Raw genomic sequence first — 144,179 nt, forward strand, 5'->3', positions numbered from 1 at the left:
AAAAGGGTGCTGGGAAACCTGTGGACCAACATACTAAGTGTGGTTCTTTTGATGGTGGTTATCATGGATTTTTAAAAATCTTCCTGGTTTTCCGTACATTCTGACTTTCCTCTAATGAGTATGAATAAATACGTATTTCTTGAGGAATGTGAAAATAACTTTATCTTCCCAGATTTCTCATAATTGAAAATGTTGGAATAAATGGTCCTGGGACAGATCTTTCCACTGAGAAGGGCAGAAGGGAAACCCTGGGGATTCAGCTGGGTTTCTGTTGCATTTCTAGTAACACACAGTTGTGAAAGGCCAGTGTTGGCCACTCCCCAGGACAGTCTGGGGTAGAGGAGGCCAGGATTTAACTACTTGAGGTACCAGGGAACAGATGTGGCCACAGCCCTTCCCGACTCACTGTTTTCCCTTCCACAGTCCCTGTCTTCTCTTCACTGATGCACATAGATGCTTGACCAGAGGAGAGATTTAGTTTTCATCCGAGGATTATCTGTTATGTTGCAGTTCTGAAATTCCCATAATGTTTAAGCTAGAACACAAGTGATTTCATTATCTCCAATGTGTATGGCTTGATATAAATATATTCCATTATGTAGCACCTTAAATCCAGATAAAACATAAGGAATTTCTATTCCCTGTTTGTATGATCAATGTTAATAATATAAGAAAATCTAAAAAGAAGCTATTTCCTATATTACAGTATGAAATAAATATGCTGAATGATTTGTTTTGGGGGGTGGAAAGGTGTAAGACTGAAGAGGGTGCCTGTGGGGAACAGTGATAGGAGTCCTTTCTTAAGGGTTGGGTTTTACATATGTCTTTTAAAATAGATGATATCACTAATAAATTATCTGTGGGCATCATGAAAAAAGTGTATAATGTACAACTTTATGAGCTTGACAGTTGGTGAAAACTTTTCCGTTTAAAATTTTATTTGGCCCTCCCCAAAAGAAATGTTTATTTATGAGTATTAGGATAGTTCCAGTAGTAATGCCTCAAAAGAACCAGGAGGTATAGTGTTGTCTAAAATGTGGACTCAGGAGCCAGACTGCCTGGCTGTGCAATTAGCCTTGTCATTTCCTAGATATGTGGCAAGTTAATTAACTTCTCAGTGTTCTTAGCTGTAGAATGGGGATAATCATAATATACATCTCAGGGTTATATTAAAAAGTGAAAAAGTTAATTTTGTAAAGCACTTAGAGTGATATCTGGCAAATAAAAGTGTTTATAAAAGTAAACCCTATGAAAGTGTTTACTCATTAAATACAATAATCTGAAACCATTAGTGATTTAAACATTTGTGGCTGACTTGGTAATGTTTATGAAAATAAATACTGTCTTTATAATCTTTGACCTTATTTTACTCCTAGGAATTTATTGTCCAGTAAACATTTTCACAGGCAAAAATATTACTATAAAATCATGTTTATTACATCAATCTGTGCAAAACAAAAAAATACACAATTAAAATGGCCATCAAAAGGAGTATTGATTAAATGAATGATAGTAAATCCATTCATTAGTAATCATATTATCCAAAAAGAATGAGGCATATTTATGTGACACGGGAAGATCCACAACTAATGTTAAATGGTAAAAGATATAAAATGTTATGCCCAATAAAATACTTTCTGTGAGAGTATGTTAATTTATGCAAGTGGCGCCAATGTGGAGGGTTTATGCTAATTTCATTATACCTCACAGACAGACCTGGGCTCTCCCACTCATCATCTATGTGGCCTGGGGTAAGTCATTGAACTGCTGTAAGCCTCAGCTTCTTCATCTGTCAGGCAGTGATACCCTGACTGCTCTGCAGGGTAACTCTGAGATTTAAACGTGATCATCTCAGAATATGCCTGGCAAACAGTAGGAGCTCAGAACTTGATGTTTTTTTCCTACAGCAACTGCTGTAGGGGATAGTAGCTAATGCAAGAGGTTGGTAAATCCTTATATATAGCAAATATTGTAGAAACATAACTACATGCTACTACTTTATCAAAACCTCTCCCCACCCTTTTTTTTTCCCCTGAGACAGAGTCTCACTCTGTTGCCCAGGCTGGAGTGCAGTGACACCATCTCGGCTTCGCTCACTGCAACCTCTGACTCCCGGGTTCAAGTGATTCTTGTGCCTCAGTCTCCCAAGTAGCTGGGATTACAGGCATGTGCCACCATGCCCAGGTAATTTTTTTGGTATTTTTAATAGAGATGGGGTTTCTCCATGTCGGCCAGGCGGGTCTCCAGCTCCTGGCCTCAAGTGATCTGCCTGTCTCGGCCCCCCAAAGTGCTTCCTCAAACCTCTTCTATCCAGTAAAACAGCCTCACTGGGTCAGTGGATATCATGTGGCTGCCTCACATTTTTACTTTATAAAAGGTCATCCTGAGGCCATTCGAAAGTATGAATCAAAACACTTTAGGAACAGGGCCACAGGTTTGCATGAGGCTTGTCATGGACCTCCAGGATGAAGACCAAAGGAATTGTGCAATTTCTAGTGGAATCATTTACACTTAAGATCTTATTTATCAAAAGACTGCTTGCTGTGAGGTAGGAATTCTTAACCCCAATTTGCAGAAACTGAGACTTTGCCTGACACCACAGAGCTAGGAAAAGGTGGGCATAAGATCCTCACCAAGTCTGACTTCCAAAGGAAGATTTGAAAAGAAACCTCCTTGCTACCTGCCAAATCTCTGTAGAGCCAGCAGCCATGTTCCCACATGAAACAGGACAATGACAACAGCACCAGGAATAGCTACTCCTGGTCAGATCCCCTCATGAGCTCAACCCCGCAGGATGGGGACACCGGGCCCTGCTTAGGGGAAAGGAAGGGGGTTTGTAGAGGAAGCCCAGCCAGCCAAGCAACCAGAGATGGGAAAAACCCATTGGGAGGAACTTGCTTGCTCTAGCTGGGCTTTGCAAAGAACAGGAAAAGATGAGTCTGCACAGACAGAAATGGTCTAGAATGGCTGAATGTTTCATGTAGAAATTTTATGATTAATACACTTGTACCATTTCTTAGAATCATTTGCTTGTTTAATTCCAGTCCATCAAGTGATAATTTTATTGATATTTAGAGGCTCCTCAGTTAATTTCTGTGGGATTTTTGGTTATATTTAATAAGGAAAATAATATGAAATGTCTAAGAAAAAAGAAACAAAGCCAATTATTCCTGAGAATGTTTAAATTTATTGAAGCACACTTGTTAATTTTTAGTATAGAACCTACATTTCATAATAGAAAACCTTGGACTTGCCAGTGGTAGCTGCTGGAATGAGGTGTTTGTCCAGTACATCCAGAACATTGCCACAGATTAACTTTAGCTCAGTCTCAACCTGAAAAAATAAAAATAAATTTAAAAAAATCAGATCGTTGAAGTCTAGAAATTCTGTAAATTATTACACATTCTATGTACCTCTGTTTTTGTGGAAGAGAGCTTAGTGTTACAGAGAATTCATTTCCCTCTCCAAACTCCCTTCTTCCCTTTTGACACAAAAGCAGAGAAAAGCTGCCTGTCGGTTATCAAAAGTATCTTTTCCTTTCGGCAGGCAATTAAGTGCTACACACGCACACCATCCCCCACCCCAACACCCCCTCACAGTCCAAGGGAAGAATCAGCAATGACTGAAACTAAACACCGATGCTACTTGGTAAACACTGGTCAATTACATGAATATTTCACAAGGTAGCAACTATTGTGTCCATTTACTTGGGAAAACAGCAGAAGCTAAGACATTTGCTGAAAGGTCATCCCCTTAAAAGAACTTAATAAGCAGAGCTAGGATTTGAAGCCAGGCAGGGTGCAAGGGACAGTAGAAAATTCAAACCCAGGCAGTTTGCCTTCAGTACTTATATTCCTAACAACGTTCAACAGGCAATCCCTTTAGGGGAAGAGATCCAAAACTAGTTAAGATACCAAAAATCTGTGGACCAAAGTAACTATTGCCACTCATTTATATTCACGTATAATGCTGAAAATGTACACCACCTCTAAAGGTACATACCCAGTTTACTTCTTTTTTTTTTTGAGAGGGAGTCTCACTTTGTCGCCCAGGCTGGAGTGCAGTGGCGTAATCTCAGCTCACTGCAACCTCCACCTCCCGGGTTCACGCCATTCTCCTGTCTCAGCCTCCCGAGGAGCTGGGACCACAGGTGCCTGCCACCACGCCCAGCTAGTTTTTTGTATTTTTAGTAGAGACGGGGTTTCACCATGTTAGCCAGGATGGTCTCGATCTCCTGACCTCGTGATCTGCCTGCCTCGGCCTCCCAAAGTGCTGGGATTACAGGCATGAGCCAGCACACCCGGCCTATTTTTTGTTTTTTAGACAGAGTCTTCCCCTGTCACCCAGGCTGGAGTGCAGTGGCCCTATCTCGGCTCACTGCAGCCTCCGCCTTCCAGGTTCAAGCAGTTCTCATGCCTCAGCCCCCTGAGTAGCTGGGATTACAGGGGTGCGCCACTGTATCGGGTTAATTTTTGTATTTGTAGTAGAGATGGGGTTTCACCATGTTGGCCAGGCTGGTCTTGAATTCCTGGCCTCAAGAGATCCACCTACCTCGGACTCCCAAACTGCTGGATTATCGGTGTGGGCCACGTGTGGCCCAACTCTACTATTTCAATGAAGCTCCTGTACCCTAGGTCATCACTGACTTGCCAGTTGCTGAATCCAGTTGTCTTTACTGAGTTGGTCCTTAATTTAACTTTCTTTTGCATTGCAGCTACTGACTGATCACAGCATTTTGAAACTCTGTTCCTCTTATTACTGTGATTCTACTTTCCTTATTTTTCATCTTATCTCTTAAGTCTGTGGCTTCTCAGACTTCCTCACAATTCATTGCTTATTTTAAAAACTCAAAAATTTAAACCTCCTGAGCAGTTCAAAAATAATATACCTTTGAAATTTTTTAAACTTTTCAGAGTTGCAAGAATAGTTCAGTGATCACCAGTTGTTACCATTTTGCCATATTTTGTCTGTGCGTCCCTCCCTACCTGCCCCCACATATATGTATATCTATGAATATTCATGTTTTTTAACTTTAATAAATTTTCTCCCTGTACAATTTGAGAGTTAACTGCAGATTTCATAGCACTTTACCCCTAATTTCTGCTAAGAATATGTCTGCTAAGAATAAGGGCATTTTTTTTGTTTTTTTTGAGAATGAGTCTCACTCTGTCACCCAGGCTGGAGTGCAGTGGCACAATCTTGGCTCACTGCAACCTCCACCTCCTGGGTTCAAGCGATTCTCCTGCCTCAGCCCCCCAAGTAGCTGGGATTACAGGTGCCTGCTACCACGCCTGCCTAACTTTTGTAATTGTAGTAGAGATGGGGTTTTGCCATGTCGGCCAGGCTGATCTCAAACTCCTGACCTAAGGTGATCCACCCTCCTCGGTCTCCCAAAGTGTTGGGATTACAGACGTGAGCCTCCGTTCCCGGCCTCTTTTTCCTTTTGTAATTAACAAGTGATCTATGGAATGATAGAAACAGTGTGAATATTCTGTCCCATAATAATCTTTACTTAATGGTTGCATCTGGATTGCTTCTTGCCCAAATCAAATATTACTATAGTGATTAGAAAATGGAGACTTTTCTATTTTTTCTATATTGTCATTCTTCTGTAAAGATTTTTTTATACTCCTTTTTTTTTTTTTTTGAGACGAAGTCTCACTATGTCACCAGGCTGGAGTGCAGTGGTATGATCTCAGCTCACTGCAACTTCCGCCTTCCAGGTTCAGGCGATCCTCCTGTCTCAGCCTCCAGAGTAGCTGGGACTACAGGGATTCGCCACTGTGTCCAGCTAATTTTTTGTATTATTAGTAGAGATGGGGTCACACCATGTTGGCCAGGATGGTCTTGATCTCTTGACCCCATGATCCAGCCACCTCGGCCTCCCAAAGTGCTGGGATTACCGGTGTGAGCCACCGCGCCTGGCCCTATACTCCCTTTTTACATTTTTTTTTTTTTTTGAGATGGAGGTTCACTCTGTTGCCCAGGCTGGAGTGCAATGATGTGGTCTTGGCTCACTGCAACCTCCACCTCCCAGGTTCAAGCAATTCTCCTGCCTCAACCTCCTGAGTAGCTGGGATTACAGGTACGTGCCACCACACTCGGCTGATTTTTATATTTTTAGTAGAGATGGGGTTTCACTATGTTGGCCAGGCTGGTCTTGAACTCCTGACCTCATGATCTGCCCGCCTCAGCCTCCTAAAATGCTGGGATTACAGGTGTTGAGCCACTGCACCTGGCCCTTTTTTTTTTTTTTGAGACAGGGTCTTCCTATGTTGCCCAGGCTTCAGTGCAGTGGCACGATCATGGCTCACCACAGCCTTGGACTGTTAAAATATACAATTTTAACTTTATATATATTGCCAGTCTGCCCTATAGTAAGACTGTATCAACGTTTTTTTTGAGACAGAGTCTTGCTCTGTCTCCCCGGATAAAGTTGAAGTGGCAAAATCTCAGCTCACTGAAACCTCTGCCTCCCAGATTCAAGTTAATATTCCTAAGCCTCCCAAGTAGCTGGGACTACAAGCATCTGCCACCATGCCCGGCTAATTTTTTGTGTTTTTGGTAGAGATGTGGTTTGACATGTTGGCCAGGCTGGTGTCAAACTCATAACCTCAGGTGATCCACCCGCCTTGGCCTCCCAAAGTGCTGGGATTACAGGCATGAGCCACTGAGCCCGACCCCAACTTACTGTTACATCAAAATATTATTTGAGAGTATATGTGTCCTCACATCCCTAAAACACTAGAAACTGTCAAACTTTTAATCTTTGTTGAACTCTCAAAAGTAGTTATCTCTGCATTTGCATGCCTTTGAGTACTAATAAGGTTGAGTACTGCTTTAAAAGTTTGCTGGCCATCTATATTTGTTTTTTTAAGAACTGCGTGATAGTCCTTGACACATATTTCTTATTAGACTGCGTATCTTTTTCTTGTTTTATAATTCACAATATTATGTATTCATATTAGCATTTTGTGTTACAGATATTTCCCCCATTCCATAATTTGTTTGTAACTTTAGATATTTTGCAGTATAAAAATGACTAATTTTAACCCGACAATTTTTACTTTATGCTTTCTTACTTTTAAATCATCCTTAGAAGGGTCTTCCTCACTGCAATATATTAACATTCACCTATTTTTTTTCCATGCCTATGAATGTTCATTTTTACATGTTTATGAGCCTTCCAGAATGTATTAGGTCTAAGATTATTTCCAGATGACTGGAGAAGAGTTGTCACAATTAATGAACAGTTTCTCTTTCTCACATAGCTATACCACCACCTTTATCATAAACTAAATTTCAAATATACATCAAACTATTTCAGGACTATGCCTGAATGATACGCTTGTCTATTCCTATGCTTATACCATAGAGTTTAAGTTCTCTTAACCTTATGGTATGTACTACTGTATATTGTATATCATACTACAACTGGTACGTAAAAATTCTCAAAATATTTTTCTAAAATTTCTCTTACTATTACTAAATACTTGTCCTTCTAGATTAACTTGGAACTAATTTTAAGGCTTAAAAAAATCCTTATGAGATTTTGCATTGGATGGTACACTGACCTAACATATTTAGAAATAAAAGACATCGTTAGTTTTGAATCTACCTATTTAAGAAATGTATGAATTCCTCTTCATCTCTTAAAAGTTATTTTAAGTATGCTTAATCTAAATTCTGCAGATTTCTTGATAAACGTATGACTAGTCATCCCTTATTACCTGCCATTACAATGAATAGAATTTAAAATAGCCGTTAACATTTATCGAGCACTTACTGTATGCCAGGCACTGTACTAAATATTTTATTATTTCATCTAATCCATCAATTTTATGTCTCATGTTACAGGTGAAGAAACTGAGACATGGATAAGTAACTTGCCAAACGCCACATAGCTAGGAGCAGAGATTTGAATCAGGCAGTCTGGCTCTCGAAGTATGATGCCTTCTGTGTGGCCGGGTGCAGTGGCTCATGCCTGTAATCCCAGCGCTTTGGGAGGCCAAGGTGGGTGGATCACAAGGTAAGGAGTTCCAGACGAGCCTGGCCAACATGGTCAAACCCCGCCTCTACTGAAAATAAAAAAAAATTAGCCAGGCGTGGTGGCACGCACCTGTAATCACAGCTACTCGGAAGGCTGAGACAGGAGAATCGCTTGAACCCGGGAGGTGGAGGTTGCAGTGAGCCGAGACCATGCCACTGCACTCCAGCCTGGGAAACAGAGCAAGACTCCCCCTCACAAAAAAAAAAAAAAAAAAAGAATGATACCCTCCGTTAAATGCTCTGACTAGATCACTTACTTGTGTTTTTTAAAGTACAAAAAACAAAGGACTCTACTTCCAACATGAATTAGCATTTGGGGAAGAAAACATCAATCAAAAACGGGAGTTCATAACTATAACGTGCTCAACTTTCTAAGTAGTCCGTACCTTCCCATCAAGAATAGTCTCCCGTGTTGCTCTTTTCTTGCTTATTGGACATTCTTCCATTTCCTGCATGGCTACTTCATATTCCCCATCTAAAAGCTGTGAGCGCCTGTTAGACAAACACATATACTTTAACGTAACCTGTGTTATTACTATAAGTACACAAATTCTACATCTTTAGATTTATACTAAAACCATTTATTAAATTTATAAACTAGCTTACATACCCAACAAGATTTTAAAAATACACCTACACTCCATTCCTGATGAAAGCAATTTTAATGAGGTACACTAAAAACTGTATTACTAGGAATTCATTACTGTAGCTACTCAGATATAACTCTAAACATGTAAAGTATAATATGCCTGAGGTCTCAAAACCTGGTACGTTGTCAACATTAAATATAAAGCGTAAGTACAGGCTTTATTTATTTATTCATTTGAGACGGAGTCTTGCTCTGTTGCAACCCAGGCTGGAGTGCAGTGGTGCAATCTCCGCTCACCATAATCTCTGCTGCCCAGGTTCAAGCGATTCTCCTGCCTCAGCCTCCCGAGTAGCTGGGATTACAGGCGCGTGCCACCATGCCCGGCTAATTTTTGTATTTTTAGTAGAGACAGGTTTCTGCATCTTGGCCAGGCTGGTCTTAAACTCCTGCCCTCCTGTTCCACCCACCTCGGCCTCCTAAAGTGCTGGGATTACAGGCGTGAACCACCGCGTCCAGCCCAGGCTTTGTATTTTTAAAAATAAGATAACAGTGTTACAATGCTTGTCTTAGAGAAACACTAAGAATTCTGTTACTTTTAACTACAGTAATTGTTTGAACTGGAATCCTTTACTTTTATACTTGACCAGTAAACTGATTATTATAATGACAAATCTGGTAACTATGGAATTCTGGGGGCACCTGGCACATATAGGTGCTCAATAAACACTTCATGGAATACTAATTGAATCAAATAATTCAAATATATTCACACAATATAGTTTTAAGGTATGTGTACGTATGTGTCTATGTATAATTTATTTTTTCCATACTTTAAACACTAGTAACCACTACTAAACACCATTCTTCAACCATGCTCAGTAATTAACTGTATATATCAAGAAACTGGCTTCTGTTCATCACTCTTAGAGAAATTCTATTAGATAAAAACAGCTGACATTTATTGAGTGTTCACTATGTGCCAGGCACTATTATAAAGATTTTACATGGTTCATTTAATCTTCCCAACAATGCTATGAACTATGTACTATTACTCCACTGCCAGAAGAGAAAACTGAGGCAAGAAAAGGTTAAATAACTTGCCTTCAAATCAAACCGTAAATAGCCAGATCTAGCAAATGAATCCAGGTGTCTGTCTCTAAAGTCTCTTAAAACCAAATGATTGACACTTAAGAATTTTTGTCTTTTCTCTATGCTGTACTACTTAAATTTAGTCAACTTCAATAGTACATCAGCAAAGCCATTCAACTCTTTATTTTAAAAACTAATTTCTTTATTCAAATAGGTAATAAATTCATGTATTTCTAAATCACAAAGGAGCTTCCTTATGCTTTTACATAGATACATACTATTCCATTTTGTGGGTGTACATTTGATACCTACAATCCAATGCACCCTATCTGTAATGTATGTGGAGACCTTTCCCCCACAGCCTCATCAAGTGCTTTATCAAGTTTTTTGATCTCTGTCAATCTGATAAGTGAAAAAACTCATCTCAGTGTACTTTTAATTCAGATGTTTTATCGTTTTAATTGTTTAAGAACCATATATATCTATTTTGGTAAACTTTTTATTGTTTCCTTTGCCCATTCTTCTATTGGGCAGTGGTCTTTTAAAATTAGTATGACCTGTTTACATTCAAGAATGAGGTATCTACCTAAAAGACAAGTTGAAAATAATTTCTCCCCATCTTGTCATTTTTGACTTTGGTTATGGTGGCTTTTTTGTTTTCTGAAGAAGTTTTTGATTTTTATTTTGTTCAACTTTGCATTCTTTTCCTATATGGCTTTTGAATATTGGTTATTATTTCAAGGAATTAACTGGATTTCGTTTTTTTTTTTTGACAGTCGCTCTGTCACCCAGGCTGGAGTGCAGTGACACAATCATAGCTCACTACAGCCTCAGACTCCTGGGCTCAAGAGATCCTCCCACCTTGGTCTTCCAAAGTACTAAGATTACAAGTGTGAGCCACTGCACTCAGCCCTCTGTGAGATTTTAAAAACAATTTTTACACATCTAACATGCAGATTTTGGCTTAAAAATACTATTCTTCCATAAGGAATTAGGACTCCTTGAAGAAATCACAACTTCAGAGCAGAGGTAAGAAAAGAAGAAGGTAGGCCGGACGCAGTGGCTCATGCCCGTAATCCCAACACTTTGGGAGGCTGAGGTGGGAGGATCACCTGAGGTCGGAAGTTCAAGACCAGCCTGACCAACAGGGAGAAACCTTGTCTCTACTAGAAATACGAAATTTGCCAGGCATGGTGGCGCATGCCTGTAATCCCAGCTACTCGGGAGGCTGAGGCAGGAGAATCGCTTGAACCCAGGAGGCAGAGGTAGCGGTGAGCTGAGATCGTGCTTTTGCGCTCCAGCCTGGGCAACAGGAGCGAAACTCCGTCTCCAAAAAAAAAAAAAAAAAAAAAAAGAGAAGGTGATTCTGGTAAATGTTACTATTCTAGAAAATCAGGAAAAATAGCAACAAAACAGGACACAGAAGCCTACTTAGAAGGGCTCCTCCTGACCAAATATGAGACAATTTGAGCATTAAAATAACAGTATCAATAGATTAAAACTAATTGAATAAATAGAATTTGTTAATCCATACTGATTTTAAAATATCAAAGCTGAGGAAAGGAATGCTCTTCTTTTTAAATTCACATGTAACTTAAAAAAAATTTTTTTTTTTCTTTTTAGGAACGAGGTCTTGCTATGTTGCCCAAACTGGTCTCAAACTCCTGGGCTCAAATAGTCTTCCTGCCTTGGACTTCCAGAGTGTTAGGGTTACAGGTATCAGCCACCATGCCTGCCTGTTTCTCTCTCTCTCTCTCTCTCTGTCTGTCTATATATATATATACACACACACATAGATATTTCTAGGGTTAGTCAAGTGAAGCAGTGGGAGCAGAGAAGGAATGCTCTTCTTTATAAAAAAAATGCAAATAAATGTGGAAGAAATGTTAGAAAATTACCATTTTCCAACTGCCAAAGGAATAATTTATTCAAGCAAAAATAATCAATCGATGCTAAAACTATTGGGTGAAAGGCTATGGGAAGAAAATGGATATTTACTCAGCTTCATGTATTAGCATAAGAATTATATGCTGATTTATATAAAAGGGAAAAAAAGTACTGTTACAATGGAGAAATATTGTGAACAGCATTTTAACTGAGTGATCAAACCTAATATTACCTTTTGTCTGTGATGTAGTACGTAAACAACACATCCCTCATTAGAATCCCTGCCAAAAATGTTTAACCTGAAGCTAATCAAGAGGAAATCATCACAGACGTCCTAATTGAGATACATTCTGCAAAACTACAGGCCTATACTGGGGGAAAAATGTCACAGAAGGTAGGGAGAAAGGCTAGAGGACTATTCCAAATTGAAGGAGACTGAAGAACTATGACATCTAGCTATGGAATCGGGGTGGGGACAGGACAAATTATAAAGGACATTATTGAGGTCAACTGGGGAGATAGTATTGTATTTGTATTTTAATTTTCCTCATAAGTGTACGGTGGTTATACCAGAAAATGTCTTCATTCTTAGGAGATACATGCAAGAGAGTTTATAAATGAGGAATAAAGCCAACTTTCAAATTGTTCAGCACAGAAATAAAATATATACTCATAAATAAATCAAATGTGGCAAAATGTTAACAAAAGATACAATCTAGATGAAAGGTATGTGGATATTAAATGACTTTAGTATTCTTTCAACTTTCCTATAGTTTGGAATTTTTTTTTTTTTTTTCTTCAGACAGTCTCGCTGTCACCAGGCTGGAGTGCAGTGGCGTGATCTCAACTCACTGCAACCCCTGCCTCCTGGATTCAAGCAATTCTCCTGCCTCAGCCTCCTGAGTAGCTGGGACTACAGGCACACACCACCACGCCCAGCTAATTTTTGTATTTTTAGTAGAGATGGGGTTTCACCAATGTTGGCCAGGACGGTCTCGAACTCTTGACCTCGTGATCCGCCCGCCTCAGCCTCCCAAAGTGCTGGGATTACAGGCGTGAGCCACCACGCCCGGATGAATATTTTCAAAATAAGCTGCTGTGGGGAAATTCTCCCAGTTTCTTCTTGGCACTTTTTCTTTAAAATAAAAGTATTATCTTTTTCTTACAAGAAATGTGTAAACATATGTGTCAGGTACAGGGATTGAAAAAGAAAATAGAACATACCCCATGCTGCCTAAAATAGAACAATTAACAGCATCGATGAAGTCCAATGCGCCTCATTCTAATTGTTTCCCCCCCAGACATGACCACTATTTTCTAGTACATTTATGGTTCTACTGTTTTCCATTTAAATCTTCGATCCACAATAAAATTTCTGACTTTAAGAAGACACTGGCCGGGCACGGTGGCTCACCTGTAATCCTAGCACTTTGGGAGGCTGAGGCAGGTGGATGATCTGAGGTCAGGAGCTACAGACCAGCCTGGCCAACATGGTGAAACCTCATCTCTCTAAAAATACAAAAATTAGCTGGGCATGGTAGCAGGTGCCTGTAATCCCAGCTATTCAGGAGGCTGAGGCAGGTGAATCGCTTGAACCCAGGAGGCAGAGGTTGCAGTGAGCTGAGATCATGCCACTGAACTCCAGCCTGGGTGACACAGCAGGAGTCCGTCTCAAAAATAAACAAATAAATAAATAAAAAATAAACAACAGGAAGAATGGCCTAGTTACTTTCCCTGGTTCTTTGTCCTATACCTGACAATAAACTGTTAACTACCAGCACGCAGCCTGCTACAAGAAATGACGGCATAGGTTTCTTTCTCCAGTCTCAAAAAGAAAAAATGCTGGATTTGCTTCCCAGACATTCTTTCACTGGTGATATTTTCACTAAAATATTTCGTTTCCAAATAGAAATTGCAGAAATTATTATAAGTCTGTGTTTCTTGCCATCCTGTACCAAATGCACAGAGGTACACAATGATTATACATGATTTTTTTTTTTTTTTTTTTTTTTTTTAAGATAGAGTCTTGCTCTGTCACCCAGGAAGGAGTGCAGTGGTATGATCCCCAGGAAGGAGTGCAGTGGCATGATCTCGGCTCACTGCAACCTCTGCCTCCCGGGTTCAAGCGATTCTCCTGCCTCAGCCTCCTGAGTAGCTGGGATTACAGGCACACGCCACCGTGCCCGGCTAATTTTTGTATTTTTACTAGAGACAGGGTTTCACCATCTTGGCCAGGCTGGTCTCAAACTCCTGACCTCGTGATCCACCCGCTTCAGCCTCCCAAAGAGCTGGGATTGCAGGTGTGAGCCACTGCGCCCGGCCTTCTTTCTTTTTTTAAAAAAGATGGGGTCTCACCTAGGCATGGTGGCTCATGCCTGTAATCCCAGCACTTTGGGAGGCCAAGGCAGGCGGATCACAAGGTCAGGAGACCGACACCATTCTGACTAACACGGTGAAACCCCATCTCTACTGAAAATACAAAAAATTAGCTGGGCGTGGTGGCACGCACCTGTAGTCCCAGCTACTCCAGAGGCTGAAGCAGGAGACTTGCTCTAACCCAGGTGGCAGAGGGGTCGCAGTGAGCAGAGATTGCACCACTGCACTCCTGCCTGGGTGACACAGTGAGACACCATCCTAAAAAAAAAAAAAAAAAAGATGGGATCTCACTTTGTCACTCAGGCCAGAGTACAGTGGCATGATCATAGCTCATTGCTGCCTTGAACTCCTGGGCTCAAACAATCCTCCCACCTTAGCCTCCTATGTAGCTGCAACTACAGGTGCATACCCACCATGACCAGCTCCTCTTCCTTAATTTTTAATAAACACATAACCCCAAGATTTACGTAGGGCCCAGTCCATTTAAGTCTCTTCTCAAATATTACCTCCTCCCAGAGGATATCTCTCTAAAACAGTAACCATTTATTCTCTATTTTTCTTCACAACACTCATCACTAAGTGACATTAGTTGATCTTTTGGGTGGTGGTCTGTTTCCTCCACTAAAAGTTAAGCTCCATGGTGAAGGCAGGGATTTTGTTGCCTTCTTAATGTCTAGAACAGTGTCTGGCAAAGAGTAGACACTCAGAAAATATTTGCCAAATAAGTAAGTTTAACTAAGCTATCTATCCAAATAGTTCCTTAATTATTGTTTTCTATGAAACAGACAAAAATTCAGTGTTTGCAAATTTGTTTTTTCATCCGTAAGAATAAAAAGAAACAAAGGCAATGAAATAATCAATATAAATAATTATATTCTGCTTCAGAATGAAAACATTTCCAGAACATTGTGGGAGCCTCACTTGTTCATCAACATTACCTGTTTTTATCAAATACTGTCATTTGTGCAACAAAGGTCTTTTCCCTATCCTCACGATTTCGTTTTCTTCTGGCTGGAAGCTCTTCATTGACATCTAAATTTAACAAACATTTCTCATAAATCAAATATTAGAACAAAAATGTGTTATGATATATGGTCCCTTAACATAAAACATGCTACATTTATCCCAAATGAGGTACGAATTACACTAAAGTTGCAATAATATACAGACCACATGTTTTCCAATTTTGCATTTTTACTGTATGTTCTTTTTAACACTCACAACATTAACCCCACATCTTTGCAAATGCTAATGTTGCTGTTTAGAATTATCTTTGCTAGGCAAACTCCTTCTCACTCATGGTAACTCTCCAAAAACTTCAAACAATACTTCAAAGAGTCAAAGATTATTTCTTCCAACGTGTTTCTCTGCTGAACTTCACATATACCTGTATTATGCCACTCATCATTTTGCTGCAATGATATATTTCATGTATATTTCCCTACACTAGGTTGTGAGACTTTGGAGGATAGGACTGAATGTTTTAATCATCTTGGATTAAATTAAATCATCCCCAGCACCTATGTGTTTGTTGAATGAATACCTCAAAGATGAATTCACAATTGTTGGAAGAAAAGAGGGATGGGTAGGGGGATAAATACGCAACAAGTATAATAAAATGTTCATTGTTGAATCTAAGAGGTAAGTAGATAGGTGTTCACTATAAAATACTCCTCATTGTCCTTTATGTTTGAAAATTTGCACAACAAAATGTTGAGGTGGAGGTGAATTCACTGTTTGCTTTAAGACTCAGCACCATGACTATCATGAAGGAACACTGGTACAATCATTTTCAATGACCATCTTAATCTCCAGTGATAAAATCTAGTAAAAAAAAAAAATTACCAATATTTTCACTGGTTTCTCCATTAATCATTCCATTAAACTCTCTTCTTCCTGGACGAGTCACTCTAAACAGCAACGAGTAAGACTTCACCATATGGCTGTTATTAGGTTCAAATTCATTACCGGAAACTGCAAGGGACGGGAAATTTCCAGGTTTTGTTTGATTGAGGTCAGGATTCAAAGGCACCTGCTTTTTACCTCTAGGAACTTGCCTTATTGGACAACTTACATCCTGCAAAGGTAAGGATTATTAATTTATGTTTATTTGTACATAAGCAATAAGAATTATAATAAAACTTCTAATCACAGCTATAGGAAACACAGGAGATAGGCCATGATTACCAAATGGAATGTTAAAATTCTAACCATAGTTCTGAAAACTGTGAAGCAAAAATAAAAATTCGAAATACCTATATTCCAAATATTAAAGCAATTGAGGTTTTCTCCAACATAATGAAATTATGATACAGTACATCTAATATTTAGCTAACAGTGATCTGAAACAGTTGTATATTACAAATTTAGAACTAAAAGCATGCTAAATCTCTCTGGTAAGGCTTTTTAGCAACAACAAAAAAACCATGCTAAATGTTCAACTCATGTACTTTTATCAAATCTCTTAAATGTTCTATTTTAACATGACAATGACTAATAGGACCATTAGAAATAAAAAAAATGACTAATAATCCCATGGTCAACAACTACATTATGAAACAGTAAATCCATATAGTTAAAATATGTTGTTTAACAGAAAGGATCATCATCCTTAAAAAAACAAAAACAAAACTGGTTTTATCTACCAATGATCATATTCTGAGTGATATTCTGTTATTGTATGATTAGTTACACTGAAAATGCATACTAGAAAAACTGGAAGGATCAGAAGACCTTTATGACAGTATCTTACAGCAGCTACTTCTTTTAAAATAAATAGAATACATACAGTCTAAAAAAATTTCTATTTTATAAGACTATAAAGTGAAAACTATGAATTCTCACCCACCCCCAGGTCTTACGCTCCGGAGATGACTAATACTAGCAGTTGGCTGTGTATATTCTTCCAGGAAAATGATTACCCCTGATACATTTTTTTGAACATAAGAAAGACTATATTCATATCTTATTCTAAGTAATGTATCTTGGATTTTCATATCACTTGTAATGTGTATGGAGGTTAGGAGTAAGAAGTGATAAAGGCTGGAGTGCAGTTGTGCGATCTCGGCTCGCTGCAAGCTCCGCCTCCCGGGTTCGTACCATTCTCCTGCCTCAGCCTCCTAAGTAGCTGGCACTACAGGTGCCCGTCACCACGCCTGGCTAATTTTTTGTATTTTTAGCAGAGACGAGATTTCACTGTGTTAGCCAGTCGATCTCCTGACCTCTTGATCTGCCCACCTTGGCCTCTCAAAGTGCTGGATTACAGGCGTGAGCCACTGCACCTGGCAAGGAGTGATATCTCCTAACTTTACATACATTTTTTTTTTTTCCTTGAGACAGTTTCACTCTGTCGCACAGGCTGGAGCTCAGTGGTGCAATCATGGTTCACTGCAGCCTTGACTTACTGGGCTCAAGCAATCCTCCCGAGTAGCTGGGACTACAGGCACAGGCCGTCATGCCTAGCTCATTTTTGTATTTTTGGTAGAGACAGGGTTTCGCCATGTTGCCCAGGATGCTTAACTCCCGGGTTCAAGCAATCTGCCCACTTCTGTCTCCCAAAGTGCTGGGATTATAGGTGTGAGCTACGGCAACCGGCCTTTACATAAACTTTCAAAAATAAAGTTCCACTGCTGCCTCCGAGGTGCCTTAGTCTACTCCCTCCCAATGATTGAGGCCCGTATGGCCTATGGTCTTGGAAGAATATCAGCACTGGGACCCTGGACCCAGACCAGTTCCTACTCCTCTTGAAACACTCGAGGACTTGAGGCAACTAAAGGCACATATGTTGGCTTTCATCGGTTGACCAGGAAACATCTTAACACTTGTTTCTATGGTGAAATAACTTTACCTTATAAAAATTTGAAGCAATGTACTAATAAGTGAATGGCTAATAACACTGACAACAAAATTTCTTTGCCTGAGGGCAGTGTTACAAAGGATAATCTTGTGGAAAACACTTTCTCTTAGCCCTTATCTAAAATGTCAATGGGTACAAATAGCTAAGAAATACGCTAACAGATTGAAATGGTAAAAAAGCAACTGAATTTATGCCAGATGCTAAAACACAGCTTCTCCATTTCCAGACTCCTATGAGAAAGTTTTGTACAGACACTTATTAAAAGACTAGAAAAACTACACAGATATGCGAGTTGGCAAAAGAGGTTATCAGTTTTATAATTAGGCCATCAACATATTTCTTAAGCTTTCAAAATTTAAAACTCAGCTTTAAAATACAATATATATGCATAAAGATGTCCAATTAAGCAAATTATTCCATTTAATCTACCAATATCATTTTGTTGACATTACCTTTCTTTTTTTGTGGCAAACTTTCACAAGCAGGACTTCCAGGGTAACAGAATTTTGTTCATTTTCTGAGTTTGTGATGGCTTATCTAAATAGAAAATCAGTATTTTAAAATGTATTTTAAAAATATATGAACACGGTATTCATTTTGCTAACAAGTCAGGGAACTTCAAACAGAGATTTCCCATAATAAGACTTCTCAAAAGTTCACTCGTTCTTTTTTCCTCAAATCAGTTCCAAACTTACAGCAAACTCTTTAAAAGCCTTTATATATAGTGTAAATAAACCACTCACAAAACAAATATAATTACCGTCCTATATGCTGTAATTTTTTTTTCCATTAGATATAGGTTTTGCTCTGTTGCCCAAGGTACAGTGCAGTGGCACAATCACAGCTCACTGCAGTCACAAGCTCCTGGGATCAAGTGATCCTCACACATCAGCAAGGCAGCCTCCTGAGTACCTGGGATTACAGGCGTGAGCCACCATGCCCAGGTTTTAAGTATAAAAAATATTCACTGGCCAGGCATAGTGGCTCATGCCTGTAATCCCAACACTTTGGGAGGCCAAGGCAAGAATATCACTTAAGGCCAAGAGTTCAAGACCAGCCTGGGCAACACAGAGACCCCGTCTCTACAAAATGTCAAAAAATTAGCTGGGTGTGGCGGGTGTCATGTGCCTGTAGTCCTAGCTACCCTCAGAGGCTAGGTGGAAGGATCTCTTGAGCCAAGGAGTTCAAGGCTGCAGTGAGCTATGATCCTGTCACTGCCCTCTAGTCTGGGTGAAAGAGTGAGATCCTGTGTCTAAAACACATCTACACGTTTCTATTTCTATATATATTTCCTAACTCCTTTTTTCTTTTTGAGACAGAGACTCGTTCTGTCACCCAGGCTGGAGTGCAATAGGGCGATCTTGGCTCACTGCAACTTCTGCCTCCCGGGTTAAAATGAACCTCCCACCTCAGCTTCCCAAAAGTATCTGGGACTACAGGTGCACACCACGACACCCAGCTAATTTTTTTAATTTTTAGTAGAGATGGGGTTTCACCATGTTGGCTAGGCTGGTCTTGAACTCCTGACCTCAAGTGATCCACCTGCCTTGGCCTCCCAAAATGCTGGGATTACAGGTGTGAGCCACCACACCTGGCCATATTTACTGAATATTTCTAATTTGAAGATTTAATATTTGTGTTTGTTTTTCAGACAAGGGTCTGGCTATGTTGCCCAGGGTGGTCTCAAACTTCTGGGCTCAAGTGATTCTCCCGTTTTAAGCCTCCTAAGTAGCTGAGACTACAGGCACATGCAACTGGGCTGGCTTGAAGATTTAACATTTATGATAATACACTGCTAGTCAAAAGTAATTCTGACAAATACAGTTAAAGCTTCTTGGCAGAAAGCATAAATGAAAATAGTTGCAGGAGGGCCGGGTGTGGTGGCTCACGCCTGTAATCCCAGCACTTAGGGAGGTCGAGGCAGGTGGATCACCTGAGGCCAGGAGTTCGAGACCAGCCTGACCAACACAGAGAAACCCCGTCTCTACTAAAAATACAACATCAGCCAGGCACGGTGGTGCAAGCCTGTAATCTCAGCTACTTGGGAGGCTGAGGCAGAACTGCTTGAACCAGGGGTGGGGGGCAGAGGTTGCAGTGGGCCGAGATCACACCATTGCACTCCAGCCTGGGCAACAAGAGCGAAACTCCATCTCCAAAAAAAAAAAAAAAAAAATTGCAGGAGACAACCACGTTCAAAATAAGCATCTTCAATTTTTTTCTTCTCCTAAAATCTACTGGAAAAATTATTAAGATAACATTTGAATTAAATTAGTTACTATTATACATGTTTCATTATGAATGCATAGAGACAACTAAACTAAAAAGTTCTTGATCTGACCAAGACTTGTGGCCAAAAGGATAACAAATGAATTTCAAAAAACATTAAACATTATAAAACGTAGAGACAGGGCTATTTTTAGAAGCTTTCCCCAGAATTTCTCTACAGTTTAAATGGGATAACAAAAATCAAGATATTATTTACTATCTAGAAGAATATCTTGGCTTACAAAAAATTTAGGAGTGTTAATTTTGAATACCATAGTCTATATTCTCCATGTAAATTAACTAACAAAGGCTTTACAACTTAAGGTTCTAGAGTAGTCCTCCATAACTTGTTTTTAAAGTCCCAAAGGTATTAACAGTTCATAACTGAATATTAAATCACTAATTCATCAAATAGCTTCAATAACATCCAGAACTATTATAATAGATGAATCCATGAACATACAAAAAAATTTTTTTGTTCTAAGGCATTGGGCAACACATTTTTTCTTTCTTTACTTTTTTTTTTTGAGAGATAGAGTCTCGCTCTGTTGCCCAGGCTAGAGTGCAATGGAATGTTCTTGACTCACTGCAACCTCCGCCTCCTGGGTTAAAGCAGTTCTCCCTGCCTCAGCCTCCCGAGTAGCTGGGACTACAGGCACACGCCACCAAGCCCGGGTAATTTTTTTTTTTTTTTTTCTTGAGTCAGTCTGACTTGGTTGCTCAGGCTGGAATGCAGTGGCACGATCTCGGCTCACTGCAGCCTGCACCTCCCAGATTCAAGCACTTCTCATGATTCAATCTCCAGAGTAGCTGGGATTACGGGGATGAAACACCATTCCCAGCTAATTTTGTTATTTTCAGTAGAGACGGGGCTTCACCATGTTGGCCAGGCTGGTCTCAAACTCCCTACCTCAGGTGATCTACCTGCCTCAGCCTCCCAAAGTGCTGGGATGAGCCATTGCACCTGGCCAGCAACACTTTTTTTCTACTTAAAAACATTCTTATTGGGGGTGTGTGTGTAAAACACATTTGATCAGTTTCTTCGGAAGTTGCATCCAGGATAAAAACACCTTAATACAGCAAAAAAATAGTCCAATGTCTAAATGCAGTAACAAAAATATTTGCCGAACAATACTCACCATGAAAATAGTACCCAAATAATCTTTGTGTATTCATTCTAAGAAGCAGTTTCAAGTAGTAATTGCCAAACAAAAGTTTTCATTTAAAAACAAAAGAGGCCGGATGCAGTGGCTCATGCCTGTAATCCTAGCCCTTTGGGAGGCTGAGGTCAGAGGATCGCTTGAACCCGGGAGGCTGCAATGAAGCAAGACTGCTCACTGCACTCCAGCATGGGTGACAGAGCAAGACTCTGTCTAAAAAATAATTAATAGTAAGAAAATAAGAAGAAAAAATCACATTTTAAGAATTAAAAAATTTTTTTGCTTGTTTTGAGAGAGGGTCCCACTATGTTGCCCAGACTCTATTCAAACTCCTAGGCTCAAGCAATCCTCCCAGCTCAGCCTCCTCAGTAGCTGGAAATACAGGCAAGCATCACTGCTCCTGGTACATTTTAGAGAACTTCATGTTGGTTTTCTATCCTGGCTTCTTAAAAATATTATTGAAGACAAAAAAGGTACAAATAAACCTTGGATGGAAAAGAAACACAATATATCTACTTCCAACTTCTACTAGTTTCAAAGTTATAACAGAAATTATTTTCAACATAGGCGTGGTGGCTCACGCCTATAATCCCAGCACTTTGGGAGGCCGAGGTGGGCGAATCACTTGAGGCCAGGAGTTTGAGACCAGACTGGCCAACCTGGTGAAATGAAATCCTGTCTCCATTAAAAATATAAAAATTAGGGGTCGGGCTCGGTGGCTCATGCCTATTGAAATCCCAGCACTTTGGGAGGCCGAGGCGGGCAAATCACCTGAGATCGGGAGTTCAAGAGACCAACCTGACCAACATGGAGAAACCCCATCTCTACTAAAAATACAAAAAATTAGCGGGGCATGGTGGCGCATGCCTGTAATACCAGCTACTCTGGAGGCTGAGGCAAGAGAATTGCTTGAACCCAGGAGGTAGAGGTTGTAGTGAGGCGAGATTGCGCCATTGCACTCCAGCCTGGGCAACAAGAGTGAAACTCCACCTCAGAAAAAGAAAAAAAAATTAGCTAGTGTGGTGGCACCCGCCTGTAATCCCAGATACTTGGGAGGCTGAGGCATGAGAATCACTTGAACCTGGAGGCAGAGGCTGCAGTGATCTGAGATCAAACCACTACACTCCAGCCTGGGTGACAGAGGAATTATTTTCTGGAAACAGAGGTATCAACAGAGTTCACTATCTCTTTTACTTCAATATCAAGAAAAATAAAAACAAAGTAAATCTGAGCGATTGTTGAACTTTATATATTTTGTCATGTAGATAGGAAAAAAGCTTAATATGACTACTTTCCAAAAATTTCAGTGATGGATAAACTATGTGTTCTACACAGGTCCCTGAGAACAAAGGGCTAATGAATGTATAAAATTCAAATTATAAGCTTCTGAGGAATTAAAGTCTAGACACGTCAGAAGTACCACAGAAAACAAAATACGACGACTAGAAATAAGGACTCTAAGCAGACCATTACAAATAATTTAAGGAAAACAAAAACCGTAATGCTACCCAGGTTACTTCTATATAAAAAATAGACCAGATCTAAGGTAAAAACTAGAAGTTACATTAGCTACTAATACAAATACGAGATTTCAAATTTCTTACATAAAAACCCTGACTGGGGCCAGTCTCAGTGGCTCACACCAGTAATCCCAGCACTTTGGGAGAATGAGGTGAGAGGATCACTTGAGACCAGGAGTTTGAGACCAGCCTGGGAAATGTAGTGAGATTCCATCTTAACAAAAAAAAATTTTTTTAATTAGCCAGGCATCGTGGGGACGCCTGTAGTTCCAGCTACTCAGGAGGCTGAGGCAGGAGGATCACTTCAGCCCAGAAGTTGATCATACCACTGCACTCCAGCCTGGGTGACACGAGCAAGACCCCATCTAAACAAACAACCAACCCCCAAAGAGTCATTAAAAAATGGTTATATTAGAGCATTTTGACAATTGGCCAACTGGCAAGGTTGTCTTTTTGTCTTTTTTAGACAGTGTCTCACTCTGTCACTCAGGCTGGAGTACAGTGGTGTGATCTTGGCTCACTGCAGCCTCAACCTCTAAGACGCAAGCAATCCTCCCACCTCAGCCTCCTGAGTAGCTGAGACTACAGAATAGCTGGAACTACAGGCATGTGCCACTGTGCCCAGTTAATCTTTTTTTACTTCTTACAGATAGGTTCTCCCTATGTTGCCCACAGATAGGTTCTCCCTATGTTGCCCAGGCAAGCCTCAACCAATTCTTCCATCTCAGCCTCCCAAGGTGTTGACATTATAGCTGTGAGCCACCATGCCCAGTCTAATAATTTGGGATTTTTTGGAGACAGGGTCTCACTCTGTTGCCCAGCCTGGAGTAGAGTTGTGCAATCATAGCTCACTGTAACCTTGAATTCCTGAGCTTACACCATCCTGCCATCTTGGACTTCCAAGTACCTAGAACTACAGGACATACCACCATATCTGGCTAATTTTTGTAGAGATGGGGTCTGTGTTGCCCAGGCTGGTCTTGAACTCCTGGCTTCAAGTCATCTTCCCACCTCAGCCTCCCAAAATGCTGAGATTACAGACATGAGCCACCAGGCCAGGCCTCATTTTCTTTCTTTTTTTTTTTTTTTTTTTTTTAAAGACAGAGTCTCACTGTCACCAGGTTGGAGTGCAGTGGGATGATCTTGGCTCACTGCAACCTCCAACTCCCGGGTTCAAGCCATTCCCCTGCCTCAGCCTCCCAAGTAGCTGGGACTACAGGTGTGTACCACCACGCCCAGCTAGTTTTTTTTGTATTTTAGTAGAGACGGGGTTTCCCCATGTTAGCCAGGATGGTCTCGATCTCCTGACCTTGTGATCCACCCGCCTTGGCCTCCCAAAGTGCTGGCATTACAGGCGTGAGCCACCATGCCCGGCCCACCAGGACTCATTTTCAATCTTTGTTTCTTAATAAACGATACCAAGACAACCAACCTGGCATGTTTCTAATAATGGTTTTATTCCATCGCATAATAATAAGATATGCCATATACACAGAATTACGATGGATAAGCTGATAAGTAATTTTCCCTTTTTTTTTTTTTTTGAGATGGAGTCTCGCTCTGTCGCCCAGGCTGGAGTGCAGTAACGCAATCTCAGCTCACTGCAACCTCCAACTCTCAGGTTCAAGCGATTCTTCTGCCTAAGTCTCCCAAGTAACTGGGACTACAGGCACCCACCACCATGCCTGGCTAATGTTTATATTTTTAGTAGAGATGGGGTTTCACCATATTGGCCAGGCTGGTCCTTAACTCCTGACCTCACGATACACCCGCCTCAGCCTCCCAAAATGTTGGGATTACAGGCGTGAGCCACTGCGCCCGGCCGTATTTTTCCATTTTTGAAACACCTCTAATTCTTTCCAGCATGCTTTGAGCTTTTACTGGAGTAATATACTCTATAATTTCCTTTGAATAATATCTAAAATATTAATATATGCCATTGGTAATAGTGGTTATTTCAGTTGTTTTACTGTGTTTTTTAAAAACATGACACAGTATATTAATTCAAAATGTTTATGCATAAAAGGTTCTACCGAGGAGATTCTTTATCTATTGAAGTTCTAAGACAATTTGTTAAAATCTTCACCATTAGCCAGGCGTGGTGGCTCACGCCCCCTTGGGAGGCCAAGGCGGGTGGATCATGAGGTCAGGAGTTCAAGACCAGCCTGGCCAGCATGGTGAGACCCTGTCTCTACTAAAAATACAAAAAATTAGCCAGGCATGGGGCGCATGCCTGTAATCCCAGCTATTCAGGAGGCTGAGGCAGGAGAATTGCTTGAACTCGGGAGGCGGAGGCTGCAGTGAGCCAAGATCACAACATTGCACTCCAGCCTGGACGACAGAGCAAGACTCTGCCCCACCGCCCCACCAAAAACAAATTTCATCATTAGCCTTCATACCTTAAAGCTCAAAAACATCAGAATCAACATCTTTTCCATTAAACATAATTTTATAAATTTACACTCAGAAGCCCCACTTTTTTTACATTCATAAAGGTATCTTGCTATTAAAATGCCACTTTATTTACTTTTAAGTACATACCATTTTTGTGGAAGAGACCAGTAAACGTAAGCTGCAAATGAGCTGACAAGCTAAAAAAAAAAAAAAAAAAAAAAGGAAATATTTTATCATTTTAATGCTCAGTAGTAAAATAACCTAGACTTTAAAGTATAACATTGAAATCAAAGTTACTTCAACTAATTTATAAATATTTGTACTCAATTGTTATTCAGGCCCATGACTCTGCTTTCCCTGTTAAATATGACATCCAAAAGTGTGTCTATACACCTAACAAAAAATAAACAACAAAAAACCCCTCACAACTCACAAAAAGTAAGAACAAAACCACAAAAACACCAGAGCAAGGCAGAAAAAATCAGACTACCAAGTTGGAGGCCAGGTAATTTACTGTGTTTTAGTGTTCTACCTGTAAAATGACAGCAAGTATGCCATCCTATCTTTAAAAAGGAATTTTGGAGGGTTTTTGGAATTTTTTGTTTTGTTTTAATGACGCTTTAGTCAATGACTTCATCAAAAGGAAATTTTGAAAAGGGTAGCTACATCCATGCAAAAAAATTTGAATATTTTGAAGCTATGGAAATTCAACCTTCCCAATAAATGATACAGAACCATTACTTTATACTTCAAATAGCAATGAAATACACAATTACAAATCTGGTATAGAGCTATAATTTACGGTTTCAATATATCATTTTCACTGTTAGTTTTAGAAGCTACGGAAAAGCAAAAGAAAGCATGAACTAGAACTAGTGCTCCTTCTATTTTCACAAACATCTATTAACAATAGAAAAAAACTATAAGGATGGGATAAAATAAACAGAAGCATCAATAAGCTTTTGAAGTACCTTTAAACTGCAAAACAGAATACAGTTGTTTATCAGGAGACATTCATAACTTTCCTGAGCATAGTTTCCATAGTGTGACATGCACAGACACCAGATTATGGAGGGCTATACAGAGCAGATGGTGGGCAAAGGAAAGTAGTACTGATCCCTCACATAAGGCATTTACTAATGAAATAGTTGCTGGGCACTAAGGACTAGTAAAGGGCATATATATATATATATATATATATTTTTAAATGATGGTGACAATCTAGGCATTTTTATAGTCAGATGGGAACAGTTACAGAAAGACATTGTGGCAAAAGAGTACTAAGGAGCAAGTAATGACTGGAAATAAGGACATATTATGAAGAGGTCAGCCCTGTAAATTTGACCAGGACTCCTCTTTTTCTTTTTTTTGAGATGAAGTTTCGCTCTTCTCACCCAGGTTGGAGTGCAATGGCGCAATCTTGGCTCACTGCAACCTCCGCCTCCTGAGTTCAAGCGATTCTCCTGCCTCAGCCTCCCAAGTAGCTGGGATTATAGGTGTGAGCCACCGAGCCCGACTGGATTCCTCTTTTTCTAAGATAGAGAAATAAGATGCAGGAAAGAAAGACATTTCCATGGAAGATGGGGGGATATCTCCATCTACTTAGTGAAGTAGGCCATGAAACTGTCTGCTAAAAAAACTACAGTGTGGGCCGGGCGCAGTGGATCACCAGGTCAGGAGTTCGAGACCAGCCTGGCCAATATGGTGAAACCCCGTCTCTACTAAAAATACAAAAATTAGCTGGATATGGTGGCACATGGCTGTAGTCTCAGCTACTCAGGAGGCTGAGGCAGGAGAATCGCTTGAACCTAGGAGACAGAGGTTACAGTGAGCCGAGATTGAGCCATTGCGCTCCAGCCTGGGTGACAGGGGGAGACTCCGTCTCAAAAAAAAAACACCTACAGAGTTGGCATTTTGAAGGGCATTTCTAGAACAGTAGTACAGAAAGTATGCTAGGGGCTGGGTGCAGTGGCTCACAACTGTAATCCCAGCATTTTGGGAGGCCAAGACAGGAGGATCAAGAGATCAGAAGATGGAGACCATCCTGGCTAACACGGTGAAACCCAATCTCTACTAAAAATACAAATATTAGCCAGGCACGGTGGCGTGTGCCTGTAGTCCCAGCTACTCGAGAGGCTGAGGCAGGAGAATCACTTGAGCCCAGGAGGCAGAGGTTGCAGTGAGCCGAGACTGCATCACTGCATTCCAGCCTGGGCAACAGAGCAAGACTCCGCCTCAAAAAAACAAAAAACAAAAAACAAACAACAAAAATGTATGCTATCAGTAGAGGACAAAATTATTACGAAGAGTAGAACTATAAGGGTCCAAGCAGAGTTAGAAAACATAGGGCCGGTGCCTATGGCCATATCACCCTGAACGCACCAAATCTCGAAAGCTAAGCAGGGTCGGTACTTGGATGGGAGAAAGCAAAAATATAAAGTTAAAAACTAAGAATGGCCGGGCGCGGTGGCTCACGCCTGTAATCCCAGCACTTTGGGAGGCCGAGGCGGGTGGATCATGAGATCAGGAGTTCAAGACCAGCCTGGCCAAGATGGTGAAACCCCGTCTCTACTAAAACTACAAAAGAAAAATGCCGGGCGCGGTGGCAGGCACCTGTAATCCCAGCTACTCGGGAGGCTGAGGCAGGAGAATCGCTTGAACTCAAAGGGCGGAGGAATCACTTGAACTCGGAGGGCGGAGGTGGCAGTGACCAAGATCGCGCCACTGCACTCCAGCATGGGCGACAGAGTGAGACTCCGTCTCAAAAAACAAAAAACAAAACACAAAAAGACAAAAAAACCCCTAAGAACCACCACCACAACTTAAGTATCAGCTGGGCATGGTGGCTCATGCCTGTAATCCTAGCACTTTGGGAGATGAGGCGGGACGGGAGATGAGGCGGGACAGGAGATAAGGTGGGATGGGAGATGAAGTGGGTGGATCACGAGGTCAGGAGATCAAGAACCATCCCGGCTAACACCGTGAAACCCAATCTCTACTAAAAATACAAAATTAGCCAGGCGTTGTGGCATGCGCCTGTAGTCCCAGCTACTCAGGAGGCTGAGGCAGGAGAATCACTTGAACCCAGGAGGTGGAGGCTGCAGTGAGCCAAGATTGTGCCACTGCACTCCAGCCTGGGCGACAGAGCGAGACTGTCTCAAACAAACAAACAAACAAAAAATCGTGTACAATAGGAGTCTTAAAAACGTATTCTGTATAAGCAACTCATATATTATAAACATTTTTACATAAATCAGATAATTTCTACATGCTATTTTACTAAAAAGACAGCATTATCCTAGGAAAAGTTCCATAAATACTACCTTACATAGCAGAATTAGCTAAAACCCAAAACATAAGTGAAAGAGGAATATTCTACAATTCTCACATTAGAAGATAATCCACCAGTCACAACAAATCTATCCTACTTTGTTGCTTCAATTAAACCTACATACTAAGTCCAGATTAACTTTCATAAGAATCTTTTTATCTATCGTTCCTTTCTCCACATCTACTGAGACCCCAACTACCAAATCTTTTGTCTAACTGCTGAAATGGTTCTCATTTCTTGTTCTACGAAAGCCTTACATATGAAAATAGAATCGAATTTAGAGAGTCAGAAAATCCAAGTTTGAATTCTGGTGCCACTTATTCGCTGTGGTCTGTTATCTATAAAATGAGGATATTTTGTCTCACAGTGTGAGGCTTAAGATTTTGTTTTTTGCTTTCAGACAGGGTCTCGTTGTGTCACCCAGACTGGTGTACAGTGGCACAATCTAGGCTCACTGCAACCTCCAACTTCCAGGCTCAAACGATCCTCCCACCTCAGCCTCCAAGAGTAGCTGAGACTACAGGCATGCACCATCACGCCTGGCTAATTTTTGCATGTTTGTGGAGTCAGGGTTTTGCCATGTTGCCCAGGCTGGTCTCAAACTCCTGAGATCAAGAGATCCACCTGCCTCAGCCTCCCAAAGTGCTGGGATTACAGGTGTGAGCCATTGCGACTGGCCTGTTTAAGGTTTTAATTCTATTATTTTTTTTTTCTTTTAGAGACAGGGTCTCGCTATGTTGCCCAGGCTGGTAATGAACTCCTGGGCACAAGTGATCATCCCACCTCAGCCTCCCCAAGTGCTGCGATTATAGGCATGAGCCACTGTGCCCAGTCAGGCTTGCAGAAAGTAATAAAGTATCCAGCAAAATTCTCTCTCTTCTACAAAGACCCTAAACCCAATCAATCAAGAGCTAAATGACCACTTTATCCCTTTACAAGCACTCTTATTTACCACTATTTTTCCATATACATCATTTTATTAGTGTCCCTAGCACCTAGCAGTGTCTTACAGAAAGTGACCCAACAAATTTTTTTCATAAGATAATGTCCTCCTAGAGTAATACAAATTTAAAGGTCAGGAATGATGGCCCATTACATTGCAGTACTATTAGTATTATTTACATTATTTTTCTGAGAAGTGTGAGGGTAAGCTCCAACTCTGAAATGCCAGAAAGATCTTACATTTATTTACCCCAGAGAATATTTTAAATCAGTGTTACTTAAAATGTTGTCTACAAACTGAGGTCATTAGGAAAAATCTTACCATTCTATAACAACTCAAGAAATTGAGAATACTACTAACAACACACTGAAAATTAACAAATAAACAAAATGATCTTTCACCACAGGTGATTTGAGACAGTTTAAATGGTACATTATACCTTACATAGGATAGCCTGTATAACCAGCTTTGTTTTGTTTTTTCTTTGAGATGGAGTGTCACTGTAGCCCAGGCTGGAGTGCAGTGGCATGATCTCAGCTCACCGCAACCTCCCACCTGGGTTCAAGTGATTCTCCTGCCTCAGTCTCTGGGTAGCAGGGATTACAGGTGCCCGCCACCATGCCAGGTTAATTTTCCTATTTTTGGTAGAGATGAGGTTTCACCACGTTGACCAGGCTGTTCTAGAACTCCTGACCTCAGGTGATCCACCCGCCTCGGCCTCCCAGTGCTGAGATTACAGGTATGAGTACTGTGCCCAGCCAACCAGCCATTATTATACTAGTGTTTTGTTGTGAGAAAGAATTTTTTTTTTTTTTGAGCTGGAGTCTCGCTCTGTCACCCAGGCTGGAGTTCAATGGCGTGATCTCGGCTCACTGTAACTTCTGCCTCCCAGGGTTCAAGCCATTCTCCTGTCTCCTGTCTCAGCCTCCTGAATAGCTGGGAGTCAGACACATGCTGCCATGCCCAGTTAATTTTTTGTATTTTTTAGTGGAGAGCGGTTTCGTCGTATTGCCCAGGCTGGTCTCAAACTCCTGAGCTCAGGAAATCCACCTGCCTCGGCCTTCCAACGTGCTAGGATTACAGGTGTGAGCCACCATACCCAGACTTTAAGAAAGAATTCTAAATTTCAATTAACCAATTTTAAAAGGAACATTGGGGCCAGGCACGGTGACTTCACACCTATAATCCCAGCACTTTGGGAAGGAGGCAGGGGGAACCACTTGAGGTCAGGAGTTGGAGACCAGCCTGGCCAACATGGTGAAACCTTGTCTCTACTAAAAATACAAAAAATTAGCTGGGCGTGGTGACACCTGCGTGTAATCCCGGTTACTCAGGAGGCTGAAGCAGAAGAATAGCTTGAACCTGGGAGGCGGACATTGCAGTGAGCCAAGATCACACCACTGCACTCCAGCCTAGGTGACAGAGCAAGTCTCAAAAATAAATAAATAAATAATAAATAAAGGTGACATTGGGAATGTGACTTGCTATGCATGATTTCCCCTTCCTCACCTAAAAGTAAACACTCTGGCTGGGCACAGTGGCTCACGCCTGTAATCCCAGCACTTTGGGAGGCCGAAGCGGGCAGATCACAAGGTCAGGAGTTCGAGACCAGCCTGACTAACGTGGTGAAACCTCGTCTCTACTAAAAACACAAAAATTAGCTGGCCGTGGTGGCAGGCATCTGTAATCCCAGCTACTCAGGAGGCTGAGGCAGGAGAATCGCTTAAACCTGGGAGGCGGAGGTTGCAGTGAGCCGAGATTGCGTCACTGCACTCCAACCTGGGCAACAGAGCGAGACGCCGTCTCAAAAAAAAAAAAAGTAAACACTCTGATATGTACCTAGAATAAAGTGTACCAAGGATCCCTCCCATAGGTAGTTTGTTCCAAGGAAAAGGGCAAAGTTTTCTCTCCCTTCCCTCTCCCCTCTCTTGCAGCTACTTTGTCCACATCTTAATTGATTAGGCTGGACCAGATGAACGGGAGGAAAAGAAACATGTAAGGTTGGTCAGGACTATTTGGTTTTAGGCCACAAAAAAATCTAGTTTAGATGACCAGAATAAGATATAAGAAACTTAGTTCATCTATGTGATGTGCTCCCTGTATCTTCTCAGGAAGTAAGACACATGATAACAAGAAATCAGGTAGAGAATTTGAAATTTTGAGATGCAAATTTCAGCATTCCAAGCACAAACATCTGACAGTTCTGATACAGTCTACAGAAAATGATGCTAAGCTAATTCATAAGAGACTAACACTTTGAAATCTAATTCAAGGAAGAGCCTCCCATTTTAAGAACAGCCAGATCCCACAGAGGAAGTAGTTTTTATGACAAGAGGAGACCAAGATTAGTGCCTTTAATTTATATACATGAATCTGCTAGCGGCAGGAATAAGGGTTCATTTTAAGGGCATGGCAGTGTTACCTCAAAATAGGACAAGTCTGATAATCTACTTGGTTTCTATAGTTAGATGTTAGCTATTCAACTTTTGTCATATACATTTTATCCTATGATATGTAAAGCTGAAAAACTCGTGTCTACATCAAGTCCAATATTCTGAAATCCAGGATCTCAAAATATAGGGGTTAGACGCACTTTGTAATGAGAAGATAAAGCTGAATAGTGGATGATGTGTGTGTGTCTATTAATTATAAATGGATCACTCTGCAGAAGTACTGTGAAGAAAACAAAGGAATTACTACAAAACCAAAAATTATACAAGGAATATTTTTACAATTTGTTCTTGAATATTCAAATTTTTAAGAATCAGATACGCTCAAGCGGCAACTGATGAGGCACCTTCAAGAGTAAGTATGCAAAAAGAAATGTATAGCCAGGTTCTGAAAAAAGAACAAAAACTCAAGACTGAAAAGATGACAATTTGAAAACAACTTCAAAGCTTATAGTCAAGGCAAAATGTATTAAAAAAAAAACAAGAAAGGGAAAACATCAGATCTTATTAATGGTGGGAAAAACACACAACCAACCTAAGAGGTAGTCTACAGATTTTATTTATTTATTTATTTTGAGACGGAGTCTCCCTCTGTCACCCAGGCTGGAGTGCAGTGGTGCGATATCTGCTCACTGCAACCTCCGCCTCCTGGGTTCAAGCAATTCTGCTGCCTCAGCCTCCCGAGTAGATGAAATTACAGGTGTACACCGCCATGCCCAGCTAATTTTTTATTTATTTATTTATTTTTGAGACAAGAGTTTCACTCCGTAGCCAGGCTGGAGTGCAGCGGTGTAATCTCGGCTCACTGCAACCTCCGCCTCCCAGGTTTAGGCAATTCTCCTGCCTCAGCCTCCCAAGTAGCTAGAAATACAGGCACGTGCCACCACACCCAGCTAATTTTTGTATTTTTACTAGAGACGGGGTTTCACCATGTTGGCCAGGATACTCTCAATCTCTTGACCTCATGATCCGCCTGCCTTGACCTCCCACAGTGCTGGGATTACAGGCGTGAGCCACTGCACCTGGCCTAATTTTTTGTATTTTTAGTAGAGATGGGGTTTCACCACGGTGGTCAAGCTGCTCTCGAACTCTTCACCTCAAGTGAACCGCCTGCCTTGACCTCCCAAAGTGCTGGGATACAGGCGTGAGTCACCATGCCTGGCCAGCCTAAAGATTTTAAAATGCAGCTAAATGTACAAAATAGAAAAGTAGGAAAAAATCATTAATACAATAGTTCTCTTAAAAATAATTTAATAGGTCGGATGCAGTGGCTCACGCCTGTAATCCTAACACTTTAGGAGGACAAAGTGGGCAGATCACTTGAACTCAGTAGTTCGAGGTCACACTGGGCAATATGGTGAAACCTCATCTCTACAAAAAGTACAAAAGGGGCTGGGCGCGGTGGCTCACGCCTGTAATCCCAGCACTTTGGGAGGCTGAGGTGGGCAGAACACGAGGTCAGGAGTTCAAGACCAGCCTGACCAACATGGTGAAACCCCGTCTCTACCAAAAATACAAAAATTAACCGGGTGTGGTGGTGTGTGCCTATAATCCCAACTACTCAGGAGGCTGAGGCAGGAGAACAGCTTGAACTCAGGAGGCGGAGGTTGCAGTGAGCCAAGATGGCACCACTGCACTCTTGCCTGGGCAACAAAGCAAGACTCCGTCTCAAAAATAAATAAATAAATACATAGTCAAAAAAGGCACATTGATTTATCAACCTACTAAAAATAAAAATGAGCTGGGCACGGTGGCTCACACCTGTAATCCCAGCACTTTGGGAGGCTGAGGTGGGTGGATCACAAGGTCAGGAGATCGAGACCATCCTGGCTAACATGGTGAAACCCCTTCTCTACTAAAAATACAAAAATTAGCTGGGCGTGGTACCGCGTGCCTATAATCCCAGCTACTCGGGAGGCTGAGGCAGGAGAATTGCTTGAACCAAGGAGTTAGAGGTTGCAGTGAGCTGAGATCGTGCCACTGCACTCCAGCCTGGCAACAGGGCGAGACTCAGTCTCAAAAAAAAAAAAAAAAAAAAAAAAAATTTGAGGCTGGGCATGGGGGCTCATTCCTGTAATCTCAGCACTTCAGGATGTCGAGGTGGGAGGATCACTTGAGGATAGGAGTTCAAAACTGGCCTGGGCAAGATGGTGAGACCCTGACTCTACAAAAATTCAAAAAATTAGTGAGGTGCGACAGTACATGCCCGTAGTCCCAGCTACTCAGGAGGCTGAGGCAGGAGGATCCCTTTAGTCCACGAGTTCAATCCATCAGTGACCTATCATTGTGCCACTATACTCCAGCCTCGGTGACAAAGCAAGACCTTGTCTCAAAAAATAAAAATAAGGCCAGGCATGGTGGCTCACACCTGTAATCCCAGCAATTTGGGAGGTCGAGGCAGGTGCATCACCTGAGGTCAGGAGTTTGAGACCAGCCTGGCCAATAGGTGAAACCCTGTCTCTACTGGAAAAAAAAAAAAAAAAAAAAAAAAAAATTAGCCAGGTGTGGTGGCAGGTGCCTGTAATCCCAGCTACTGGGGAGGCTGAGGCTCGAGAACTGCTTGAATCTGGGAGGCGGAGGTTGCAGTGAGCCAAGATCATGCCACTGTATTCCTGCCTGGGTGACAGAGCAAGACTTTGTCTCAAAAAATAAAAATATATGCTTGAAAATAACCCTAATAAAAGTTCTAATTCGGGTATCCTTTGAGGGGATTTTTCTCCAGCTACTAACAGAAGACCAGGAATAGAAGAGGAATAAGGGCAAGAGAGAAGTGACATTTTGCTTCGTTTGGCCCTGGTAAACACTTGGAAGCAACTCAGATTTAAAAATCTTTTCATGATGCATTTTAGTCCATGGAGATGCACTCAGCACTCAAGAGTTGTTACCAGAGAATTCCAACATTGGGGACAGGCACGGTGGCACACGCCTGTAATCCCAGCACTTTGGGAGGCCACGGAAGGCGGATCACTTGAGGTCAGGAGTTCAAGACCAGCCTGACCAACATGGTAAAACCCTGTCTCTACTAAAAATACAAAAAGTAGCTGGGCGTGGTGGCGGATGCCTGTAATCCCAGCTACTCAGGAGGCTGAGGCATGAAAACTGCTTGAACCCGGGAAGAGGAGGTTGCAGTAAGCCGAGATCATGCTACTGCACTCCAGCCTGAGCGACAAAGCTACATTCCATCTCAAAAAAACAGCAACAAAAAAAAGATAATTCCAAAACTGGTAGGACAGCATAAGAATCCCTAGAATCCCGCTAGCATATACAACCACACAAAGGCAAGAGACTTATTCTAATCAGCCTTAGTGCCTGGTCAAAATCCATGAAAAATTCAAAACTGGAGTACCAGAAACAAGAGCTGGAAAGGATGTAAGGCATCATATCAGACCTTCTGTAAAGAAAATAAAGGCCAGGCGTGGTGGCTCACACCTGTAATCCCAGAACTTTGGGAAGCCAATCTGAAAGGATCACTTGAGGCCAGAAGTTTGAGACCAGCCTGGGCAACATAGCAAGAACCTGCCTCTATGAAAATTTAAAAATTAGCCAGGCATGGTGGTATGCACCTGTAGTCCCAGCTATTCAAGAGGCTAAGATAGGGGGATGGTTTGAGGCCAGGAGTTAGAGGCTGCAGTGAGCAGCCACTTGTGCTCCAGCCTGGGCAACAGAGCAAGACCCTGTCTCTTAGAAAAAGAAGGCTGGGCACAGTGGCTCACGCCTGTAATTGCAACACTTTGAGAGGCCAAGGTGGAAGGATCACTTGAGGTCAGGAGTTTGACACCAGCCTGGCCAACATGGTGAAACCGTCTCTACTAAAAATACAAAAATTAGTCAGACGTGGTAGGGCATGCATGTAATCCCAGCTACTAGGGAGGCTGCGGCAGGAGAATCTCTTGAACCTGGGGGATGGAGGTTGCAGTAAGCCAAGATCGCACCACTACACTCCAGCCTGAGCAACAGTGTGAGACTCTGTCTCAAAAAAAAAAAAAAAAAAAAAGGCTGGGCACGGTGGCTTACACCTGTAATCCCAGCACTTTGGGAGGCCGAGATGGGTGGATCACGAGGTCAGGAGATCGAGACCATCCTGGCTAACACGGTGAAACCCCGTCTCTACTAAAAATACAAAAAATTAGCTGGGCAAGGTGGTGGGTGCCTGTAGTCCCAGCTACTCGGGAGGCTGAGGCAGGAGAATGGCATGAACCCCGGGGGACAGAGCCTGCAGTGAGCCGAGATCGCGTCACTGCACTCCAGCCTGGGTAACAGAGCGAGACTCCGTCTCAAAAAAAAAAAAAAGAATATAAATGGAGGAGAGATACTTTTGTGTATGACTTAAGATATTAACTTCTACTAACTAATGTTATGGAACAACAAAGATTTATCATCTTTTTTCTTTTTTTGAGACAGAGTCACATCTTGCCCAGGCTGGAGTGCAGTAGCACAATCTTAGCTCACTGCAACCTCTGCCTCCCGGGTTCAAGGGACTCTCCTGCCTCAGTCACCCAAGTAGCTGGAATTACAGGTGTACACCACCTCGCCTGGCTGAATTTTGTGTTTTTTGTAGAGAAAGGGTTTTCCCCTGTTGGCCAGGGCAGTCTCAAATTCCTAGCCTCAAGTGATCCACCCACCTCAGCCACCAAAATGCTGGGATTATAGGTGTGAGCCACTATGCCCGGCCTGTGTTATCTTTGACAATAGATTTTAGAAGCAAATATTTATACTGCTGGCATCATATACTGGTGTTTAGGGTCCTTCTTACAATCCTGTGTGATAGGTTTAGGAGAAAAATAAGATTACCTTAATTTGAAATAAGAAATAGATTAAAGGAGGCTGGGCGCAGTGACTCACACCTGTAATTCCAGCACTTTGGGAGGCTGAGGTGGGGCAGATCACCTGAGGTCAGGAGTTCAAGAAAAAATTAGCTGGGTGTGATGGCGGGCACCTGTAATCCCTGCTACTTGGGAGACTGAGGCAGGAGAACGTGGGAGGCAGAGGCTGCAGTGAACGGAGATCACGCCATTGCACTCCAGCCTGCTCAACAAGAGCAAACCTCCATTTCAAAATAAATAAATAAATAAATACAAAAATTGGCCAGGCTTGGTGGCTCACACCTGTAATCCCAGCACTTCGGGAGGCCAAGGCAGGTGGATCACTTGAGGTCAGGAGTTCAAGACCAGCCTGGCCAACATGGTGAAACTCTGTTTCTACTAAAAATACAAAATTAGCTGGGTGTGGTGGTGCACGTCTGTATTCCCACCTATTCAGGAGGCTGAGACAGGTGAATCGCTTGAGCCCGGGAGGTGGAGGCTGTAGAGCCAAGATCGCGCCACTGCACTCCAGCCTCAGCAAGGAGGAGACTTGGTCTCAAAAAAAAAAAAAAAAAAAAAAAAAAAGGCTGGGTGTGGTGGCAGGCGCCTGTAATCCTAGGTAATTGGGAGGCTGAGGCAGGATAATTGCTTGAATCCAGGAGGTGGCAGTTGCAGTGAGCTGAAATAGCACCACTGCACGACTCCATCTCAAAAAAAAGAAATAGATTAAAGAAAGTTAATAATGTAGGGTCTTAGCAGTAAACTTAAAATGATACACTTTCTTAATTCATCTTTAGTGCCTCTGGGAGCAATACTGAGACATTCATAAGAATCTTGAGAGGCTTAAATGGCCAACTCACTGGTCCTAGCTAGACCCTAAAGACTGAAAAAATTCTCTTCCAAAACTACGAGCAGGAATTCATGTAACCCTCTGATTTTAATCTTTGAGTTGCTATTGAACCCACCGGGTGAAAAGGAACAAAATTACTGGGGAAACAATTGTTCAGAGAGAATTGAACAGTATGTATCTCCCACACACTCTTACTTAGGGAAGCTCTGTAATTTCAAACCCAGTGTCACAATGAGATAGTAATAGGGTTTAGTAGTGAAGGTAAACCTTGATGAGGAAGATGAAGAAAAGAGTCAAGTGTTCTTGTTGTTGGTTCATGCTTCCTTCTCACTTGAACCCTGAAATGACTATAGGGCAAACTTTTAATGTGGCAGGAGAAAAGCAGCAGGGAGGTCAGACCAGGATCTTACTACAGTCTGTATTTTAAGTAAAAAAGGCCCTGAGGATCCCAAGAGCTCTGTCTAGGGTGGATGACCAGACAAGAATCTGGAATATAAATTCCAGTAAAGAAAAATGTGTGTGCACTGGGAATATTCTCAGTTCTATCTTATAGGGTCCTCCCCGGGCATTAACAGATATAACAGGTAACAATTCAGGATCTCAGCTTCTAGAATGGACTATCACAGTTTATTTACAAGTCAGGATTGCCTAGACATGGAAATATAAATTATACTTCAACCCCACAAGATTGCAGGATATAAAATAAAAAATATCATTTTACAATCCAAGTAAAAAAAATCACTTAATTCCAAAGCCAAACTTTAAATATAAGGAAGCCAAACTGAAAAAAAGGAAGTCTTTTACCAGTCAACAGAACAATGGGAAAACAATGAGATGCATAAATGATGCATCATTAAGTGTATATCCTATCTAAATTCGTAAGCTGTGATTTAAAACTAGAAGGAAAAGAAAAATGCATTGTGACAAATTTTCCAACTCTATTTTTTCAAGAATCTAATATTTTTAGTTCTGCATTCTCTCTAAAGGTAGTTAATGAATGAACAAACACCACCCAAGCTGCTGTTTCTCTTTAGACTATTCAATTTTCTATCAAAAATATCAAAAAATATATAGAAGCATACTATCTAGAGTAGACAGATATTAGACTAGTCAGAATATTTAGGGATTCGTTCTAGGTATATATTTGATAACGTACAATAAGTAGATTCTGTCCAAATGTTCACGTTTCTGAAACTACGTGAGAAACATATTTCAAATATGAAATAAAAGTTATGAATATGTTGCCTGACAGATTTAAATGAGAAGAAAAAGATGGAAAAAAGAGAACCCCTCTCATATTTGAGAATAACTTACAAGATACGTGATATTGTGAAGTCCCTGCCACGGTACCTAGCACATATACTATAAATGTGAGTATCCCTCTTTAAATGAGGTGGTAGAGTTAAGACCAACAGCTGAAGTCAGAGGTTTCGCTCAAAATGGAAGAAACTGGTAATAAAGACAAACAATAATAAATACAACTACACTGGAGGTATTCAAGCCACAGCTTAAGTATTCCCTGCAGTAATGCTACAGAAATTAATTTCTGACTTGTGTGTGAGTTTGGACCAAACTGACTGACCTCTAAGATTCCTTCTAACTCCTTATATCAAGGTGATCACTAGGAAAATTATCACTGTAATTTTTCCTCTTTCCTAAAGTATATCACTTAATGTAAACTGATAGGTTATCTTACCTATGAGATTCTTGCTCTCTTTTCATTTTCTCTACTTTTGATAACATATCATCAACTTTAAATGTTTTCCTGGAAGAAAGAGATAAACAAAATAATCACTTCTCAACTGGAAAAAAGAAACAAATTATACTTTATTGTCACTCTAACAGGCAAGATGGAAATCAGATTTTGATTATTTTTAGTAAGATAAATTATGGATGATTAGCCATAACAATGAATACTATGGAGACGGTGTATAATACAGCACACAAGCCTTCAAGCCCCATCTAAAACGCTAACTTGTTTTCATTAAACCTTTTACCCAATTATTCCCAAACCAGTGATTTCTCCTTACCCATGGTACTGGGTTTATATTTATTTTGACACTTAGTTTTCATTCAGTTTCCTACATGTAAAACTCATGTAAATATTTTATTTCTCCTACTAGATTATACACTCCTGAAGGGCAGTAATTGCTCTTCTTCAAGGAAAGCTATGCAGTGCTGGCATAGTGCCTTATACTTGGTAGGTATTCAAGTATCTGTTGAATTAAGCCAAACAAATATAAATTATGTGTATTCTGAAACACTTAATACGTCTACTAAGCGACACAACAAATATGTACTAGCACCATCACATAAAAAAAGAAATATTCTATAAAATATATTTGAAGTTCATAAGGTATCCTCAAAGATTATCAGCAAAGCCTAAAGCTCAATGATGTCATATTAAAGAGATGGTTGTTGACATCATGAAAAAATTTTGAAGTTAGGGAATGATCCATCAAATCGTAATAAAACTATTAGCTTTTAACTTGACAAGTTTAAGAGAAAAAAGCTATTTCCCAAAAAATAGAAACTTAAGTATAACTTCTCAAAGCAATTAAAGAATGAATGGATTGTAAAACAAGCCTCATCTTAGTTCTTAAGGTGGTCTATGACATGTTCTAGAGATAGAGTCTAAAAATCTATACCCATATATAATTTAATTAGAAAAAATGTTTCTCTTTATACTCACATAGTCCCTTCCTCTTTAGGACCTGAAAAGCCACATGTATTCCACATCAATTTATTACTTTATAATGCTTGAATGCAGACACCAAAAATTACGAATGATCTCATTCCTCAAAAAGAGCTTTTCTTGTTTGTGTTTTTTTTTTTTGGTTGTTTGTTTTGTTTTGTTTTTGAGATGGGAGTGTCACTCTTGTTGCCCAGGCTGGAGTACAATGACATGATCTCGGCTCACTGCAACCTCCACCTCCTGGGTTCAGGCAATTCTCCTGCCTCAGCCTCCCGCGTAGCTGGGATTACAGGTGTGCACACCACGCCCAGCTAATTTTTGCATTTTTAGTAGAGACAGGGTTTCACCATGTTGGTCAGGCTGGTCTTGAACTCCTGACCTCAGGTGATCTATCCACCCGTCTCCCAAACTGCTAGGATTAAAGGTGTGAGCCACCATGTCTGGCCAAAAAAGAGCTATTTATTGTATTCAACTACTGTAAAAATTATCAGTAGAAAAACGTTAATGTAAATGTATTATAGTAAACTACTGATATTACAGCAGAATTGATACAATCTATATTTCAAGTGAATGAGAAGAGCCTCCATAGCGAAGATCTTAAGGGAAAAAAAGCTTCTCTCTTTACCTTTAGAGTTACTGAAAACTTCAATATTAAAGTTTCATCCAATAGAGTATAGTAAGAAGTGCTTTCTGAAGGATGGCAATATATTTTCAATCTCCACAGATAAGAGAGAAAAAAGAACAAAAATAAAGGACTCTTTTAGGCTAGTTGCAAAGAGCTATTCAGTATAAATACTGAAAGTTACTATTGAGGAGGGCCAAGAAATTACTGGAAACTTTTCAGAATAATGTTTATGTAATGATTAAGAAATTCTGTCTGCAGAAAAAGACTGTACGTTCTAAGGTTCATCTCGTCTACCTTTATGAATCTGTATACAGGAGAAGTGAACAGAATTGAATATTAACCATTTGAAACAGATAAGATCACAAAAGCAACCCAGCCTTCCTTAGGAAAAAAACAAAACAAACCTTATAAGCAACTATATAAAAGCCGCTCCTCCCCCAACACCAAGTATTTCTGTTCTTTAGAAAGGTAATGTTATTGTAGGTCAGATTTAAAGAAGGAAATAATTATCAAAAGGTCATCGAAAAGGAGAATATTTAAAAATTCAAGAAATTTCAGAAAATTTTCTTGGGAGACTTCAGAAACAGCTTACACAAAATCTAGCAAGATGGATTCAATAAAAGATGCCCTTCTCGTGACCTATTATTTCTACTTTGTTGGGGCAGTGTTAGCCTATACAAGTTGAATACTTCTAGAAAGAGTAAAGCACAAGCTGACTTTAATAAATATACCAGAATTAATATCACAACTGAGAGTATGACTTTAAAGGGAGTGATATGCTTATTCCAACAATGGATATTATGTTGTTGTAATAGCAAAAAAGGAGTTCTGAAAACATTTTGAGAAAAGACGACAATCACTGGGCCAAATCTGCCACCTTCCAAAGTCACCAACTACGCTGAAGACAACAGCAAACGAGTTGTGCTTTAATTTCTTAATAACTAGTCCTAATAAGTAATAAGATCAGGCATCTAACAAGATGATTAAACGATTCCCATACTTTTTTTTTTTTTTTTTTTTTGAGACACAGTCTCCCTCTACTGCCCAGGCTAGAGTGCACCGGCACATTCATAGCAACCTTCGAACTTCTGGGCTCAAGTGACCCTCCTGCCTCAGCCTCCTGAGTATTTGGGACTACAGTCATGAGCCACCACGCCCAGCTAATTGTTTTAATTTTTTGTAGATATAGGGCCTCGCCATGTTGCCAGGGCTGACCCTATAACTCTCGCCTTTAAATGTAAACTTGTTCACTTGATATGCTCAAATAAATATAATCTTGCACCTAGGACAAAAAACTTGCATTCATAATTATGTATGGTTAAGTACTAAATGTTACACAAGCAATCCTCCCAACTCAGTCTCCCAAAATACTGAAATTACAGGTCTGAAACACCATGCCTAGCCTATTCCTACCCATTTCTGTAGGAACTAAACTAGGTGGGACTTAAATTTGTTTCTTGGCTGGCAGATTGCTTAAAAATTCCCCAAAGACTTTTTTTTTTTTTTAACCTAAAGGGCAATAATTAAGAAAATCAGTTTTTACTTAACCAAGCTTTTAAAATTATCTCTACCCATGCAGACAATAGAAACATATCCTGCAATGGGACAAATTAATAAACATAACGGGAAAATGGAACTTAGATTTTAAATGTGTACTTTTTAGCAGGACGCGGTGGTTCACACCTGTAATCCCAGCATTTTGGGAGTCCGAGGTGGGCAGATCACCTGAGGTCGGGAGTTCGAGATCAGCCTGACCAACATGGAGAAACCCTCTCTCTCCTAAAAATACAAAATTAGCCAGGCATGGTGGCGCATGCCTGTAATCCCAGCTACTCGGGAGGCTGAGGCAGGAGAATCACTTGAACCCAGGAGGTGGAAGTGGCAGTGAGCCAAGATTGCACCATTGCACTCCAGCCTGGGCAACGAGAGCGAAACTCCATCTCAAAAAATAATAATAATAATAAAATAAATGTGTACTTTTTAATCTATGAATGCAAACTTATTTTATAATAATTTAATTACTTTGTAAATTAAGATCAGGTTGCATCCTAGGCAGCAACTCAACTGACCTTCTATATTAAAAATGCTTTGATGGCCAGGCACGGTGGCTCATGACTGTAATCCCAGCACTTTGGGAGGCCAAGGCAGGCGGATCATGAGGTCAGGAGTTTGAGACCAGCCAGGCCAACATGGTAAAACCCTGTCTCTACTAAAAATACAAAAATTAGCTGGGCGTAGTACCACACACCTGTAATCCCAGCTACTCAGGAGGCTGAGGCAGAATTGCTTGAACTTGGGAGGCGAAGACTGCAGGGAGCCGAAATTGCGCCACGGCACTCCAGCCTAGACGACAGAGCAAGACTCTGTCTCAAAAAAAAAAAAACCTTTGATGAAACAAAACAGTAGTCAAATTCTACTAGTTTTATAGAATAAATCAAGGGTGGGGAAACTATGGACCATGGTCAAATCTGGCCTATCGCCTGTTTTTGTACAGCCCGGAAAGAATGGTTTTTACAGATAAACATTAGCAATTGATTTGATTATAGAAAACACTAACTCTGAACCCCAATTCAGCTAAGTGTTATCTCCCCTACCCTCACAAAAATAAAATTCTCGTTTCTCATTAGTAGGCCTGTATTACAAAATGTTCTATCTTATATTGTTGTATTTTTATCAACAAAAAATTTACAGATTGACATTTTGGACTGAAATTTTAAAAAACTGTAAATTTTTTCTTTCTTTTAATATGAAGTACCTACATAATATCCTCAATTTTGCATCCTGGCCCCAAAGCCTAAAATAATTACTATTTACTGGTCCTTTACAGAAAAAGCATGCTGAATGCTGGCAAAAATCAAATAATGGAGTAGACAGGTAAAGGGTGGACAAAACTAATTCTGTAACCTAATTCATCACCTCCTTTTTAGTTACTTAGGTGCTCAGTAATTTTCACCTATTAATTGCAATGCAAACTTGCTCATGCACGCTCTCTATTCAGAAAGATTGCCAAAAGAAAAATAATTTTCACACTTCAATCCTTCAAAATACAAGTAGATTTACAAAACTCAACTATGTCTTGCTATAGAAATGTGATACCTACTTAATAAACAGTAGCAGTCCACCAAAGAGCTTAGTTTCAAACTCTATCCAGATAACTTGATGGTTTTACTAAAACTATAATGACAATACCAAATGCTTAACACAATTCTCACCTTTAAATGTAAACTTGTTCACCTGATACTCTCAAATAAATATAATCTTGCACCTAGGACAAAAAACTTGCATTGATAATTATGTATGGTTAAGTACTAAATGTTACACAGCAAAAATAAGCTGTCTCCCACCTCCAGACCCCACTTTAAAATCTAATGATTTGAGACTTCATTGTTTTTAAAAAACCTTCATCCTATTGATTTCAAAAGTGTTTCCCCTTCAATAAGACCACCACCAAAGCTGGGCGCTGTGGCTCAGGTCTGTAATCCCAGCACTTCAGGAGGCCAAGGTGGGTGGATCGCCTGAGGTCAGGAGTTCAAGACCAGCCAGGCCAAAATGGTAAAACCCCGACTTCATGAAAAATACAAAAAATTAGCCAGGCGTGGTGGTGGGCACCTGTAATCTCAGCTACCTGGGAAGCTGAGACAGGATACTTCCTTGAACCCGGGAGGTGGAGGTTGCAGTGAGCCAAGATTGTGCCATTGCACTCCAGCCTGGGCAACAAGAGTGAAACTCTGTCTCAAAAAAAAACAAAAAAACAAAAAAACAAAAAACCAAAGATATAAAATGAGACTTTCTGAACCCACCATTACAGGAGCTAATTCAAATTACACACAATAATCAAAAATTAACTTAAATTTTACGTAACAAATATAGTTACCCTGAGCCCTTTAGTAAATATTTAAATCCTCAACTTCTATCAAACTTGAAAATAACCAGCGGAGGCCGGGCGCAGTGGCTCACACCTGTCATCTCAGCACTTTGGGAGGCCAAGGCGGGAAGATCATGAAGTCAGGAGTTTGAGACCAGTTTGGCCAACATAGTGAAACCCCATCTCTACTAAAAATACAAAAAATTAGCTGGGTGTGGTGGCGGGAGCCTATAATTCCAGCTACTCGGGAGGCTGAGGCAGGAGAATTGCCTGAATCCGGGAAGCGGAGGTTGCAGTGAGCCGATATCGCACCACTGCACTCCAGCCTGGGAGACAAGAGCGAAACTCCATCTCAAAAAAAAAAAAAAAGAAGGCCAGGCTGGGCATGGTGGCTCACTCCTGTAATGCCAGCACTTTGGGAGGCCAAGGCAGGTGGATCCTGACGTCAGGAGATCGAGACCATCCTGGCTAACACACAGAAATCCCGTCTGTACCAAAAATACAAAAAATTAGCCGAGCATGGTGGCACGCGCCTATAGTCCAAGCTACTCGGGAGGCTGAAGCAGGAGAATCTCTTGAATCTGGGAGGCGGAGGTTGCAGTGAGCCGAAGTTGCGCCACTGCACTCCAGCCTGGGAGACAGAGCGAGACTCCGTTTCAAAAAAAAAAGGGCCAGTCACGGTGGCTCATGCCTGTAATCCTAGCACTTTAGGAGGCCGAGGCGGGTGGATCACCTGAGGTCAGGAGTTCGAGACCAGCCTGGCCAACATGGGGAAACCCCGTCTCTACTAAAAATACAAAACTTAGCCAGGTGTGGTGGCAGGTGCCTGTAATCCCAGCTACTTGGGAAGCTGAGGCAGGAGAATCGTTTAAACCCAGGAGGCAGAGGTCGCAGTGAGCCAAGATTGCACCATTACACTCCAGCCTGGGGGACAAGAGTGAGATTTCTCTCAAAAAAAAAAAAAAAAACAAAAACAAAACAACAACAACAATAAATAAAAAAATAAGGAGGCTGAGGCAGGAGAATGGCATGAACTCAGGAGGCGGAGCTTGCAGTGAGCCGAGATCGCGCCACTGCACTCCAACCTGGACGACAGAGACTCTGTCTCAAAAAAACAAACAAACAAACAAAAAAAAAAGAGAAATAACCCATGGCACAGAGTAAAAATATAATCAGTAAAATCACTTTATTCACTTCACTACTAAAATCAGTTCTTTTTTTTTTTCGAGGTAGAGTCTCGCTCTGTTGCCCAGGCTGGAGTGCAACGGCGCAATCTCAGCTCACTGCAACCTCCACCTCCCAGGCTCAAACAATTCTCCTGCCTCAGCCTCCCAAGTAACTGGGATTACAGGCACACACCACCACGCCCGGCTAATTTTTGTTTTAGTAGAGACAGGGTTTTGCCATGTTGGCCAAACTGGTCTCAAACTCCTGACCTCAAGTGATCCGCCCAACTTGGCCTCCCAAAGTGCTGGGATTATAGGCATGAGCCACCACACCCAGCCTCATTTCTGTTACGGGGAAAAAAAAAAAAAAGCTAGTAACAACCTGAGACTTACAAAGATTATACTATTGAAAACCACTCTGCAACCAATTCAACCAGTCACTCTCTCACTTCAGTTTTCATATTAAATTTTTAGTTAGAAACAGTACTTATTTTTGTTCATTTTTTTTTAATTTTGAGAAATAGTACTTTAAAATAAAACTAACATGGTTTGATCAGCTTGAAATAAGATTCATAAAATGTACCTTTTGATGTTTGTTCTGGAGTTTCGATGAGACATGTAAGTAAGAGTTCTGTGCAAAAATATTGGCTACAAAAAGAGTTTTAAAAATGTTAAAACTGAATACAGATGCAGTTATAAGAGAGAAATAATACTGATGAATTTTGTTGACTACTTACTGCTATGAGATTCCGAGTTCAAAAACATCTATAGATCTGTGTTGGCTCTAGGTAATAGGAAACAAAATCCAAACATGATCTAAACTTACTTGTCAGAAAAATATCAACCGAGACCATGTTATAATCAATATAAACTTATCATCTGCTATGGAAATCATGCACTAAATATTTATATTGCACTAAATATTTACATCAAGAAAGTATGCACAGTAAGATCAAAAGGTATTCAATCAATGGCATACATTCACAAAGTTCATCATCTACACTTTTTATACTGAAGGTTCTCTACAATATTTTTCTTAAGCCTTTCTAAGATAGTTATTGTTACCGAGCAGAACTCAAGAGAAGTAGTTGTACTCATTTAACTTAGCTAATTTAAACTATTTATAACCGATTTTATTCCAAAAAGCAGCTGTAATAGGTAGCCGGAGTCAACAAAAGAACTATTGATTGATGCCAAACAAGATGAAAATTTCACTTTTTAAATGGTCACTTAAAAAATTTGTAGTCAGCCGGCCAGGCGCGGTGGCTCACGCCTGTATTCCCAGCACTTTGGGAGGCCGAGGTGGGCAGATCACCTGAGGTCGGGAGTTCCAGACCAGCCTGACCAACATGGAGAAACCCTGTCTCCACTAACAATACAAAAATAGCCAGGCATAGTGGCGCATGCCTGTAATCCCAGCTATTTGGGAGGCTGAGGCAGGAGAATCACTGGAACCTGGGAGGCGGAGGTTGCTGTGAGCCGAGATCGCGTCACTGCACTCCAGCCTGGGCAACAAAGAGCGAAACTCCGTCTCAAAAAAAAAATAAGAAATAAAAAAAAATGGTAGTCAGCCAAAACAGAATCCTAATACATCCTGATACAGATATGATGACATCCTAATACAGATCCAGACATTCCTAATACAGGTATGATGAAAGTCAGTCAAGATTTTTTTTTTCTTTTTTTGAAAAGGGGTCTTGATATGTTGCCCAGGCTGGTCTCAAACTCGTAGGCTCAACAGATCCTCCTGCCTCAGCCTCCAGAGTAGCTAGGATTACAGGTGGGATCCACTGCACTCAAAAGTCAGTCAATATTGAAATAAACCTCGGACACAAACTGCAGCAAAAATTCTCAATAAATATTCCTAATTATAATTTAAAGTTGTATCTATTTTGTTCAATATAAATATTACCTCAATACATTTTTTACACAACTGACAGATTCACAAAACAGTCTTTCTAACGCTTAAAATGAGTTGAATTAAATTTCAAATTAGTTAAAATGTAATTTGTTATACAGGACTTAAGTCGATGAAAAATACATATACCATTATATCAGTTACATTAATGACCTATTAGTACCACTTTAGGTCATTATACAGCAGTATTAGAATAAACCAAATAGAAACAACTATGTGAATAATTACATTCAAGTATTTAAACTTTCCAGTAAACAACTTCAAGTTGTTTTATGACCAGATCTAGCTCAAATGACACTTGACTTCCCTGAGGTAGACTCATCACAACGCAAATAGTTAAAACTTTCTTGGAGGATGTGTCTTCTCTTAACATTCAGAAAGAACTTTTAAAATTTCCACCTAAATCTTCCATTGGTTAGTTTTATTTTCAATTAACTAGAGGGAGATGAGATACTTTAGAAGGGGTACAAACAAGTATCATTTTTGTCACCACTGCCCTTCAGTTCTCCATCCTATTTCCAATTAAAGCCTCTCCAGATATTTCAAAGTATATTAAGAAATATAATACGTGGATAATGTGAATCTCTCTGAAGCAGGTTCAATATTCGTTTCGATAAAAACTGAAATTCCTTCTATTAAGTTCCAATTAGAATTTCATGAAGCACTAATGAGAGAGAATGAAGGAAGGGTGTTAAACAACGTAATACGTCTTTCTAAGCACAGCTGATACCATGCCCTTAACATACGCCACAGTGAAATTATAAATAAGGACACTGGGCGGTAGAGCCAAGTTTATTCAAGTTTCTGTAAGATTATTTAGCTATTAAAGATCACCCAAATTATAACACACAAAAGCAAAAAAGGAAACCAATCAGGATATAACATTCCTTAAAGAACAATCAGGATTATTTATACTTACGATGTTTTTAATAAACTCTATTGTTTGTTTCCAGACACCTCGCTCTCCTTTCCAAATAAGTCAGTTTCCCCTTCCAGACAGACCTTAGAAACAGAAATTGACGCAAGAAAATGTTCTGTAAGCCGAGGAGAAAAAGCAGAATTCCGGGGTCGTCTCCAGAGAAGATGCTTGACCACTCTCTGGCTCAGTTTACATATCCACAAAATGGGTGGACAGATTTGAAGGGTTTTAAGCATCCAAAGGTGCCATATGAACCTGCAGCACCAAGTTAGCGCGAAGGCATTTCAGACTAAGGACAATTTCTTCGGTTCCACTGCACTCACCCCTTCACTGGCTTCATTTTGCCCCTCAAAAGCTACAACCGAAACCCCTGTATTTCTAGAGTCCGAAAGGCATGAAAGAAAACAAGAACCAGTCTCGGGATGTGACTGCGGCTCAGTTCAACTGCTACCTCCTCATCTAAAAGCCGCCTGCTCTGAACGTGGGGCCCCAGTCCCGAGCCTCTTGCGTCAATCTTGGGGGAGTCAAGAACCTACCCGGACCCTCTTTTCCAGCTCTCCCAAGGCCCTAGACTCCGGATCCCCTGGAGACGTAATCTCCGAAAGGGGGACATCCCCTCAATTCCTCCCTCCACTACCACACAAGTGGACTCCCGAGGAGGAAGGGGGCCCAGCAGAGTGTCCCATCCCCGGTGTTGGCAGAGTGGGTCTTCCTGCCCTCAAAGCCTCGCACACACTCACTCTCAAAGGCCTGGAGGAAAAGCTCGTGGTCAGCCTGGACGTGCTCCATTTTCGGCTTCTTCACCGGTAACGCCGCGGAGGAGGAGGAGGCCGAGTAACTGCCACCGCCTCCACAGCCCCCGCCGCCGGATTTGCCGCCCGAAGCCGTCGCCGCCGCCGCCGAATCCCCGAAGCCGCCTCCCCCGGACCCCGCGCTGGGCCCCGAGCCGCCCCCTCCACCACCGCCGTGCTTCTGAGGCGCCATCGCGGTTCCTGCCTCCTCCCCCCGCCAGCTACCCGCCGGGCGGCCCCGGAGAGTAAGCGCCTGCAATACCAACCGCTCGCCCCAGCAGGCTCCGGCGGACCGAGGGGGGAAGGAGGAGAGAGGGGAGGAGAGGGGAAGGGAAGGGAGGAGGAGAGGAGGAAAGGAAAGAGGGAAAAAAAAGCGTCTCCTCAGAGCCCGGCTCCGCTTCGGAGGCCGCTCACCCTACCCTGGCCTTGCTCCGCCCATTTCCCCCGTCCGGCGCTCTGAGTGGCCGGCGGGAGCGCGCGCCGCCGGGCCGCCCAGCCCGTTGGCCCGCGGATTCCCCCGTCAGTCACGCGGAGGCGCTTCTCGCGGAGGCGCGGCTTGGTTGGCCCGTGCGCGCTGCCGATCGCGGGCCCGGCCGCCTCTTTGAACTGAATTCGCGGAAAAATTAGGGGTCGGAGCGGCCTTCCTGCTGGCCCCGGTGCGTTGTGGGGAGAGAAGGACCCAGCGAGCGGTTTAGGGAGTCTAGATCCTTAGTTTTTTGCCCCCAAACACCGTAAGAGTGGTCAGAGAGGTAAACTGGTTGAGAAGTACTTACATACACTCTTCTCTTCTTGATTTTGCAGTAACATGTAACATGGAACAGAAAGGTGCAGAATGGAGCAACTTTTTTGTGAGTACTGCCATTGGAAAAACTTTTTTTTTTTTTTTTTTTTTTTTTTTTTGTGAAGATGGAGTTTTACTCTTCTTGCCCAGGCTGGAGCACAGAGGCGTGATCTCAGCTCATCACAACCTGCGCCTCCCAGGTTCAAGCGATTCTCCTGCCTGGGCCTCCCATTTAGCTGTATTACAGGCATGCGCCACCACACCGGGCTATGTTTTTGTATTTTCAGTAGAGCTGGGCTTTCACCATGTTGGCCGGGCTGGTCTTGAACTCCTGACCTCAGGTGATCTGCCCGCCTTGGCCTTCCCAAGTGCTGAGATTACAGGTGTGGGCCACCATGCCGTCCTAGAAAAACTTTATTTTGACATAATTTCATACTTAAAACGTTTTAAGAGTAGTATAAAGAATTCCTATGCCAGGCTCAGTGGCTCATGTCTGTAATCCTAGCACTTTGGGAGGCCAAGGCAGGTGGATCATGAGGTCAGGAGTTTGAGACCAGTCTGGCCAACATAGTGAAACTCTGTCTCTACTAAAAATAGAAAAGTTAGCCGGGCATGGTGGTGTGCTCCTGTAATCCCAGCTACTCGGGAGGCTGAGGCAGGAGAATCGCTTGAACCTGGGAGGTGGAGGTTGTGGTGAGCAAAGATCGCACCACTATACTCCAACCTGGGCAACAGAGCGAGACTCAGTCACGAAAAAAAGAAAGAATTCCTATGTATCTCTCACCTGGATTCCCCAAATGTCACCATTTCACCACATTTATTTTGTTTTATCCTTCTATGTATATGTATATATGTGTATACATATATACACGCACGCATACATAATTTTTTGAACTGTTTGAGAGTGATACAGACATGATTTCCCTTTACCCCTAAAATTTCAGTGTATGTTTTCTTTCTTTTTTGTTTGTTTGTTTGAGATGGAGTATCACTCTCTCGCCCAGACTGGAGTGCAGTGGCGCAATCTCGGGCTCACTACAACCTCTGCCTGTCGAGTAGCTGGGATTGCACGCATCCACCACCACGCCCGGCTAATTTTTGTATTTTTAGTAGAGATGGGGTTTCACCACGTTGACCAGGCTGGTCTCGAACTCCTGACCTTAGGTGATCTGCCCGCCTCAGCCTCCCAAAGTGCTGGGATGACAGGTGTGAGCCACTGCACCCAGCCTATTCAGTGTATATTTTCCAAAATCAAGGACAGTGTCTTACATAACTATACTAAAATGATCAGAAATAGGAAGTTGACATTGATGCAATTATAACTCTCCTTAGTTTCCTTTAATCTGGAACATTTCCTCAGTCTTTCTTTGACTTTCACGATGTTGATATTTTTGATTAGCACAGGCCAGTGAGTTTGTAGAATGCTTTGGGTTTAGCTGATGTTTCCTTAGTATTAGATTCAGGTTATGCAATTTTGGCAGGACCACTGAAGTGACATTGTGTCCCCTTAATGCATCAGATTAAGAGGTACATGATATTTATATCTTTGTCCTATTACTTGTGATGTTAACTTCGGTCACATGTATAAGGTGGTGTCTGCCGATTTTTTCCCTGGTGACATTTTTGCCTTTGTAATTAATAAGTATCTTTTGAGGAGATACTTTGAGATTATTTAAATATCTTCCATCAGACTTTCATGTTCAGTTTTTTGTTGTTGTTGTTGTTTGAGACGGAGTCTCACTCTGTCGCCCAGGCTGGATTGCAGTGGTGGGATCTCAGCTCACTGCAACCTACACCTCCCAGGTTCAAGTGATTCTCCTGCCTCAGCCTCCCGGGTAGCTGGGATGACAGGCAGGCACCACCACACCCAGCTAATGTTTTTAGTTTTAGTAGAGATGGGCTTTTGCCATGATGGCCAGGCTGGTCTTGAACCCCTGACCTCAGGTGATCTGCCTGCCTTGGCCTCCCAAAGTGCTGGGATTACAGGCGTGAGCCACTGCGCCCGGCCCACATTCAGTTTTGACATCCATTGATTCTTGCCTGCAACAATTAGTTGTGATGTTTGCCAAGTAATTTTTCTTACTCCATCATGCCTTCTTCATTTATTACTTGGCATTCTGCTGTAATAAGGAACTTTCTCTTCTTCCCCATTTAAAAAATTTATGTATTCATTTATTTATGTCATTGTGGACTTAGGGATTCTGATATCATTTGATGTGATGTAACCTTTCATTATCATTATTTATTTTGATACTCAAATTGTGCCATGTTTTTTACTAGGCCACTGCCAGGTTCATTCTGTTTATTTAAGGGTTCTGAAAATACAAAATATGAGCATTCACTAAAATTAGGGAGGGTGATTTAATTGTAGACTATCATTTTTCTACTTACGGGTAAAATGTTAAAGGGTCTTTAATCAAGATTTTTTATTTTAACCTCACGTCTGGAATCTACAAATATTTCAAAGTTTGTAGATATAAAACCTGGAATTCCAAGCCGGTTCTAGTTTTTAAACACATGTGTGTTACAGAAGAATAAGAATGCTACTAAAAATAGAATCCTGAGGACTTAGTTTTAAAACCTATAATTTTTAGGATTTGTTTTTCATTTTTAAGGGGATGATGTCTTTTAATTATGGTTAGAAGGAAAGCACAAACTCTCTTATTAGAAGTGGGTTGGAAATAAACATTGTTTTATTTCTTTTTTTTCCTTTTTTTTTTGAGATGGAGTCTCGCTCTGTCACCCAGGCTTAAGTGCAGTGGCACGATCTCGGCTCACTGCAAGCTCCATCTCCTGGGTTCCCGCAATTCTCCTGCCTCAGCCTCCCCAGTAGCTGGGACTACAGGCACCCGCCACCACGCCCGGCTAATTTTTTGTGTTTTTAGTAGAGATGGGGTTTCACCGTGGTCTCGATTTCCTGACCTCGTGATCTGCCCGCCTCGGCCTCCCAAAGTGCTGGGATTACAGGCGTGAGCCACTGCGCCTGGCCATATTGTTTTATTTCTAATGTTTTTTTCTTTTTTTTACAGGAGGAGAACTATTTATGCAGTTAGAAAGAGAGGGAATATTTATGGAAGACACTGCCTGGTAAGTGAACTTTTTGTGGTTGCATAGATTCAGGTAATTACAAGCAAAGCCCCATTCCCACTATGGGCAGCCACATGATTCAGTAAATTGAGCTGGAGCCAGTCACTCACTCAGGACCTCAAGGGGGAGAAGCAGTTTTGGGACTGGGCAGCTATGGAGGTCACATCATTCCTTTGCCCTTAGGCTTGAGTGGAACGCTCTTCACACCAGTTGCTCCTAACAGAACCATTCTCATTGCTGCTTTCTTTCCTTGAATTGGTAAGCTGCCTGCCTTGGCTGTGGGTGAGTGTGGTTTTCCAGTGAACCTTTATGTGTGGAGCAATGGAAATTATCAGAAATCATCTCTTTTTTTTAGGCTTTCTATTTCTCAAGGTGCAGTCTTAGGGAGGTGATAAGCCGGGGCATATCATCTGTGGATTGATTATAGTCAGGATGGGATTTACCCTCCTATTTCTAAACATGTCATCTGCTTCAAATTAAAAATATGCACATCCTTTTGTGAAGCAACAATATTGGGTCACAATAAATCAGTTTCTCCTACACATTAATTTAATAGAAAACAACACTTAAATGTTTTTTTCTACCTTAATTACCAAAACTGCATTCCATTGTTTAATTTCAGGCCTTTTCTAACGCAGAAGCTGCATTGAAGAGCCTTAGGGATGAAGTGCCCTTTTTTGGAGGAGGCTCACTGAGCCGTGTTGGAGGCTGTGTTTGTGGTCGTGCTGGCTGTGAAACTGCCTCAGTCCTCTGGGACACACCCTCTCCATCCTGGAGTAATCTGCAGGATTGCAACATTGTTATGCAGCCAGTATTGCAGCGCCTTGTGCTTTTCGAATCCAGACAGGGTTGATTCAGCCCTTTATTCTTTTGAGGTAGATAAATTTGAGTGTCACACAGTTTATAGTTGTGGGCTGGCTGACAGGAGGGAGGGCAGATACTGTGGGCCTAAGCTGTCTATAAATATGTAGCTGTATTAAGTAAGGGATGAGTGGGCTTCTAAGGGTCAGGTTATAAGACACCTTTTGAAATCAAGACTTGATCTCTGAGAATAATTAAGTTCCTATTTCCTATGGGATTTTAAAGTTGAGGGTGGATGGGAGAAATTTGCTTTGAAATGATTGACTATTAGCTTAATTCCTACACAGACAGAACAAAACATGACCAATGGCCATTTAGCATATTCCGGACATCTTTGCAATTTTAGCAGTATGTTCTAAGGGCAAAATAAAGCACTTCATAGTTTCACTAAAATGAGTGAAACATAAATGTCCCCATGCCTTTTGGCAGCATCCTATGCTATCTCTTTTTCCCATACATCCCCCTACCCCACTAATTTGGTCTTTGGTGCATGTCTGTTTCTTTCCAGGAATTTTGCTCCATACATAAACTGCTTTGGATAGATTACACTCTTTTTAATTTTATTAAATCACTTTTGTTTCCAGCTTTTACTTGGCAGAAATCTCCATGGCTTTGGGGCATTTACGTCAAAAGGGGATCATCTACAGAGACCTGAAGCCGGAGAATATCATGCTTAATCACCAAGGTGGAGACATACTGTAAACAATTCTATGTAAATAATCATCTTAAAATCCTCCCACACAGGTCGTGGCCATTTTCAAAGCCCCATACTCATCTCTCTATTTTGTATATTTCCTCCCTCAGAATTCATGGCATCATAGTACTTGGTGATGTTTTAAGTCTTTAGGTAATTACGCTTGGTGAGAGTAACAGAAGTTGAGGATAATAGTCGCTCAACTGCCTTTTTTAGTTTAATCCTTACTCTTTATAGTTTTTCATGTTTTTGGAATCCTTACATCAAATGTTGTGTAATGTTTTCGACTGTAAAAGCCAGTGTAAACATTAATTTTGGCTTGTTACTTAAATTGAAAAGTGAATCTTAATTATACAAGTTGAGTTTTAATAATGAGAATATGTAAATATTGGCTGGGCACAGTGGCTCACACCTGTAATCCCAGCACTTTGGGAAGCTGAGGCAGGCGGATCACCTGAGGTCAGGAGTTCAAGATGCCTGGCCAACATGGTGAAACCCCATCTCTACAAAAATACAAAAAAAAAAAAAAAATTAGCCGGGCATGATGGTGGGTGCCTGTAATCCTGGCTACTCAGGAGGCTGAGGTGGGAGAATCGCCTGAACCCAGGAGGCGAAAGTTGCAGTGAGCCAATATCACAACATTGCCCTCCAGCCTGGGTGACAGAGGGAGACTCCGTCTCAAAAAAAAAAAAAAAAAAAAAGAAAGAAAGAAAAAGAAAATATGCAAATTTTAGAAGCTATGCTTCTTACAGTAGGTTTTATTAATGCTGGAAAAAGGATTGAAATTGAACCAAAGTATTTGATAAAACTTTGGGAATATGATGTTTAGTACGCATCAGGTTACTCTTTTTTTTTTGAGATGGGGGTCTCACTCTGTCACCCAGGCTGGAATACAGTGGCATGATTATAGCTCACTGCAACCTCCACCTCCCAGGCTCAAGTGATCCTCCCACCCCAGCCCCTCAAGTAGCTGGGGCCACTGTGGCACACCACCACGCCTAGCTAATTTTTGGTATTTTTTGTAGAAATGGGGTTTCATCATGTTGCCCAGGGTGGTCTCAAACTCCTGAGCTCAGTTGATCTGCCTGCCTTGGCTTCCCAAATTGCTGGGATTACAGGCATAACCCACCTCCCCCACTGCCAGAATCAGTTTATTCTTGCTGTTTGTTTGCAACAACAAACATAAACATCAGAGAGACTAATAATCTTTATAGCTATAGATATAGCATAGTGAGCCTTGACTACAACTGCATGCTGCTACAGACAGCTCAACTTATGCTAATCTGGGCTGTGGGTAGACTTGGCAATTCACTCGTACCCCAAAGGAGCAACCAGCTGACCCAGGGTATCTAGAAAGTGGTAGCAGCTGCTAATCCTTAGATGTCTACAGAATAATCCATGAGGTAGTTAATTGTTTCAAACTCTTAGAAAATGATGTATGAACAACCGAGGCTCATATAAACATTCCAGATTATACTCCTCCACCCACCTTTTTTTTTTTAAGGAGAAATGATATACTTAACTGAATATATCAAGGGAATCAGTGTCTCTTCCTTCCTCTCATCAACACCTCCTCACTCCCCAAAACCTGGATTCTGATGTGAATTCTAAGTCACAGGATAGAATAGGGGAGTGAAGAATAGTTAACTTCTTTGATTTATAAGGTTGAGTGTATCAGATTGTTCTGTGAAAATAAAGGCCATACTTATTCTGTATCAGAGTGTAGTATATGTTTACATTTGAATCAATAGGTCATTGTGCCTTTTCTGTGAAATGAACCTCAAATACTAGAGTCCCTGAGACTGTTGAACCACTTGTTATGACAGTCCAGTAAAGAAAACTAAACTTGAACTGAAACGATCTTTGTATAAGGTGGTGTTTTTTACTTTCTGGATCAGCAATGATTGATTCATACTATCTAGCAATTTTATTTCTTTCCCCTAATTAGCAGCATTGGGTAGAATGAGCTACCTTGTTATAGTGACTTTCTGAGACCATTTTAAGAACCCTTCGCAGTTCACTGTGATAAAAGCTATATATTTGAAGTACTATCTCACACCTTTGTTTAAAAGGTACAGAATATCTTTATTAGGGTCTGTGTACTTAAACTAGACTTCATAAAACAGGATTTTTCTTTTTCAGGATGGTAGAGGATTCTGCGTATACTTAAAGCTAGGGCCTTAAACAGGTTATTTCACTTTTTTCTCTATCTTTATTTTCTCTTTACTAGAGAGATTATATCATTGGCAAAAGGTGACTTTGCCCTAGCCTTAAACAGTTAGCATCCCATTTTATGGATGGTACCTTGTTCTTGACATCTGCAAGAAAAGTTTGAGGCAAGGAAAGTTAAATGGAAGCATAGACTAAGGTGTTATATGACATGTTCAAATACTGCACATACTTGGAATTCTGAGAATAATCATGCTGTAATCTTTCATTGTAGGTCATGTGAAACTAACAGACTTTGGACTACGCAAAGAATCTATTCATGATGGAACAGTCACACACATGTTTTGTGGAACAATAAAATACATGTGAGCTGCATGTTAAACATAATTGGTTTGGGGGTAATAGCTAATTTTACCTGTTTTAAGGAATAGTATCTGTTTTCTGTAGCCTCATTGACTCTGTATATTGTTTTTAAAATTCTAATTCAGATGATATGCAAATGGGTGCATTTTTAAACATATTATTTTCCTCATTGTAGGGCCCCTGAAATCTTGATGAGAAGTGGCCACAATCGTGCTGTGGATTGGTGGAGTTTGGGAGCATTCATGTATGACATGCTGACTGGAGCAGTAGGTGCACAGTTAAAAGCTGTGTGTATTATGGTCTGTGCTGAGTCACTGTAGCAAGAGACCTGTCCTGTGCTTTCTGAAAATGTTACCAGTGGAGTTTTCAAAGCCCAAAGATTTGTTATTAGCAGTTTAACACTAATAATGCTGTATGATTATATGGGATCTCATACTTTCAGAAACATTTTCATTTAAATGATCTATGTCATAGCAGGCCTGTGAAATAGATGTTGAACAGATAATGCCCTTATTTTATAAATGGAGAAATTGAAGCATAAAATCACATGGCTCACTTATTATCACACAGCAAGTTAACGGTGGAAACACAGGCTTCCTTCCAGGACACTGCTACTTCCTCTGTCCTGTTGCTTAAAAACTGCACGTCTGCCGGGCACTGTGGTGCATGCCTGTAGCCCAAGCTACTCAGGAGGCTGAGGTGGGAGGATCATTTGAGCTAAGGATTATTAATAGAATCTAGCCTTGACAACATAGCAAGACCCTGTCTCTAAAACAAAATAAAGGTCTTTAGCAGTTAGCCCATTTCACAGCATACATTTCTGATCTCCATGCATAACTAATTCAGGAAATAGATATTGTTATTTAAAATTTGTTTCATATATACTAATATTTTTCACTTGTCTTCTACTCTTAGCCCCCATTTACTGGGGAGAATAGAAAGAAAACAATTGACAACATCCTCAAATGTAAACTCAATTTGCCTCCCTACCTCACACAAGAAGCCAGAGGTCTGCTTAAAAAGGTAAGGTTCTTAAATGGTCACTGACACTGTAAGATTCAATGACTAGGATTTAACTAGATAGAATTTAATGTATATTTTGAATAATATATATGGAACCAAAAGAGTCTTTGAATTTTGAAGGCAAAGTACAGATTTGTTTAACGACTTTCTTTTCATATTCTTTTTTTTAATTTTTTTTTTTTGAGACGGAGTCTCACTCTGTCGCCCAGGCTAGAGTGCAGTGGTGCCATCTTGGCTCACTGCAACCTCAGTCCCCCAGGTCCAAGCAATTCTCCTGCCTCAGCCTCTCGAGTAGCTGGGATTACAGGCGCCCACCACCACGCCCAGCTAATTCTTGTATTTTTAATAGAGACAGGATTTTACCATGTTGGTCAGGCTGGTCTGGAACACCTGACCTCAGGTGATCCACCTGCCTTGGCCTCTCAAAGTGCTGGGATTACAGGCCCTTAAACAATTTTTCAGTAGTAATTAGTAAACTATATATTTTTTACTTTTCTTTTTTTTTTTAAATGGAGTCTTACTCTATTGTCCAGGCTGGAGTACAATGGCATGATCTTGGTTCACTGCAACCTCCGCCTCCCAGGTTCAAGTGATTCTCCTGCCTCAGTCTCCCTAGTAGCTGGGATTACAGGCATGCCCCATCATGCCTGGCTAATTTTTGTATTTTTAGTAGAGAAGGGGTTTCACCATGTTGGCCAGGCTGGTCTCGAACTCCCAACCTCAGGTGATCCACCTGCCTCAGCCTCCCAAAGTGCTGAGATTATAGGCATGAGCCACCGTGCCCAGCCAATAAACTATATTTTCTCAAGGCAAAGTAGACAAACAAAGTCTAAAAAGGAAAAAAATCAGTTTGACTAAGGTTCTTTATCCTCTTTAAAGCTGCTGAAAAGAAATGCTGCTTCTCATCTGTGAGCTGGTCCTGGGGATGCTGGAGAAGTGCAAGTAGAGATTGGCATGTTTGCTGTTTTGTGGGGAAGATAATGCTAGTTTTATGTATTTCTGAGGGTTATATGTAGTTGCTTATAAGTTTAGCTTATTTTGTGACTTGTAACTTCAAAAAGGTGATTATCAATCCAGCAAAGTCTAGTCCCCTCAACTTTTCTTTCTGCTGTTTTTCCCTAGGCTCATCCATTCTTTAGACACATTAACTGGGAAAAACTTCTGGCTCAAAAGGTGGAGCCCCCTTTTAAACCTCTGTTGGTAAGTATACATGAAAGCGTATAATTGGGTGCAGTGGCTCACGCCTGTAATCCCCAAACTTTAAAGGGCCGAGGTGGGAGGATTGTTTGAAGCCAGGAGTTCAAGACCAGCATAGGCAACGTAACAAGACTCCATCTCTACAAAACATTTAAAAGTTAGCTGGGTGTGGTGGCTTGTGCCTGTAAGTCCCAGCTACTTGCCAGGCTGAGGCAGGAAGATCGCTTGAGATTGTTTTAGAATAAGAAAAATCTCGGCCGGGCGCAGTGGCTCAGGCCTGTAATCCCAGCACTTTGGAAGGCCGAGGCGGGCGGATCACGAGGTCAGGAGATCGAGACCATCCTGGCTAACACAGTGAAACCCCGTCTCTACTAAAAATACAAACAATTAGCCAGGCGTGGTGGTGGGCGCCTGTAGTCCCAGCTGCTCTGGAGGCTGAAGCAGGAGAATGGCGTGAACCCGGGAGGTGGAGCTTGCAGTGAGCCGAGATTGTGCCACTGCACCCCAGCCTGGGCGACAGAGCAAGACTCTGTCTCAAAAAAAAAAAAAAAAAAAAAGAAAGAACTAGTTTACAGTCCCACCAACAGTGTAAAAGTGTTCCTATTTCTCCACATCCTCTCCAGCACCTGTTGTTTCCTGACTTGTTAATGATTGCCATTCTAACTGGTGTGAGATGGTATCTCATTGTGGTTTTGATTTGCATTTCTCTGATGGCCAGTGACGGTGAGCATTTTTTCATGTGTTTTTTGGCTGCATAAATGTCTTCTTTTGAGAAGTGTCTGTTCATGTCCTTCGCCCACTTTTTGATGGGGTTGTTTGTTTTTTTCTTGTAAATTTGTTGGAGTTCATTGTAGATTCTGGATATTAGCCCTTTGTCAGATGAGTAGGTTGTGAAAATTTTCTCCCATTTTGTAGGTTGCCTGTTCACTCTGATGGTAGTTTCCTTTGCTGTGCAGAAGCTCTTTAGTTTAATTAGATCCCATTTGTCAATTTTGGCTTTTGTTGCCATTGCTTTTGGTGTTTTAGACATGAAGTCCTTGCCCATGCCTATGTCCTGAATGGTAATGCCTAGGTTTTCTTCTAGGGTTTTTATGGTTTTAGGTCTAACATTTAAGTCTTTAATCCATCTTGAATTGATTTTTGTATAAGGTGTAAGGAAGGGATCCAGTTTCAGCTTTCTCCATATGGCTAGCCAGTTTTCCCAGCACCATTTATTAAATAGGGAATCCTTTTCCCATTTCTTGTTTTTGTCAGGTTTGTCAAAGATCAGATACTTGTAGATATGTGGCATTATTTCTGACGGCTCTGTTCTGTTCCATTGATCTATATCTCTGTTTTGGTACCAGTACCATGCTGTTTTGGTTACTGTAGCCTTGTAGTATAGTTTGAAGTCAGGTAGTGTGATGCCTCCAGCTTTGTTCTTTTGGCTTAGGATTGACTTGGCGATGCGGGCTCTTTTTTGGTTCCATATGAACTTTAAAGTAGTTTTCTCCAATTCTGTGAAGAAAGTCATTGGTAGCTTGATGGGGATGGCATTGAATCTGTAAATTACCTTGGGAAGGATGGCCATTTTCATGATATTGATTCTTCCTACCCATGAGCGTGGAATGTTCTTCCATTTGTTTGTATCCTCTTTTATTTCCTTGAGCAGTGGTTTGTAGTTCTCCTTGAAGAGGTCTTTCACATCCCTTGTAAGTTGGATTCCTAGGTATTTTATTCTCTTTGAAGCAACTGTGAATGGGAGTTCACTCATGATTTGGCTCTCTGTTTGTCTGTTATTGATGTATAAGAATGCTTGTGATTTTTGCACATTGATTTTGTATCCTGAGACTTTGCTGAAGTTGCTTATCAGCTTAAGGAGATTTTGGGCTGAGACAATGGGCTTTTCTAGATATACTATCATGTCATCTGCAAACAGGGACAATTTGACTTCCTCTTTTCCTAATTGAATACCCTTGATTTCCTTCTCCTGCCTAATTGCCCTGGCCAGAACTTCCAACACCTTGTGGAAGTCAGTGTGGCGATTCCTCAGGGATCTAGAACTAGAAATTCCATTCGACCCAGCCATCCCATTACTGGGTATATACCCAAAGGACTATAAATCATGCTGCTATAAAGACACATGCACACGTATGTTTATTGCCGCATTATTCACAATAGCAAAGACTTGGAACCAACCCAAATGTCCAACAATGATAGACTGGATTAAGAAAATGTGGCACATATACCCCATGGAATACTATGCAGCCATAAAAAATGATGAGTTCGTGTCCTTTGTAGGGACATGGATGAAATTGGAAATCATCATTCTCAGTAAACTATCGCAAGAACAAAAAACCAAACACCGTATATTCTCACTCATAGGTGGGAATTGAACAATGAGAACACATGGACACAGGAAGGGGAACATCACACTTCGGGGACTGTTGTGGGGTGGGGGGAGGGGGGAGGGATAGCATTGGGAGATATACCTAATGCTAGATGACGAGTTGGTGGGTGCAGCGCACCAGCATGGCACATGTATACATATGTAACTTACCTGCACATTGCGCACATGTACCATAAAACCTAAAGTATAATAATAATAATAATAAAAGAAAAAAAAAAAGAAAGAAAGAAAAGAAAAATCTCAGAGCAGACAGAAACATTATTTTTATTAGCAGTTCAAAGATCTCTGGTTTATCCTCTCTTCAGCATCTTTGTTTTTATTTTTTATTTATTTTATTTTTTATATATATATATATATTTTTTTTTTTTTTTTCTGAGATGGAGTCTCGCTCTGTCGCCCAGGCTGGAGTGCAGTGGCATGATCTCGGCTCACTGCAAGCTCCGCCTCCCGGGTTCACGCCATTCTCCTGCCTCAGCCTCCCTAGTAGCTGGGACTACAGGCGCCCGCCACCACTCCCGGCTAATTTTTTGTATTTTTAGCAGAGACGGGGTTTCACCGTGTTAGCCAGGATGGTCTCGATTTCCTGACCTCATGATCTGTCCGCCTCGGCCTCCAAAAGTGCTGCGATTACAGGCGTGAGCCACCGTGCCCGGCCTGTTTATTTTGAGACGAGGTCTCACTCTGTCACTCAGGAAGGAGTGCAGTAGCACGATCACAGTTCAATGCAGCCTTGACCTCCCCAGGCTCAGGTGATTCTCCCACCTCAGCTTCCTGAATATCTGCGACTACAGACATGTGTCACCATACCTGGCTAATTTTTTTGTATTTTTTGTAGAAACGGGGTTTCGCCATGTCGCCCAGGCTGGTCTCGAACTCCTGCACTCAAGTGATCCACCCACCTCAGCCTCTCAAAGTGCTGGGATTACAGGTGTGGGCTTCTGCACCCAGCCAAGCATCTTTTATTTTTGTACTATCTTTTAAAGAACTAAAACCAGTGGCAATTGACTGCATTAGATATTCTTAAGTCAGTTACCTAAGACAATTAAATATTTCAGGTAGTTGGGACTTTTTTTGGTTTGTTTTATTTTGCTTAATTTAACTATTTTAAATATGATTCTCTGGGAATTTTTTCTTCAAAATATAGAATATGTGTGCATTCGTTTGCTAGGCTTGCTGCAACAAAGTACCACAAACCGTGGTTCTTAGAAAACAGAAATTTATTATCTCGTAGATCTGGAGACTAGAAACTCTAGATCACGTTGTTAGAGTTGGTTTCTTTGACTACTGTGAGAAACTGTATGTTCCATGCCTCTCCCCTGGCATCTGGTGGTTTGCTGGTAATCTTTGTCATTCTTTGGCTTGTAGGTGCATCACTCGGATCTCTGCCTTCATGTTCACATGGTGTTCTACCTGTGTGCATATCTGTGGCCAAATTTCCCCTTTTTATAAGGATACCAGGCATATTGGATTAGGGTTCCTCTCTACTCCAGTAGGACCTCATCTTCACTAATTACATCTGCAATAACCCTTTCCAAATAAGGTCACATTCTGAGGAACTAGAGGTTAGAATTTCAACATATGAAATTTTTGGGGGTGGGTAAGGCACACGATTCAACTCATAACAATATGTTTATGAGTAAATGAGTTAGTGTGTTATTGTCTTTCTGCCACCTCAGAATCTGAGAAAACACAGTTTCTTTTTCCATTCTTTGGGCTGTAGGTGGAGAAGGAGGAGGATGATGATGGTGATTATGTTTTGGTCATGGAGCATAATGTGACCCACTTTTAAAAACAATAAACAATTGTAAGGAGGATAACTGTCATACACCTACTGCCCAGCTTAAAAATAATTAGATCATCTTGTTTAAACATAACTGTCATCCCGTCATCACACCTAAGAAGCTGACACTTTCCCCAGTTTTTTTTTCCTCTTTTTTTTTTGAGATAGGGTCTTTCTCTGTTGCCCAGGCTGGAGTGCAGTGGCATGATAGTGGCTCATGGCAGCCTCAACTTCCGAGGCTCAAGGGATCCTCCCATATAGCTGGGACCACAGGGGTGCATCACCACATCCAATTTTTTGAATTTTTCTAGAGATGAGGTCTCCCTGTGTTGCCCCACCTAATTTTTGTTGTTGTTGTTGTTCCATTCTTTTTTTTTTTTTTTCTCCTGTTTGTAAGGATTTAATCAAGGTCTGTATGTAGTTTGGTTACTATGTCTCTTAGGTCTCTTTTCATTTATAGATTCCCCTCTTGATTTATTGAAGAAACGGGGTCATTTGTCCTGTAGAATTCTCAAATTTTGATTTTGCTGATATTATCCCCAGAGTATCATTGACTATGTTCATCTGTTCCCCAAATTTGCAAAAACTGGTAGTTAAATTTAGGTGGTTGATCTGATTCAGATTAAACTCTCAATATTGCATATGCTTTGATCAGGAGGCATAATGTGTACTTGTGTGTGTGTATGTGTGTTTTTTTTAGTTATGTTCGTGGTCACTGTCTGTGTCAGGATTTCACTACCAGGGTAATTTGGCAATGTCTGGAGACACACTGATTGTCACAGCTTGCGGGAGGGAATGCTATAGGTACCTTCAGGGGTAAGAGTCAGCACAGCACAGCCCCCTACAGCAAAGTGTTAATAGGCCTAAGATGTCAGTAGCCCTGAGGTTGAGAAACTCTGGCCTACTTTTATAATTTCATCAGGTGTTTGTGAAATGGTCTTATTCTGTTATTTCTTCTTTCTTTGTTAGCTGGAATTCTTTCATAAAGAGAAATTCTTTGATCAGTTAGTTACCCAAGGTACAGTTCATACAGGAAAGGCAGGATGTATGTTTGATTCTTTCCTAGTTTTCAAAATAATGAATTAGCTCCCTAGCATCTTCCAAAATTGACCAATGAACCTTGTGTGTGTGTTTTTTTCTTTTTTAGTATGTTATGAACTTACACGTTTTAACATATTTGTGTTTCATTTCATTGCAGTTATTTTTATTTATTCATTTATTGTTTTGAGGCAGGGTCTTACTCTGTCACCCAAGCTGTAGTGCAGTGGTATAATCTCTGCCCACTGCAGCCTTGACGTCCCGGCCTCCAGCAATCCTTCCACCTCACCCTCTTGAGTAGCTGGGACCACAGGTACACCACCATACCCAGCTAATTTTTGTGTTTCTGGTAGAGACGGGGTTTTGCCATGTTCACCAGGCTGGTCTTCAAATCCTGAGCACAAAAGCAATCCACCTGCCTCTGCCTCCCCAAAGTGTTGGGATGATAGGCGTGAGCCACCGCACCTGGCAGTTATTTTTATTGATGCTCATTTTTTCCCTTCGTTGAATGCTGGGTGCAGTGAATGCTGGGTGCATCTTCATGTTGGGTTCTGAGTCCTTTTGACATGAGCACATTGTCTGGTGTTGTACGAGAGAGCAAAATAAGGAAACTGGTGTTCTATGCTTACCTTGTACATTTTCCCCACACTTGGAATCAGCCATTCCTCCAGGGAGTGCAGGTTCACAGTCTGGGCTCCAAGAGAATTATAAGGTCAGTGTGGTCATCTTTTACTATTAAGTCAGATATTCTAAATTATTATTTACTTCCCACATTTGGCCCAAGAGTCTAACCAGATATTTTGGGAAACAGAGAAGGAATTAAATAAATAAATCTCATGGTTACAACTGAAGTGACAACTATACTTTCACAAGGAAATATAGCATAACCCATGCGGAATAGAAAATTATTTTTGCTCCTTTAGATTTCTAAAGGAATGAAATAAGCTGCGGGAAGAAATTTTAACTGGAGCATCTTACCAGTATTATTCATGTTTTAACTCTGCTTCAGTAGTTTTTCAGGTTTATTACAAACCTGCAGTAGCCAACTGAATTAATTATCTCTAAACAGGGATTTAGCCAGTGGACTAGGCACACTGAAGCTTTGTGAGAGGGGAAATTGATATTCACATTTTTTCCAGCTTGTTTTGTGCTCGATGTATTCTTTTTTTTTTTTTTTTTAATTGAGACAGACTCTCGCACTGTCACCTGGGCTGGTGTGCAGTGGCATGATCTCTGCTTGCTGCAAGCTCTGCCTCCCAGGTTCAAGCAATTCCCCTGCCTCAGCCTCCCGAGTAGCTAGGATTACAGGCGCCCGCCACCACGCCCGGCTGATGTTTTGTATTTTTAGTAGAGAGGGGGTTTTGCTATATTGGCCAGGCTGGTCTCGAACTCCTGACCTCATGATCTGCCCGCCTCAGCCTCCCAAAGTGCTGGGATTACAGGCGTAAGCCACCATGCCTAGTTGATATATTCACAGTTTTAATAGGAATAACAGTGTACTAAAATCTATTTTAGTGCATGTTTAAGATTTGAAGATGTAATTTGACTCAGTACTTTCCACTTGCATTTTTTTCTTCATTCTGTGCCTGCTAAGACTATTCTAATACTTTATTATAGTTAAACCCTGTGAAAAGAGCTCCCAGAGCTTACAGTGCATTTGATTGATGTCGTATAGACTATTCATTATTTTCTAAATTATTTTGTTTGTATAAAGCAATCTGAAGAGGATGTAAGTCAGTTTGATTCCAAGTTTACACGTCAGACACCTGTCGACAGCCCAGATGATGCAGCTCTCAGTGAAAGTGCCAATCAGGTCTTTCTGGTAAGTGAAAGAATTTCCATGTAGTCATGGGAAATTTTAAGTATGAGGATGGGCTCTTCGATAAGTAAATTCAGTTTGCTTGCTTTGCAGCTCCGTAGGTCACCTGGCCCACTTTTTTTTTTTTTTAAATAAGCCATGCTCTTATAACTTATTGATACCTACAAAATTGATTTTCATAATCCAACATTTTATTTTAGCAATTAGAGTGGGAATGTACAATTCTTTGAAGAGTATGATTCCCTTTTTCAGTTGGGCCACAGACTTAAAATGATGTTTGGCTTAGCATCTCAACCAAAAATTAAGTTATAGCAGTGGGAGAGAAAAACCTCACTAACTACATGTATTTTATTCCTGAAAGAGCTATAGATTTTTGGTACCTTTTTAATTTTTTTTCTTTTGAGACAGGGTCTCACCTTGTAGCCCAGGCTGGGTGTAGGGTGTAGTGGTGTGATCACAGTTCACTGCAGCCTTGACCTCCCAGGCTGAAGTGATCCACCCATTTCAGCCCCGTGAGTACCTGGACTACAGGTGTGTGCCACATCCAGCTAATTTTTTATTTTTTTGTAGAGACAGAGTCTCACTATTTTACTCCTGGAGTCAAGCTATCTTCCCGCCTCGGCTTCCCAAAGTGCCAAAATTATAGGCATGAGCCATCATTCCTGGCCCTATTTTTGGTGCTCTTAACATAAGTAGGGGATTTTTTTTTTTTTTTTTTTTTTGAGACTGAGTCTCAGTCTGTCATCAGGCTAGAGTGCAGTAGCGCGATCTCAGCTCACTGCAACCTCTGCCTCCTGGGTTCAAGTGATTGTCCTGCCTCAGCCCCCTGAGTAGCTGGGACTACAGGCGCCTGCCACCATGCCCAGTTAATTTTTGTATTTTTAGTAGAGACAGGGCTTCACCATGTTGGCCGGGATGGTCTCAATTTCTTGACCTTATGATCCACCCGCCTTGGCCTCCCAAAGTGCTGGGATTATAGGCATGAGCCACCGCGCCCGGCCAAGTAGGGGATTTTTTAAAACTAATTGTGAATATTTGACACCAAATTATATTGGTTCATATGTAATAGTGAATTCTCATTGTAGAAATATCTGTATAGATTTATAGCTTGTCTCCTCAGAAAAGTAAAGGTTTTAGATATTGGCCAACAGAAATGATGGATTTATATCAGATGACCATCAATGCATACATACTATTTTGCTTAAATATCATATATGTTTATTTTATTACTGTACTTATATGTCACATGAACCATTATCTCATTTTGTATCCTTTTTTTTCTTTTGTCATTCCTTTTTGGACTACCTCTAGGGAGAATAGAATATGGGGACAACAATTGTTTGGGAGTGTTTTTTTCCCTCTTTTTGAGTTCACTGGATTTGTCACTAACTTAATTCTATGCTTTTCTTCCCCACACTGCTCACTACGTAACACAAGTAGTGTTGTATCTTACGGGATGTGAAATAAGCTCTAAAGTTAGCATGGGGTTGGGACATGGTGGCTCATGCCTATAACCTTGAGGTCAGGAGTTCGAGACCAGCCTGGCCCACATGGTGAAACCCCATCTCTACCAAAAATACAAAAATTAGCCGGGTGTGGTGGCATGTACCTGTGGTACCAACTACTTAGGAGGCTGAGGCAGGAGAATGACTTGAACCCGAGAGGCAGAGGTTGCAGGAGCCAAGATCATGCCACTGCACTCCAGCCTGGGTGACAGAGTGAGTGAGACTCTGTATCAAAAAAAAATTAATTAAAAAAAATAAAGTTAGCATGGAATGCAAAAGTTGTGTATAGTACAGTATGGTTTCAAGTAAACAACACTGAATAGTAATAATCCTATAAATTAGTAATATAGAGCACGTAGGCAAAATATAATCTTACAGTATTAATTACATAAGAGATAAAAGATGAGTGAGTGCATGTATGTTTTTAAATTCAAGTTTGATGTGTGCGTGATCAAAGTTACGGCATCTCTGTTAGTAAAATCTTAGGTTCAGTTAGGGAAGTGAGCATGAATCACTTTAATTTTGGCTTTTTTTCTCTCTCATGTATTACTGATGTGGAATTTATAGCTTTGATTTAACATAGAGACCTTTTTGTCAATTGAACATTGCAGAATTTCAACTTATGTGACAGTTTTTCCCCCACAAAATAGAAGCATTTTATTTAGCTACCAAGAAATCCAAAGTTGTGGTGGTAAACGTGAGATATTGAAGCTTTCATTGCCAGTTAAAGTATTGCTGAGCTTTTCACAATTACTTAAATTGGCTATAACTGATGAACAGAGCAACTCATGTGTTAGGTTGTAGCCAGAATTCTGTACATAAAGTGGGTCTCTTTAAACATTAGTTAAAAAAATAGGCCGGGCACAGTGGCTCATGCCTGTAATCCCAGCACTTTGAGAGGCTGAAGTGGGTGGATCACAAGGTCAGGAGTTCCGGAACAGCCTGGCCAATATGGTGAAACCCCATCTCTACTAAAAATACAAATATTAGCCAAGTGTGGTGGCACACATCTGTAATTCCATCTACTCGGGAGGCTGAGGCAGGAGAATCACTTGAAACTGGGAGGTGGCAGTTGCAGTGAGCCAAGATCATGCCAATGCACTCCAGCCTGAGCAACAGAGTGAGACTCTGTCTCAAAAAAAAAAAAAAAAAAAATCCACATACATAAGAAGAGAATATGCATTACAAAAATCAGCAGAGCCTCACATTCAAGGATTTTCTACACAAGAAACCATTCCTAAAATATGTGCTTGGAATTACTAAGGTTTCTCTTGCAAACATTTTAATAACACCTCATTCTTTAGGGGTATGGTTATATATGTCATGTTATTAGATCTTTACAGCAACTCTCCTGGGTAAAGCGTTATTACTAGGTCATTTTATAGAAGGAAAAATAATCAGTACTTTTTTTTGCTTTACTTCAGTAGCTATTGCCTCCTTCAATTTGACATTTCAATCCTGGCATATAGTGGGGGGCTCAACAAATATTTGTTGGAGGAATGCCATTTAAAATACAATGATTGGATAGGAGAATATTTGAGGGCATTAGCATTTTTTAAACGCCAAAAAAATTACAATTGGACTTATGAGATTTTGATTTTTTTGTATATTTTCTTTTAAAAAATAAGCTTCTCTAGGCTGGACTTGCTGGCTCATGCCTGTAATCCCAGAAGTTTGGGAGGCTGAGGCAGGTGGAACACCTGAGGTCAGGAGTTTGAGACCAGCCTGGCCAACATGGTGAAAACCCGTCTCTACTAAAAATACAAAATTTAGCTGGCTGTTGTGGCACACACCTGTAATCCCAGCTACTAGGGAGGCTGAGGCAGGAAAATCGCTTGAACCCAGGAGGCGGATGTTGCAGTGAGCCGAGATCACACCACTGCACTCCAGCCTGGGTGACAGAGCAAGACTCTGTCTCAAAAATAAATAAATAAAGCATATAAATAAATAAATAAGCTTCTCTTTTGGCTTCTTCCAATGTAGTCTCTTTGAGTAGGAAGAAATTGCTATGATTTAAACTAACAAATTCTTTTTTTTTTTTTTTTGAGATGGAGTCTCACTCTTATTGCCCAGGCTGGAGTTCAGTGGCGTGAACTTGGCTCACTGCAACCTGTGCTGCCTGGGTTCAAGTAATTCTCCTGCCTCAGCCTCCCAAGTAGCTGGGATTACAGGTGCCTGCCATCCCACCTGGCTAATTTTTGTAGTTTTAGTACAGATGGGGTGTCACCATCTTGGCCAGGCTGGTCTTGAACTCCTGGTCTCAATCTGCTGACCTATATCCACCCGCCTCGGCTTCCCAAAGTGCTGGGATTACAGGTGTGAGCCATTACGCCCGGCCGACAGGTAAATTCTTATATCAAAAACCTGAGTTAGACTTGGTCCCTGGAGCTGTTTTCCATCTCTAAAAAGATGATGTCAAGCTATCATGTATAATAAATAACAACTCAATTGACCACATATTTTCCTTTAAGCCTAATGATGAAATAATATTATAATGAAATACTTAGAAGTTTTAAGGGAAAAAATCCCTTAGGTCATTAAATTAAAATTTAAACCAAAACAATAACTTCACTGTTTTAGGATGAAATTGGCATATGAAAGGTTTGATAGTGAACGACAGTAAGATTAACCTACTACAGCATTTGCCTTTAGCTTTTACTGAGTAATACCTGAAGCTATCATAAATGTGCAAATGAAGATATTATTTATTGTATTACTGCTGAGATTAATATTGTCTTTTTCAGATTTCTAAAACATTACAAAAAATGCACACATGAGGGCGCTCTCATCAGCCAGATATGGAGACGGTAGGCATTTCTTGACTGTTAAGTCAAAACTAGTTCTATACTTTTACTGATGGAAAAATCAAGGTCCACCAAAGAGGTTATGATTCTACATGAGTTATTCTCTAGAGGAAATAAATTGGATATTAGAATTTTAAAAAGATTGAACAGAAATCCCTGTCAGTGAATTTATGCTGGAGAATTTTGACTCTTATCTCAGCAACTCCTTATCGAAAATCTTTACCCATGCCATGATATAATTTATCTTCAATATTAAATGAGCTTGATAATAGTGTTTATAAGATGTAGGAGAAACAGTTAATTAGAATATTTATTTTTATGAACTTTTGCTCTATAAAATTATAAAATGTTAATTGTGCTTCATTTATTTTTTATTTTTTTATTTTTTTTTGAGATGGAGTCTCGCTGCGTCACCCAGGCTGCAGTGCAGTGGCGTGATCTCAGCTCACTGCAACCTCTGCCTCCCAGGTTCAAGTGATTCTCCTGCCTCAGCCTCCCAAGTAGCTGGGACTACAGGCACGTGCCACCATGCCTGGCTAATTTTGGTATTTTCAGTAGAGACGGGGTTTTGCCATGTTGGCCAGGGTGGTCTCGAACTCCTGACCTCAAGTGATCTGCCCGCCTTGGCCTCCCAAAGTGCTAGGATTACAGGTGTGAGCCACCAACACCTGGCCCATTTATACTTAAGGCTGATTCTCAACTGATTTGGGTAAAATCCTTAGTCTTTCCCCATCTCTGACATAATTCCTAGTTTGTCCTTTGGCTTTCCTGTATATATAAAGCTACCAGGCTGCTTGCAGATTTTCCAGGGAAGAAGTCCCATAAACACTCACAAAGATTTTATTAGGGAGAAGCTATGATGGGCATATAGAATGTAGATTTTTTTAATTTAAAAATCAGTATGGGCCGGGCGCAGTGGCTCACACCTGTAATCCCAGCACTTTGGGAGGCCGAGGTGGGCAGATCACGAGGTCAGCAGATCGAGACCATCCTGGCTAACACGGTGAAACCCCGTCTCTACTAAAAATACAAAAAATTAGCTGGGCACAGTGGCAGGCGCCTGTAGTCCCAGCTACTCCGGAGGCTGAGGAAGGAGAATGGCGTGAACCCGGGAGGCGGAGCTTGCAGTCAGCGGAGATCACACCACTGCACTCCAGTCTGGGCGACAGGGAAGACTGGATCTCAAAAAAAAAAAAAAAAAATCTGTATGTAGAGCTGGGCACGGTGGTGTGTGCTTATTAGCCCAGCCACTGGGGAGGCTGAGGCAGGAGAAGCCCTTGAGCCCAAGAGTTCAAGACTAGCCTGGGCAACACAGTGAGACCCTCATCTCAAAAAATGTAAAATAAAATAAAGTATTGCAATATTTATTATATAGGCAAATTTTTTTCAACTTAAGTACTACCCTCATCAAGGGAAGATTTGTTTGATTAGATCCCCACACAGGCTGGCCACTTCCTCATTTCTACTTTTTCTTTTCTTTTTGAGATGGAGTTTTGCTCTTGTTGCCCAGGCCGGAGTGCAATGGTGCGATCTTGGCTCACTGCAGCCTCCTCCTCCCGGGTTCAAGCTACTCTCCTGCCTCAGCCTCCCGAGTAGCTGGGATTATGGGCACCTGCCGCCACACCAGGCTAATGTTTGTATTTTTAGTAGAGACAGGGCTTCACCATGTTGGCCAGGTTGGTCTCAAACTCTTGAGTTCAAGCGATCTACCTGCCTCGGCCTCACAAAGTGTTGGAATTACAGGTGTGAGCCACCGCGCCCAGCCTCATTTCTACTTTTTCAAAGAAGTCAATTTTCTTTAAAAAATAAACTCTTTTGGCCACGCGGTGGCTCATTCCTGCAACCCTAGCACTTTGGGAAGCAGAGGCAGACGGATCGCTTGAACTCAGGAGTTCAAGACCAGCCTGGCCAACATGGTGAAACCCTGTCTCTACAAAAAATTAGCTGGATGCAGTGGCATGTGCCTGTAGTCCCAGCTACTCGGGAGGCTGAGGCAAGAGAATCACTTAAGTCCAGGAGGCAGAAGTTGCAGTGAACTGAGATCATGCCATTGCACTCCAGCCTGGCTGATGGGAGTGAAACCCTGTCCCAGATAGAGAAATAAATAAACTCTTATTTTAAAAAAAAAGCAAATCATGAAACAAAACAAAACCCAGGGCTCTGAATGAAAGATCTCTCCTTTAGGGGGCTAGGTGATGGAAAAGAAAATATATCATGAATTTCATGTTCTCAGGTTGTCTTCATTAATGACATATGTATATATATTTCCATTGAAGACATAGATATGCCTTTGATCACCTACATTTGTTTGTATTTTGAGTCATAAATTAAGGCATTTCCTGTTCAGAAAGCACCTGACAATCTTATGATAAAAAACATGGAGTTTTAAAATCACAAATGCAAATAACAAGCTGGGCACAGTGGCTCATGCCTGTAATCTTAGCTCTTTGGGAGACCAAGGTGGGTAGAGTGTTTGAGTTCAAGAGTTTGAGACCAGCCTGGGTACAATGGAGTAATCCTGTCTTTACAAAAAATAAAAAATTAGTGGGGCACGGTGGCATGTGCCTGTAGTCCCAGATACTCAGGAGGCTAAGGTGGGAGGAGCGCTTGAGCCCAGGACGTCGAGGCTTCTGTGAGCTGTGGTCGCACCACTGCACTCCAGCCTGGGTGACAGAGTGAGACCCTATCTCAAAAAAAAGGAGTGGAAATAACAGATGACCTTACAAACATCAAAAGTTACATCTTTATTTGTAATGTTTTGTCTATATTTACCGAAATATATTAGACAAGTAAAAAATGTAACAGTATGCATATGGCTTTAACTTGGCCCTGCCCAGTACTCTGCCCTCATCTCTTTTCCTTCCCACTGAGTCCTTCCACATTAGCCACACCACAGCAAACCTGACAAGCTTCTGCCTGAAATAGCACCATTGCACTTCTCTTCCCTCTGCCTGAAACATTCTTTTTTTTTTTTTTTTATGAGATGGAGTCTCACTCTCTCGCCAGACTGGAGTGCAACGGCACGATCTCAGCTCACTGCAACCTCCACCTCCCTGGTTCAAGCAATTCTCCTGCCTCAGCCTCCCGAGTAGCTGGGATTACAGGTATGCGCCACCATGCCCAGCTAATTTTGTATTTTTTGTAGAGATGGGGTTTCTACATGCTGGTCAGGCTAGTCTTGAACTCCTGACCGCAGGTGATCTGCCCGCCTTGGCCTCCCAAAGTGCTGGGATTACAGGCGTGAGCCCCTGAGCCTGGCCACCACAATCAATTTTAGAATATTTTCATTTCTCCCAAAAAAGAAATCCCATACCTATGAGCAGTCACTCCCCATTTCCTCCATCCCTCAGTCCTAGGCAACCGCTAATTTACTTTCTTTTAGGATAGGATTTGCATACTTGGACATTTCATATAAATGGAACCACACAATTTGTGGTCTTTTGTGACTGGCTTCTTTCAAGTAACCTAATGTTTTCAAGGTTCATTCATGTTATAGCATGTGTCAGTACTTCTTTCCTTTTGTTTTTTTATGGCTCAATAATATTCCATTGTAGGAATATAATACATTTCATTTATCTGTTTTATCACTTTCTTTTTTTTTTTAAATGGAGTCTCAGTCTGTCATTCAGGCTGGAGTACGGTGGTGTGATCTTGGCTCACTGCAGCATCCGCCTCCTGGATTCAAGCCGTTCACCTGCCTCAGCCTCCCAAGTAGCTGGGATTACAGGCACGTATACCATGTCCCGCTAATTTTTGTATTTTTAGTAGAGATCACATTTCACTATGCTGGCCAGGCTGGTCTCGAACTCCTGAGCTCAAGCGATCCTCCTGCCTTGGCCTCCCAAAGTGTTGGGAGCCACCACGCCCAGCTGTCTCCACTTTTTGATTATTATGAATAATGCTGCTATGAACATTCACGTATAAGTTTTTGTGTGGACATATGTTTTCATTTCCCTTGGGAATATGATGAAGCCTGGCATTGCCAGGTCATATGATAACTCTATGTTTAAACTTTGAAGGAACTGCCAGACTATTTCCAAAGCAGTTCCAACTTCATTGCAAAGCATTTTACATTCCCTCCAGCAACATATGAGTGTTTCAATTTTTCCACATTCTCTCGAACACTTGTTATTATCTGTCGTTTTATTATGGCCATTCTTGTGAGTGTGAAGTGGTATCTTCACGTGGTTTGGATTTGCACTTCCCTGATGGCTAACGATGTTTCTATGGTTTGAATGTTTGTGTCCTCCAAAATTCATGTTATAACCGAAGACCTAATGTGATGATGTTAAGAAGTGAGGCCTTCAAGGTGGTGATTAGGTCATGAGTGCTCTGCCCTCGTGAATGAAATTAATGCCCTTATAAAAAGGCTTCGTATAACATTTCTTCTTCTTTTTTCCTTTCTTCTCCTGCCGTGTGAAGATGCCTCTGCGAGAACGGGAACAATGGAACAGGCCCTCACCAAATGCCAAATGTGCTATCACCTTGAATTTGGATTTCCCAGCCTCTGGAACTGTGAGGAATAAATTTTTTGCTTATAAATTACTCAGTCTCAGGTATTTTGTTACAGCAGCACAAACAGACTAAGACAGAAATTGAGTGTACTTTCTTGTGCTTATTGGCTATTTATTTTCTTTCTTTTATTTTTATTTATTTATTTATTTTTAGGTGGGGTTTTGCTCTGTTGCCCAGGCTGGAGTGCAGTGGTGCAATCTTAGCTCACTGCAACCTCTGCCTCCCGGGTTCAAGTGATTCTTGTGTCTCATCTGCCTGAGTACCTGGGACTACAGGCATGCGCCACAACGCCTGGCTAATTTTTATATTTTTAGTAGAGATGGATTTTTGCCATGTTGGCCAGGCTGGTCTTGAACTCCTGGCCTCAAGTGATCCACCTGCCTTGGCCTCCCATAGTGCTGGGATTATAGGCATAAGCCACAGCACCTGGCCCTTACTGGCCATTTGTATGTCTTCTTTGGAGAAATATCTGTTCAGATCTTTTGTCCATTTTTAAATTGGGTTATATCCTTTTTATTATCAAGTTGTAAGAGTTCTTTATGTGTTCTAGATCCAAGTCCATTGTCAGATACAGTAGTCCCCCTTATGCTTTCTGCAGTTTCAGTTACCTGCAGGCAGCTGCAATCCCAAATATTACAGTATTTTGAGAGAGAGAGAAAACTATTCATGTCACTTATATTAAAGTATATTGTAGCCGGGCACGGTGGCTCACACCTGTAATCCCAGCACTTTGGGAGGCCAAGGTGAGTGGATCACAAGGTCAGGAGTTTGAGACCAGACTGGCCAATATGGTGAAACCCTGTCTCTACTAAAAATACAAACATTAGCCAGGGGTGGCAGGCGCCTGTAGTCCCAGCTACTTGGGAGGCTGAGGCAGGAGAATTGCTTCAACCTGGGAGGCGGAGGTTGCAGTGAGCCAAGATGGTGCCATGGCACTCCAGCCTGGGCAACAGAGCAAGATTCCATCTCAAAAAAAAAGTATATTCTAATCGTTCTCTTGTATTATTAGTTATTGTTGTTATTCTATTACAGTACCTAATTTATAAATTAAACTTTATCATAAGTATGTATGTATGTATAGGAAAAAAAAAGTATCTATAGAGTTTGGTACTACCTGCAGTTTCAGGTATACACTGGAGGTCTTGGAACATATTTTGTTACATATATGTATCTATATATTTATAAACATATATTTATATATAGCTATATATTTATGTATTGATATAACTATAAATATAAGTTTATATATCTATATTTATCTATATCTATATATAGATAAATATATATATAGATGTATAGATTTTTTTTTGAGATAAGGTCTCGGTCTATCACCCAGGCTGGGGTACATTAATGCGATCTTGGCTCACTGCAGCCTCAACCTCCTGGGCTCACGTTATTCTCCCACCTCAACCTCCCAAGTAGCTGGGACCACAGGCACATATCACCACATCTGGGTAATTTTATTTATTGATCGTAGAGATAGGGTATCCCTATGTTGCCCAGGTTAGTCTTGAGCTCCTGGGACAGTGACCCTCCCACCTCAGCTTTCCAAAGTTCTGGGATTACAGGCATGAGCCGCTGTGTCTGGCTACATATTTTCCACAAATAAAGTGGGCCTACTTTGTATATAATTTGCAAGTATTTTCTCCCATTCTGTGGGTTGTCTTTCACTTTTTTTTTCTTGAGTCCTCCAAAATTCATGTTATAACCTAAGACCTAATGTGATGATGTTAAGAAGTGAGGCCTTCAAGGTGGTGATTAGGTCATGAGTGCTCTGCCCTTGTGAATAAAATTAATGCCCTTATAAAAAGGCTTCACATAGCATTTCTTCTTCTTTTTTCTGCCTCAGCCTCCTGAGTAGCTGGGATTACAGATGTGTGCCACCATGCATGGCTAACTTTTGTATTTTTAGTAGAGACAGGGTTTCACCATGTTGGCCAGGCTGGTCTTGAACTCCTAACCTCAGGTGATCAGCCCGCCTCGGTCTCACAAAGTGAGGCGATTGCAGGCATGAGCCACCATGCCCGGCACATGCATCAATTTTTATGATTCCTTGCTTGAACTGATTAACCAGTCAACTACTGGTTCCAATCAGGTTGGATGAGGTGGCTTATACTCTACTTATTTGCCACCCCCGCTTCTTCCTTTTTTTTGAGACAGGGCCTTTGATGCGCTGGCTGGAGTGCCGTGGTGTGATCTTGGCTTACTGCAGCCTCAACTTCCTGGGCTCAAGCAGTCTTCCCACCTCAGCCTCTAAGTAGCTGGAACTACAGATGTGTGCCCTTATGCCTGGCTAATTTTTGTATTTTTGTAGAGATGGGGTCTCCCGATGTTGCCCAGGGTGGTCTTCAACTCCTGGGCTCAAGAGGTCTGCCCAACTTGGCCTCCCAAAGCACTGGGATTACAGACATGAGCCACTCTGCCTGGCAACTTGTAACAATTCTTTGTATGTTCTTGATACAAGTCAATTGTCAGACATAGTAGTAGTATAATTAAACATAATTATATAAAACTATTTTATATAAGTGCAGCATTATATAAAATAGCAAAAATTTGGAAATAACCAAATGTCCAACAATAGGTAGTTAGCTAAATAAATTGTGAAACATCCATGTAATGAAAGCTATACAACTATAAAAAATGATCTAGATCTATTTATACTGACATCAACAGATGTCTAACTTAAATTACATGAAAATAGGAAGTGACAAAGAAGAGAGTATGGTATAATCTCATTTGCATTAAAGTAATCAAAAAAACCAACTTATAAAATAGATACAGGCTGGGCAGGATGGCTCACGCCTGTAATCCCAGCACTTTGGGAGGTCAGGGCAGGAGGATCACTTAAGCCTAGGAGTTCAAGATCAGGCTGGGCACCATACCCAGACCCCATATCTACAAAAAGTTTAAAAATTAGCCAAGTGAGCTATGATCACGCCACTGCACTGCAGCCTGGGGATAGAGCAAGACTGTCTCTAAATAAAATAAGACAAAATAAAATAAAATAGGCTGGGCATGGCAGCTCATGCTGTAAAAGTGCTGTAATCCCAGCACTTCGGGAGGCTGAGGCAGGTGGATCACCTGAGGTCAGGAGTTCAAGACCAGCCTGGCCAACATGGTGAAACCTCGTCTGTACTAAAAATACAAAAATTAGCTAGGCATGGTGGTGCACGTCTGTAATCCCAGCTACTTGGGAGGCTGAGGCAGAAGAATTGCTTGAACCTGGGAGGTGGAGGTCACAGTGAGCTGAGACCGCACCATTGCACTCCAGCCTGGGTGACAGAGTAAAACTCTGTCTTAAAAAATTAAAATAAAATAAAGTAAAATAAAATATAATAGATATGGCTACATATGTGTGAAAAGGACCATAACATTAAATTATGAGTGTTTTCTGTTGCTGTTTCTGTCCTCCCTTTGGGGACCTTTCTAAGGGGGAAGCAGCCTTCATTTACTTGACAAGTTGTTCAACCATGGGGTCACTTAGGCTGGAAACTGAAAATGCCTATAGACTGCTTTGCTTAGGAATAGGAAAACATAAAAGGAAAAGAAACAAGAGGAAGTAGGTTTGAGACAAGGTAGCTATGAGTTTGGAGGAAGAAAGAGAGAAAGGGCAGTTTTGTGAGATGGAGGGAAAATGGCTAACGTGGACATTTTGGAAGTTTTATTGTGACATGCAATGTAATTTTCAGTTATTCATTTTCTCAAAGCTGTAATGAAGTTCTCCATTGCTCTCTAAGGCTTTTGGAGTTGTTAATTGTGTTTTATAAAAGCTATATCTGCAGATAGAGACTGACCTCATATATGAATAGAAAAAAATCTGAAGAAATAAAAATCGTAGATAATGATAATCTCTGGAGAGAAAATTTTCTGGAGAACTTTTCCTTTTCTCTATTGTGTCTTTCCGTAAGGTTAGGAAGTTTTGTTATGAGTATACATTCCTTTAGTTACTAGCGAGTGAAATGTAACACTGTGGGGCTTGTTCCCTTGTTTCAGGACTAGGGATTAAAGTAGTGAAATAAAAATGACTTTTAATTCCAGCTGATGCGTTTAGATCACAGCTTCCTCATTGATAATATTAAAACAAGCAGCTGCTTTTATTTTGGAAGGCAGTAACTCTACTTAAGTTTCATTAAAGATATTTGCTCAAGCACTGTAGCACTTGGGATTGTCTGCTCTGTAGGGTGGATATATGTGTGTGTGTCCACATATTGCTTAATACTTTTTATCAACTTTAGTTCATAAGCCTTCCACAAACATTTTCAATGACTGCCTGCTTGTATATAATTTTATATGTTGCAAATTGACCTTAGAAATTGTAACAAATAATTCCATCAGTTCACTCTGCTATTTACACAGTACAGCCTAGTTTATTTAATTTGTGGGAACCAAGATTCAGAAAGCAGTAGGAAAGAGCTATCAGTTTTTCTTGTCTGAAAGGGCGCTTCTTCCTGGATTTTAATGTTTTAAAGGAGAAAGTAATAACGAAGTTGCCAGATCCTGTTCTTTCTCTGCATTGAGGTCCTGTAACATGGTGGTTATTGGCATTGACTCTTGGTTCACGGCAAGTTCTTGGCTGCATGGGTTCACAGCGTAGTTCTGTGACCTCAAGCAAGCCAGTTCGCCTATTTGTGCCTCAGTTTTCTCATATATAGAATGAGGAGATAGGCCAGGCACCATGGCTCACGCCTGTATTCCCAGCACTTTGGGAGGCCGAGGCAGGTGGATCACCTGAGTTCAGGAGTTCAGAGATCTGCCTGGTAACAAGCATGACCCCATTCTCCACAAAAATGGTAAAAAAAAAAAAAAAAGAAAAAAAAGAAACAAAGAAAGCAGGAAATGTAGAAGGTAAAAAAAAGGCATTCCAGTGCAAAAGAGGCTTGATAGGACAGGATATGTCTGGGGAATCTACAAGTAGTTCACTATGGTTAGAAGTGGTTAGAGATTAGGCTAGAGAAGTAGGTAGAGGCCAGGAAACGGAAGGTCTGGACAAAGGAAGGTCTGGGTGAAATGAACAAATATTTGGCTTTACGACAGACACGTCTAGTAGCAGTAGGGAGTATTAGGAGAGAAATAAGGCTAGTTAGGAGGCTAGTATAATAAACCAACTAAGAAGATCTATAAGAAAATGAAGGTAGAAAAAAATGAAAGGCTAAGAATACATAATTTGCATTTGCTGACAAACTAGATATGAGAGGAAATGATGATACCTTTATTTCTGCATAAGTAATAGGTTAGATAATGGTGCCATTCAGTATCGTCAAATGAAAGTGAAAAAGTTTTGGGAAAATGATGCCCTGTTTTAGACATGCCAGGTATAAGTTCCAGGAAGTTACCCCGATGGTACATCTCCATAAGTAATATGGAAAGCAAACACACAGGTTATTGGTTGCAACATTATCTGTGAAAGTGAAACACTGGAAACAGCCTAAATGCTCGGACATAGGATATTGGCCCCAAACCTAAGGAATCTAAACAAAGCTATAAAAATAAGGAAAATCTCCATAAAAGCAAGATACAGAAGAGTATTTAAAAGTACAACAGCATGGATACTATGCTATCTTTTGTACAAGAAAGGGGAAATGAGAATATATATATAATATGTATCTGCTTATACCTGCAAAAATGAAGACAACTAAGATAAACTAAAAGCTAACGATAATGGAAGGGAAGGACAAGAAATAAGACTTTTCAGTATACCTTCTGAGTAAAACCTCAACGGTTTCATCATCCATTTTTTTCTTTCCTAAATCAAATATTACTGCAATTATAAAATGTAGATTTTTTCTTTTGAACCATATTAATGTTTAATATATTTCAAAAGTAAAATAAAATCAACAAGGATGAGGGGTGAGAAGTACAACTGAATACAATAGGAATACATAAATTTAATTGACTATTACACCAATAACTTTACCACAGAAAGAGAAAGAGAAAAAAGATATAAGAGAAAAAGATTTTTTTTTTAGACGGAGTCTCACTCTGTCACCCAGGCTGCAGTGCAGTGGCGTGGTCTCGGCTCACTGCAACCTCTGCCTCCCAGGTTCTACTGATTCTCCTGCCTCAGCCTCCCAAGTAGGTGGGACTACAGGTGCCCGCCACCATGCCCGGCTAATTTTTGTATTTTTAGTAGAGATGGGGTTTCACCATGTTGGCCAGGCTGGTTTCGAACTCCTGACCTCATGATCTGCCCGCCTTGGCCTCCCAAAGTGCTGGGATTACAGGCGTGAGCCACTGCGCCCAGTAAGAAAAAGATACTTAAGTAATTTTAGACTGCACACCCTTAGTGGCCTATAGGTAAGCACACAAAAACTTGCAAACAAATATTAAATCAAACTTAGTAGGTTTGTAGCTGGAAATACTATTGGTATTCTAATTTTCATTATGCATATATTGTACAACCGAACAAATGACTGCATTTATTTATGTTGTTACCAGAGTTCTCACTGTAGAAAAAAAGGATATCCAAATGTGAACTGAAAGAAGAATGTGGCCGAGCGCAGTGGCTCACGCTTGTAATCCCAGCACTTTGGGAGGCTGAGGCGGGTGGATCACAAGGTCAGGAGTTCAAGACCAGCCTGGCCAAGATGATGAAATCCCGTGTCTACTAAAAATACAAAAATTTTCTGGGCATGGTGGCAGGCATCTGTAATCCCAGATACTCAGGAGGCGGAGGCAGAGACTTGCTTGAACCCCGGAGGTGGAGGCTGCAGTGACCTGAGATCACACCACTGCACTCCAGCCTGGGGGACAGATAGAGACTCCATCTCAAAAATAAAAAATAAAAATAAAGAAGAAGAACGCTATGGAATTCGACTAAAATTAGGGCTAACAATATGAAGCACTTTGGGAAGCCAAGGCAGGTGGATCACCATGTTGGCCAGGAGTTTGAGACCAGCCTGCCCAACATGGTGAAACCTCATCTTTACTAAAAATACAAGAATTAGCCAGGTATGGTGGTGAGCACCTGTACTCCCAGTTACTCCAGAGGCTGAGGCACGAGAATCACTGGAACCCGGGAAGCAGAGGTTGCAGTGAGCTGAGACAGCCTGGGGTCCAAGGCTGTGGTGAGCCATGATCGTGCCACTGCACTCAAGCCTGGGCAACGGAGGAAGACCCTGTCTCAAAAAATAAAGAAAGAAAAAAAAATAAAAGGGCCAGGTGCAGTGGCTCACACCTGTAATCCCAGCATTTTAGGAGGCTGAGGCGGGCAGATCATGAGGTCAGGAGTTCAAGACCAGCCTGGCCAACACAGTGAAACCCCATCTCTACTAAAAATATAAAAATCAGCCGAGTGTGGTGGCAGGTACCTGTAATCCCAGCTACTCAGGAGGTTGAGGCAGGAGAATTGCTTGAACCTGGGAGGTGGAGGTTGCAGTGAGCCAAGACCACATCATTGCACTCCAGCCTGGGCAACAGAGTGAACCTCCATCTCAAAAGAAAAAAAATGTAAAAAGGGAGTATAGGGCCAGGCGCGGTGGCTTACGCCTGTAATCCCAGCACTTTGGGAGGCCGAGGTGGCTGGATCATGGGGTCAAGAGATCAAGACCATCCTGGCCAACATGGTGTGACCCCATCTCTACTAATAATACAAAAAATTAGCTGGACACAGTGGCGAATCCCTGTAGTCCCAGCTACTCTGGAGGCTGAGACAGGAGGATCGCCTGAACCTGGAAGGCGGAAGTTGCAGTGAGCTGAGATCATACCACTGCACTCCAGCCTGGTGACAAAGTGAGACTTCGTCTCAAAAAAAAAAAAAGGAGTATAAAAAAATCTTTACAGAAGAATGACAATATAGAAAAAATACAGAAAAAATAGAAAAGTCTCCATTTTCTAATCACTATAGTAATATTTGATTTGGGCAAGGGGCAATCCAGATGCAACCATTAAGTAAAGATTATTATGGGACAGAATATTCACACTGTTTCTATCATTCCATAGATCACTTGTTAATTACAAAAGGAAAAAGAGGCCGGGAATGGAGGCTCACATCTGTAATCCCAACACTTTGGGAGGCCAAGGAGGTTGGATCACTTTAGGTCAGGAGTTTGAGATCAGCCTGGCCGACATGGCAAAACCCCATCTCTACTACAATTACAAAAATTAGGCAGGCATGGTAGCAGGCACCTGTAATCCCAGCTATTTGGGGGGCTGAGGCAGGAGAATCGCTTGAACCCAGGAGGTGGAGGTTGCAGTCAGCCAAGATTGTGCCACTGCATTCCAGCCTGGGTGACAGAGTGAGACTCATTCTCAAAAAAAAAAAAAAAAAAATGCCCTTATTCTTAGCAGACATATAGAAGAAATTAGGGGTAAAGTGCTATGCAATCTGCAGTTAACTCTCAAATTGTAGAGGGAGAAAATTTATTAAAGTTAAAAAACATGAATATTCATAGATATACATATATGTGGGGGCAGGTAGAAAGGGAGGGACACACAGACAAAGAAAATATGGCAAAATGATAACAACTGGTGATCACTGAACTATTCTTGCAACTGCGAAAAGTTTAAAAAATTTCAAAGGTATATTATTTTTGAACTGCTCAGGAGGTTTATATTTTTGAGTTTTTAAAATATGCAATGAATTGTGAGGAAGTCTGAGAAACCACAGACTTAAGAGATAAGACGAAAAATAAGGAAACTAGAATCACAGTAATAAGAGGAACAGAGTTTCAAAATGCTGTGGTCAGTCAGTAGCTTCAATGCAGAAGAAAGTTAAATTAAGGACCAACTCAGTAAAGACAACTGGATTCAGCAACTGGGAAGTCAGTGATGACCTAGGGTACAGGAGCTTCATTGAAATAGTAGAGTTGGGCCACACGTGGCCCACACCGATAATCCAGTAGTTTGGGAGGCCGAGGTAGGTGGATCTCTTGAGGCCAGGAATTCAAGACCAGCCTGTCCAACATGGTGAAAGCCCATCTCTACTAAAAATACAAAAATTAACCCGATACAGTGGCGCACCCCTGTAATCCCAGCTACTCAGGGGGCTGAGGCATGAGAACTGCTTGAACCTGGAAGGCAGAGGCTGCAGTGAGCTGAGATAGGGCCACTGCACTCCAGCCTGGGTGACAGGGGAAGACTCTGTCTAAAAAACAAAAAATAGGCTGGGCGTGGTGGCTCATGCCTGTAATCCCAGCACTTTGGGAGGCCGAGGCAGGTGGATCACAAGGTCAGGAGATCGAGACCATCCTGGCTAACATGGTGAAACCCCGTCTCTACTAAAAATACAAAAAAATTAGCTGGGCGTGGTGGCAGGCGCCTGTGGTCCCGGCTCCTCGGGAGGCTGAAACAGGAGAATGGCGTGAACCCGGGAGGTGGAGGTTGCAGTGAGCTGAGATTATGCCACTGCACTCCAGCCTGGGTGACAAAGTGAGACTCCCTCTCAAAAAAAAAAAAAAAAAAAAAGTAAACTGGGTATGTGCCTTAAGAGGTGGCGTACATTTTCAGCATTATACATGAATATAAATGAGTGGCAATAGTTACTTTAGTCCACAGATTTTTGGTATCTTAACTAGTTCTTGATCTCTTCCCCTAAAGGGATTGCCTGTTGAATGTTGTTAGGAATATAAGTACTGAAGGCAAACTGCCTGGGTTTGAATTTTGTGCTGTCCCTTGCACCCTGCCTGGCTTGAAATCCTAGCTCTGCTTATTAAGTTCTTTCAAGGGGATGATCTTTCAGCTAATGTCTTAGCTTCTGTTTTCCCAAGTAAATGGACACAATAGTTGCTACCTTGTGAAATATTCATGTAATTGACCAGTGTTTACCGAGAAGCATCGGTGTTTAATTTCAGTCATTGGTGATTCTTCCGCTGGACTGTGAGGGAGTGTTGGGGTGGGGGGTGGTGTGTGTGTGTGTGTAGCACTTAATTGCGTGCGGAAAGGAAAAGATACATTTGCTAACGGAGAGGCAGTAATTGCGTGCGGAAAGGAAAAGATACATTTGCTAACGGAGAGGCAGTAATTGCGTGCGGAAAGGAAAAGATACTTTTGCTAACGGAGAGGCAGCTTTTCTCTGCTTTTGTGTCAAAAGGGAGGAAGGGAGTTTGGAGAGGGAAACGAATTCTCTGTAACACTAAGCTCTCTTCCACAAAAACAGAGGTACATAGAATGTGTAATAATTTACAGAATTTCTAGACTTCAACGATCTGATTTTTTTAAATTTATTTTTATTTTTTCAGGTTGAGACTGAGCTAAAGTTAATCTGTGGCAATGTTCTGGATGTACTGGACAAACACCTCATTCCAGCAGCTACCACTGGCAAGTCCAAGGTTTTCTATTATGAAATGTAGGTTCTATACTAAAAATTAACAAGTGTACTTCAATAAATTTAAACATTCTCAGGAATAATTGGCTTTGTTTCTTTTTTTCTTAGACATTTCATATTATTTTCCTTATTAAATATAATCAAAAATCGCACAGAAATTAACTGAGGGGCCTCTAAATATCAACAAAATTATCACTTGATACACTGGAATTAAATAAGCAAATGATTCTAAGAAATGGTACAAGTGTATTAATCATAAAAGTTCTACATGAAACATTCAGCCATTCTAGACCATTTCTGTCTGTGCAGACTCATCTTTTCCTGTTCTTTGCAAAGCCCAGCTAGAGCAAGCAAGTTCCTCCCAGTGGGTTTTTCCCATCTCTGGTTGCTTGGCTGGCTGGGCTTCCTCTACAAACCCCCTTCCTTTCCCCTAAGCAGGGCCCGGTGTCCCCATCCTGCGGAGTTGAGCTCATGAGGGCATCTGACCAGGACTAGGTATTCCTGGTGCTATTGTCATTGTCCTGTTTCATGTGGGAACATGGCTGCTGGCTCTACAGAGATTTGGCAGGTAGCAAGGAGGTTTCTTTTCAAATCTTCCTTTGGAAGTCAGACTTGGTGAGGATCTTATGCCCACCTTTTCCTAGCTCTGTGGTGTCAGGCAAAGTCTCAGTTTCTGCAAATTGGGGTTAAGAATTCCTACCTCACAGCAAGCAGTCTTTTGATAAATAAATAAGATCTTAAGTGTAAATGATTCCACTAGAAATTGCACAATTCCTTTGGTCTTCATCCTGGAGGTGCACTGACAAGCCTCATGCAAACCTGTGGCCCTGTTCCTAAAGTGTTTTCATTCATGCTTTCACATGCCTCAGGATGACCTTTTATAAAGTAAAAATGTGAGGCAGCCACATGATATCCATGGACCCAGTGAGGCTGTTTTACTGGATAGAAGAGGTTTGAGGAAGCACTTTGGGGGGCCGAGACAGGCAGATCACTTGAGGCCAGGAGCTGGAGACCCACCTGGCCAACAAGGAGAAACCCCATCTCTATTAAAAATACCAAAAAAATTACCTGGGCATGGTGGCACATGCCTGTAATCCCAGCTACTTGGGAGACTGAGGCACAAGAATCACTTGAACCCGGGAGTCAGAGGTTGCAGTGAGCCAAGCCGAGATGGTGTCACTGCACTCCAGCCTGGGCAACAGAGTGAGACTCTGTCTCAGGGGAAAAAAAAAGGGTGGGGGGAGGGTTTGAAAAAATAGTAGCATGTAGTTATGTTTCTACAATATTTGCTATATATAAGGATTTACCAACATGTTCCATTAGCTACTATCCCCTACAGCAGTTGCTGTAGGAAAAAAACATCAAGTTCTGAGCTCCTACTGTTTGCCAGGCATATTCTGGGATGATCACGTTTAAATCTCAGAGTTACCCTGCAGAGTAGTCAGGGTATCACTGCCTGACAGATGAAGAAGCTGAGGGTTACAGCAGTTCAATGACTTACCCCAGGCCACATAGATGATGAGTGGGAGAGCCCAGGTCTGTCTGTGAGGTATAATGAAATTAGCATAAACCCTCCACATTGGCGCCACTTGCATAAATTAACATATTCTCTCACAGAAAGTATTTTATTGGGCATAACGTTTTATATCTTTTACCATTTAACATTAGTTGTGGATCTTCCCGTGTCACATAAATATGCCGCATTCTTTTTGGATAATATGATTACTAATGAATGGATTTACTATCATTCATTTAATCAATACTCCTTTTGATGGCCATTTTAATTGTGTATTTTTTCGTTTTGCACAGATTGATGTAATAAACATGATTTTATAGTAATATTTTTGCCTGTGAAAATGTTTACTGGACAATAAATTCCTAGGAGTAAAATAAGGTCAAAGATTATAAAGACAGTATTTATTTTCATAAACATTACCAAGTCAGCCACAAATGTTTAAATCACTAATGGTTTCAGATTATTGTATTTAATGAGTAAACACTTTCATAGGGTTTACTTTTATAAACACTTTTATTTGCCAGATATCACTCTAAGTGCTTTACAAAATTAACTTTTTCAGTTTTTAATATAACCCTGAGATGTATATTGTGATTATCCCCATTCTACAGCTAAGAACACTGAGAAGTTAATTAACTTGCCACATATCTAGGAAATGACAAGGCTAATTGCACAGCCAGGCAGTCTGGCTCCTGAGTCCACATTTTAGACAACACTGTACCTCCTGGTTCTTTTGAGGCATTACTACTGGAACTATCCTAATACTCATAAATAAACATTTCTTTTGGGGAGGGCCAAATAAAATTTTAAACAGAAAAGTTTTCACCAACTGTCAAGCTCATAAAGTTGTACATTATACACTTTTTTCATGATGCCCACAGATAATTTATTAGTGATATCGTCTATTTTAAAAGACATATGTAAAACCCAACCCTTAAGAAAGGACTCCTATCACTGTTCCCCACAGGCACCCTCTTCAGTCTTACACCTTTCCACCCCCCAAAACAAATCATTCAGCATATTTATTTCATACTGTAATATAGGAAATAGCTTCTTTTTAGATTTTCTTATATTATTAACATTGATCATACAAACATGGAATAGAAATTCCTTATGTTTTATCTGGATTTAAGGTGCTACATAATGGAATATATTTATATCAAGCCATACACATTGGAGATAATGAAATCACTTGTGTTCTAGCTTAAACATTATGGGAATTTCAGAACTGCAACATAACAGATAATCCTCGGATGAAAACTAAATCTCTCCTCTGGTCAAGCATCTATGTGCATCAGTGAAGAGAAGACAGGGACTGTGGAAGGGAAAACAGTGAGTCGGGAAGGGCTGTGGCCACATCTGTTCCCTGGTACCTCAAGTAGTTAAATCCTGGCCTCCTCTACCCCAGACTGTCCTGGGGAGTGGCCAACACTGGCCTTTCACAACTGTGTGTTACTAGAAATGCAACAGAAACCCAGCTGAATCCCCAGGGTTTCCCTTCTGCCCTTCTCAGTGGAAAGATCTGTCCCAGGACCATTTATTCCAACATTTTCAATTATGAGAAATCTGGGAAGATAAAGTTATTTTCACATTCCTCAAGAAATACGTATTTATTCATACTCATTAGAGGAAAGTCAGAATGTACGGAAAACCAGGAAGATTTTTAAAAATCCATGATAACCACCATCAAAAGAACCACACTTAGTATGTTGGTCCACAGGTTTCCCAGCACCCTTTTCTGTTGGTGTATGCACAAAATGCACAATCACGTTCTGTCTACATTTTACTATTTGCTGTTTTTTGATTAACACTATATATTGAACAATTTTTAAGACCTGCAACATATGTCGACAACATTATTTCAAAATAATATATTTAGAAATAAACACACACACAAACAGTTTGTCTTATATACAACATGTCTTATTTTCTAATTCTCCACTCTTGAAGATTTAGGTTTTTCTAACTTTTTCTTAATGTACTCACCAGGAGTCAGTAAACTTTTTTTATAAAAGGCCAAAGGGTTGATATTTTAAACTCTGCAGGCCATAGGTTTCTGGTACAACACTCAACTCTGCTGTTGCAGGGAAAGAAGCCATACACAATTTGTAAATGAATGGGCATGACTGTGTTCTGGTAAACTTTACAAAAACAGGTGGTGGACTAGATGCAGCCTGCTCCTCTGGACATGGTTTGCCAGCCCCTGACATATACCACTACAGAGGATGCTGTTAGAATGAAATCTCTTTACACATCTCTGATCATCTCCTTAGGACTAATCGCTAGACATGACATCATGGTAGCTGTGGGTCAAAGGGCATGCATGCTCTGGGCTGTACATTGCCAAATTGCTCATGATCAGCCTTTCTCATGTCAAAATGTTTTGTGACCACCAGAAGGCTGGTTCTGCTTTTTTTATCCATTGAATGAGGAATAGAAATGGCATGGCATGTATGCAGGATATTTAATCATCATATAGATAATGCTTTGTGCACAAGTGTATTCTACATTCTTTTGCAATAAGTCTACATCTGCCAGAGTTGAAATAAAATAAAACAAAACGAACCTATTTAGGACCTTCTGTGTAGTAGGTCCCTTCATGTATGTTGTTGTCTTTATCAGAATTCTTATGACCTAGGCATTTAAGAATAAATTTTTTAAATACTTAGTTGACAAGGATTGTGTATATTTAATGCATACAATGTGATGATTTCATATATGTATATATTGTGTACCAATTATCACAATCAAATTTATTACGTCCATTACCACCTATGCTGTACATTAAATCTCCAGAATTTGTTCATCTTATAACTGAAAGTTTACACCCTTTGGTTAATAGCTTCCCATTTTCCCCACCCCCAGCCCTTGGCAACCACCATTCTACTATCTGTTTTTATGAGTTTGACTCTCTTAGATTCCACATAGAAGTGAGATCATACAAAACTTGTCTTTCTGTGTCTGGCTTATTTCACTTAGCGTAATGTTCTCCAGGTTTATCCAGGACAGGAGTTTCTTCTTTTTAATGGCTAATAGTCCATTGTTTATATATATTTTATTTATCCATTCATCTGTTGCTGGACACTTAGGCTGTTTCCATATCTTGGGTATTGTGAATAGTGTTGTAATAAACATGGGGCGCAGATCTCTCTTCAACATTCTAACTTCATTGCTGAATTGTATGGTAGTTCTGCTTCTGATTTTTTGAGGAAGCTCCATACTGTTTTTCATGAACGTTATACCACTTTACATTCCAACCAACAGTGTACAAGGGTTCTCTTTCCTCTATGCTTTCGCCAACACTTGTTATCTCTTGTCATTTTTTATAACAGCTGTCCTATCCTATGTAGCAATATCTCATTGTGGTTTTGATTTGCATTTCTCTGATGATTAGTGGTGTTGAGCACCTTTTCATATGCTGGCTGGCCATTTGTATGTCTTCCTTGGAGAAAAAAGTCCATTGGGGTACTTTGCCTATTTTTAATTGGGTTATTGATGTATTTATTAAGTTTTGGTATTGAGTCGTGTGAATTCCTCATATATTTTCAATTAACCCCTTATCAAATATATGGGTTGCAACTATTTTCTTCCATTTTGTAGGTTGCCTTTTCATTTTGTCATGGTTTCCTTTGGTGTGTAATACCTTTTAAGGTTGATGTAGTCCCATTTATTTATTTTTGCTTTTGTTGCCTGTGCTTTGGTGTTATAGCAAAAAAAAAATTGCCAATTATGACCAATGGCAAGGAGATTTTTCCCTATGTTTGCTTCTAGGATTTACATGGTTTCAGATATTACATTTAAATCTTTAATGCATTTTGAGCTAATTTTCTGTATATGATGTAAAACAAGTGTGCAATTTCATTCTTTTTCAAGCAGTTTCCCCAACACCATTCATTGAAGAGAGTTTCCTTTCTACGTTGTGCATTTTTTTTAGAGTACAGTGAAAGCAAGTCTATTAAGAAAGTAAAGGAATAAAAGAATCTACATTGTGTATCCTTGATGACCTTGTCAAAGATCGGTTGACCATATATGCATGCGGTTATTTCTGGGTGAGCTTGGCATTTTTATCTACCTCATTCTACCAATGAGGAGGCCGAGTGTCAGAGAGTTCATAGACCTGCCTAAGGTCACTCAGCTAGAGGTGATACAACCAGGGTTTGAATTGAGATCTGCCAAGCTTCTGAGTTTATTCTTTTTCCCCCACATGAAGGATCCTCAATTCTGCCTTACTGACATCAGGATCCAGTCAATTCTTTGTGATGGGGGCTGTCCTGTGCCTGGCAGGATGTTTAACAGCTTCTCTGGCCTCCACCCACTGGATGCCAGGGGAATGCACAAGAGGCTTGCTCATTTTCCCATTTAATCCTGAGGACAATATCTGGCATAAATGTTATGTCTTTTATTTTATAAATGAAGAAAATGAGACTCAGAAAGGCTTAAGTGTGTTCTTAAGAACACACAGACAGCAAGAGGTAGAACCCGAAACTGAACACAGCTGTCCACATGGGACAACAAGAAAGTTCAGGTTCCAGCTTCTTTTGAGTCTCTCATTTCAACAATTACCATCATCTGGATACGAGCTGAAGTACAGGAAACCTGGGGTGAACTGTCCTCCCATCAGGCCTAGGAGCCCCAGACCAGAACCCGAGCCCAAGGTCTCCCAGTCAGGCCCGCTGGAGTGAGCTGGCATCCACACTAGCCTGGTTTCCCAAAGCTACAGGGATGCCAGTCTCGCCGCTGATGAACAAAATGAAGAGCATTTGCTTCTCCTGCAGGCTGCCAGGATTGAACACAGATTCCTTTTCTTGCTCTCTTCTCCCGTAGCACAAAACCGGGTGGTCCATCCCCCTCCCGGTGTTCCAAGGCTTTGTTGCATGTTCTCTTTAATTTCTCCTACTCTCGCAGTGCACCCTACCTGCATCTCCCTGGCAACCTTTCTGCTCTATCCTCTCAACACCTGGATCACAAGAACACTTGTGAGGCTCCTTAACAAGCTACATCCCAAATTATCATTCCACTTTGTCCTCAGCCAGTGCCCAGGTCCAACTCGCTCTCCTGGGGTGACTTTCTTTCCTGCCCAATGTGGTTTCATCATCTGTAAATTGGGGATAATTAAAGTCTTGATCGTGGTATTGGACTCTCAAAGCAGAAGTAGCAAGCTCAGCCAAGTCACGTAAACAAGAGGAGACGTTCCTTCTGAACTGAAAAGGCGCTGGTCACAAGGGCTGCTCCTTCTTCTCTCAGGCCTCTCCAGCACGCCCTTGGCTCAGCCAAAGAAGAGACTCAGGCTGTGCTTCTGCGCTGTTGGGATGACATAGGCCTCCTCCATGTGGTTCCACAGCAGGAACATGGGGACAATCAGACCTCTCCCAGTGTGGGCATGAGGATACAAGATCATGTCAATATTGACATTCATAATGGCTGGGCGCAGTATCACACGCCTGAAATCCCAGCACTTTGGGAGGCTGAGGTGGGCAGATCGCTTGAGCCCCAGAGTTCAAAACCAGCCTGGGCAACTTGGCAAAATCAGTCTCTACTGAAAATACAAAAAATTGGCTGGGCTTGGTGGTGCACACCTGTAGTCTCAGCTACTTGGGAGACTGAGGTGGGAGGACTGCTTGACCCCAGGGAGGTTGAGGCTTCAGTGAGCTATGATGGCACTGCTGTACTCCAGCCTGGGTGACAGAGTGAGGCCCTGTCTCAAAACAAAAACAAAGACAAAACAACATTCCTAATAGTAGCAATAGCTACTATGTGCCAAGCCCAGGCACCTCTTCGAGTGTTTGCTGTCACCCTATGAGGTAAGTGTGCTTAGAAGTTACACAAAGCACACGGCTCAGTGTTTGGCCCATGGTAAGGGCCTAAAAGTGGTAGCCCCAGTGGTGGGGATGCTGCTGCTGCTGACCATTAACCCCAGTCTGCTCCACCTTCTTCCAGGCAGCCTGTGAGATGTTTGAGGTCCGAGGCAAACAGCACATTCAGATCCCCGAGCTCTACACCTCCAGTGTGACCAGGCACCTGCACCACTTCAGGCTCATGTGGGACTCACAGCCTTTGGACCTCAGCTAAAGGACCTGCTTCTCTTCAGCACACGGGGCTTGTTTGTGTTGGGGTCCGAGCCCTGAGCCCATGGTCAAGGAGACCCCCAAGTCTTTCTGAACAGAGACAGCTGGCCTGGGGGCCTCCCTCTCACTGCATGCAAGAGCCTGTTAGGGTGCAAGACTCGAGGCGCTGAGGGAGGCTGTTTCAGGAGGGAGCCCCAGGAGGGTGGTGGAGGCAGAAGGGGGCAGCATCTGCCGAGGGCCTACTGTGTGCCGGGCACCGTGCGGGGTTTCTGGCCCATATGGGCTAAGTGAGCCTGGACACTCCTCTTGGGAGAAAGGCTCAGATGGAGAAATTGCAGTTCAGGAAGGTGAAGCAAGCTGCTAGCCTGTGGCCACATTGGGATCTGGGCGTCAGCCTTCCAGCCGCGAAGGCAGCCAAGTATCATGAAGAAGGCATCACAGAGGCGATTCCAGGCTGTAGTGGTGAACTCTCCACTCTGCATCCCCAGGTGCTGTGCCCCGTGCCCTGTCTAAGGTAGTCCTGCGGGTTTCTACATGTTTAAGATATCCCCAGCATCAATGATGCTCTCCTGTGGATCCCAAGCCACGGAGATGTCCTGGGGCTTTTCATTTTTAGGGACCTAAATTGAATTTCCCAACACCTAGAAGCAAGACAGCCACCCTAACAGACTCTTGCATGCAGTGAGAGGGAGGCCCCCAGGCCAGCTGTCTCTGTTCAGAAAGACCTGGGGGTCTCCTTGACCATGTGCTCAGGGCTCAGACCCCAACACAAACAAGCCCCATGTGCTGAAGAGAAGCAGGTCCCTTAGCTGAGGTCCAAAGTCTGTGAGTCCTGCATGAGCCTGAAGTGGTGCACGTCCCTGGTCACACTGAAGGTGTAGAGCTTGGGGATCTGAATGTGCTGTTTGCCTTGGATCTTTATTCGTGATTCAGAAACAGTGGAATAAAAGGAAAGGAAGGAAAACCCGAATGGCCACCTCAGCAGGATGCTCCAAGGGTAGTGTCCAGGTGGCACTGACTCAGAAATGTGGGGGCTTCCCCCACCCACGCTCAAGAGCCACTTTGCCATTTCACCATCTCTCTGTCCTCCACACCCCTCAGCAGCAAGCACACCAAGAATGTGTTCACCGTGAAGCTCAAATCTCAGCAGAATCTAGAGTCTGAAATCCAGGGAAGGGAAAGTGTAGAGCTTCTTGGATGATGCCCTGTCAATTTTATTTTAACGAATGAAAGACCAGAAGAAGTCAGTCTTTGAAAGGAGAGGACGGGAGCATCTGCTGGCATTAGCAGCCATGCCATCAGAGGACCGGCTCACCTGGACCCGTGGCTACCTGTGCTTTTACATCCAGTCTTGGTTAACCACGGGCCACTTTTCCAGCTTGGAAACTAAGCATCTGCTCCACTTCCTCTCCTTCCTTATTGAACTCTTTCACTAAAAGGACAATGCAAGAGAGACTTAAACTGTTTGCCTCATTCTTAGAACTTTCAGGAAAAGTTTTGGCAGGGAAGGAGATTTCCCAGCTCTGGGATAGAGTCTTATGGATTATCTGCTGGTTTCACTGGTCTGTGCTGTCCTCCCTGCATTCATTAGGAAAACTGGCCTTGGTTCAAATAAGAACAGGATTTGTCCTGGTGACAGAGAAAGGTTTCTTCTGATATCCATATATCTCCGAGGGGGATGCTTTCTCCAGGCAGGGGCTGTGGCCAAGCGATCAGGGGGCTCAGAGGGCTGCTGGGAAGGGGTGGGCCCCTCTCTCCCCAGAGGGAATCTCCTGGGGACCTCTCGAGCACCCCCGCCCATCCTTTAAACATAAATTCATAAATACAAACAAGTAGGCCATTCATAGAAATATATAAAATATGTCATAGGAAAGGTGGAACTCTCATACGGCAATAATTATGACAGAGGCTGGCAAATGACCTGAGTGACCCAGAGTGACCTGAGCACTGACTCCCAAACACCCTCAGTAGGATGTTCTGCATCCCTGAGACCCTTTCCTGGGTCCTCCTGGGCCCTACCACCCGCTACACCATCCAGACCTCAGGCCATCCCCCTCTCTGTTGACAGAGCAGTCTCCGTTCCTGAACGTGCTGGTCACCACCAACAGCAGCTGCTCCTCCTCCAGGCAGCTCAGCGTATACTTCTACATGCAGAGAGCCTGGACGGCACCCAGGTGGACATAAGCCTTCAGCTCCCAGTAGACACTCTGGGCTTCCTACCCTGCACAGACATTCTGGGCTTCCCCTGACATCTCCCCCAGCCTGGGGCTCCTGTGCTCATCTGTCTCACCCAGTGCCCAGCACAGGCGCGGCACACAGAAGGTGAGTGAACCGATTTGAACACATCATCCTCGACTCTCCTTCCCTGCTCAAGCCCTGCAGCTAACCCATCGGCAAGTCCTGGCTCTGCCTCCAAAATACTGCGTATCCTACGTCCAAACACCTCTCACCATATCCACTGCTATTTGCAGTTCTGTGTGTGTGTGGAAATATTTCCAAAAAATTGGAATGAGCAGGTCACAGCTGTGCCTGGAGGGAATGGCTGGGGAAATGTGCCCTCGCCTTGCTGTTCTATCCAGGCCCACCCAGCTGAGGATAGGGGACCTGCCACAATTCTCCTGGAAGTTCCGGACTCCTGGGAGCTGGCAGGTGAGGACCCAAGAGGATTTTCAGCAACCTGGCTGACCTGGTCATCAGTCAGTCCCACCTTGGCCCACGCCTCTACATGGCACAGATCACAGCTCATTCCATCCTGGCATTACACTGGCCTGTGCCCTGCCGTCAGGGTCACATCTGTCTCCCAGAAGCCGTGCAACCCTGGAAAACCCAGGTCTAACAGTCAGGTTCCTCCTCTGTGCATTAACAATGGCATTGACGCCTGCTTTGCAGGGCGCTGGGAGGGGAGAGGGAGGTGTATGCTGGAGAGCTCCCCAAGGGCAAGGCCTGGCTCAGCGTCACTCACTGTCAGATCCTCAGAGCCCGGGGCTGGCCCAGCACGTGGTCACTATTCCCTAAGCATTGGATGTGATCCGTCAGTGCTGCAGGCAGGAGATAGAGCTTAGACAGACCCCCTGTGTCCTGTCTTCTTTATCTGCAGCTTACTCATCCTTGCCCGTTTCACATGCACATGCAGAGCAGGTTTTCACTGAGCTTGAACAAAATTCAAGCTAGAGCAGCTGATGGATATTGAGGCCTAGATTCACTATCAAAGTGTTTCTCAAACGGTGCTCTCCAGAACACCATGGAAAACTCATTTACTGCAAAAGTTTGAAAATCCCTGCCCACCGGTCTACCCTTGTGTATGAGCAATCAGCTCTACCATTCAGCCCAGGTGTGTGTTTGCTGGACCATCTGGAGGAAGCTGAAGAGACATGAGCTGAAGGCAGAGGGTGAGTCCAAGGTGGGATCTTCGGACAGGTACAAGAAGTTAGGCAAAAATGGGATAATTCTAGCCTTAATAACCTTAGATAATAGTTCACATTATTATTTAGTTAATAGGATTGTACTCGCGTTACATTTCTCAATTTTTTTTTAAGAGCTAAAGTCTCACTCTGTCACCCAGGCTGGAGTGCAGTGGTGCAATCATGGCTCACTGCTTCCTGGAACTCATGGGCTCCAGCAATCCTCCTGCCTCAGCCTCCTGACTAGGTGGGACTATAGGCACACACCACCATGCCTGGCTAATTTCTTTGACTTTTCTCTAGAGACAGGGTCCGCCTATGCTTCCCAGGCTGGTCTCAGACTTCTAGACTCAAGTGAACCTGAACCTCCCACCTCGACCTCTCAAATTGCCGGGATTACAGGTGTGAGCCACCACACCCGGCCTAAATTCCTTATGTGCCATGGGACTGCAAAACATCATTATTAGGGGCAGCCAGATGGAAGGTGTAAGAGGACACTGTAGTGCCTTTTGAATATTTCTGTCTAAAATCTAAAATCATTCAACAGGAAACATTTATTTTAAAACGTGAAGGTGGTTATCCTTCCATGAGTTTAAAGTACAAAGGCAGGCTCGCGGTGTCATCAGAATTCAGAACGCTGGTCGTGGGGCTGGGGGTGCTGGGAGGGGCTGGGCATGGTTGGCTTTGTGATCTGGGGGCTGGTGTGTTCCATCTCTGAATGTCTCTCGAGCTGTACACTTTCTTAATAAATTTTCATAAGTTTAACAAAAAATAAAACGAGGATGGGAAGCTTGCTTGGGTTGTTAAGCCTTGGGAAATTATCCAGCCATGAGCCCTGGCCCAGATGCTTCTAGAAACCTGGAGGGAACTGAGAACTTTCCAAGTGGAGGCAGCAGAGGCAAGGCCCTGAGGTGGGAGCGCACTGCTGCTCGTCCCTAGCTCTGAAGGGGGTGCCCTGGTTGGATTCAGTGCTGGGTGCACTGCAGGGCCGGGAAGTCCATGCCCACGTTGTGACTCAGTGCAGTGAAAGCCAATCTCACCCCCTCCGCAGGGTGTTCAGCCTGCCAGCAGGTGGCCAGCTGGTCCTCCTGGGATATGTCACGGACCCAGCAGCTCTGTTCGAAATCATAATGGGGGAACCAAGGGCCCCCTACATCCAGGTCCGTTGGGAGGCGGGGCATGGAGTTCCACTGCAGGAATCTCCAGGAACCCTGAGGTCCTCCCTGAGCCAGGGCCGGGCTGGGTACACCCCGAGTGCCCACAGGGTAGTTGTCTTCGCTGACAGCCCCAGCAGGACAGGGTGTGGAAGAACGAGGTGCCCATGGCGGGGAAGCTGACCAAATGGGCCGCTGGAACCGGGCTGGTGGGCCTGGAGGGGCCTGCCTGTCCCCCTTGCAGAGGGTCTTCCCGCCACGTGAAGCCGGCACAGGCCTGGATGCCGAGGACCCTTGCTCGGGTTTGGCTGAAAGGAAAACAGACGCGGTCAGCGTCTCCCGTGAGCCCATGCAGGCCTTTCTGGGCTGGGCCCCACCTGCCTGCATCTCTGTAGTCCTCGGGGTCTCTGTGTGGCCCCCGTGGCCTGACACTGAGGACACGCCTGTAGTCTGCTGATCCCAGAGGGAGGGGTGTGTGCTGCCTGGCGTGGGGAAGCTGTCGTGGCATGGCGGGTGGCTCCTGGGACTGCCCCCAGGATTCAGACTGGCTGGGGGCTTCCTGCCACACACCTTCGTCCCAGGGCTGTTGGGCCTGGGATACGGCCCCCAGTCAGAACTCAGGTGGGAGGGGCCTTGGTTGTCACCCAGCCCCTTGCCACCTCACATGGGGACCCGTCTCTGCAGTGGGTTTTTGGGCCCGGACATGGGACACCCTCTGCCCTCCTGGGCTGCCCAGTCCATGCCAGGACTGACCATTCCCACGTCTGGCTGAACTCTTGGCTCTGGCTCTGGGCCCGGGGTCCCGCCTGTGCCCTCTCCCTGAATGCTGTGGGGGTCAGGGACACTGATTCCCTTGTCTCCCTGGCTCAAGGCTTGTTGTCCTGGCAACCTTGGAGGAGCGTGCACGAGTGAGGGGCCTCTGCTGCTCTCTGAGGCTGTGGGTGCTTGCAGGGAGGGGCGGGGTCTCCCACAAATGGGTCTGGGCTCATCTAGTTACTTTGAGGGCCCTGTGAGGGGGAGAGCAAGACACCGTGGAAAGTGGGAGGGGGCTTGTTGGAGGGTCTTGCCCACATCCCCCTCCTGCGTGCACAGCACGTCCAGTATACAGGCACTGAGCACCTGCCCTGAGGACCGGTGGGTCTCCTGTACTTTCTTAGAGTGCAGGAGGAAGAGGAGGAAGAAAAGGTGAAGAGGAAGGCCCAGGTAGTAGGGTTGCGGGTCCCGGGCACTCCCCTACTATTGACTACCCCAGAGGGTGACATGGGAGGGGACATGGCACTGGAGCCCACCTGGGGGTGGCGGGTCCTCCTGCTTTCTCGTTAGTTTCTTCATAGAGGCCCTAAGATGCTTGAGCACAGTGTCATCATCCCTGGCCCAGGTGTAAACGAACTGGTTCCGAAAACGTGCCCACAGGCCACACCTGGACGACTTCATGAGGCGCTCTAGGGACAGGGTGGATATCAGGCCAGGAGAGTTACCTGGGAATGGTCACAGCTCATACCCCGTGGCCACTTCAGTCTCCCACTGGGTGGTGCCGGATCCTTTTGTGGCCACCCCAGGCATCCAGATATACACAGGAGACTGTGGCTGGGGGCGACCTGGGCAGGGAAGTGCGCACCACACTCTGGACTTTCATCTGGGTCATGTGGGGGATGGACTTGGTGTCACAGTGTCCTGCCCAGCCCCCCTGGCCAGACCTCCCTCTGGGCCAGAACTGAGGATCATGAGGACAGGGTGAGGAAGCTGCCCTCGGGCCAGTCGGGGTCTGACCCCAGGGCTCCCCAGGCCCCACTGGGTGGACATAGACTTACTCTGCTGAACCTTAAAGGCAATGCTTGTCATCGGCATCAACACCTGTTCTCCTTCCAGCAAATAGACGTCCCACAGGCGCAGGGTGAGCCCGAGAGAGATCTGTGGGGACAGCAGGTGTGAAAGAACCTGGTCCTTCCAGGCTGGGGCTGGTGGCTCGAGCTGCGCACACTGGGGCTTCAGTCTCCAGAGTCAGTGACCTTCCCCATGAGGGTCGCCTGAGCCCTCCAGGATGCTGGGTCAGACAAGGTCTTGCAGCTCCTCATGGGGGGCACTCATTTGAGTGGGGATGTGGCTCCTGGAGAGAGGGGCTTGCCCAGGGCTTGAGGCTTCCCTGAGCCCTCTCAAGTCGGGTCCTGGCCCAGCCTGCCCATGAGGCTGGGCCTGAGCCCCAGCCACTGCCCTGGGATGACCCCTCTTGGGCAGAGGGTTTTGCTTGTGTGTCCTTTGGGGACCCGCCTGAGCCTCCTGTGGGCTGGGAGTGAGCCAGACCCCTGGGCTGGGGAAGCAGGGCACTGCAGGGCATGGAGGGTTCCTGAGCCAGGGTCTCCCTATGCCTCCTTACCCCATCAATCAGTGTCCAGATAAGGCAGCCTAACGAGGAACACTGCCCACATAGACCTTCCTTGTCCTGATGGAAGCAACAGAGGTGCTCAGGCCACTGGGCTGCCCTAAAAACCTCCCTCTTCCTAGGCCTCTGAAGACCCTTCCCCTAGTGGAGAACACTGGGTGGTGTCCAGAGCTCCCCACAACACTGTCACCTTCCCACACTCCCAGTGGACACACTGCCCTTTGCCCTGCTCTGCAGTAGCTGGGCCCCCATCCCTGTGCCTCTGTCTCCTCCAGGAGGAAGAGGAGGAGGAAAGGAAACCAACTCCCAGCCCACGGAGAACCCGAAGTCCCAGGTCAGGCCCTGGCTGGGATTCAACCAGTCACCAGCCCCATGAGGGGCTCCAGCTCCCCTGCTCCTACAGCCCCACGGGAGGCAGGGCCTCTGGGAAGAGCTGAGGGGACCACAAACTCACCTGATGCCACATGGTCTTGGGTTGTGACATGGGTACCACATGCTCCTGTTGGTCTTGGAGCCCCTGGACTGTCCCGCCATTTGGGCTGTGAAATCCTGAGAAGCCCCCAGCCCATCATGAAATCAGAGCCTTCCCCCAAGATGTGGGGCCATCAGCTGCAAGAGCTGGGTAGCTGGAGAGGCCCCCAAACCCCAAGGCCTCCCACCCTCCCATCTGGTGACCCCACCATGCGGCCTTTACCCTGGGGAGGTGGGGCGGGAACATTCCCTGGAGCCTGGCTGGAGGTTCTCCTGGAGGCCTCCTGGGCCAGGGTGCAAAAAGGGCAAGCCTGACTTTGAGGCCACGACAGGGTGGCCAGAACTGGGTGGGTGCTGGGCTTCCTGGTCATCTCCTGGAAGTGGGGTCGGGCCAGTGAACGGGATTGGGGAGATGCTGCCACCTGGGCTTGGTCGGCCCATTCGTGGGCACCAATGGCAGCAGGAGCCCGGGCAGCTGGAGGGCAGGAGGACTCTCAGGGAGGGGAGAGTCAGCTGCACCGAATCAGAGCCGGAGGGTGTGGCTCCAGGACACAGAGGGTGGCCACGGGGAGGATGAGATGCCCTCTGCTGATGGGGATGAAAGGCATCTGATTTGGGCTTTGGGGGTCAGCCGTGGACTCCTGTGGGACCCTCAGCAGAGACATCCTAAAGTCTCCCAACAAGCTGGCGACACAAGGAGGGTGCCTTGGCTGAAAGCTGTGATCACCTGGCCAGGGTGGCCATCCCCGGGTCTGGCTGCAGGAGGTCCCCGGGGCAGCTGTTCACTTACCCTGCAGAGAGTGCCTCTCACTGGCCAGCAGCTGCACCAGTGCCCAGAATGCATCCTCCTCAGGCAGGTAAAGGAGGAACAAGGCAGCGATGTTGCTGAGGTCCCTGCAGTAGCCCACCTCCTGCAAGAGCCAGAGTTACCATGGATGGACATCACCTGGGAGGGCTGAGGTCACCTGGGAGGACTCATGTCATTGGAGAGGGCAGAGGTGACTGGAGAGGCTTCCTCTGAAGAAGAGGCTTCCTCAGGATGCAAATTCATTTCACGACAAGAGCCAAGTCCATCAGGCACTTCAGCACCTTGTCCAAAATGTCTGCCGATAGCACCATCCTGTGTGGGATGCTGCCAAGCTCCTGGGCTTTGGGGCAGCCCCAGGAGGAGGGCGTCATTTCTTGTTCTGAGAAGTGGTGGTCAGGCCCAAGTGACAGCAGGAGTCCAGGCCCTGACTCCTTTGTGTCTCAGCTTGACCCCTTGAGACCACTCCCTTGCTTGGAGGTTTATGGCAGTGGTGAGCTGGAGTCCTACCTCCTATATCCTGGTGGGTCACAAATACTAACTTTAAAAGAAGCAACGACACCCCCACCAGACACCCACTCCTGTGAATATGGAAATACGGCCCAGGAACCTCACTGCCAGGAATACTCACCGGGTTATACTGCGAATATGCCAGGAGGATGTAGAATAGTTCCCGCTGCCTAGGAAACAGAGAAAGGGGGCTATGGTTTGGTTTGTGCAGATGCTGTTAGTTTCACTTTGTCTACACAGCCTAACAGCAAATCCTGTTTCAGGTTCAGATGATTCACCAGATAAGCAGTGAGCTCTTCAGGGCCTGAGACTGTTGAAGAAATGTTTCAGTAAAATCCACATCTGTGACATGCAAATAGCTCAGTTGTACAGTGACTTGCCTGATCCTTTTCACTCTGAATGATTTTTTTTTTTCAGTTTGCACACATGCCAGTTCAGTCTGTGGGTGTACAGTTCCTCCACGGTCCTAAACCAATGTGCAGCGTCTCCTGGCCACTGCCGCAGCCCCTCCTGGAGCGAATCCTTCATCCTCCAAGTCTCCAGGGTGGCCCCTATGCACCCAGCCTCTCCCCAATCCATCAGCCCCTGGCCACCCAGACTGCTTCTCAGTCCGTATGGTTTGGCCTTTTCCAGAATGACCTAGGAATGGGAATCCTACTATGGTAGCTTATTGGATCTGGCTTCTTTCCCTTAGCAAAATGCATCTAGGATCCACCCACGTTCGTGCGGGCATCACTGGCTCCTTCCCTTTTCTCACTGGGTCTTCCGTTTGACGGGAGGACCAGCCTTGCTCTCCCCATTCCCGTGTTCAAGGCCGTCCCCGAAGGCTCCCTGTGTGAGTGACGAGCAATCAAGCAGTGAACCTGGCAGGCAGGTTTCATGTGGATGTCAGTTTTCAAATCGGTGGGTTCAATATCTGTGACACTTTGGGGATGCGTGGTTCAAGTCCACTGAGCTTTGTGAGCCACTGCCCAACTGGCTGCCAACGTGGCTGTGCCATGTCATGTTCCCAGCAGACCTGGATGAGAGTTTCCAGGACCCCAAATTCTCCTAGCATTTGGTGCTGTCATTGTTGCCTGGGGGGGCTCATGGGCCCTCTATCCTGCCACTCTCCCATGGGTCCTACCATGGGTCCGCACAGGTCAGGGAGAGCACCTTTCACCATTGTGCATGATTTTCTTTGCTGTCTTCTGTCTCCTCAGGATCCTTCTGGGTTCTGGCCCCACATGTTCCAGTCTGACCCAGGGCTTGGAACCAGGGAGGTGCTCGGTTCATGGTGCCGGCTGCTCCCTGGGCCAGGAGAGCTCTTGGCAGCTCTGTCATCCCTCCTGGGTGACCCTGGCTTCTGCTCCGGGGAAGCCCCCATCCCTCTAGTTCACTCCATCTCCCCTGGGGCCCTGTGGCTCCCGTAGGCTTACTTGGCTCCATATCGATCCCTGAAGAAGATATGCTTCCTTAAAGTCCCGCTTAAGTCCAGGTCAATCTGGTGGATGTGTTCAGATGACCTCTTGCCCTTCTCTTTCATGATCTGCAGGGCAGGGCCAAGAGGAGGAAGCAGACTCAGAACAGATGGAAGACTCCCTGCCCCCAGTGGCAGTCAGCCCACAGTCAGCACTTCGGGAAGAAAGGACAGAAGGAAGGTTTCCTTCTCCAGAAAGCTGCATTTTGGCTTGTTACTGAAGCCAGGGAGGGTCACCACAGCTGAGTTTGTCTGTGGTGACTGTGTAACCATGTGTGCCCAGGGTGTTCATCTGACCTTTGCCCCCAGCCCCCCAGGGTGGTCTTGACGTTCCCTCCAGCTGGAGACCTGGGCCCCTGACACGGCCTGTCATGTTTGTTGTGCTCTGGCTGAGCGTACCTTGTATTTTCTCGGGTTTTTCAACTTGATTTCCTGAATGTTCAGGAGGACTGACCACACCGGGCCCCGGATGTTCATGGGAATTCCCTTGTACACTCGATCTATGAGCTGTGGGCAGAAAACAATCTGGTGTCCCAGGCCACAGGGTGACCCCAGTGGGGACCAGAGCCCGGGGATTCTGGAAATTGTCGGTTTTGGCCCCATGATTCCTCAGTAGAGGTGAAATCAAGTTGGGACAGGGTCTCCCTTCCCAGGACTGAAAGAGTGGATGGACACTCAGAGTCGAAACTCTGATCTGAACCTTTTCCTTCCTTCGGGTCACCAGGGCATCCCTAGCCTTGAGCTCTGGGTTGTCCCAGCCCTAGATTCAGATTCCCTCCCAGCAAGGTGATGCTTGCACGAACAGACAGGAAATCTGGCGACCAGGCCTGCAGTCCTCCGGGCGAGGACAGTGTGCCACCTGCCCTCTGAGAGGCTGACGGTGCCAGGCCACAGCCATGGGTGCCTGTCCCCTGTCTCTGCAGAGAGTGCTTTCGGGGGCCTCTCCCCCCACACATTACTTTTGTACTGTGCTTATATGTCTCCCATTCTCCCAGCATTTTCCTCCACTTGCTCGTCCGTCTCATCTCCCGCCGATTCTGTCAAATGAGGCATGTTGGAGTTAGCGGAGCTGCCAGGCTTCCCAGAGCCGTCCGCGGACGCTGGGTCTTGGGCTCTGGAGCCCTGGTGGGACCCAGCTGGAAGGAGCCAGGGAAGGGCAGACCTCAAGGGCTGAGAGCCTTTGAGCAAATGAGCACCAGTGGGCTGGCTTTGGGACCCCGGGATGTACCATCCTCAGGCCACAGACACACCAGTCTTAGGTCCCAGCCTCTAGGTGGGGTCCTGACACAAGCACGCAGCCACCCCCAAGCCAGGACTGTGGTTCTCCTTTTGAAAATTTTATCAAACTGCCAAAGTTAACAGCAACCTGGGGTCAGGTCCAGCAGGGACTGCTGCCCCTCCCAGTGACAGCGTGTTGCCCTCACCCACCACCGCCCAGGCCGGCTGCTTCCTCTGCCTCACCGACCACCCGACCAGTCCCTACATCCCTGGACCAGCCCCTCCATGCATCAGGCTCTTACCTTCACCTCCTGTGCAGCCAGAGGAGGCAGCTCCGTCTCACTGTAAGGCAACCCAGGCAGAGCTGAGGACCTGCACGGGGCCTGGAGCCACCCCAGCCCGGGAGCAGATCCCTAGAAAGCACTGGCTCTGTCTCTATCCAGCTCAGGGCTCAGCCCAGGAGAAGGCACAGGGAAAAGAGGACAAGGGTCTTCCTGTGGGACTGACTCCCAGGAGGGGCAGGACCTGGGAGAAGAAAGAGTGCAGGGACAGCCCGGCCAGGGTTACTGGGGCCCCTGGCATGGGAGGCGGTCAGGCTGCCCAGTGGGGCTGCCCGCCCTGGACTCCAGGTGGTGCTTTCTGCTAGAGCTGAGAAAGGTTAGCCCTGAGATGGGATGGGGGTCGCCCACGGTGGGCAATCGGTCCCTGACAGGAGTCCCTCAGGGAGTGACCACATCACCCCACCAGGGTCAAGGGAGCCTGCCCTGAGACCTGCCCTGTGTACTCTGGGTGTACCAGGGGCCCATCCCACTTGACAGCCCCAAGGCCCTTGCAGGTTCTGACCTCCCAGCATCCACCTGCCTCTCCCTGAACCCGAGCCACACACCTGCATTTCAGAAGTGGCACGGCTCATCAGCTCCCTCCCACCCTACCTCCCCAGGGATCCTCTGTCTCTCCATGTTATGATCCCGGAGGGATGGGCTCCTGGCTGGGCTCCTCTTACCTGGCCCCAGATCCCTTCCCAGCACCAGACCCAGGGTGTTTAGCCACAAGCCCTGCTGCCTACCGGCCTCACCGTGAGATGCCCAGAATGGAGCCCTGCCCATCTTCTCCCCCATTCTCCTAGGGCTACAGCCTCCATTGTCACCATGTCTTTTCCCCTCATGGGACAGTGAGGGCTGTAGCTCTAGGGGAATGGGGGAGAATAGGGGCAGGTGGGCCCTCAGAGACCTGCTGGACAACAGCCCCGAGGCTGGGCCAGGCGTCCCCTCACCCTGTGGCCGCAACCCTTGGATCTCACTGGGGTTGTGTCCAAGTAGACATTGCAGACCCTCAGGCTGCCCTGCTCCTCTTGTGCTCACTTGCCGACAGAACTGCTGAGAGCCCAGGTGCCTGACCTAGCCCAGTCTCCATTCCCACCGGCTCCCTAGATGGGCCCCGCACCTCTGGCCTAACAACAACCTCGGGCTGGACCTGCAGGGGAGCCAGGGAGGAGTTCTGTCCCTGGAAAGGAGGTTGACCTGACATGGCGATACATGTCCTGTGTCAGAAAGGCCTTTCTAAAAGCAAACCCATCCCTGAGCTGAGACAGGTGCTTTAGGGGTGAGGGGAGTGCAGAGGACTCACTGCAGAATTCCAAGGTGATCAATGTTGCCGTAGATTCCAACAGGCACAGGCCCCTTGTCCTCTGGCAGCTGAGCTCGGTGTCCCTGTAGCCCAGAGTGAGCCTTGCTGAGGGGTCCAAGGTAGGGTGCAAGGGCCTGGGGGCATTGGCCACCCGTCCCTGCCCTGTGCTCCTAGGGAGCCCAGGACCCTTTGACCAGGGCGCACTGGAAGAGGCCTCCCTCCAAGAAGCAGACTGACTTGTACCTTTTCATATTTCATAATGATGTCCTCTCGCTCTTGTGCCCACCAACTGTCCGCGTCCTCTACCGTGTCCATACTGTGAGACAAAATTGTCTAAATGTTACACTGTACCTGACAGCTTCGGAGAACACATGAACCGCTCCCGCCGGGCTCCTAGATGCTGGCTGGCTCTGTAAACCCCATTCCACCACTGCCCCCAGGTAAAATGGGGCCAGACCCAGTGGCCACTGGGATGCTCAGGGCCACAGAGATGCCCCGTTTCCTACAGGGAACAAGATCTCTCCTGACTGCTCGGTTCTACTCCGCTCATCACTTTGGCTACCGTGGCCCTTCAGTCTGAACAGTGAATGCACTTTAGGAATAATGCCTGTTGAGCAGGAGGGTGTTTGGTTTGGGGATGAAAAAGATCTATTGTACTCATGGAAACCACGTCTCTCGCAGAGAGACTGTGGAGTCCACCATTCTGAGCTGTCCCTAGAGGAGGAGGCTTCATTTTCCTGGGTCACTGAGGAAGAACAGTGGGTCCTTGGTCCTGGAGAACACCTGGATGGACCATCCCTCCTGGGAATACTCAGGGCAAAAGGAGGGCGAGGCCTCGAGAGGACCACACAGAGCAAGAAATACCTGGGGAGAACCCTAGTGCCTGGACCCCTTTGAACAGAAGGGAAGATAGTCTCCACTCAGCCAGCCCTCCAGGGCTCCTTCATTTTCCACGGCTGCCCAAGGGCAGCAGGCTCCCCCGGACAAGGGACCATGTGTGTTCAGTGTGGCCCACAGCGACCATCAGGACCCAGCTTAGGGCACAGACGTGTTCTGAGGACCGTCCTGTTCACCCCACCCACAGTGGATCTATACCAGTGGCCCTGCCAGGGCCAGGCTCTGCCCCATCGGGATCGGAAACCTGGGCAGATTTGGGATCTAGGGCAGGGAGGTCACAGGGTTCAGGCCTGAATTCCAGCACAGCACACGGCAGGGCTGAGAGCAAAACTCAGGGTCACGTCTGGATTCCCAGGCCGGTTACTGCCTCCCAGACCCCAGACGTCTCATCTGTCTAATGGGTACATTTGGGAACAGCACCCACTCTACGAAGCCACCATGAGGACGAAAGAGCCAATCGTCTACACGGGCAGTGTAGAACGGGCGCCTGGTGAGTGCTCAGGGATGACCCTCCTCGGTAGCTGCCCCACAGACGCTAACACCGCCCACACCGTCACCACTGTCCCCAAGTCAACCTGGAGGGAAGAGAGCAGGTCACACTCACCTGATTCTGATGAATCAGCTGGCCTGGGTTATGCCTCTCAAGGGAGAAAACCTTTGAGTCCACAGAGCTGCTCACAGATACCACCGCCTGTGTGTAACTGCTGTAGAACACTGAGGCAGGCCAGAGAGCGGATAGGTGCTAAGCACCAGTGACATTCTGAGGTCATGGCACGCATCACAATGGGGCCTTGCCCGGGTCAGCAGGGCCCATAGTCAGGGTCCTCCACGGCCTGAGGCGTCAACATGCCTGCCTGCGATGTGTTTGTGCACGTGCGTGCACACGTGTATGTGGGTAAACACGTCTGTACACGTGTGTGTTGCTTCTCTGGCCAGGCCCGGCTGCCCCACTCATGTGTGCACCCAGTTCCTCATCACTGTCACCCCCGAGGCCCAGGGCCAGCATCAGAGCATCCATGGGTGCTCCCTAACTTCAGCCCTCCCTGCCCAGGGTGGTCCTGGGATACACATAGGGGTGGAGGGAAGTGACTGCTGCTGTTGGATCTCAGAATACAAAAGCTAATACTATTACCTACTGGTCTTTTTAGTGTCTCTAATGGTATCACTTCTTCATTTGTGATATTTTAACTGGGTATTTCTCTCCATGACCCTTGGATAGTCTAGCTAGAGGATCCTGTGGGGGAAGTGCCGGGCACACACTAGGGGCTCACTCTTCTAGACATGTTATCTAAAACCTGGTTCAGCTGTCCTTCCACGCAGGGCCTAGGGGAGGCTAAATTCCAGGGTCCAGAAAGAGCTTGGGATAAAATGAAACTTCAAGGGGACGGCTTTGACCTGGGCTGAGTCTGCCTTTGCCATCCAACTGGAGTCTCAAGTCCTGTGTTAGTTTCCTAGGGCTGTTTTACAGTACCACAGACCGGGCACCTTTAACAACAGAATGTTACTGTCTCACAGTACTGGAGGCCATGGGTCCAAGATCAAGGTGTCATCACGGTGAGTATTCCTTTTCCACTGGACTGTTGATACATTCTTAGAAGGTTTTTGGTTGCTGTTCATGTTAATTTCTCTTCCTTTCTGCAATTGTTCTCTTTCAGTACTCCCTGATGTTTTTCTTCTTGAAGATGTAGCTAGTTAATTTTGTATTTTAAAATTCTTCCCCTCACCCCAAGAACTTCTGCCTTTATAATTGGCTCCCTCTTCATATTTATTTTATACAAGATATGTGGCTGATTACATTGTTTCTGTCTGTACAGATGGAGAGTTAAGGAATAAAGAGGACAGACAGACTAGATTACCTCAAACACTGAAATGCTATGATTTGTCCGAAGTCATACACGCATTATCTGACCAGACGTATGTGCTTTTTCTCTAGAAGCATTTTGTCATTTGGAATCAGATAGGTCTTCTGAATCTACCTTAATGAAATTGACAACTTTCAGAGGTTTTCAGTGGTGAAGAGAAACTTGGACAAGGAGATAACTTCCACGAAGAGAAAAAGCCTCATCTCTTCTGGATTCCTTTAATGCCAGTGGTCGTCACCAGGGGCAGATTAGCCACCTTTTCCCCAGGCTGGGACCTCCACCTTCTCCTCTACAGGTGTATCACCTTAGAAATCTTCTGCATCTCACTGTCACCCAACACATTTTCTCCTTCCAAGCCTCTGCAGTCTCATGAGTTTGTCTGTATTTTTCTTCTCATAACCTACCTTGTTACCCTAGCCAGCCTGGATCTCATAGGAGATTAACAGAAATACTCCCAACATTGGGCCTTTCCTGTGCCCCCGTCTTCCTGCTGTATCCTGGCAAAATGCCAGCCCAATCCACAATCTGTTGTTCTACTTCTGTATCTGAGGGCTAAAGAAAAAGCACCTAGTCATACAGATTAACCCTGTTTTAAAGTAACTATTATGTATTTTCAACCTCATCTGAGTACTCAGCCTTGCCTGATGCCTTTTGCTCACCCAGCCCTGTTTAGTTCTCTCATTCTCTTCAACATCTTTAGCAAATCTTCTCCTTCCCCCTTCCCCATCTTGACCTTCTTGTCTCTTCACCTGATACAGAGGTTCTTAGCTCCTACTTCATCGAGAATTTATGGTTTTGCTCTCTTCTATAAATTGACCTATAGGAGTATCCCTCTTTACCCGTTTCCTATGGTTTTCAGGGGATGGAATATTTGTCCTGAGAAGGCCAATACATCCGTGGGACAGGTGTCTCTATCCCCATTTGCTACATAAGTATTCGACTTCAGCCATCCGGTACACTGGCTCTGTCTCTGGTTTCACCTGCTGTCTCTGTGTCAGCACTCATTTCCACTTTAGCCCATTGACTTCTTCCCTCACAACATTACTGAACTTGTCAATAGGCACATCAGTGATCTCCTGCATGCCAAGTCTCATGGACATTTTTCTTCATGTTGTTTGACTGCTGCTCTGCCTGACTGGATATTATAATCTCCTGTCCTTGAAACCGTAGGCTACTGTAGCACTACACTTTACTGGTTCTCCACTTACCTTCGTTACATCTCTTTTGTTTTCTTTTTTCCCGGATCCCTCCAGATGTGGCCTAGGAATCCTTTTAAACACAGTGCTCCAGGCAGAAATTAGTTGGAGGTAGTTCACAAGATGCAATTTATTTGCCATCCACCCTTGCATTTCAGCTCCATTATTTGTCCTTGCCATGCGTATCTATAAAAACACTTTCTCCTTCCCAGAGATGGCAGCTAACAAGACCTAGCAAAGAGAAATGGGAATTTTCATTCACAATTTCATAGGGAAAGCAATTGGCAAGATTATTTTACTGCCAAGGGTAATAAAATTAATGAGAGAGTTGAAGAAAGAGGCACGAATTCTGAAACTGTCTAGAACCATCTAAGAGGTAAAGCTGAGGAGTTTTATCCATATTTGTAGGCTGTGATTATTTTCATAGAAGTACTCTCTGATTTATGGGTATGTCACTGATTACCACCAGAATTGCAGATTGGGCACATTAAGCACATCAGCGTAAAAATCCTTGACATTTTGGCCAGGTGCGGTGGCTCACGCCTGTATTCTCCGCATTTGGGGATGCCGAGGTGGGCGGATCACAAGGTCAAGGGTGCGAGATCAGCCTGACCAACATGGTGAAACCCCGTCCCTACTAAAAATACAAAAGTTGGCCAGGTGTGGTGGCATGTGCCTGCAATCCCAGCTACTCGGGAGGCCGAGGCAGGAAAATCGCTTGAACCCGGGAGGTAGAGGTTGCAGTGAGCCAAGATCTCACTGCTGCACTCCAGCCTGGGCAACAGAGGGAGACTGTCTCAAAAATAAAATAAATCAAAAAAATCCTTGACATTTTAAAAATACCTCTGGCAGGGTTTCAGTGTAGTCGTGATATTGAAAATATTACCATGATTTGTCAGTTTCTTAAGTATAATTTTGTTTAGTCACATGTATGATAAGAACATACAGACTTCTTGCTGGGGGCATTGGCTCATGCCTGTAATGCCTATAATCCCCACTACTCAGGAGGCTGAGTCGGGAGGATTGCTTGAGGTCAGGACTTTGAGAGTAGCCTGGACAATAGAGCAAGACTCTGTCTCTTACAGAAAACATAATCATAAATAGATTTCTTGGTTTGTGGGGTTAACTTTTTAAATTTTCCTCTCATTAATTTGCCACATTTTTTTAAAATTTTTTGAGATGGAATCTCACTGTGTCACCCAGGCTGGAGTGCAGTGGCACAATCTTGGCTCACTGCAATCTCTGCCTCTCAGCTTCAAGTGATTCTCCTGCCTCAGCCTCCCGAGTAGCTGGGACTACAGGTGTGTGTCACCACGCTCGACTAATTTTTTGTATTTTTTTAGTAGAGGTGGGGTCTCACCGTGCTAGCCAGGATGGTCTCGATTTCCTGACCTCGTGATCTGCCTCCTCGGCCTCCCAAAGTGCTGGGATTACAGGCATCAGCCACCATGCCTGGTCTAATTTACCACTTTTATCTGACTAAGATACCTTAACTTTATTTATTCCTTGGATTGGTAATATAGTGAAATGATTAGGGCAGGGTTTTGAAACCAGAGAGATCTGGGTTCAAATCCTGGTGTTGGCTGTAGATGTTGGGGGCAATGGCCTTAAATCCTCTGACTTTCCAGTGATTTTCCAATGGGTAAAATAACCCTTACATTGTGGAATGTTGCAAAGATTAGAGAGGATGCATATAAAATGTTTACCTATTACAGTGCTTGATATGTAGAAGATGAATTCTAAAATTACACCAACCCATTTTGCCCATTGCGGCTTTAGAATAGAAAAGTATACTCATACATTAGAATTGTGCACCTAGAGCTAAGTGACTCCAGCCCTGTGAAACCCTTCGATGCCAAAATGGCGTGTAGGACTAGATAGATGAATGTCACCTGACCATGACTGTCTATTAAAACTCACTGTGTTGGGCCGGGCGTGGTTGCTCACACCTGTAATCCCAGCACTTTGGGAGGCCGAGGTGGGTGGATCACGAGGTCAGGAGATGGAGACCATCCTGGCTAACACGGTGAAACTCCGTCTTTACTAAAAATACAAAAAATTAGGCGGGCGTGGTGGCGGGCGCCTGTAGTCCCAGCTACTAGGGAGGCTGAGGCAAGAGAATGGCGTGAACCCGGGAGGCGCAGCTTGCAGTGAGCCGAGACCGCGCCACCACACTCCAGCCTGGGCGACAGAGCGAGACTCGTTAAAAAAAAAACAAAAAACAGAAAAAACCAACCAAACAAAAAAACCACCTCACTGTATTTTATTATTATTATTTTGGAGATGGAGTCTTGCTCCGTCGCCCAGGCTGGAGTGCAGTGGGGTGCAATCTTGGCTCACTGCAACCTCTCCCTCCCAGGTTCAAGGGGTTCTCCTGCCTCAACCTCCCGAGTAGCTAGGATTACAGGCACCTGCCACCACGCCCAGCTAATTTTTTGTATTTTTAGTAGAAATGGGGTTTTCCCATGTTGACCAGCCTGGTCTCCAACTCCTGACCTCAGGTGAACCACCCGCCTCGACCTCCCAGAATGCTGGGATTGCAGGCATGAGCTACCGGGCCTGGCCAGATCTGAAATACGTTTGATGCCAGGGTAGCCTTAGTGGAGTGAAACTCTTATTAACAATGACAGTATTTGAAAAATATGAGAGATACTATCATCAGAACGGAATGACCTTTCTCAGGAATGGTTTTATCCTAATTAAGTAATGATCAGAGTCAGGTGAGGTGGCTCCCACCTGTTATCCCAGCACTTGGGGAGGCTGAGGTGGGCGGATCACTTGAGGTCAGTAGTTCAAAACCAGGCTGGCCAACATAGTGAAACACCGTCTCTACTAAAAAAACAAAAAAGTACCGGGTATGGTGGGCCGTGCCTGTAATTCCAGCTACTTGGGAGGCTGAGGCAGGAGAATTGCTTGAACCCCGGAGGCAGAGGTTGCAGTGAGCCAAGGTCGTGCCACTGCACTATAGTCTGGGTGAGAGCAAGACTCCGTATCAAAAAAAAAAAAAAAAATCCAATTATAACATCTGTGAATGGAATAATTTGTAGACTCTTGGCATTCAAGAATTTGATGTTAGCTTTCTCGACTATTTATGAACAGTAAATGTTCATGATGCGGACGTTCTGTTGAGATGGACACTTGAACGCTGTGTGCGGTGGAGGCGAGGTTGAGGACGTCGCTTGGCGGATGAGTAAGCCTCACCCATCTGGACAGCAGCATTTACACTTCAACTTTACTTTTAACTTCATATTTGCTGCTCGTTGTTATTTACGTGGTAACTAGCATGAATGATTCACTTACACACATACGTATTCTTTGTCTCTTTGTGAAATATTACACCAAGGAGAAAACACCATAGTCCCCAGACACAGTGCTCTTCAGTGCAAACGTGGGAAGTTTACGGAAGAAGCTCTCTGTCAGTGACAGCCGTAAACTTTGGAATATGCAAAGATCTTGAAGTATATCTCTCACTTATACCAGGGATTTTTGTACAGTAGAGAATTGAAATTTGAGCTTATGAGAGCTGGTAGCATTGGATTTTTTTGCTTTTTGTCTATCAATCCATTCATGGGTTTTTTTTGTTTTTTTTTATTTTTTTGAGATGGAGTCTGGCTCTGTCGCCCAGGCTGGAGTGCAGTGGCCCGATCTGGCTCACTGCAAGCTCCACCTCCCGGGTTCACGCCATTCTCCTGCCTCAGCCTCAGGAGTAGATGGGATTACAGGCGCCTGCCACCACACCCCGATAATTTTTTGTATTTTTATTAGAGACGGGGCTTCACCGTGTTAGGCAGGATGGTCTCAATCTACAGACCCAGTGATCTGCCCGCCTGGGCCTCCCAAAGTGCTGGGATTACAGGTGTGAGCCACCGCCCCTGGCCACCATTCATGGGGTATTTTAAGATTTCATGTCAAAGCTCCGTTTGTCTCAGATGGTACAATTGTCTGCCATGTTGAAATAGGTGGTAACGCAAATTAATATTACCCCAAAACAAGACTTTGTTTATTTTTTATTTTGAAAATTTTTTTAAATTATACTTTAAGTTCTGGGATACATGTGCAGAACGTGCAGGTTTGTTACATGGGTATACGTGTGCCATGGTGGTTTGCTGCACCTATCGACCTGTCGTGTAGGTTTTAAGCCCCGCGTGCATTAAGTATGTGTCCTAATGTTATCCCTCCCCTTGCCCACCATCCCCTGACAGGCTCTGGTGTGTGATGTTCCCCTCCCTGTGCCCATGTGTTCTCATTGTTCAACTCCCACTTATGAGTGAGAACGTGTGGTGTTTGGTTTTCTGTTCCTGTGTTGGTTTGCTGAGATGATGGTTTCCAGCTTCATCCATGTCCCTGAAAATGACATGAACTCATTCTTTTTTCTGGCTCCATAGTATTCCATGGTGTATATGTGCCACATTTTCTTTATGCAGTCTATGCTTGATGGGCATTTGGGTTGGTTCCAAGTCTTTGCTATTGTAAATAGTGCTGCAATAAACATATGTGTGCATGTGTCTTTATAGTAGAATGATTTACAATCCTTTGGGTATATAGCCAGTAATGGGATTGCTGGGTCCAATGGTATTTCTGGTTCTAAATGTCTTAAAATATCCTCTAAAGTAGATTTCAAAATACAACATACATGAGTCTGCAGGACACCTGCTCACAGAAGGCATCTGTAATTTATAGGAAGATGATGCTGACACTAGCTTAACCATGCATTTAGCACACCTCAGTTACAGTGAAAATCCAATTTTGTGCAAAAAGTGGGAAATAAATGGAGGCGTGTTTGCTTTATGAGACTTTATTTGATTTTTGTACATAGAAAATTGTTTTATTACATGTAAAATATAATTTAAATTGGTCACTGTGAGGAATCACCACACTGTCTTCCATAATGACGGAACTAATTTACACTCCCACCAATGGTGTAAAAGCGTGCCTGTATCTCCACATCCTTTCCAGCATCTGTTGTTTCCTGACTTTTTAATGATCACCATTCTAACTGGCATGAGATGGTATCTAATTGTGGTTTTGATTTGCATGTCTCTAATGAGCAGTGATGGTGAGCTTTTTTTCATATATTTGTTGGCCACATAAGTATCTTCTTTTGAGAAATGTCTGTTCATACCCTTCACCCTCTTTTTGATGGAGTTGTTTTTTTTCCTTATAAATTTGTTTAAATTCCTTGTAGATCCTGGATATTAGACCTTTCTCAGATGGATAGATTGCAAACATTTTCTCCCATTCTCTAGGTTGCCTGTTCTCTCTGATGATATATATATATTTTTTTGCTGTGCAGAAGCTCTTTAAGTGTTTATTTTAATATTTAATTTTTTAATATTTGTGTAATAGTGTCCAGTTTTACCAAGGATCTACATAGGAGCTTTTATGCAGAACTCATTGTTCTTCACTAAGAGCTTGTTAGTCCAGTAGTAAAATCAAATCCATCTTCAGCTGCTATGTGGCTTTGTTAAACAGTTAAACTTGAGTTGGAGATGCTCTGCCGTAGGGAGGAATTTTCGCTCCCCAGATGTGTTTGTATATAATATAATGTATTTTTCCCCTTTCCCCTGTGGAAACTTTGTGGAAAGATTATTTCAGTGTCAACCCTGATTGATATTTTAGTAATCGAACAAGTGCCTGTTACTCCTTTATTCATTCATTTATCAAGTGCTTAATGGGTGTCTTCTGGGTGCCAGACACTGCATTAGACTCTGGGGAATCAAAGATGAATCACACTTAGTCTCTACCCCCTGGGAATTTATTCTGGTTAGAGAAATTGTAAACACATAATCATGATCCTATGGGATATTTTTAAAGTATGAAATGAGATAATGTGTGTGAAAAAGCTTTGTAAGCTTTACACATTTAAGATTTTTTCTCCAGTGCATAGCATGATGCCTGACATATTTTAACTGCTCATTACACTCTTGAATGAACTGGTGAAGAGCCAAGAGTTATGAGAACATAATACTAGAGTGTAGATGGATTAGTTCTGCCTGGATAGACAGGAGGGACGCGGAGGCTTCCAAGAATGTAACTTTTGAACTGGACTTGGAAATGTAAGTTGTTTATGTTAAGAATCGAGAAAGGAGGTTCTGGGGGGGCAGCTATCAGTCGTTAAAGTGCCTAGATTTAGATGAACCGCGTATCTACAGGCTTATGCAGTTTACAAGATGCTTTTGTTTACAGTATCTCTTTTGAGCCTTATGACAGGTCCATGAAGTGAGTTCATACAACCAAGAGAAGCTTTGAATAGATCCTGGGTTCTAGGGTGTAAGAGACAGCATCTGGCCAGTTTATTCTTTACAGTTTCACGAATGTTATGATTGCCAATATTATTGTATTTCTATTATTATATTTGTGAAAGCATGGTTTTCTGAGTTACAAGTATATGAAAGACAGATGTATACATGTAATAAAATGTATAGTTTTCTTTTTTTCTTTTTCTTTTTCTTTTTCTTTTTTTTTTTTGAGACAGAGTCTCGCTGGGTCCCAGGCTGGAGTGCAGTGGTGCGATCTCAGCTCACTGCAATCTCTGCCTCCGAGGTTCAAGCAACTTTCCTGCCTTAGCCTCTCAAGGAGCTGGGATTACAGGTGCCTGCCACCATGCCTGGTTAATTTTTGTATTTTTGTTAAAGACAAGGTTTTGCCATGTTGGCCAGGCTGGTCTCAAACTCCTGACCACAAGTGATCCTCCTGCCTCAGCCTCCCAAAGTATTAGGACTACTGGTGTGAGCCACTGTGCCCAGCACATCTTGGCACCCTTTTCAAAACTCACCTGGCCACTGACATGAGGGTTTGTTTCTGGGCCCTCTATTCCACCCCATTGATCTCGATGTCTGTCCTTATGCCAGTATCACAGCTTTCGGTTTTTCTTTTCCTTTTTTTTTTTTTGAAACAGAGTCTCACTCTGTCACCCAGGCTGGAATGCAGTGGTGTGATCTTGGCTCACTACAACCCCTGCCTCCTGGGTTCAAGTGACTCTCCTGCCTCAGCCTCCTGAGTAGCTGGAATTACAGGTACATGCCACCATGCCCAGCTATTTTGTATTTGTAGTAGAGATGGAGTTTCACCATGTTGGCCAGGCTGGTCTCGAACTCCTGACCTCAAGAGATCCACCCATCTTGGCCGCCCAAAGTGCTGGGATTACAGGTGTGAGCCACTGCACCTGGCCTGTTTTTTTTTTTTTTTTTTTTTTTTTTTTTTTTTTTGAGACAGAAGTCTCACTCTGTTGCCCAGGCTGGGGTGCAGTGGCATGATCTCAGCTCACTGCAAGCTCTGCCTCCCGGGTTCACGCCATTCTCCTGCCTCAGCCTCCCGAGTAGCTGGGACTACAGGTGCCTGCCACCACGCCTGGCTAATTTTTTTGTATTTTTAGTAGAGATGGGGTTTCACTGTGTTAGCCAGGATGGTCTCGATCTCCTGACCTCGTGATCCACCTGCCTTGGCCTCCCAAAGTGCTGGGATTACAGGCATGAGCCACCATGCCCGGCCAAGTTCTCCAACTCTTTTCTTCTTTTTCACAATTGTTTTGATTATTCAGGGAGGGTGACTTGAAATTCCCTATGAGGTTTAGAACAAGTTTTCTATTTCAGAAAGAAAATCAGACATGCCATTGGAATGTTCAGAAGGATTACATCGAATCTGTAGATTGCTTTGGATAGTCTTGACATCATAACAATATTAAGTCCTCCTTCATAAACATAGGATGTCTTTCATTTATTTATGTCTTCTTTAATTACTTTCAGCAAGGTTTTATCATTTTCAGTGTATGAGTCTTTCACCTTCTTGGATAAACTTATTCTAAAGTGCCTTATTCTTTTTGATGCTACTATAATGCTATTCTTTTCTCTGGAATGTTTATTGCTATTGTATATAAATGCAACTGATTTTTGCGTGTTGATTTTGAATCTTGTAACTTTGCTGGATTGGTTTATTTGCTCTAACAATTTTTTGTAGAATCCTTATGGTTCTTTACACAGAAAATCAATAGGCAAACAGAGATAATTTTTCTTCTTGGCCAGGTGCAGTGGCTCATCCCTATAATCCCAGCACTTTGGGAGGTGAAGTCAAGCTGATAGCTTCAGTCCAGGAGTTCGAGACCAGCCTGGCCAACATAGTGAAACCCCATCTACTAAAAATACACACACACACAAAAATCAGCCAGGTGAGTTGGCACGCACCTGTAGTACCAGCTACTTGGGAGGCTGAGGCAGAAGAATCGCTTGAACCCAGGAGGCAGAGGTTGCAGTGAGCTGAGATCGCACCACTGCACTCCAGCCTGGGAGACAGAGTGAGACTCCATCTCAAAAAGAAAAAAAAAAAAGCAATATCAACAAAGCAAAATGACAGCCTACCAAACAGGAGAAAATACTCACAAAGAGATTACTATCTGGAATAGATAAAGAACTCCAAACACTCAAACTAAAAAACAAATTCAAAAATGGGCAAAAAGGCCAGGTGCAGTGGCTCATGCCTGTAGTCCCAGCATTTTGGGAGGCTGAGGCAGGAGGATCACTTTGGGCCAGGAGTTCAAGACCAGCCTAGACAACATAGTGAGACCCTGCCTCTACAAAAAAAATTTAAAAATGTGCCAGGCATGGTGGCACGAGCCTCTAGTGCCAGCTACTTGGGAGGCTCAGGCAGGAGAATCACCTGTGTCCAGGAAGTTGAGGCTGCAGTGAGCTATGATTGCACCACTGCAGGGACAGAATAAGATCCCGTGTCTTAAAAAAAGTAATTATCTGTTCCACTTCCACTCCCAGGTGGAATTGAAACAAGAACTCAAGCAAATAGTGCACCAATGTTCATAGCAGCATTAGTCACACAATAGGAAAAGGTGAAAAGAAACTCACTGTCCATCAAAAGTTCAATGGCTAAATGATGTGTGAAAAATACATAAAATGGATTATTATTCAGTCATAAAAAGGACTGAAGCTCTGATCCACGCTTAATATTAATGAAACATTGAAAGCATTATGCTAACTGAAATAAAGACAGCTACAAGGCACAAATATTATATGATCCCACTTCTACGAGGTATCTAAAATGGGCCAATTCATAGGGACAAAGTAAAATAGAGGTTACTGGCAGCTGGGGAGGGGGAAATGAAGAGTTATTGTTTAATGGCTATAGTTTGTTTTGTGTGAGTGAAGAAAAAGTTTTCACATAGTGGTGGTGATTACACAACACTGTTGATGTACTTGGGGCCACTGAACTGCACATTTCAAAATGGCTATAATGATCAATTGTATGTATATTTTGTCACAACTTTTTAAAAGTAAAATGTTATGTACATATAAATATTCCTTAAATTTGTATCTACATTATCAAAAACTGGGAACAAGCTGAAGTATAAAAGGGGGAACAATTTAACACATATCAGTAAGAATGAAACTTGTTTATGCTAAAACAGAAAATATAAAATGATGTTTGCTAGGAGAATAACTATTAAAAACATGCCCCCAAAGACTGAACACTAATATACAAAAATTAAGATAATTCTATTATAATTTTCTCTCATTTCCTTCCTCTAGTTATATTAACATGTTAGATTTCTTTTCAGTCTACTAACAACAACCATATGCCACATCAAAAGAATTATCCTGACTGCTGTGCTACTGGGTTGAGATAGGTCTGTTTTAATACAAAGCAGCTTCAACTAAGAGCCGTAAGAATTACTACGCAGCCAAGCCTACAAAGGCAGTCCCAAGAAACAAGATGGAACACTCAAATAGCTATCCTTCACTTTCACACTGACAGCTTGTGTTCTTCCCCACAGCTTACCTGCAGGCAGGGTCAGGGAAATTCAGAATTTCACAGGAGAATATGGAAAAATGGAGAGCAAGACATAAGTGAATGGGATGCACTGGTGAAATTTCTCTTACTGCAATATCACTAGCAGCTTTGTAAGCCACCAGGCTGTTCTCTGCTGCCTCCTTCCTGTCATTTCCTGTGGCAAATTCTGCCAGATACCTGTGGTAGTCCCCTTTCCTAGATTTAAACCAGGAACAATGAGTTTTAAAGTAAAATAGCTAAAATTGTTCTATATAATATAAAATATGTGACAAAAATATATGTAACAATTAACAAGTGTACTTCAATAATTTTAAACACTCTCAAGAATATTTGGCTTCATTTCATTTTTTTCTTAGACATTTCATACTATTTTCCTTATTAAATATAATCAAAAATCCCACAGAAATTAACTGAGGAGCCTCTAAATATCAACAAAACTATCGCTTGATAGACTGGAATTAAACAAGCAAGTGGTTCCAAGAAATGGCACAAGGGTATTAATCATAAAATAAAATTTCTACATGAAACATTCAGCCAGCACAGTGCAATGTGTGGCTGTTTGGGGGAGGGGAATGAGAGAGGTCCCATGAAAGCAAAGCAATATAAATAAGTAAAGCAAAAGCTAATGCATTTTTATAATAGCCTGACCATCTTTTTATTCCAAAATCAACTATCCATCTAACATTAAACAATTATTCGTAAATAAAAGTTGGAAACCTACATAGAAGAAAGTCATGATTCTAAAAAGGCCAACTTTTAATGTTACATTTTCCTTTCTAGTATAGAACCTACATTTCATAATAGAAAACCTTGGACTTGCCAGTGGTAGCTGCTGGAATGAGGTGTTTGTCCAGTGCATCCAGAACGTCGCCACGGATTAACTTTAGCTCAGTCTCAACCTGAAAAAATAAAAATAAATTTTAAAAAATCAGACTGTTTCAGTCTAGAAATTCTGTAAATTTATTACACATTCTATTTACCTCTGGTTTTGAGGAAGAGAACTTAGTATTAAAGAGAATTCGTATCCCTCTCCAAACTCCCTTCTTCCCTTTTGACACAAAGGCAGAGAAAAGCTGCCTCTCAGTTATCAAAAGTATCTTTTGCTTTCTGCTAAGTGCTACACACACACCACCCCCTACCCCAACACCCCCTCACAATCCAACTACAAAATCAGCAATGACTGAAACTGAACACTGATGCTACTTGGTAAACGCTGGTCAATTACATGAATCTTTCACAAGGTAGCAACTATTGTGTCCATTTACTTGGGAAAGCAGAACCTAAGACATTTGCTCAAAGATCATCCCCTTAAAAGGACTTAATAAGCAGAGCTAGGATTTGAAGCCAGGCAGGGTGCAAGTGGCAGAACAAAATTCAGACCCAGGCAGTTTGCCTTCAGTACTTACATTCCTAACAACGTTGAACAGGCAATCCCTTTAGTGGAAGAGATCCAAAACTAGTTAAGATACCAAAAATCTATGGACCAAAAAAACTATTGCCACTCATCTCTATTCATTTATAATGCTGAAAATGTACAGCACCTCTAAACGCACATACCCAGCTTGCTTCCTTTTTTTTTTTTTTGAGACGGAGTCTTGCTTTGTCCCTCAGGCTGGAGTGCAATGGCACCATCTCAGCTTACTCCAAGCTCTGCCTCCCAGGTTCACACCATTCTCCTGCCTGAGCCTCCAGAGTAGCTGGGACTACAGGCGCCACAACCATGCCCCGCTAATTTTTTTTATTTTTTGTATTTTTTGTATTTTTAGTAGAGACAGGGTTTCACCATGTTAGCCAAGATGGCCTCGATCTCCTGTCCCCATGATCCTCCCACCTCGGCCTCCCAAAGTGCTGGGATTACAGGCATGAATCACTGTGCCCGGCTGCTTGCTTCCTATTTTCTATGAACACATGGTACTACCATTGAACCTTTCTAGGTTCCTCTCATGCCCCTGGAACCTCCTTTCCACTGTAAAACATTCTCCCACTCTTTCTTCCATAATTGCATTCTTTTCTTAGCTAAGCAAAAGTGTTTTCTGAATCAACTATCTCCATGATGACTTTTCAGATAGAGACTGCTGTAGGAGACGAAAGGTTTCCATGTTCTCCTAGCTCCTCACATACTCAATGACTGCTCTCCTGTTACTTACTCCAAATCCTTCCTCCTCACAAGCCGATATTCTACATTCCATTTCTCAGTTTCTGTCATCAACAGCTCTCTGGGGCATTCTCCTACATTCAATGACTATCTACAGCCAACCTATCCAATACCTGAGATCACACCAAGGTATGGTGTGGCCACGTTCCATTCAACAGAGTTCTTTGCTTTCTACTCCAAGACTTGCACATGTCCATACCCCTAACTGTGCTGCTCCATACTAGAAGTCTTACACTGTAATGCTCCACTCTTGGCTGTGGCTTCCTCTTTTAGTTCTTTTTCTCTTCTTGTTTCTACTTAGGGACTCATCAAGACATCTCCTCCCTCCCTCCCTCCCTCCCTCCCTCCCTCCCCCCCTCCCCCCCTCCCTCCCTCCCTCCCTCCCTCCCTCCCTTCATCTAAGACATCCAGACTGGAACTTTTCACATCTTCTCCCAATGTATCAGTTGCTCTCTTTGCTTCCTGCTTCCCTTTCCTAGCTAGCCCAAGTCCCACAGTGTAGCTCATGGACTTCTTTCTTCAGCACTTTCAACTTTCTCACTTCCTCATTCCTCCAGGACACAAAACTTGTCTATTGGTCATCGAAATTCTTTGACCCAACACATTTCATGGTAATGGTAACATCAACCCCAGCTTACAACTTTATTTTTAGGGAGAGGGTCTCACTTTTTTTTGCCCACTACTGCAGCTTCCAGGAGAAAAAGTTATTCACCTCTGCCCTGAAATATTCTGTAGCCTAATCCAAGAGAGCAAAAGATAATAACCTACCAAGATATAAAATGTGTACTACATATACCATCAAGTGAGTACTAGGCTGTGACCTCAAATGCCAATGACTATGGCCAAATTACTGACAGACATACCCTGAGAACTAAGCCAGACACTAAAAAGAAACAAGCCTCCCTTTTCACAGACATTTTCTAAAACTATAAAAATAAAAGGCAAAAATTAGGACATATTCAGGTGACAACAACTTCCTTCCCCCTGACAATTTATGTTGTATAAAACCTAAAGATTAAAAACTATGACATTGGATAAAAAAGAAAACCCTGAGTCTTTCAATAAAAAGAAGAATGGAACAAATTTAACCAAAAACACTAATCATTTTTCTTGAAAATATAGTAGTTCCCTTTTATCTGAGGGGGATCTATTCTGAGACTCCCCAGTGGATACACTGAAACCATGGATAATGCCAAACCTTATATATACTATGTTTTGTTCTATACATAGACATTCATGGTAAAGATTAATTTGTAAACTAGGCACAGTAAAAGATTAATAACAGAACAATTATAACATACTCTAATAGAAGTTATATGAACATAGTCTCTTTTTCTCTCCAAATATCTTATTGTACTGTACCACTGGTAACTCAAACTGTGGATAAGGGGGGACTGTGGTACAACAGTCTAACCATTTGCTGGTATTTCCCAATCATTTTTTGCTTGTCTTCTCCTCCCTTGTTTCCTTCTTTCTGTTCAAGGCTGCTGATTATTCTCCAGGAGGCTCTTGTAGCTCCAATCACATTCTTGTATGTAACAGATAGGAAGTTTCTTTCTTCAGCTGTCAGCTCTACATCCATCCCTGCTAATTTCTTCATTGGCTCCACCATTTCTATAAGGGAAAAGCAAAATCTGTACACCTGCAGAATTAGCACCACATGGATGCTGCCAAAGGGTTTTCTGCCTGTGTCCTCTGGAGCGGTGACATCACATCCCCCCTGGACAGGAGCCCATTAAGCAACACTTGGTGCAGTCAAGCAGTGCCACACCAGAATGTGGGGACCAGTGACTTCAGGGAGTGCTTGGCAGCAAGCCCCAAGGTCCTCAGGGTGCCCCAGGGCCTTCCTTGGAAACCGCACTGCTGTCAGTGCCCTGGCACCATGGGCCTGTGATGAGAGTGCAGCCTGAGCGGTCTACACAATGCCTTCAGGGTCGCTCTTCCATCGTCCTGGTGAGGAGCACAGCCCTGATCCATGCAGGCCTCCTGACCCACACCCTCATGTTCTCTCCCAAACACACTTTCTTGTCTGTTCAATATGGGCAGGCTGAGAAGGCTAAAAATTTCCCACATTTTTAAGTTCTGCTTCCCTTTTGATTATAAGTTCTGTCTCTAAACCATTCCTCTTTTCTTTCATTTTCCTAGAAATATTCAAGAGAATGAAGCTGCTCCTTCAATACTTTGCTTAGATATTTCTTCTGCCAAATTTCAGGTTCATCACTCGCAAGTTCTGCCTTCCAGAAAACACTAGGAGCACAATGCGGCCAAGTTCTTAGTCACTTTACAAGCATCACCTTTCCTCCAGTTTCCAATATCATGTTCTTCATTGCCATCTGAGACTTAATCTGAATGACTTTTCCCTTCCATATTTTTATTTTTTTAAGAGACTTGGTCTCCCTGTATTAGCCAGGTTGGTCTTGAACTCTCATCCTCAAGCAATCCTCCCGTCTCAGCCTCCCAAAGTGCTAAGATTCCAGGCATGAGACACCTTGCCTGACCCACTCCATATGCTACCAACATTCTGTCCAGCTCTCCTCTTCTGAGCCCTCACCAGAATCACCCTTCATGTTTTAAAATAAATGTTTCCTGTTGAAATGATTTTGGATATGCAGAAATATTGAAAAGGCACTATAGTGTCCTCCTACGCCTTCCATCCAGCTGCCCCTAATAATGACATTTTGCAGTACCGTGGCACAAAAGAAATTCAGGCCAGGTGTGGTGGCTCATACCTGTAATCCCAGCAATTTGAGAGGTTGAGGCGGGAGGTTCAGGTTCACTTGAGTCTAGAAGTCTGAGACCAGCCTGGGAAACAGGTAGACCCTGTCTCTAGAGAAAAGTCAAAGAAATTAGCCAGGCATGGTGGCGTGTGCCTAGTCCGACCTAATCAGGAGGCTGAGGCAGGAGGACTGCTGGAGCCCATGAGTTCCAGGAAGCAGGGAGCCATGATTGCACCACTGAAGAATAGAAAGGTAAATATTTGAAGTGCTACTTTATGCCACTAGGAAAAGCAAGAAGACTTTTAATCTTATACCATCAGTATTAAGGTATACAGTTTTCTAAAAATTTATCTCTGCAGTTCAATAAGAAAAAATTCCTGCACATCATATTTGATAGAGCAAATAAAGAAAAAAATTTAAAAATTAAAGGAAATGTCATTATTAGACTCATGCATTTTTCCAAGCATTACTAAAAAGCATCACACATTTCTGTTTAAAACACTTGTACCATTGCATAATTAAGTATGAAGGTGAGAGTTATTTGAGGTGTTTAAAAGTCGGTGGTACCACATCTAATTGGTGTAGACTAGATAAAAATGACTATAAAAAAATTCAAATTCCATGCAAATGTAAAGATTATACAATCTTATTAAATCATTAAACAGACATTTTTTTCCCAACTACAAATGGGATAACATCATGTCTATAATTAGCAATAAGAAAATTCTATTTGCACAATCTTCGAAGTCCTTTTTTTAAATTGTATATACATCATCTCTCATTTAAAAATGAACATTTCTGTATGCTTATTACACCTAGGAAGAAATATTTTCAATCTTTTTTTTTTTAAAGACAGAGTCTTGCCCTGTTGCCCAGGCTGGAGTGCAGTGGTGCAATCTCAGCTCACTGCAAGCTCTGCCTCCCAGGTTCATGCCATTCTCCTGCCTCAGCCTCCCCAGCAGCTGGGACTACAGGTGCACGCTGCCATGCCCAGCTAATTTTTTGTATTTTTAGTAGAGACGGGGTTTCACTGTGTTAGCCAGGATTGTCTCCATCTCCTGAGCTTGTGATCTGCCTGCCTCAGCCTCCCAAAGTGCTGGGATTACAGGCGTGAGCCACCACGCCTGGCAAAAATTTTCAATTTTATAATCTCAAAATTTTTGTTAGTCATTAAAATAAATCAAAGCATTCGGCATCAAAGGATATACAGACACACACTCTTAAGTAAGTCATATATGAGAACCAGAATATTAGAGGCCTAAGCTGCTCATTTCATAAGACAGGGGCCCCTTGTAGTATTTATTTTAAAAAGAAATAGCCCCATTCACAAGGGAAAGATAATAATTTAAAAATTAGAAACTAAAAGAAAAATAAAGAAGCCTTAAACCTTCAGTGTATGAATATCTACCATTAAAAAGAATGAGAAATAGACACTCTCGGGACATCAGACATACTGACCCTTCAAAGGAACATGGATACAAATATGTAACAGCCAATCAGATGGTACTAACACCATGATCCTGTGTGACAGCAAGTAGTGACCAAATCTAAAGAATTCCCAAAGTTGTATTCAAATATATTTTTATGAAGGTTTTTATGTGAGTTACAAAACAGCCCTACTTCAGTTTTACTATTTCCCAGTAAGTAAAAATGAAAATAAATAAATGGATAATAGTAATTAAACAGAAAATGAGAAACAAAGTGATAATCACAAAATGTATAATTGGTGCCAAAAATCCAATTAACTACAGATGTTAAAAATATAAAGAGTTTCCTACAGATTAATTTTTCTGACTAAATGTATACCAACATTCACTATCAATATTAATATATATTCTTTTTTTTTTTGAGACGGAGTTTTTGCTCATTGCCCAGGCTGGAGTGCAATGGCATGATCTCAGCTCACCACAACCTCTGCCTCCTGGGTTCAAGCAATTCTCCTGCCTCAGATCCCAAGTAGCTGGGATTACAGGCATGCAGCAGCATGCCCCAATAATTTTGTATTTTTAGTAGAGACGAGGTTTCTCCATGCTGGTCAGGCTGGTCTCCAATTCCCAATCTCAGGTGATCTGCCTGCCTTGGCCTTCCAAAGTGCTGGGATTACAGGCATGAGCCACTGCACCCGGCCCTGGTTTTTTTTTTTTTTTTTTTTTTTGAGACAGGAGTCTCACTCTGTTGCCCAGGCTAGAGTGCAGTGGTGTGATCTCATATATAATGTTTATTATAATAACAGCAAAAGGGGGAAGAGGGCAATGGAGCTTTACAGGAGAAAACTGCTTTCTGCAAGTCTTTATCTTTTTGCTGGTAAAAAGTCCTGCCTCTGTGTTGATGCCTTCCGACTCACTGAGGTGGTGGTTGTGGCACTTTCACTTCACTGTTTTTTGTTTGTTTGTTTGTTTGTTTGTTTTCTAAGTAGAGACAAGGTCTTGCTTTGGTTGCCCTGGGTGGTCTCAAACTCCTGGCTTCAAGCAATCCTACTGTCTTTGAAAAGGTTGTGATTAAAGGTGTGAACTACCACATCCAGCCATTTTTTACAATAACAATGAAGTTGGCTATATCAATTGACTCTTCCTTTCATAAAACATTGCTCTGTAGCATGTGCTGCTGTTTGACAGCGTTTTACCTACAGTAAAACTTTCTTCAAAATTGGGGCCAATTCTCTCAAACCTTGCTGCCACTTTATCAACTAAGTATAGGGCATATTCTACATCCTTTATTGTCATTTCAACAATGTTTACACCATCTTCACAGGAAATAGATTCCATCTCAGGAAAGCACTTTCTTTGTACATCTATGAGAAGATATTCTTTCAAGTTGGACCATGAGATTGCAGCAATTCAGTCACATCTTCAGGCTCCACTTCTAATTCTAGCTCTCTTGCTATTGGCCACCACATCTGCAGCCTCCATCAAAGTCTTGAATCTCTCAGCCATCCATGAGGGACAGAATCAACTCTTTTCAAACTCCCATTCATGTTGATATTTTGACCTCCTCCCATAAAACACAAATGTTCTTAATGGTACCTAGAATGGTGAATTCTTTCCAGAAAGTTTTCAATGTACTTTGCCCAGATCCATAAGAGGAATCACCCTCTATATAGCAGCCATAGCCTTTCAAAATGTATTTCTTAAATCATAAGACTTTTACATCAAATTGACTCCTGGATGCACAGACTGCAGGATGGATGTTGTGTTAGCAGGCATGAAAAGAACATTTTCTTGTACATCTTCATCAGAGCTCCTAGGTGACTATGTGCATTGTCAAAGGCTTACTAATTGGCCTAAATTCAATATTGCTGTGTCTTAAAGAATAGGGAGGCCTGAGGAGAGTAGAGAGAGATGAGAGAACAGCCAGCTGGTACAGCAGTCAGAACACATACAACATTTATTAACTTCACCTCATAGTAACATCAGAGGTCACTGATCATACATAACCATAACAGAGATAACAATGAAAATGTGTGGAATATTATGAGAATTTTGAAAAGGGATGAAGAGTCACTAAGTGAGCATACGCTGTTGGAAAAATGAAACCGATAAGACTTGCTTACTCCACAGTTGCCGCAAACCTTCAATTTGGTAAAAAAGAAGAAAAACCATGCAATTCCTGTGAAGTACAATAAATAGGAGCCCAATAAAATGAGATATGCTTAAGAAAAAAACAGATATGCTTATACATCTTACTAAAACTAAGTACAGTCTAGCAAGTTAAGATAAAGATAGTAAGCCCTACAACAACCACTGAGAAAATAACCCAAGAAAAATCGTTTTAAAAATCATAAAGAAGGCCAGGCCGGTGAGCCAAACACCTGTAATTCCCAGCACTTTGGGAGACTGAAGCAGGAGGATAGCTTGAGCCCAGGAGTTTGACACCAGCCTGGGCTATATAGCCTGTCACTGCCTGGGCTATATAGCCTTGTCACTACAAACAAGAAAAAACTTAGGCATGATGGCATGTTGTTGCGGGAATTCAGGGACCCTGAATGGAGGGACCGGCTGAAGCCATGGCAGAAGAACATAAATTGTGAAGATTTCATGGACATTTATTAGTTCCCCAAATTAATACTTTTATAATTTCTTACGCCTGTCTTTACTGCAATCTCTGAACATAAATTGTGAAGATTTAATGGACATTTATCACTTCCCCAATCAATGCTCTTGTGATTTCCTACACCTGTCTTTAATCTCTTAATCCCATCATCTTCGTAAGCTGAGGATGAATGTCGCCTCGGGACCCTGTGATGGTTGTGTTAACTGCACAAATTGTTTGTAGAGCATGTGTGTTTGAACAGTATGAAATCTGGGCACCTTGAAAAAAGAACAGGATAACAGCGATGTTCAGGGAACAAAGGAGATAATGTTAAAGTCTGGCAGCCTGTGGGCCAGGCAGAAGAGAGCCATATTTCTCTTCTTTCAAAAGCAAATAGGAGAAATGTTGCTGAATTCTTTTTCTCAGCAAGGAACATCCCTGAGAAACAGAATGCATTCCTAAGCGGAGGGTGGTCTCTGAAATGGCCACTTTGGGAACGTCTGTCTTTTATGGTTATAGATTAAGGGATGAAATAAGCCCTGGTCTCCCATAGCTCTCCTAGGCTTATTAGGATGAGGAAATTCCCGCCTTATAAATTTTGGTCAGACTGTCTGCTCTCAAACCCTGTCTCCTGATAAGATGTTATCAATGACAATGCATGCCCGAAACTTCATTAGCAACTTTATTTTCGCCCCGGTCCTGTGGTCTCGCCCTGCCTCTGTTTGCCTTGTGATATTCTATTACCTTGTGAAGCATGTGATCTTTGTGACCCACACCCTATTCGTACACTCCCTCCCCTTTGGAAAATCACTAATAAAAACCTGCTGGTTTTGCGGCTTTGGGGGCATCACGGAACCTGCCCACATGTGATGTCTCCCCCGGACACCCAGCTTTAAAATTTCTCTCTTTTGTACTGTTTCCCTTTATTTCTCAGACCGGCCAACACTTAGGGAAAATAGAAAAGAACCCACGTGAAATATCGTGGGCTGAATTTCCCCCGACAACGTGGCAGTAGTCCCTGCTGCTTGCGACGCTGAGTGGGGAGGATCACTTGAACCCGGGAGGTTGATGTTGCAGTGACCACGACAGTGCCACTGCACTCCAGACAGGGTGACAGAGCAAGACCCTGTCTCAAAAATAAAATAAAATAAAATAAAAATGAAAAATAAAAGAAATGAAAATGGTATACTAGAAAGTATCTATAGGTGGTATCCAACTTAAAATCATTCTACTTACAGTTTCTTAACTTTACCACCATGATACAAACCCGATACACATTAGTACTATATTCTTTGTGATGCTGGGCAGCGGCAGCAAGCCACAACTCCCAGTCAGCCATGCCATCATGAGACTAAACAACCAATGCTTGCTTGACCAGTGAACCCTGTAGCCAGATGATTTTTCCCAACTGTAGGCTAATGTAAGCATTCTGAGCATATTTAAGGTAGGCTAGGCTAAGTCAAGATGTTAGATAAATAAGGTATATTTCTTTCTTTTCTTTTTTTAAAGGGATGGGGTCTCAGTATATTGCCTAGGCTGTAGTGAAGTGGCTGTTCACAGGTGCAATAATCATGCACTAAAGCCTCAAAATCCTAGGCTCAAAATAATCCTCCTGCCTTATCAGAATGTAAGCTCATCATAACTCAAGAAGCATATGTACTTAAGATTAAAAAGGTAGAAAACAAAGCAAAACAAAACAGGAACTAAGTAGTCATAAGAAAAACAAAAAACAAAAGGGCAAGCTGCCCACCCAGGACCAAGGGGTAAGGCCATGCCAATGGGCCTAGAGAACAGAATATCAAGCCACAGAGAATTATTTTCAATTCTCAGAACTGAATGGAATTTGTCCTGCAGACTTACAAACCTGCTTTAAGCCCCTTTTTTCCTTCCAATTTATCTCTTTTGGAATGGGAATGCTTCTCTGCCTGTCCCACCATTGCATCTCAGAAACAGAAAACTTGTTTTCTATGTATCACAGGTTTAGAAATAGAAGTTTTTTTTGTTTTTCTGTTTTTTTTTTTAAGACAGAGTCTCGCTCTTGCCACCCAGGCTGGAGTGCAATGGCGCAACCTCAGCTCACTGTAACCTCTGCCTCCTGGGTTCAAGCAACTCTCCTGCCTCAGCCTCCCAAGTAACTGGGACTACAGTTGTGTGCCACCACACCCGACTAATTTTTGTATTTTCAGTAGAGACAGGGTTTTATTGTGTTAGCCAGGCTGGTCTTGAACTCCTGACCTCAGGTAAGCTGCCTGCCTCAGCCTCCCAAAGTGCTGAGATTACAGGCGTGAACCACCATGCCCAGCAGAGATAGAAATTTTGCATCAGGATTAACCAACGTCTTAACCCATTGCCAATTCAGATGATTCAGAAGATGAGATTTGGGACTTTCTGAGTTTATTCTATTCAGGTAAGATGTGAGACTTACTTAGAGAGTTTACATCAAAATGGATGAACACTTTTGGGGGATATTGGGATACAGCGCATCTATTTTGTATGTGGAAAGAACATAAATTTTGGGGGCATCAGAAGGCAGACTGCTATGGGTTGAATTGTGGTCCCCAAGAAATGTATGTGAAGTCCTTAACCCCCAGTATCTTAGAGAGTAACCTTATTTGGAAAAAGGATCATTGCAAATGTAATTAGGATGAGGTCACATGATGGAGTAGGGCAGGCCCCTAATCCAATATGACTGATCTCCTAATAAGAAGATGGTCATATGGAGACAGAGACAAAGGAAGAATGGAATGTGAAGATACAAGCAGAGATTAGGGTGATTAAAAAAAAAAAACCTGTCAATCATTGACACCCATCACCAGAAGCTAGGAGGCATGGAACAGATTTCCCTTAAGAAGTCTCAGAAGGATCCAACCCAGCTGATATCTTGATTTCAGAATTGTAGCCTCCTTAATTGTGAGAAGAAATTTCTGCTGCTTTAAGCCACCCAGTTTGTGATATTTTGTTACAGCAGCCCTAGGAAACTACTACAGGGGGTGTATGAAAAATTGGCTGTGAGATGTTCATGTTTTAGAATTGGGTGATGAATGTACCCAGGGTGTTTGTTATATTATTGCTTACTGTTTTATATATTTGACAATTGCAGAAATAAATTCTTTTTTTTTTTTGAGATGGAGTCTCGCTTTGTGGCCCAGGCTGGAGTGCAGTGGCACTATCTCGGCTCACTGCAAGCTCCGCCTCCCAGGTTCACGCCATTCTCCTGCATCAGCCTCCCAAGTAGCTGGGACTACAGGTGCCGACCACTATGCCCAGCTAATTTTTTTTGTGTTTTTAGTAGAGATGGAGTTTCACCATGTTAGCCAGGATGGTCTCGATCTCCTGACCTCGCGATTGGCCCATCTCAGCCTCTCAAAGTGCTGGGATTACAGGCGTGAGCCACTGCACCTGGCCCAGAAATAAATTCTTAATAAACAAAATAATGTCATAATAAGTAGAGTAAGTATTAAAGTTTTAAAAGCAGAAACAAACAAATTAGAAAACAGTTGAATAAAATTGGAAATAGGCCCCAAAGCTGTTCTTTCTATAAGGCATAAAAGAAATTGATCAACGCCAGCACAGTGGCTCACACCTGTAATCCCAGAACTTTCAGAAGCCAAGGTGGGCAAATCACCTGATATCAGGAATTCGAGACCAGCCTGGCCAACATGGTGAAACCCCGCCTCTACTAAAAATACAAAAAAAAATTAGCTGAGCGTGGTGGTGGACACCTGTAATCCCAGCTACTTGGGAGGCTGAGACAGGAGAATGGCTTGAACTTGGGAGGAGGAGGTTGCAGTGAGCCAAGATCGCACCACTGCACTCCAGCCTGGGCAACAGAGTAAGACTCCATCTCAAAACATAAGAAAAAAAATTTTTTGGTTAAGAGTTTAGATAAAGGAAAAAACTCCATTTAAATGTTTTTGTGAAGAAAACCATAATGGATTACATGGCACAACAACAGTTTCAAAAAATTAAAACCAATTTATAAACATTAATCATCACAGTTACTTATATGCCCTTAAAAAATGATCTATATGCTCCTAGTGTCACATAATCTAGGAGTCTACTTCACGCAGACTTTTTGCAACTAACACGCATTCCTTTGTTTCTTCATCACTGTGGAGAAGAGGTGGTACATACAAAAGGTTCTTGATATAACCCTATAAAGAGATTATCACATGGTGTGTTATCTGGGTATTTAAATGGTTACAATTCCAAGATACATCAATGCTATCAACTTTTAAAAAAAATAAATTTGACCTATAATGGGGGTGGCCAGCTGGGGGTAGGGGAGAAAGAGGCAAACTGTGTATCCTGGAACTTTGTAGCTGGAAAAAAATTACCAGCAGCAGCAGCCTGATCAAAACTGCAACTTCTTGCCCACCTGGACAACCCAGCTCTCTTTTCTAGAAATTAGCATCTATGCTCAATTTCTAATAATGGAATGGTGCCTAGGGACTCATGTTTGTCTAGGTGAAAACACCTTCTAAATCCAGGTGCTTACACCAGAATGGCTCTCCTGGAAATTTAGGACTGAGACATTGAGTCAGTTACCTGTAGGGTAACCTGTAGAATCAGACATTTCTCAAATTTGACCTGTCTTATTTCGATACCATGTTGCCCAGCAATGTAACCTCCCCTTAAGTATCGGTTTTTGTAAAATCTCCTAATCAATTTCTTATCAGATTATTTTATATAAATACCTATCATCTAGAGTACTCCAGAAGCCAAATGAACATTAAAAAAATATATACTGAGATAGGGCCAGGCATAGCGGCTGAGTGTAATCCCAGCATTTTGGGAGGCTGAGGTGGAAGGATAACTTGAGGCAAGGAGTTCACGACCAGCCTGGGCTATACAGCAAGACGCTGTCTCTCTACCAATTCTACCAATATTTAAAAAAAAACTGGGTGTGGCGGTGGCACCTGTATTCCTAGCTACTTGGGACGCTGAGGTGGGAGGACTGATTGCTTGAGGCCAGGAGTTTGAGGCTATTGTGAGCCATAATTGTCCACTGCACTCCACCCCGGGGTGATGGACTAAGACTGTGTTTCTAAATAAATAAATATTACAAAAAGAAAAGCACTGAGATAGGCAATGTTGGTAAGTGAGATTATAGATTTTAATCTCATGAACAATTTTAAGTTAGCTACTATACACTCCCATTTCCAAAAGTTTAGATTGGAATGTTTGCTGGCTTTGGTAACTAAGAGAAAAGAAATAACAATGAGAGGTATTATAGTGCCATTCTTCCACAGTCTTTATCAAATAAATAGGCCTTTGAGTCTTGGAATTGTTGAGATCAAGAAAACAAATAATATATAAAGTTGACAAGCACAAAGGATACAAAGAGGCCAGGCATGGTGGCTCATGCTTGTAATTCCAACACTTTGGGAGGTCAGGGCATGGGGGTTGTCTGAATCCAGGAGTTCAAGACCAGCCTAGGAAACATAGTGAGATCCCATCTCTACAAAAAATAAAAACAAAGGTAGCCAGACATCATGGTGCAAGCCTGTAGTTGCAGCTACTCAGGAGGCTGAGGTGGGAGGATCACTTGAGGCTGGGAGGTCGAAGCTACAGTGAGCTGTAATTGCACCACTGCACTCCAGCCTGGGGAACAGTGAGACCATGTTGGAAAAAAAGAAGAGGGGAGGGGAAGGGGAGGAGGGACCACAAGAAACAAATATAATGAAGAATCATTTACTATTCCTGAGAAAAAGAGAATAGCAAGTGTGAGAGAATGTGTAACTAGGGTTGGGGAGAAGGGGCTGGAGAGAGAGAGCACACAAAGACAACAGACAGAAGTCAAATAGGAAATTTCAAAATGAGAATCAGCTGACATTATCAAAAAGAGCAAAATAACTTTTTTACAGATAAAAATGGAAGATTTTGCTTTCCAAAATAATTCAATTCTCCAGAAAAAAAATTAATTTAAGCACTCATCTAAGTAACTAGTATAAAGTGCCAAACAAAAATAAACATTTATTAGATATAGACAAATGCAAATATATTCAATGCTTTTGTACAAATGTGAATATCTGGGGGCCTTATTATCATCTTGTTAATATATGCCAGTGAACAATTTGTAGACACAAGACTTGTTTTACAAACATTCCATGATCATAAGCCAGGAATTTAAAACTTAGTGTCTATCTCTTCATTATAAGAAATGTTTCAATTAACTCACTGTGTGTGTGTGTGTGTGTGTGTGTGTGTGTGTGTGTGTGTGTATGTGTTTTCTATCTCATGTGGTGGTGATGAGCCTAGTACTTATATTCTTGAAACGGAAATCCCATTCTGATATTTCTTCCTCCCTCTTCTCTGTCACATTAAACTGATAACCAGGCTGGTCAGCTGAAGCTCTTATATATTACCGAATGTCTCTGCCCCATTGTTCCTACTACTTCAGATCCTCATTCCAGTGTCTGGGACACTGTCAGAGTCTAAATAGATTCTAGGTCTCTTGTCCCTTATATCTTCCATCTCCCAATCCTCCTTCCCCCGATCCATTAGAATGACAGACCTAAGCATATCCTTTCTGAACACAAAAACACATCAATAGGGATAAACTTAGGCTCCTTAACATGATGCATGAGGTGCTTGAACATCTGACCCTTGACAGTCCCTCTCAGCATTTTGCCTAGCGCATTCAGGGCCCTAACAATACCATCCTTCTCCCTGCCACCATCCCAAATCCCCTCCCCTGCTCACCACTCTCCTTGTTATTTCCCCCTTCAAAGCTTTTGCTCCTTCAATCTGTAAAATTAACAGCCACTCACATTCTCCTTCCTTTCCCCTCTTCACAGCCGGCACCTGGAGGTTTCTTACTCTTACGAAAAACTGCGACCTTTTCTAAGATACCTCCTCCCTCTTTCCTCAGTCCTGTTAAAGGTTACGTAGACATTCACTGTACCTCGAAAATCCTTGCACGTATTACTGTTTAACAATCACCGATTGATGCACGTTTATCCACCATACAGACCTGGTACCTATAAGAGGACATGCCAGAAATGAGGACAAGATGAATGGGCAGATAGATGAAATGTTTAGCTTCCCTATTTACCTGAAACCTCCTTTCTGGGAGTCTTAAAACTCATAAAGAATATTTAGTGCTTTCAAAAATATCTTTTACTTGGCCAGGTGCAGTGGCTTACACCTGGAATCCCAGCACTTTGGGAGCCTAAGGCCGCTGGATCACTCGAGGTCAGGAGTTCAAGCCCAGCCTGGCCAACATGGCAAAACCCCATCTCTACTAAAAATACAAAAATTAGACAGGCATGGTGGTCCCGCCTATAATCCCAGCTACTCAGGAGGCTGAGGTGTGACGAGAATCGCTTAAACCTGGGAGGCAGAGAGGGTGCACTGGGCCAAGATCACACCACTGCACTCCAACCTGAGTGATGGAGTGAGAATCTGCCTTAAAAAAAAAAAAAAATTAGCTGGGTGTGGTAGTGGATGCCTGTAATCCCAACTACTCGGGGGGCTGAGGCAGGAGAATCGCCTGAACCTGGGAGGCGAAGGTTGCAGTAAGCTGAGATCTCAGCACTGCACTCCAGCCTGGGTGACAGAACGAGACTCCATCTCAAAAAAAAAAAAAAGTTCTGGCCAGGCACGGTGGCTCAGGTCAGGAGATTGAGACCATCCTGGCCTGTAGTCCCAGCTACTTGGGAGGTCGAGGCAGGAGGATCTCTTGAACCCAGGAGGTGGAGATTGCAGTGAGCCGAGATCGAGCCACTGCACTCCAGCCTGGGCCACAGAGTGAGACTCCGTCTCAAAAAAAAAAAAAAAATCTTTTACACATATGCTAAATATACTGATACAAACTTAATTGCTATCCACTACTATTACTTTTGGAAAATAATAAGGGGGAGACAGGTTAGCAATTTCTAAGACTTCCATTAGCTTTAATCTTACAATTAGATAACATCATGTTTTTTGATGTTTTTGTTTGTTTCTTTGGCCTATGATCATCCTTCCTATACTTATAAACACTCTGTACTTCAGGGCTATCCAATAAAGAAGGACTATTTAAAACATATATATATATACATATACATATGATATACTCATTATCTGCTAACTACTCTCTATGGAAACTGTAGCTTTCTAAAATGAATGCTTCCTTGGCTCTGAAGAATACAAGCTTCTACCCCAAAAAAGTTCACAAATCCCTTTGTTGCCACAATCTTCACATTTCTGAAAACTTATTAAAAGGTAATTTTAACAAAACATGTCAGTGAAATGATGAGTTAATGCATGTAATGGAAGAAAAATATTAGCAGTCAAAAATATAAAAATAGGATCCAATGATTTAAATTGTACAAAAACTGGCCACTGGCCAGGGGTGCTGGCTCATGACTGTAATCCTGGCACTTTGAGAGGCTGAGGTAGGAGGATTCCTTTAGACTAAGAGTTAGAGACCATCCTGGGCAACATAGGGAGATCCTGTCTCTATAAAGAATAAATAGACCAGGTGCACTGGCTCACACCTGTAATCCCAGAACTTTGGGAAGCAGCCAAGGCGGGCGGATCACTTGAGGCCAGGAGTTCAAGCCCAGCCTGATCAATGTGGTGAAAACCTGTCTCTACTAAAAATACAAAACACTAGTCAGGAGTGGTGATGCATGCCTGTAATCCCAGCTACTTGGGAGGCTGAGGCATGAGAATTGCTTAATCCCAGGATGTAGAGGTTTGTGACAGAGCAAGACTCTGTCTCAAAAAAAAAAAAAAAAGCCAACCAACCAAACAAATAAATAAAAGGAAGTTAAGCTATGAGGACACAAAGGGATCAGAATGATACACAATGAACTTTGGGGACTTGGGGGAAAGGATGGGAATGGGGTGAGAGATAGAAGACTACACACTGGGGGCAGTCTACACTGCTTGGGTGATGGGTACACCAAAATCTCCGAAATCACCACTAAAGAACTTAGTCATGTAACCAAACACTGCCTGTTCCCCAAAAACCTATTACAATAAAAAAAAGCAAATTAAAAAGTTTGCCATCTTGTTTTATACTTTCTACTTATCCGTACTTATTTTTCTTCTTTTTTTTTTTTTTTTTTTTGAGACAAGTGTCACTGTCGCCAGGCTGGAGTGCAGTGGCTTGATCTCGGCTCACTGCAACTTCTGCCTCCCAGGTTCAAGTGATTCCCTCAGCCTTCCGAGTAGCTGGGACTACAGGCGTGCACCACCACACCCAGCTAATTTTTTGTATTTTAGTAGAGAAGTGGTTTCACCATGTTGGCCAGGCTGGTCTTGAACTCCTGACGTCAAGCAATCCACCTACCTCGGCCTCCCAAAGTGCTGGGATTACAGGTGTGAGCCACCGTGCCCAGCCATCTGTGTAGCTTTTTGCATCTCAGCCTTCCATTTGGGATTGCTTTTCTTCTTCCTAAAGTTCATCCTGTAGATTTTCCTCAGTGATAGTTTGTTGGAGGCATACTTTCAGTTTTTCTTTGCCTGAAAATGCCTTTATCTTTATTCTTTGATACTTTCATTGTGTGTTTACTAGGTTGGCAGTTAGTTTCTTTCAGCTGATTGAAGATATTGTTCTGTTGTTTCTAGCTTTCATTATTGCTGTACAGAAATTAGCCATGAGTCCTTTACAGCCATGAGTCCGTTATTTACCTAGGTGATTTTAAGATATTTCTCTTTGTCTTTGGTATTGTATACTTTTACTATGATGTAGCTAGGTATGGATTTCTTTTTGTTTATTCCGGTTGGCGTTTTCTGGCTTTTTGAGTGTTATCGTTTATCTGATTCTGGAAAATTTCCATCCATTATCTGTTTAAACATTTCTTTTGTTCATCCCTTCTTCTCCTTCTCCAGTTAAATGTATGCTTGATGTTCTTAACTTAGTTTTTTACATACTTTTTGTCTTGTTGTCTTTTGTGTTGCATTCTGGATAATTTCTAGTGATACATTTTGTTGTTTGCTAATTTTCTCTTAAACAATGTCTACTCTAAAACCAATCCCTGGATTTAAAAATAAACTTTCTAATGAAGTGTAACACACACTGAAAAATGCAACTATCATAGCAATATGGCTTGATTAATTTTCCAAATATATCCATGTAATCAGCAATTTACAAGAAACAGAACTACTAGTACCTTAAAAGCCCCTCTTTTGCTTCCTTTCAACCATATTTCTTCTAGAGTAATCTGAATTTCTGCAGCATAGATTGTTATATGTTTTGTACTTGTATAAGGAATCATACGGTAGGTACTCTTTGTTTCTGACCTTTTTCTTTTAGCATTGTTTGTGAGACTCATTTGTATTTTTGTGTGATTAGTAGATTGGTCATTCTCTTTGCTATTTAGTATTTTCTTGTGTTAATATACCACAGTTTATTCATTCTGCTGTTGATTGGCATTTAGGTAGTTTGCATTTTCTGCACATTATTAATAGTGCTGCTATAAACATTGTAATATTATTTTATTAGACATATGGATGTATGTCTGTTGTTTTCTTGAATTTTTTATATCTGTGTGTATATGTGTGGATATCCTTATTTACTATTTATAGAAGTTCTATTTGGTTCTTTCTTAAATCTGCCATGTTACTTTTTATGGTGTTCTATTCCTTGCAAATCTTTCCAAACTTGCCCTTTTTTGTTTCTTTAAACACATAGTTCATGTTTGATAATTATAACATCTACAGTTTTGACTTGTCCCTTTCTGGTGTTTATTGTATTTTACTCATCATGCTTTGTGTTCATATGTGCCATTCATTGTGCTTGAAAAATGTATTGGTAGAAATAATTTGAGACCTAGAATGAAGCTGCCTTTCTGCAGAGAGGATTTGCATTTGTTGCCTCCCTAGGGACTACTTTAAATTAAATTCACAGCTTGAGGTTTTTGGGATTATCCATTTGATATGAATTCCAACTGTAAGTCCATGTGAGGGCTGATTATTTCTAGCTCTTCCTTCTGGATAATCCTGAGTATGTAGCCCTTTGTGGTTCCAACTTAATGTGAAGAGGGTCTCCTGTAAGCACTCCACCTTGGATGAGCTCTGGGCTTTTAATTCTGTTTTCTTCTCATTGTGAAGACATTGAAACCAAAGTTCAGATTTGCCTGGATTGTCAAATGACTTTAAGATAAAAGAACCTACCGTTCCTGCAGTTCTCTACTTACCTGTTGGAGTTTCTGTTTTATTTCAGTTTTGGCCTCGTGATTATATACTATCTTATAGCTCTTCAATGTTGCTAAGGTTTTTTTGCTTTTAAGCCGTCATGTTTAGTTGTTTTTGACAGTAGGACTGATCTCAGTTAGCCTACCATTGCTGAGGATAGATAACAAGTTCTTGGTTTATACTTCAGAAGGTTATCTGTGGTTTTTGTGTGGGGAATACACACAAAACAGCTGATTGGGAGGTAAAAGAGGGCCAAGGGCAGAAACCAGAGACCAGTTAGGAAAGTTGGTATAGTACAAGTGAGAAATGAAAATGGTTTGGATTAGGGTGTACTTAGAAGGAAAGGGCAATAGGATTTGTTGAGGGTTCAACATAGGACATGACAGAAACAGAGCGGTCAGGGATATCTCTTGGGCTTTTTCATGATCAGCAGGAAAAGTGGAGGTGCTGTTTCTTGAGACGGAGAAGACTAGGAGCAGCAGATTTGGGGAGATAAATCAAGAGTTCAGTTTGAGAATGTTATGTTTGAGATGTCTATTAGGCATCCATGTGGAGATGTTGAATAGGAATTTGGAGAGATGTGTCTCGAGTTCAGAATAGAGGTCTGCATTAGAAGTATGTATTTGAGAATCATTAGTGTATAAATGACTTAAAGTCATGAGTTAATAAGACCATCTAGGAAGTGAATATAGTAAAGGAAGTTTAAAGCATGATCCCTGGGAACTTGGATGTTTAGAGTTTGAAAAGATGAGGTGGATTCAGCAAAAGGGAGTGAGAAGGGGACAGTCAAGGAGGCATTAAAGCCAAGGGAGAGTGGTGTCCCAGAAGCCAAAAGAAGAAAGTATTTCAAGGAGACAATAATCAGCTGTGCCACATGCTGCTGAAAGTTTGAGTACATTGCTATGAACTGAGACTTGATTGTTATATTTGGAAAACATTTACTTTTTTTTCTTTTTTGAGATGGAGTCTCGCTCTGTCACCCAGGCTGGAGTGCAGTGGCGCGATCTCGGTTCACTGCAAGCTCCGCCTCCCGGGTTCGCGCCATTCTCCTGCCTCAGCCTCCCGAGTAGCTGGGACTACAGGCGCCTGCCACCAGGCCCGGCTAATTTTTTTGTATTTTTAGTAGAGACGGTGTTTCACCGTGTTAGCCAGGATGGTCTCGATCTCCTGACCTCGTGATCTGCCTGCCTTGGCCTCTCAAAGTGCTGAGATTACAGGCGTGAGCCACCGCGCCCGGCCGGAAGACATTTACTTTTTTAGTGGCTTTAATGAGAGCTGATTGAAGAAAGAGGTGGAAATAAAAGTCAGATTGAAGGTGGCTCAAGAGAGAATGGTAACTGAGAGAAGTGTAGTTATAAAGGAGAACAGAGAAATGGGGCAGTAGCTAGAAGGGAATATGGGAATGGGGCTGAGGGAGAAGGATTTTTTGTATTAATGATAGGAATTGTTACTGCAAGTTTGTATGCTGATAAGGATGGTTCTTTAGGCGAGAAGAATTGATATGGGGGACTAGGGGACGGTGCAAGAACAGAGAGGGAAATGGAATCCAGTACACAAGTAGAGAGGCTACCCATAGAGAGGAACATGGACAGCTCATTCATAGCAGTAGGAGCTTCGGGTTCAGGTGCAAGTGGATTGGTAGAGGTAGTCATGGGACAATGTTTCTATTTTCTCAAAGAAACAATGTCATTTGCTGACAGTAGGGAGGGAGGAAAGTGAAGGAGGCTTGAAAAGTGAGGAATGTTGAACATAGTGTTTTTGTTTCTTTCCAGATATGTTTACATTCTGTTAAGAGATGGAGTAATCTAGTTGAAGTAAAATTTTGAAAACTTCTTTATAATTATGTTGAACTAAAATATTTTAAAAATATATAATAAAAATCAGTTATAAAGGATTCATAAGTAGAAATTCCATCCCCTAAATGTTTTGTAAATGAATTTTATAAAGTTATAAAAATATTGACTCTTGAAAGATTATTTGGAAAACAGGAAGAAACACCTCCTTTCCAAATCATCTATATTCCTACTACCCATGCATAACCCCTACCCTTAGGTCCCTCCCATTTTTTTCTTTTTAATGCCAAGTTGTTTGTTTTTAAAAAGAACACTTACAGTCATGCTTCATAAGCAATTAGTCATTCTATGCTTATCAGCTAGCCCTAAAAATATTTTTCCATGTTATTGCATACTTTCTATAACCATCAAATAGTTGGGTCATTATTTGCTGAATAATACCTTATTGTTGGACATTTCGGTTAACAATTTTTAGTTGTTCCATATAATCATTTTGAATAAATGTTCCTAAGAAACTCATTGTATACATACCTTTCATTACTTGATAAGCTGTGTCATATTTTTGAATCACATAACTTAGAAAATAATTCTGGCCTGACTTTTTATTGTGACTTCATAGTCACACTGTGTTAAAGTAGATTCTCTTTCCTAATTTTACTAATTATATGTTAGGTTTAAAGTCAATGCCAGGAGGTGGGTGAGGTGGTGCACTCCTTTAGTCCCAGCTACTTGGGAGGCTGAGGCAGGAGGATTGCTTGAGCCCAGGAGTTTGAGACCAGCCTGGACATCATAGCAAGACCCCCATCTCTGAAAACAAAACACAAAAGCACCAAAAACTGTTAAAATTGGTACAAGGAAACAATGTGTGTCCTGGAAGCATTGATATAACTTTAATAGTATAGTGATAATTTTATACCAAATTTTAGAGTATATATTCAAAGTAAGAAACATTAATATTTTTAATAGGTTGATCCAAGGATTAGTTTTGGCTCATGGTGCCTGTCATCCAGATATGAAGAAGCGAGTAGAAGATGCATTTATCCTTATTTGCGAGGTTTCACTAGAGTATGAAAAAACGTACGTGTTACTTTCTCTTTATAACTTTTGAATTTTTTTTTCCTAAAGGTGTTTTAAAATCTCTCTTTCCTTCCAGATGTTTGGTGTAGACTACTTCTATCTTTTTTCCTTTTTCCTCCTGCCTTTACTAGCTGGTTTTTATTAATGTTTTAGAGAGGTGAACTCTGGTTTCTTTTATAAGACTACAGAAGAGAAAGATAAATTTGTAAAAGCTGAAACAAAATTTATTGAAAATAGAGTACAAAAAATAATAGACCTGAAGGACAAAGTCTGTGCTTAGTCCAATAAAGGATTTGTCGTCATTAATCAAAAGGTGAGAAAGAAAGTTTAGATTTTAGTTATTTGTAAATGTTCTTAAACATGTGTGGTCTGTGGACCCCTAAGAATCCCTAAGACTTTTTCAGAGAGCCTGTGAGGTCAAAAACTATTTTCATAATAATAATTACACCTTTTACATTGTGTTCACACTTGCAATGATGCTGCAAAAGCAATCTGTAAAACTGCTGGCACCTTAGTACAAATCAAAGAGGTAGCACCAAACTATACTAGTAGTCATCGCATTCTTTATTGCTATACCACTGCACACTTGCAGTGAAAGAAAAAGGCAGTATCATTTAAGAATGTCTTGATGAAATGGTAAAACTTATTAATTTTATTAAATTTTGATTCTTAAACATGCATCCTTTTATTATCATGTGTGACAAAATATGAAGTATGCACAAAGCACTCTTTTTTTTCTTCTTTTGAGACAGGGTCTTTTTCTGTCACCCAAGCTGGAGTTCAGTGGCACACTTATAGATCACTACAGCCTTGACCTCCTGGGCTCAAGTGATCTTTCCACCTCAGCTTCCTAAGTAGCCAGGACTACAGGTGTGCATCACCATGCCTGGCTAATTTTTAAGTCCCAAACACTAATGCTTAATTCAAGTGTGCAATGAACATTTGCCTCTCTGTCATAGGATCCAAAAATGAGTAACCTGCTACATTCTAACAATGTAACTTTAAGACGGCCTTCAGTAAGTGCCCGTTGTTGTATATGGATATGCTCTTCACCTTCTTCAAATCCTTGCAAGGTCTGGTATGGAAAAAACGGCTTA

The 144,179-nt window shown here is 42.7% G+C and overlaps 2 protein-coding genes, 1 long non-coding RNA gene and 2 pseudogenes across 16 annotated transcripts; 2 read left to right on the top strand and 3 right to left on the bottom strand.

Annotated features, from left to right (window-relative positions):
* Positions 1 to 3,151: 3,151 nt before the first annotated feature.
* LOC134738632 (polycomb protein SUZ12-like) lies at positions 3,152 to 49,992 on the bottom strand (annotated as a pseudogene).
* LOC129016554 (ribosomal protein S6 kinase beta-1-like) lies at positions 49,924 to 85,909 on the top strand. 12 transcript variants are annotated; one of them, XM_063655442.1, is made up of 15 exons: positions 49,924 to 50,196; positions 50,342 to 50,388; positions 53,351 to 53,408; positions 53,592 to 53,666; positions 54,031 to 54,283; positions 54,854 to 54,954; positions 57,407 to 57,497; positions 57,671 to 57,782; positions 58,411 to 58,518; positions 59,641 to 59,718; positions 66,637 to 66,744; positions 74,057 to 74,154; positions 74,662 to 74,777; positions 75,473 to 75,565; positions 85,741 to 85,909. In XM_063655442.1, exons 6-15 carry the CDS (start codon positions 54,876 to 54,878, stop codon positions 85,743 to 85,745), a joined length of 888 nt encoding a protein of 295 aa, XP_063511512.1. In that variant the 5' UTR covers positions 49,924 to 50,196; positions 50,342 to 50,388; positions 53,351 to 53,408; positions 53,592 to 53,666; positions 54,031 to 54,283; positions 54,854 to 54,875; the 3' UTR covers positions 85,746 to 85,909. The 12 variants fall into 12 exon arrangements, with proteins under 12 accessions (XP_063511512.1, XP_063511517.1, XP_063511508.1 ...); XM_063655441.1 differs by lacking the exon at positions 53,592 to 53,666 and having other exon boundaries at positions 49,926 to 50,196; XM_063655447.1 differs by lacking the exons at positions 53,592 to 53,666; positions 54,854 to 54,954.
* Positions 85,910 to 97,344: 11,435 nt separating this feature from the next.
* LOC134738629 (TBC1 domain family member 3G-like) lies at positions 97,345 to 108,570 on the bottom strand. Of its 3 annotated transcripts, XM_063655434.1 has the most exons (15): positions 107,933 to 108,570; positions 106,675 to 106,747; positions 106,432 to 106,514; positions 105,108 to 105,147; positions 104,547 to 104,624; positions 103,987 to 104,094; positions 103,547 to 103,656; positions 102,250 to 102,298; positions 101,604 to 101,724; positions 100,797 to 100,891; positions 100,337 to 100,402; positions 99,774 to 99,873; positions 99,252 to 99,404; positions 97,835 to 98,270; positions 97,523 to 97,791 (listed from the first exon to the last, which is right to left on the bottom strand). In XM_063655434.1, exons 2-15 carry the CDS (start codon positions 106,744 to 106,746, stop codon positions 97,659 to 97,661), a joined length of 1,644 nt encoding a protein of 547 aa, XP_063511504.1. In that variant the 5' UTR covers position 106,747; positions 107,933 to 108,570; the 3' UTR covers positions 97,523 to 97,658. The 3 variants fall into 3 exon arrangements, with proteins under 3 accessions (XP_063511502.1, XP_063511503.1, XP_063511504.1); XM_063655432.1 differs by having other exon boundaries at positions 97,345 to 98,270; positions 107,933 to 108,569; XM_063655433.1 differs by lacking the exon at positions 100,337 to 100,402 and having other exon boundaries at positions 97,345 to 98,270; positions 107,933 to 108,566.
* A 1,089-nt stretch (positions 108,571 to 109,659) lies between these two features.
* On the bottom strand, positions 109,660 to 121,052 carry LOC134738633 (uncharacterized). The gene is made up of 3 exons (XR_010124510.1): positions 120,974 to 121,052; positions 110,399 to 110,617; positions 109,660 to 109,742 (listed from the first exon to the last, which is right to left on the bottom strand). It is a non-coding gene; the product is annotated as an uncharacterized LOC134738633 (long non-coding RNA).
* A 21,965-nt stretch (positions 121,053 to 143,017) lies between these two features.
* Positions 143,018 to 144,179, top strand: part of LOC129016578 (T-complex protein 1 subunit zeta-2-like) — a 17,559-nt pseudogene continuing 16,397 nt past the window's right edge.

This window comes from Pongo pygmaeus, chromosome 19 (assembly GCF_028885625.2).
Source record: "Pongo pygmaeus isolate AG05252 chromosome 19, NHGRI_mPonPyg2-v2.0_pri, whole genome shotgun sequence".
In the NCBI taxonomy this organism is placed as follows: Eukaryota; Metazoa; Chordata; class Mammalia; order Primates; family Hominidae; genus Pongo; species Pongo pygmaeus.

Bases quoted from the DNA above. Each gene is read 5' to 3' on its own strand.
- LOC129016554 (XM_063655438.1), top strand. From the start codon at position 53,365: ATGCAGTTAGAAAGAGAGGGAATATTTATGGAAGACACTGCCTG. The intron at 54,955-57,406 runs GTGGAGACATAC...CTTTCATTGTAG, and splicing joins TATCATGCTTAATCACCAAG to GTCATGTGAAACTAACAGAC. The intron at 57,498-57,670 runs GTGAGCTGCATG...TCCTCATTGTAG, and splicing joins TGTGGAACAATAAAATACAT to GGCCCCTGAAATCTTGATGA.
- LOC134738629 (XM_063655434.1), bottom strand. From the start codon at position 106,746: ATGGACACGGTAGAGGACGCGGACAGTTGGTGGGCACAAGAGCGAGAG. The intron at 99,405-99,773 runs GTAAGTCTATGT...CCCTGTCCCTAG, and splicing joins TGCCTTTAAGGTTCAGCAGA to AGCGCCTCATGAAGTCGTCC. The intron at 98,271-99,251 runs GTGGGCTCCAGT...TTTTCCTTTCAG, and splicing joins GGAGGACCCGCCACCCCCAG to CCAAACCCGAGCAAGGGTCC.